Source organism: Anarhichas minor, unplaced genomic scaffold, assembly GCF_050575085.1.
Source record: "Anarhichas minor isolate MPS153535 unplaced genomic scaffold, ASM5057508v1 ptg000080l, whole genome shotgun sequence".
NCBI classification, from domain to species: domain Eukaryota; kingdom Metazoa; phylum Chordata; class Actinopteri; order Perciformes; family Anarhichadidae; genus Anarhichas; species Anarhichas minor.
Window position 1 is genome coordinate 3,134,504 of NW_027466526.1, and position 112,997 is coordinate 3,247,500.

The 112,997-nt window shown below is 40.3% G+C and overlaps 2 protein-coding genes across 3 annotated transcripts in view; one reads left to right on the forward strand and one right to left on the reverse strand.

Annotated features, from left to right (window-relative positions):
* Nucleotides 1–3,147: 3,147 nt before the first annotated feature.
* On the forward strand, nucleotides 3,148–86,128 carry dnah5 (dynein, axonemal, heavy chain 5). Of its 2 annotated transcripts, XM_076081385.1 has the most exons (88): nucleotides 3,148–3,237; nucleotides 10,540–10,674; nucleotides 10,881–10,965; nucleotides 11,214–11,386; nucleotides 12,855–13,073; nucleotides 13,552–13,689; nucleotides 13,918–14,094; nucleotides 14,267–14,380; nucleotides 14,558–14,665; nucleotides 15,161–15,283; nucleotides 15,657–15,872; nucleotides 16,210–16,236; nucleotides 16,952–17,059; nucleotides 17,425–17,510; nucleotides 18,080–18,287; nucleotides 18,420–18,533; nucleotides 18,736–18,942; nucleotides 19,158–19,238; nucleotides 19,331–19,421; nucleotides 19,713–19,858; nucleotides 20,492–20,669; nucleotides 20,824–21,078; nucleotides 21,274–21,470; nucleotides 21,650–21,743; nucleotides 22,513–22,655; nucleotides 23,012–23,088; nucleotides 23,222–23,346; nucleotides 23,517–23,752; nucleotides 24,105–24,323; nucleotides 24,620–24,682; nucleotides 24,948–25,186; nucleotides 26,352–26,499; nucleotides 26,664–26,756; nucleotides 27,482–27,681; nucleotides 27,844–27,997; nucleotides 28,139–28,302; nucleotides 28,553–28,709; nucleotides 28,977–29,189; nucleotides 29,577–29,801; nucleotides 30,795–30,967; nucleotides 31,471–31,541; nucleotides 32,038–32,145; nucleotides 32,378–32,565; nucleotides 33,296–33,490; nucleotides 34,084–34,218; nucleotides 34,461–34,568; nucleotides 35,544–35,697; nucleotides 35,931–36,077; nucleotides 37,237–37,478; nucleotides 37,808–37,984; nucleotides 38,317–38,521; nucleotides 38,772–38,914; nucleotides 39,560–39,694; nucleotides 40,038–40,160; nucleotides 40,458–40,671; nucleotides 40,944–41,167; nucleotides 42,167–42,362; nucleotides 42,472–42,644; nucleotides 43,184–43,314; nucleotides 44,389–44,542; nucleotides 48,717–48,984; nucleotides 49,767–49,890; nucleotides 50,199–50,306; nucleotides 51,099–51,213; nucleotides 51,402–51,578; nucleotides 55,255–55,458; nucleotides 56,443–56,622; nucleotides 58,623–58,760; nucleotides 60,692–60,827; nucleotides 61,191–61,372; nucleotides 61,805–61,939; nucleotides 63,007–63,162; nucleotides 64,781–64,963; nucleotides 66,357–66,461; nucleotides 66,697–66,835; nucleotides 67,049–67,163; nucleotides 69,018–69,208; nucleotides 70,320–70,441; nucleotides 72,422–72,571; nucleotides 73,301–73,546; nucleotides 73,805–74,024; nucleotides 75,733–75,938; nucleotides 76,648–76,851; nucleotides 80,454–80,669; nucleotides 81,514–81,726; nucleotides 82,764–82,916; nucleotides 84,697–84,928; nucleotides 85,977–86,128. In XM_076081385.1, exons 1-88 carry the CDS (start codon nucleotides 3,148–3,150, stop codon nucleotides 86,126–86,128), a joined length of 13,992 nt encoding a protein of 4,663 aa, XP_075937500.1. The 2 variants fall into 2 exon arrangements, with proteins under 2 accessions (XP_075937500.1, XP_075937501.1); XM_076081386.1 differs by lacking the exon at nucleotides 16,210–16,236 and having other exon boundaries at nucleotides 11,229–11,386.
* A 3,094-nt stretch (nucleotides 86,129–89,222) lies between these two features.
* Nucleotides 89,223–112,997, reverse strand: part of adcy2a (adenylate cyclase 2a) — a 52,158-nt gene continuing 28,383 nt past the window's right edge. The window contains exons 5-25 of the mRNA XM_076081389.1: nucleotides 110,371–110,519; nucleotides 110,042–110,153; nucleotides 109,512–109,639; nucleotides 108,553–108,711; nucleotides 108,212–108,344; nucleotides 107,942–108,121; nucleotides 107,800–107,843; nucleotides 107,531–107,611; nucleotides 107,173–107,242; nucleotides 106,818–106,915; nucleotides 106,521–106,605; nucleotides 103,654–103,791; nucleotides 102,446–102,565; nucleotides 102,157–102,341; nucleotides 99,100–99,184; nucleotides 96,740–96,898; nucleotides 95,692–95,838; nucleotides 95,365–95,475; nucleotides 95,132–95,246; nucleotides 91,812–91,936; nucleotides 89,223–89,375 (exon numbers count right to left, since the gene is read on the reverse strand). Of these exons, the coding sequence (XP_075937504.1) occupies nucleotides 89,223–89,375; nucleotides 91,812–91,936; nucleotides 95,132–95,246; nucleotides 95,365–95,475; nucleotides 95,692–95,838; nucleotides 96,740–96,898; nucleotides 99,100–99,184; nucleotides 102,157–102,341; nucleotides 102,446–102,565; nucleotides 103,654–103,791; nucleotides 106,521–106,605; nucleotides 106,818–106,915; nucleotides 107,173–107,242; nucleotides 107,531–107,611; nucleotides 107,800–107,843; nucleotides 107,942–108,121; nucleotides 108,212–108,344; nucleotides 108,553–108,711; nucleotides 109,512–109,639; nucleotides 110,042–110,153; nucleotides 110,371–110,519 (2,577 nt within the window). The remainder of the gene's footprint in view (nucleotides 89,376–91,811; nucleotides 91,937–95,131; nucleotides 95,247–95,364; nucleotides 95,476–95,691; nucleotides 95,839–96,739; nucleotides 96,899–99,099; nucleotides 99,185–102,156; nucleotides 102,342–102,445; nucleotides 102,566–103,653; nucleotides 103,792–106,520; nucleotides 106,606–106,817; nucleotides 106,916–107,172; nucleotides 107,243–107,530; nucleotides 107,612–107,799; nucleotides 107,844–107,941; nucleotides 108,122–108,211; nucleotides 108,345–108,552; nucleotides 108,712–109,511; nucleotides 109,640–110,041; nucleotides 110,154–110,370; nucleotides 110,520–112,997) is intronic.

Genomic DNA, 112,997 nt, shown 5'->3' on the forward strand with positions numbered 1-112,997 from the left:
ACATTGGGTTAAATAAGTATTTTATAAGGTTAGAACAAGTGGGGGCTTGATGGTGAGTTATTAGCCACATCAAGGAGGGCTTAGAAAGAGAAAACAATATCTAATCTACACACATCACGTTGAAAAGTCTCAACTGTAAAACTTGCCACACCATGTTTTCACACTCCAAGAAATGCTTGTTATACAGGTTTGGAAAAAAAAAGCCAAAATACGTCACACGTTAATGGGAACAATCTTATGATATGCCTAATACCCACTTTCTTATAGGAATGGGATAAAACAGAGTAACATAAAGTCAGTATGGGACTACACCAAGTAAAGGATTATTATCATTGTAGAGAGAATGCTCATGTAATGCAAATTACACCTTGCCCCTCCAGATAATAATATTAATAATATAATATTAGATAATAATGTTCCTCACATGTAACAAAGTACAGTACAGTGCTATTATTTGGCTGATATCAGGCAGCAATGCAGCCCCCTCTATAAGGTGCTTATGTTCTGTATGCAGAGTGATAAGGTAGGCAGGCCTATCCTTATTTGTTAGCATGATGCCATCATATCAGACGGGCCCAGTGCGTTGAGTGCAACCTATTGCCCATACGTGCATCCATGGCCTAGCCTCTGTACATGCGTCAGATGTGAGACCTGGGTTAAGAGAGTGGCGCATGACCCCGTGTTCCTTTACGACATTCTTCAATCTACACACCTCTGAAAAACAAGAAAATCATTTATCAAAATGCTCGACCCACATCCAATGGGTCCGTGATGGATACATCCTGTAACGACCAAATACTCGTAAAGCACGGAGAGGCTGTGGTCGAGCTGTAACCATCCACACCTTGTGGCATACTTGGACCAACACAAAATGGGGTCACTGCCTGATAATCAAACGCACATATTCCAGGTGTTATTTAAGCTGCTGTCATCAAAGGCTGCGAGACATGACAAGTCAGTGGACTTAAAACGTGGTAAATAACCACAAGGATGTGCGCATCTCCAGCACCTCCGACGCCCACAACTCGCCCATGAAACCCTGTCCGTGCTTTTTTTATTTTTTGTCATTTTTGGCAACAAATGTGGCAGACCACCAGTGATCACACCGACAGCTCTACTGTATCCCTCCCAGAGCCAGACTCGCCCCTTCCCGACTTACCGGATTTGAAAAACGCCGCTATGTCTGCCGCGTCCTTCGCAGCCTCATCTAGTCCCTCTCCTGCGCTCATGGCTGTGGTGGCTAGAGCGGAAATAGCGATAGCTATCGTCAATATGTTTTTTTTTTATTGTTGCAATAACTATTTATCAGCAAAAGCGGCTCCCGACGCCTTTCATTGAAGCAGATCCGGTCATACAATCTGTGCTCTCTTCATTAAGCGAGAGACCTCCTCCTCCATTTTGGCCGAGAAGGGAAAATCCTGGCGACCGTTCGGCGGCGCTCCCGAGTTGGGACGAGAGGGAGGGTAAGGCGGAGGAATGGGGGGGGGGGGGGGGGGGGTTGATAGTGAGAGAAGGCGGAGGTAAAAGAGGAGGGGAGGAGGTCTGAGGGAGGAGGGCTATTCCGTCTCGAGTGGTGGGTGCGGGTGGGATATCCTGGGATTCCGTTTCGGGGGATTTTGGTGCATTGTGCGCCACCCAAATTGATCGTGCGCCACAGCGCATCGGCAGCCTCCATCGTCACTCACTGCGGTGCTGATGCGGGCTGCGTGGGAGTCATTCTTCCGGATTGTGTGCCTTAATAGCTCAAGCCCAGATGTTATGGGGGATGTCATATCGACAACATCGTGCTTTTTTAAATATAGGTGACGTAATAGTCATGGTAGTATCAGTAGTAGTGTAGCAGTTCTCATATACCTTATCACGTAAGCCCTTAGCTGAATTCTTGCGAAAACGTGAGTTTATTATTCCCACGAGGTCACTGAGTTCTTGTGCCATGTTGCATTATTTAGTTTCCTAGGAGTTATGGTCTACTGGGTGATTGCAAGTCGTTCACAAGTGTAATATTTATTTTGCACGTGTGGCTAATCGCGTTTTAGGGGATAAGAGGATGGCAATGACGACGAAGCAGAATGACTGTTTAATTCTCTCTTCATCTCCTAGTGATGAAGATGATGCTACAGTATGAGGTCATTTGCCCCACAAATCTAACCCAGTTCTCACCGACAGCTGCGGCTCAGTTCCTTTAACTAGGGACAGTGCACTGCTGCCATCTAGGGCTTGCCTTCACAAATTGCGCTGATATAAAGGCCGATGGTACAATAATGATATGGGACTTCATTAAATAAGACAAAAATATATATATATATATATATATATATGTCCTCGATCACATCAATATTCAGACGTCCTGCCTTACAGACACTTTAGGCATGTGACTGTGCCTGTTCTATTTCTGTGGCTGTGACATTATCAGTCTGATTGACGCAGCTGGGCAATCAGCCGGCACACCTGTAATTAATTAAGCCTAGCTGATGTTTCCTAACGCCTTGTAAAACACATAGCTGCAAAACAAATACAACTAAAACACAGGCAAAGCAACAGGGCTTAGCCTATGCCTAACGCTACAGTCGACAGGAATTTAAAACTATTTTATCTAAATGTTTTGCGGATAGTGGCCACTTAAATACTTCAGAACGAGCAGTTGGCTTTTTCATAAATGGTAGCCAACAATAACGGCACGGATTTCACCGCCTTCTACAAAACAAGCAGGGTTACCATGAACCAAAAGTAAATCTGCTTTCCTGCTCCTACACCTGCTTCTATTGTCTTTGATGGTGGTCTCCTAAGTCTCTGTCCACATATAGCCTACTTTAAACTGTTCAGGTGATTACGGTATATTTTTTTTATTTTGAAAACTGTGTAATAGCCAATGAATAAATTGTCTACCTACATCTTTCGGGACCAGCCCACTCCCCCGTTTGCCCCTTTTATACAAATTCCCTCATTCCCTCATTACCTTGGAAACCACAAACAACACACGATCACCGCAGGGAAAACGTGTGGACGGCCAGACGCTTTAACCAGAAAATAAAATCTAAAAAAAAATAGCACCCTAAATTAACAACGCAGGGTACTCGACGCGGATGAAGCATGATAATTCGAAGTCTGATAATAAAGGAGATATTTCTGTGAGAGAGTGTTGTAGCCATGTCCTTCAGCTCCCGACTCGCCAAAGTCAGCTACAGGAACAGACCCACCCAAACTAGTGTCCCAGTGGAGTCCTTCAGGGAAATGCAGGTAGGGCCTAATTTCAATTTAATAACAACCTCTTGAAATGAGGAAAATCTTCTCAGTGTCCCATCCGAGGAATGTAAACCCTTAATGTGAGGTCTGAGAAACTGACTACGGTGTTTATAATATGTCTTTATCTTTTATCATTTTGATATATATATAAACAATTTTTGGTTTGGTTCTTTCTGGGGCGGTGTAAAGAATCCTTACACCGGCATATGTTATCATGATTGTTTTGATTTCTGTAAAGTATCCTCTATTACTGGAGGATTGTTTTGTTAATTTAGTTGCACAGTCGCCCACCTTAGTTTCAACAGTGTTCAACAGTGATCTTCCTTTATTTCTTCTGGTAAACTAGAATATATTTTTTTGTCTTGTTTTGTCATCAATGAGCATTTTGTCAAATTGTAATGTAAAATGCCACATATGTTGTAAGATTGTTGGCTTTTATCTCAGTGCACCTCAAAACAAGCCTTTAAACAAAACACCACACAACAACAAGTGGGTTCAAATATGTTGTATTATTTAATTGAACATTGGCCTCCACTACGGTTATTTAGCACAGCCAGGTGCAGTTAACTCAAAATAGGATGAGTTGGAAGAGTGAAACCTTACATCAAATGTCCCTCCTCTCTTATGTGTATGTGCATATGTATGCTCTAATGAAGGTCCTTTAGACCGAAAGCTAAAAATACAGTGTTCTCTGCATAGCTTTAAGTGTGCAGATATCTATTCTATTAGTTTTAGCTTCCATCACCTTATTTAAGACAAAGCCGGGTGTAGCGGTGGTTATTCTGCATTTACCTTCTCTCTTATGTGAAAAAAACGAGTGATGGAATTAATTTACACTTCATTTTCAATTTAAGAACCCCCTGCACCCTGATAATTACTCTGAGAGCCACTACACTATTAGACTCACGGGTCTCCCAGCAGTAGTCAAAAACAGCTGGAGCACAGCATACTGTAATATGTACTGGGTGTATTATGAGCCTCAAACCACTAGATGGTAGTGTATAGTTAATGAAATGTTAGATAAGCCTAGGCTGGATGATGTTCCAAAACGATTTGACGTCTAGTGCTCTTTATTATTCATTATCGAAATAGTCACTGTTATCAGTCAACATTTGTTTCTGCAGGCTAATTTAGTTCGTCTCTGTTTGAAATGACAAGAGTAAGCACCTGCCTCCTATTTATGCATTGCAGTCAAAATGACAATAATCCTGTACTATCACGATCTGGACAGATAAATATATTATAGTGTTAACATAATACTTGAAATGACTAAAAGACTCAAGACTTGTTGTCGAAGTTTTGTGTTTTTACAGCAGCTGGTGCTATTTGTGTACCTGCAGAATTGTGTCATCTTTTCTGTTAATTGCAGTAAGTAGACTTGCTTTTGAATCCTGACCTGTGTAGATATTAAACTATTTCAGTCTATGCTTGTCATCCTTATGTTCATCCTCCAGGAGAATAGTGGACCTTTTTCTGTCTTGGTCCCTCTCTGTGTCTTTTTCTTTCAGATCTCACAACCCCCTCATTTATAATTTACAGGCACTCTCCTGTTTCATGGCAGCTCAAAACCAGACAGTTCAACTTAGAAAATCAGTCATGGCATATTGAAAAATTGATGACCCAACTGCTTTTAAATGCAAAGCTTCGCAATCATATCTTCAATATCAAACCGTCAGTCAGATCTTTGTGTAGAGAGCTGTGCTTCTCATCTGTTGGACGCCACAGTGAAAGCTAATGGAATTTTAAAATAATAATTAGTGTGAGGTATGTGTCTGTTTGTGTGTGTGTGTGTGTGTTGGTGTGTGCGTTCACTGGTTGAATGATCAGGGTTTCCCCACTGGAGTGGCAATGCTTGTATACATTACACTCTAATATGTCAATTATTCTTTTCCTGATCATTCATTTATTCCATAAAATGTCAAAATAAGAGAGCCCTAGGTGGCATTTTTAGATTGTTTTGTGCAAAAACCAAACAGTATTCATTTTGCAATGATATACAAGGGAGACAAACAAATTATCACATTTTGAGAAGCTAGAGCAAGTAAATGTTTTGTATTTCTGCTTGATGAACAACTAAAACAATGTATTGTCAAATAGTTGTTTGTTAACATTAAAGTTATGTTTTTCATTTGAATTAATTATATTTATGCAGACCCTACAGAAAGCACAGTGAGGATTTGAAAGAAAAACGAACGAGGAGGAGTATTAGAATTGCATTTTTCCTGTAATATGGTGAACTCTTCACAACAGAAAGTCAAAACAGGGAAATATGAATACACCTTGAAAATGTCTGTAAAACTGGCGCTCTTTATTTAAGAAATGAATGCGACAAAGTACAATGCTGACGCCTGTCAAATGTCACCATTATATTCTTACCCTGTGCAGCTGTTACTACAGTCACTACATGACTAGTATCAGTCAGTTAGCATACAAAGGCAATGCATACAATCTCCAAAGAGCTGTTTAGTTTGTGAAACCTGGTGACCTTTAAGAGGCAAATGTCTCGTTAGAAGGTCATTTTTAAAAATTCATACTACAGTGAGACACTATGTTTTATCTGTTAGTTAGTGTGTGTGTGTGTGTGTGCATCTAGGTGTGTGTGTGTGTGTGTCTGAAAATGTTATCTGCCCACACAACCCCCACCCCTGTCTCTCCTTCCCTTTATTGTGATTGACTTGTAAGGTGAGAGCAGGGCCTTGATAATTAGCTTGCAGACAGACGGTCATCCAACACCGCATTATCTAGTTAGCGGTCCCCTTTTAAGAGCAACACTCTCATCATTTCAGGGCAGTAACTTTTCTCACGTGGCAAATAAGAAGGCTGATTGCTTACATACTGTAGCAAAGCCACTTGTTCTCTGTCTTGTCTTCTTTGTTGGAAGCTGTAATTCTCTAATGTCATGAAAAGCAAAGCCAATTAAGATGGTGGAATGACCTGAAAAGAAGTGTCAGACTAAGAGGCCCACGATGCTGCATTTTAAACCAGACTATCAAAACAAGGTAAGGTGACCCACTAGTTCTGAAGTTACAGACAACTTGGCTTCTGGGCTATGTAATTTATCATTAATGTGTCAGGATTCAGTAAACAGCTCATGTGCTTGTATCAAAATGTGGCTGGTAGAGAAGTTCAAGGGAGAAGCTTAGAAAAACAGTTTTTTTTGAATGCATGAAAGCCTATTTGAAAGTTGTAGTGTGCTGCAGGTTATTCCCACAAGGAGCAATAACTTCATGCAATAGACCAAAGAAATATGTATAAAAAAAAACTCAAGTTCTTTGATAAAAATAGCATTTGATAAAACACCACAACATGCATGAATTTAAAAACACTTAGTTGATGTTACTGTACGTCAGGTTTTTAGTTCAATTTTAACTTGACAATTCTGTTACCATCCAAACTGAGTGACCATTGCAGATTACAGAATTTGTGCACCAAGCAGAGGAGACAACTATTTGAGGTCGGAGCAGTTTTCTTTCCTGCCTTTCATTTTGTGGGTTGTTGCTCCTGTATCATCAAATGTCAGAGAGTACTGAAGAGAAAGTCAGACAAAAAGCTCTGTGATCCGTGCTGATGCAGATCTAAATGTTTAGAAATACACTGTGAGAAGTGTTCACTTAAAATGTACGAAAAGGACCAAGTTTCAAAATCCTTCACAGAATATTTTTTAGACTGATTCACAATTTTGTCATGAAAGAACTGAATGTGAATTCGACATATTCTGATACTATTGTTTCAAAAAGGAAAACATTTCGTTTTTGAGACTAATACTGGCCTGTTGTGTTGTTGTTATAGCCTTCAGGTTAGACAATTCCTCTATAACTTGATTTTGTAGATAAGGTGAATGCCAATGTGTAAAATATCCTTGAAATTGCAGAGTTTAGTCCATAGCTACTAATCTTGAATGAACATTTGAACCAGATTCATACGATTTATTAGTTCAGGTGACATAGTGGGTGTCCATGAGCTCAACACAGAACGCAACCATAACTACTAAGTGTTTGCAGACAGAGCTAGGTGTCTGTGAGTATACCTGCGTATATAAGGCTGTTAATCCATGATTGTGTGTATGAGGCACTGGTGCCTATGGCTCACGGATGTTCTGTGTCTGTCAGTTTGTTTGAACAGATCTATCTTGACCACAGCTGGATGTGAAAACTCATACACTACTCGACAGGAATAGCCATTAAAGATTAAGCCAGCATAGCTTCAGCTCAGCTGGCTGCCTGGTCACCACTGATAACTTGATAGGCCTAATCACTTTAAGGTTATTGAGCTCCGCTGTGTAGATGTAGGCGAGGAAGCGATAGCAGAGAAGAAGATGCTGTGTAGGAGGGTTTGGGTCGAAGACGCGAGGAGCCGTCATGTCGCAGGTGTTTAGAAAGCAGCTCTGGAAACAAACGGTTTCCAAGCTCATTCAGGTAGGAGATATCATTGGGCACTGTTGCTGTGTTTGTTGTGGACTCATTTGAGGGTCCTCTCCCATTTTAGTTAATCCATCCACAGAATTTTCATGTATTATGCTAAGCACTGGCATCCGTCAATTATCTCAGTTCAAGTGATAAAACTAGCTGCAAAACTTTACCTACAGCTGCTGTGTTGACATTGACAGTGTGTGTTATTTCTATTTCCCAGAAGGATTTGGAACATAAATGGACTAAATCATTTTCCGATTTTATTTGAGCTTTGGTTTAAATATTAGATAAATGATTCGACCATACAGTATTCCTGCCAAACTGCCCTGCACATTTTGTAACAGCAGTTTGTTTATTATAGGGACTGTCAGTCTCGCCATAGCTTATCTGAGGATGGGCCTTTGTGTGCTTCTGACAGCTATTAATGTTGTAGATGTTATTACATAGGTCTGTCAGTGCCGGCTTCTGTGTCTGTGTCATGGGAATAAATACATGTGGTTGTGTGTGTGTGGGCCTGCCTGTCATTGTTGGCCATTGTATTTTTTGTGTTAGTGCATTGCATTCAGCAGTGACTTAGTCTGCGTGAATGAATAATTGGCAACACACTGCATTTTGTCTGTATTGTTGGTCTCTAGGCTGAAGACTGAGTTGGCTGTTCACACAATTTGGATTAAAGGCAGAGACAAGGTGTGAAACGTCTGGTCGCCCAGCAACTGATGTCTTGACACCCTTTTTTTTTCTGGTCGACCTGTGATGCGAGTGTTGTGTGCATATAATGCATGTGTGCTTCTCCAGAAACTTTAACACGTTTGGTGTGATTCAGCTTTTTTTTTTTTTTTAAAGGTCTAAAATGATTTTAAAAAGTGCAAATGGAACACACCTGCTCAGCATTAGAATATTTCTCATTTGGAAAGTCAAACATGAAGGTCACTGATCTTAAAATGAGATCACCAGACTGGAATGGAAATTGTGCAGGAGGTAAAAAGTGTCCATGTGTGAATTGACTTAACTATGTGCAGTGAGAGTAAATTTCAAGCCTGCAATTTTGTTGTGCTCAGCAACCCGTCTATCTGTTGAAGTGACCTGTGACCTGGAGCCACTGTTCCTGAGAGAAGCTTGTTAGTGCTTGGCAAATATTACCATGTTTTTTGAAAAAGTAAATATTTTGTGGATGATGTAGGTAAACAGCAGGTGGACACGATTTGTCATTTGCCTTGTTTCACTAGACAAACTTGAACGTCAGTGTGGTTATTGTCTGATCTCTTTTAAAGCTGCCGACAGGCTAACGTGTTGCTGCTCTTACTAATCTTGTTAACACTTACAGCTTGTGAAGTTGTTGGCATGCACCACCTCACTCTGGTTCTACATGACCAAATCCCAACTAACGAGAATTAATACTTTGACTCTAAAAACCCCTGACCTTTATCCCTTCTTTCTTTACATCCATGTCCATGCCTCCTGCCTCGTGTCTCTCAGGTCCTTACCTGTTACAATATCCTGTTATATTCTTTCCTATCTCTATTTACTCTTCCTGTCATTTCTCATTTCCATTTCCCCACCCCTCTTGCCTTCTTTTTTATCAATTTTTTCCCTCACTGTGCACAACTACTGATCCTAATACTTCAATTTCTCTCCCTTTGTCTTTTTTTGGATTCGGCATATTCCCTCTATATGCTCCTTTAAAAGATTTATTCAGGGCTCTGTTAGGTTCCATTCCTCAAAATGTGTCACATCTCTCCAATCTGTTTCTTAATATTTACTGTATGTCCTGCAGTGCTCCAGTGTATACTACATACTTTAACTGTCAGTTTCAGTTGGTAAGAGCCCCCCCCCCCCCAGATGTTTAAGATAAGGTTGCGCAACAGTGAAATCACTGTTCTGTGAAATCAATGTTCTGTGAAAAAGGAGGAGAAAGGAAGAGGGAGGAGAGGAGGGAAGATCAAAGAGCGTGAGAGAGAAACTCGATCAGTTAATATGTCATCATCAATGTTATATTTTAATCCAGTTGTCCAATTGTCTAAACAGAGTATGTAAGAGCTAGCTCTCAAGTGGATTTTTGGCATGGCCAGTCACAGTAAGCCTGATTTGTTGTAGAAGACGGCCTTTTAAAAGGTGGTGATGTCAATGCAAAAAGTACTTTAAGCCAGAAAGAATTATTCCTGGCATCCGCTGTTTAAAAACAAGACAAACAGAAGGAAATGTAAACGAGAGGACTTAGATGCACCCCGCAGCTGGCACACCATGCACCACCAGGTTTCATGTAATTTATTGGCAGACCTTGTTACTGTGTTACTAAGCAGCGTAACCTGGCAACCCATTGTGGTTGATGTTATACCGTCCCACCATCCTAAACAGCCTGTCGTAAACGGGCTGTGTTGTTTGTCGTTCTATTCAAAGAAACCTGATTTTTTGCAGACTTTGGATGGCTACTCAAAAGTAGAGGGAAGAGGGAAGGACATGTGCAGTTGGAACTCTTGAAGGACTGCTGACATCTTGTTTGGACATTTTCTGTTATTCTTGTGTGGAGCTACACACAAAGTCCGGGTGGATACTGTGCATTGACAGATTATCCATGTTGACATATTCTACTCATTCATTGAAACTGTAAGTTGGTTCTTTGAGTGGACTTTTTATTTAAATGATGTCTGAGGAAAAGGTGTAGGACCACAGGAGAGCGTCAATCATCTGTCATTACCAACAGCCGGCCTCATGACTACACACAAAGTATGTGAAATACGATTGAATGGCTTTGTGCACTTTTTCATCATCAGGGAACCAGAGCAGAGTTGAATTCAGCTTTATTTTGATCAATTCAGAATGTCAATTTTCTAATTTAAAGCACACCCCATCTCACTATTAATTAAAATTGTCTGTGTGTTTTGTTCAGCAAAAGTTGAAAGAGGAACGTGAAGCTAAGCGGGCTCAGCTGGATGGAAGACATGACTACATCCTCAGCATTGTGGCTTCATGCCTTGGACTGGAGAAATCTGATGTGGAAGATGCCACACTGGAGGGGAATCAGGTAACCTGTATTTACACGGAGACATTTTGTTTTGTTTGCATGTAGTAGCCTTAAAACTTAAAGAAATAGCCGTTGCAGCATTTGCAACACACTATGGACTTTTATGCTGTGCATGTACAGGAAGCACTGAAACGGCAACCCAAGTCTCTTCGTTTCGGAGACTGTTGTGTCTGATTTGCTGAAAGTTTTCTTTTCATCTTTCTCAGATTGACCGCATGGAACAATTCTTTGTGGCAGAGGGCCTTCCACACCTCATGTTCTACTATCAGGACACAGAGCCAGTTGAAGCAGGTAATATTTGAAAATGTACACTAACCATGTCAACCACATTTAAATTTTGGCTTGAGGTTTTTTTGGGTTGAGGTTCTTTACCTGTATGAATCAATCTATTTCGGTAACAGCAATCACAGCAGTATTGTAATTGAGAAGGTCTCAAAAATCAATTCAAATTAAATTAAAATGCAAATTACCCAGTATGAAAAATCAAGCTAGTTGTGATGAGACCTTGTGTCGTTTCCATGTCCAATTCTTTGTTTAAGCAGCAGCAGCAGCAGCCTCGGTGCCCTCCCAGCTTGTTTCCCAGCAGCCTGGTCGCAGCAAGAAGTCCAAAGTGTTTGTGACAGACGGGAGGGATGTGGCGCTGACCGGAGTGTGTGTCTTCTTCACCAGAGCCAACACTTCGAAGGCAATCACCTCTGAGAACATACACAGAGTGAGTCACTTTGTACCGTTGGGGCCTTCTGTTACGTTGTTCACTTCAATGACAAATGCAAACAGACTGATTCTTTCAATGTAACAGAAAATGAAATGACAAAAGGACATGCGATTTATTTTCCTTCTGCAGTAACTTCTCTTTTAACCCATTCATGTGATACATCTAAAACGGCTTCTTTTGATCCAGAGCTAACGAAACAATAGGGGGACGATGGCACTCTGATCCCACAGGCAGTTCTATTGATTCTTGCTGATCGCCTGCTGTCAGCAGCAAAGCTAATCACCACCACTGATAAATGGGCATGTTTGCTACATGACGGGGGACAGGAAGGACAACTCTGGTTTGTGTGTGTTTTCATGACTAGGGACTCGCCTTCCCTATGGGGATCAAAGAAAAACTAAATGTCAAAGTCAATGTAATGTCCCCAAAAGCCATGAAAAAACATGAGCAGTGTAAAAGTACTGTTTTTTTATTTTTATTAATTTAGAAAAAATAATGAATACAAATAATAATCAGAACATTAAAATGAATACATAAATAAGCTAAATTCAAAACATTTTTGAGGAGTTACTGGTTAGCTTAACCTAACAATAAAGTACTTCAGGTTTGGGCACCTTTTCAAAAAACAGTGTATGCGAGCCAAATATCTTTCACAGTATATGGTTATGGCCACTCAGCCTCCTAATTTGACACAGGCAAACAAAAACATTTTTCATACTCACCCAGATGCACCTAGCTCTCTGGGCTTGGCCTGTGAGGGGTCCACCCTGAACTCACCAGGCCTCCCTCCCTCATTTAAAACATTTAAAGAAGCAGGACTTCTTCCAACAGGTCAATTTATATTTGCAAATGGTAAGTGTTGGTGCATTATCAGTTACCATTTCAGCCTGTAATCAGGTGGCTCCTAAAGTGCTTTAATGCAAACAGCTCTCCTGTTGCTTTTGCCAAACTTGGTATGTGATATCCATGCACTTACTGTACAGTGCATCTGGAGGGTACTCATTTTGTCGATGGGAACTTAAAGGTCTCTCTGTGACCAAACTCAGCTTTTGTCCCATAGAACACAATGGGACAAAATTTGCCATATGCTTAATTTGGGTTCCCAAATTAAGCATATGGCTTTCCATCCCCTGCCATTTGCCTGATCTGAGGATCAAATGCTCCATATGTCATGTCCAGTGTGTGCTTAATGCATCTACATGGACAGGACTGGTTGATTTAGGAATGTTTGTTTATTTTTCTGAGCCACATACTGTACAGGCAGAACTATATCTAAACAACGCCTTTTCCAATGGTTGGTAGAGGCTATTGCTATGGCCTACGCAAGTAAGGGTCTCCAGACCCTATCTGGCATGCACGCTCACTCCACCGGGTATGGCAGCATCAAGGGCAATGCTCTCCAGGATATATGTTTGGCGTCAAGTTGGGCCCCTTTGGACATGTGTGCACTTTTATCTCTTTCTAGGATATCAATTTCAATATGTTGGACACAACGGAGGTGGGTCTGTTAAAAAGTGTGGAGCAGCTGCTCTCCGAGATCTTCATCCCAACACTGAGGAAGATGAACCACGGCTGGGGGGAGCCGGCCAGTCCCCAGGCCCAGGCTGTCAAACAGGACTTCATATCATCGTTGGAAAGCTTTGTGTCTGTTTTGGCTGGAGCACAGGAGAGCCTGCAAGAAAAGGTAAGGAACAGACTCTATAACACAACAAGGATACGTGTGATAGTTAATGTGTGATTTAAATCCAGAACAGCTATCAAAAACCCAACAAAGAAACACCTTTTGACTTTCAATCAAACACTGTTTTAAATATTTGGACACTAACCAGATATCACATCCAAGCTAGAACTTGGCAACCTATATGTTGCTTAGAAAAAACACTGAAAAAACATAATTATTTGGCTTAATATAGACAAACAAAAGCTGTTTGAATATTTGTGAACCTTTTTCATCACAGCAGTGTTTCATTAAAACAGTAACTTGAAAAACAAGTCTTGCAACTGTAAAATAACTGTAAGCAGCCTGCTTTGAACACAGGCTCTACTTTCAAATACATTTTATGGAAAACCTTGTGGAAGCGCACACAGGCACATCCACAAAACAAACAAAATAAATTCTAGACACCGTAGCAAAAATAAACCATGTCATGACTTGCCTCCAGGTTACCTTGAAAGAGTGTGACACATTTGACCTGCGGGTGCTGAAAGGCCCATCGGACTACATGGCAGCAGCCAACAGCACAGAGACCACAGAAAAGATAGAGGCCTGCATGAAAGTCTGGATCAAGCAGATAGAACAGGTGAGATGTGTTCGGTAACAGGTAAGATGTTATGATCTTATAGTTGCTTCTCAAAACTCAAACATATAATGATCCAAATTAATTCAAGGTCCGTTGGGGAGGGATGCAAAGCTCCCGCAGTAAAATGACCAAAGGGAATACAGTATATGAGATTCAGAGAAATCAAAGGGTAAACTGCAGAGATGATGCTTGTACAGTGAGCAGCTATAAAGTATATCTGTTCTCCAGGTTTTAGCAGAGAGTGACCAGCTGAGAAAGGAGGCTGATGACCTAGGCCCTCGGGCTGAGCTGGACCACTGGAAGAAACGAATGTCACGCTTCAACTACCTTCTGGATCAACTTAAGAGCCCCGATGTCAAGGCTGTACTGGGTGTGCTCTTGATGGCCAAATCTAAACTCATAAAGGTCAGTCACTGCCAGGTTTTAGTGGCTATATGTACACATTTCTTCTAATTCTTGTTTTTCTTCAACATGATGCTTTGACACAAGACTGCAATGTTCAGTGTGACACAGTCAGATATTAAATGCAATAAGGGTTTGTTTGTCATTATAACATTATAACATTATAACAACATAGTCATGGCGGGAACTGGACACCAGGATCACTGATGCAGCCAATGAGGCCAAAGACAATGTGAAGTACCTCTACAGCCTGGAGAAGTTTTGTGACCCCCTCTACAACAGTGACCCTGTAAGAAAACATATTTAGAGATGAAGTGGTCTGCTGAATTCAATGTAAACCAAATGCACTGTGTCCATGTTTAACTGTCCTTCAGTTGCGGAAATGGTGAGTTGCACAAATACAATTCAACGTCCATGTGTGCAATTAATTACAAACACTCACCAGCTAATTTCTGTTTCACCCCAGGTATCGATGGTGGATGCAATCCCAGGTCTGATCAATGCCATCAGGATGATTCACAGTATTTCTCGCTACTACAACACATCAGAAAAGATTACATCGCTTTTTGTCAAGGTAGGGGTGGCTGCTATTCCGCACAATGCAACAATGATAAAGTGGATTATATTGTCTTCAACAATAGGATTCAGCGAAGCGGCTGCTTACAGTCTGGCTATTGTCTTCAGACAGTGATTGTGACACTGTGATTGTCATGTTTTTATGGATGAATCAGACGAACCATTGAAACATTTAGTGTTTGCCTACTAAGGGCATTGTTACATTAACCCAAAGTGAAAAACATAATTATGAACAAAAGTATTTGTATTTGTTTCCATCTCTAACATCACAGAGTACAAATTACTGGCTTGTTTAATAAAAGATTAGATGTAAACAGAATATAAAGGTCAGAATATAAAGGTCAGAATGTTTCATCCTTTGACCTTTTGACATCTTTGCTCCTGATAATTTCTGCACTAATATTTAGCTACTTTATGTATATTTGTAAGTTGTTTGGGTCCACAAAGAATGAAATGCATATCTATATTTGACCATACCCATCAATACCTCCAGGTGACAAACCAGATGATCACAGCCTGCAAAGCCTACGTCACTAATAATGGCTCTAATTCAATATGGGACCAGCCTCAGCAAGCTGTAGCTGACAAAATCAAAGCTGCCATCCACCTAAACCAGGTATTGCTTATTGGTAGAATACTTCATTTATAATGTCAATCATTTATCTCTTCTAGTTTTTCTATGTTTACACTTTCATCAAATGTGGTTTGTTTGCAGCACAGTGTAACATTTGTGAGTATTGTTTGAAAAAAATGGCTTCTACACAATAACACATGTCACAATGTGTCATCATCAGATGGTTCATTGAAAGTCAGACATGAGAGATGTCCCAAATAATACATGAGGTTACTGTACTAGGGGGAGACAATGCCATTGCCATGATGTCAGAAATGTTAAGAATGGAAGCAAAGTTTCAACCAACAATTGTCACCACTCTGGTATGATGGATGGATGAAAATGAAAGTGACCGGTTTTGTTAAACTGTGTCCAGGAGTATCAGCAGTATTTCCATAAAACCAAGGAGAAGCTGGAACAGACTCCCTCAGAGAGGCAGTTTGACTTCAGTGAGATGTACATTTTTGGGAAGTTTGACACGTTCCAGCGACGACTCAACAAGATCCTGGAAATGTTCAGTACCATTTCCACCTACTCTGCCCTGCAGGACTCTAAGATAGAAGGACTGGAGACCACGGCCACCAGGTTTCAAGTGGGTATACTGTTATATCAGATTGTTGTCAAGACATTTATGATAACACAGAGAGACATTCCATTAACTGATGAAATATCACTTCTAGCCTGTATTTCTTCTGCCATTCATAGATTTTTGAATATGTCATAGTGGCAAAGGCTGCCACAGCAGGCTCCAACAATGAAGAGAGCAAGTTTCACATTTCTTGTATAATAAATACATGGAATGTGCAAAATGTTGATGAAAATGTCATTGTAGAGTAGACTGGGAATGTCTCATATCTAATTGGTGTTTAGATGTTTTCCCCTGAGAGTATGTTGATGTGAGCTGTGTTTCTGCTTCCTTGGATGCACAGACTGCAGAAATGCAGGGACAATGGGAGGTAATTTCTCACCGCAGTCTTTTAGTAATGCATGGCCCAATTTCATAGTTGACAGCATGCAGTGTTACAATTCACAGACATGAACTTGTACCACTGTACATATACCTGATAACAATATGAGGATACTAACTGCATGGAACATCAACAGAGAACCAACTCCAACATGTGTTGTTCATATTAGTTGCTCAATGGATTTGTGTTTTTTTGTTGTTTTCTCCAGTAATTTACTAGCAAATGTTTTGCATGCTGTCCATTTTACCTAATGTAATTCAATCAGTCCTTTCATGGCCCAAGTAACCAGACAGAGCTGGATTAAAGTAGATTGCCACATCTCCTTTTACAGAAGTTGACAGTTAACTCTTCAGTGTATACATACTTAAAGGTAAGCTTTAAGATTTGGGGTTATATTTCCCCTATGTCCTCTGTTTGTCCTTTGCTATTTTAAAACCTAGATAAACTCCCAGACTAAAATGATAGATATGTAGCCACTATCAGTGTGACGACACACAGTTGGTCGAGGAATTGGGATTAAAGAAAATGTAAAACAGAATAGCAACATTTCACAGTTTAGGTTTGACTGCAGCCGAACAATTAGGCTAATTTTTGAGAGGCTTTAAAACTTCTTTTTTTTTTTTTACTACAACTACTTTTAAATGTTTAAAAAATAAAACTGACTGTCCATATTTCTCTGCCTTTGTGTTTGTGTGTGTGATAGGCTATTGTGCTGAACATGAAGAAAAAATGTTACAGTTTCCTTGACCAGAGAAGAACTGACTTTGATGTTGACTATGAAGAATTCTGCAAAAGCACCTCTGAGCTTCATGTAAGTCAAATATTACAGACACACCACATTGGTTTGTTTCCTCCATATTGTACAGTACAATTAATGGGCCTTCACATTTACATAGTGTCTTCAGTTATTATTGCTGATTAGGGATCTGCTCAGGTGGAAGTTGGATCGGGCAATATTGGGATTAACGTGAGGTCAATTAATACTACATGTCTGTACATACCCACATGCTGAGGCAAGGTTTAATTAGGCAATAAGTGAAAACACCTGTGGCTTATCTTGTTTTAGTGATGACCCAGAATAAACCATTTTTGGGGGAGTGTTCATTTGTATTTAAAGGTTCCACTACACTGTCTTTTGTAATTATGCTGTATTACTATTGGTCCTTGTGCTTCCAGAATCAGCTGAAGAGTTTCATGGATAGCACCTTTGAACAAATTCAAAATACAGAGAGAGCTCTAAATGTGCTGAAGAAATTTGAAAGGTAACCCCTTTTTTTTGCATTTTGTATTATCCAATGCATGTTCATCTAAACAAGGATTTCTTAGTCTGGTCCTCAGCGCAGAAAGCTGCTCCCTATCCTACCAGCTAATTAGTAAAGGTTAATTGCATTCAAATGGCATCTCAGGTATGAATGAGTACCTAATCAAATAGCTGAAATATAAAAACAGCAGGACTCTGAATAGATCTTTCTCACTGTGGATATTTCATCACCTTATGCAAAGGTGTAACAAGAAACATAATTGCTGCTTTCCGAAGGTTTGCCAGTTCCAGGGTCTTTTTTTGTGCCTGCTGGCTCACTGACATTATTTACTGGCATATCTAAAGGAATGGTCTCATTGTTGATTTATTACTTACACCTGTGTGTTTCCTGCAATGACAAGCAAAAATGTCTCTCCGAGTGAATGTTATAAACCTTGACCTAATAAAAAGCCGGTGTAATCACTGGAAAATCCTGTTGCTTTTGTTTGATCTATTTACATCCTATTTATTTTATTCTTCTAATATTGTCTATATCTGAACAACTTTTATTTTCGGACTCACTAAAAACAGACTTGGCATCCCAGACCTCGGCATTGAAGAGAAGTACCAGCGTATTCTGCAGAACTACGGCCGGGACATTGAAATGGTCTCCCGTATCTACATGAAGCAGAAACTGGACCCTTCCATTGGCCGGGACCTGCCCCTCGTGGCTGGCCGTATCATTTGGGCTCGACAGCTGTCCAACAGGATCCAGGGTCCCATGGATCTCTTTCAACAGGTAATATTGAATTGCTGCCTCTCTACAATGACATTTGGCTGGGCCTCTGTGTTGTTTTAGTTTGTTTCATTTACAATGGAAATGTCAGTGCATTGTTCTTAAGTTACGCAGTACCATTCTATCCCTGTGTAGCATCCCGGTGTTCTTTCCACACCAGAGGCCAAGAGGATCATCAAAAACTTTAACAGGGTCGCAAGGGTCCTGTTGGAGTTTGAGATGCTCTACCACCACAGCTGGATGAAAAAGGTAAACGGAAGCAAATAAAATATGAATATTAATAGTCCCATCACAACATGCACATACAAATGTGTGTGTTTCTCCCCTATTATCCACACCCAACTCCTTTGGTCTTTCACCAATTTCTCTTTCTTTTCTCTCCGCCTCTCACTTCTCCTTTCTCACAACCCTCCCTAAACAACCCAACCCACCTTGATGCCTCCCTGCCCAGATGGAGGATGCCCGGGTGGGCCTGCAGGCCTCTCTGCTGGTCAGATCTCCAGAGACAGGGGGGTTGTTTGTAAACTTTGACCCAGAGATTCTGACACAGATCAGGGAGGCGAACTGCATGACAAAGATGAATTTGGAGATTCCACCATTTGCCGCTCTGTTACGGCAGAAACAGGACACACTGAAAAAGAACTACAACAAATTACAGGTGGATAGTACACACAGTTACACACATATGCAACTACATACAACTTAAAGAACCAATGTGAGGGACAAAGTTGATTGTGCTTTTATGAAGTGTAACAGTGTCATATTTGTGTTAGAAAGCCCTAACATAAAATGGTACATCCATTGTATCAAGGTAAGCTATTTCAATTGCACTTACAGCAATCTCCATTGAACGTTGTATCTTTTCCTTTCCAGTTAATGTTGAGTGAGAACACCAGAGTGCGGTCAAAGATTCAGTGTGCTTTTGAACAGCTTGCTATGCCGCATGTAGCTAAGGTAAGATGTGGTTATGATATAATTCAAGCAATGCCATGCAATATCATTGTACATTTTGAAAAGTGCATTAGCATTCATCAATGACTTGACAGGTGGATGAGGCTATACAGCCGGGTTTGACCTCCATCAACTGGACATCCCTGAACATAGACAAGTACCTCGGCCGCATCGACAAGGCTTTGGGTAAGCAAAATCCAGCGAGATCAATGACCCACATACTGCCACATTCGTCAGCAGCGTCTGATAAGATTTAAACAAATTGATTACTTGTGTACTCCCTGTTCATGTGTGTTCTCATAAGTAACTCTCACGTGCAGTGTATATGCCGTCCCGCTCTACGCGCCACATTTTCTCTTTATCCATTTATTTGCTCCCTCCTTCACCTCTCACCCCCTTCCCTTCCTCCAATGCTTGCCCTTTCTTTTATCTCCTCATCTGTCGGTCTGTGTCCCTCTCCTTCTCATTTCTCTCCAGTTGACCTGGAGCTGCTGATGGACAGAGTGAACGACTTGGTGGAGTTTAGGATAGATGCAGTACTGCAGGAGATGAGTGGATCCACACTGTGTGTTTTGCCAGAGGATGAACCGGTCACTTGTGAGGCGTTTGTTCAGACCACCAGGGTAATTACATCATCTGTTTCCAATGAAATAACAGTATTAAGTCTGTGGTTATAGTTTTACTAAGCTCACCCTCTAAGTTATGCAACACCCCCAACCTGCTTGCTATAATTTGAGAGAAGTTATGCTTACATAAAAATGTTATTACATGCCAGGGGCTTTAATACACTTAACACTTTTAAAGTACTTCTTAAATATTTTTATTTCCCCGAGGACATTCATTTAATTATCAATTACATTAATGGAGACTTTTGTACAACATGTATATATTAAAATGCTCACCATTAAGGTTATTGCTGTATACTTCTTGGGACACTGCTTGTGGATGAGCACAAAGTGGTTCATTAGCAGTCGAGGCCACAGGCCATCAACCATGATTTATTAAAGGGATGGAACAGACGGCTTAGTTGTCATGGGAATGACAAAGCATTATAATGCGCTTTGCAATGATGTGAAGTAAATGTCATTTTCATGTTGTTTTTTGCTGTGAATCATCACCCTTGGTATTCAGAAAAAAAAATCTATGCTAAGAGTTTTATTGTGGTTGTGTACGGTGTATAATCCATGCTGTACTGCAGTGCACTACTCCTTTTATGGCATAATTAATGTACATGCCATTTATACATATTTGTATAGGATCTGTGCATAAGACAAGCCCAGAGTCTCCACACTAAGAGCTCACTAGTGGAGGAGGCTGCTAATGAACTGATCAACATGCTGCTGGAGTTTGACCACAATCAGAAGGAGGAGGTGGAGAAGATAGAGGAAGAAAGCTGCGCTGAGAGCAAGACCATAGACCACATTGACAGTGAAGGTATACTAACGTTTTCCTTTTGAGATCAAATAGAATGGGATACGATAAGGTGCCATAGAACTTACTCTATATGTTTATGTTTGTATTTGCCATGTTAGAGCAGTAGCTAAAGGGGTTCCTGTTTACTGTAAATGTGTCACCTCTTGCATCTCAGGTGAAGACGAAGGCCACTCAGAGGGCCGTCTCTTCTCGAGAAACGCCTTGCTTCCTCTTGCCAGCGTTGGCCCTTCCTCTCCCTTGGTGAGGAGGAAGAAGAAGAGGGACTTGATGGAAGTGATGGAGGAGGAAGCCCAGGAGCTGCTCTCATACTTCAACCACCGCAACGTGGATGCTTTGCTCAGAATGACACGCAACACCCTGGAGATGCTACGCAAGCGTATTTACGCCTCCTCGCTCATACATTTCTTGGGTGAGTGTTGTGTAACCATGCTCTCAGTATTTGAGCTTATCATCAAAATCATAATCATATAAAAGCCATAAAGCCATACCATGAATTATGGCTTGTGAGGTTGTTTGTTTCCTGTTCTGTCCACTGAGCTCATGAAATGTCACATCTCTGAATCACATCATACTGTATGAGAGCTACTCTTCTCTCCCACTGTAGCTGAAGGTGACTCACCCAGTCGTGTCAAAAACAGCAGTCAGCAGGCAATCTTTAGAGTCAACGTGACCCTCTCCATCCCTAACATCGCCATGCTTCCAGCTCTGGAGGAGGTCCAACAGGCTCTAAACCGGGCTATAGAGTGTGTAGTCAGTGTCACCAAAGGAGTCAGCCAGTGGAGCAAAGAAAGGATCTCCAAGGTGGGTTTAACCTGATGAAGGAAACAATAATTTGTGACAAGTAGCAACAGATTTATACTTCTGAAGAACACCACCAGCCCACCCTTCTCACAATTGTAACTAGTAACTAATCTTTATGGTCCCGTAGTCTACCACACAAACCCAGAAGTTTGTCTTTACGCCGGTTTTCCCTTTTGCAGAGAAAAATGAATGAAAGACGGATGGCGGCTGTGAAACAGGACTGTTCTGAGAGTGAATCAGAGGATGGAGCAACAACATACAGGAGCCTGGCTGGTATGAGAGGACATGAAAATGTACCTAACAGTTCAACAACTCAACACTGACTTGAGAGTGATTTATCCATATTGTTTCGAACATGCAGACCAGAACATTAATCATTAGCTACTCCACCACAGTCACTTGGTACTCAGATCTCCTTATTTCACAGCTCAGCAGAGCAAAGCCAAATCTGACGAGGAGCAGACAAACGTGTTGATGAAAATGACATGAATATTTCAGTGGCTTTGGAAGGAAGACATTTAAACAAAAGACATTTTAAAATCTAATTTGGGAAGAGCAGCCTCTTCAGTCACATTACACCCTGGCTAACTTGGAGGTAATGCTGTGAAACATGAAAGTGAATGATAAAGGGTGATTGATTTGAATTGAAAAGTTGGATACCAACATGTTCCATGTCCATTTAGAAATCAGAGACTAGTTTGTATAAAACTTTTCCAATGATCAATTCAATGAAAACCTGGAGGTTAGAGCTGTAATGACTTAGGTGACGTATGATATTTAAAGCACTCACTGACATGAGAAACGTTTCAACGGGCATTTTATGTTGAAGGATTCATTCCCCCGTTGTCCACACCTGTAGTTACAAGACTCAACCTTATCATCAACACTTTCTAACTCTCTTAACAACCCTGTATTGATTTGTAATTATAAATGAAAGGTTCCAAGCAGAAGCCAAGCTGTTTTTAAACGTTCAATCCATCCTGTCTGCCCCCTCTCTGTTCACTCAACATAGATTCTGTTTTCCAAACTCTTTACTTTTCAGACGGCAGCACCTCAGATATTTCAGCATCTGTGATCCAGGCTATCCCATTCCAGGCTAGAAACTACTACAAGAGTGTGTCTGACAACAAGGAGATAGTCAAACTAGTGTCTGTTCTCGGCACCTCCATCAGCTCCACCAAAAAGGTACAGGCCCTTCAATCTCAACAAGACATTTCAATGAGGCATGTATACAACTGGCCTAACATGTACAGAACAGAGATAAATAAATTAAGAATCACACAGCAATTTTCAAATGATACATATGAATCTAAACTGCTTATCTATTATTTAATACTCTATATCTCTTCTTTCTCAACAATAATACCTTTGTCCACTGTAAATGGACAAAGGCAACAACTGTAATTTTCAGTATCTGCTTTTTTAATATACATGACCACCAATCAATTGAAATTACCTCGTCATGTTATCCCAAATCTGAATGTTACATGTTTAGTACCTCCCCATTGCTCACGTAGTTGCTATTTTATATTAAATTACAGGAAGTGATGACTGCTCTGGACCGTTTCAGCCGTTACCATCACATCTGGAGAAAGGACCGTGAAGACACCATGCGAAAGTATGATAAACTGAATGACAGACTGATATTCATTTCTGACTCTTAACACCAACAGTTTTGTTTACTATGCATCAAGTTACTGCCAGGGAAAACAGCGTCACCTCAACGCTTTTTTGGTTTGTGTTTTTTACAGATTCGTTCAGGGCAGTCCCTTGCTATCGGAGTTTGAGAGCCAGATTATTTTCTATCGAGATCTGGAGCTGGAAATAAACTCTGAACCTGAATTCATTGCTGTAGGAGCTCTGGCTCTATTCACAGGTTAGAGTTGCAATACTTTGCTGGTTACTAGCGGACTTTGGTACTCATAGTGCAATCTTTCTTCATTACTGCTGCCTAAAGAAAACTTAACACCAACATGGAATATAAAATTAACTTCCAGCCAATCAATCACTGATCTATGCATGCTCACATGTATTTCTTTGTATCAGCGGACCTGAAGATGTCGCTCACTGCTGAAACCAAGAACTGGATGGTGGACTACGGACTGTACTGTAACAGGAAATATCGCTCAGACATGGAGCAGATCTTTGCTTTTGTTGATGAAGCAGGAAAGAAACTGAATCGGCAGATCAAAGACCTGGATGACATCCGCATCGCCATGACATCACTCAAGGAGATCAGAGAGCACCAGATATCTGTAGACTTTAAAGTTAGTCCCATAGAGGTAAACACAGCATGAGGTCTTTCATACAGTATGGTAGCTTCAGACCCCTGTCCATACACACGAATACACAGGTGCACATGAGAGTGGTTCAGCAGTGTTGGAGTGTTTCAGGAGAGTTTATAGTGAGAATGGTTTTCAACAGTGTATACATGAAGGTCAAAGTCAGTGTATATGAACATAAAACCTGTAAATAACATCCATGAAAGCATGTAAACTCAACGGAAGCACGGAGGGAATGAAGGAATTTAAACTCTTACATGTTTTATGTACAGTAAATGTTTGATTACTTGCCAAAGTGATGCCAATATATGTAGATGTCAGGTGAAATATACTTATTTCTTCGTCCTCACAGGAATCCTATGCCATGCTTCATAAATATGAGCTGTCAGTGGCAAAAGAGGAGGCCGATAAGGTGGATACACTGCGTTACACCTGGGACAAGCTGTTGTCCCGGAGCACAGAGGTACAGAATGAGCTGGTGACCCTGCAGCCCAACTTCAGAGGAGAGCTCGTCACCAATGTGGAGACCTTCCTGGAAGACTGTCAACACTTTTACCAGGATTATGACAAGGTTAAGGACAAAGAACACAGAAAATACAAGATGAAAATGCATGTGTGCACAAACACTGAATGGCTCAGACAGCCCTCGCCATCAACCGCTGTATAATGCCTGCTCCTCTTCAAGCTATGTATTTTACTTTACATTTGGGCTGATCAAATTTCTACAATTTGTAGGACTACAGTATACGATCCTGACCTGGATTATTAAATACCGACGAATATCAACCAACGCAGACACAAAATAATTAAGAAATGACTGAAGCATATCGCTGTACTCATAGACTTACTTAATCCTCCCTGCTTCAGGATGGCCCCATGGGGGAGGGGCTAGCTCCTCAGGATGCCAGTGACAGACTCATCATGTTCCAGGTTTGTATTTGACTATCTGAGGTGGGCATCGTAATTAACTTCATTATTTAGTCAGTAAGTGTGTTTGTAATTTGGGTCTGGAAATTGGACTTGGTTCCCCACAAAGTCAGTTATACATGACATGATAATTATATGCAAAGAGGGATGTAGTTTTTTTGTAATTATGTTTTATCTTTTTCAATCATTGCAAAAGACAATGTAATCATTTTATGTCATTTACTTTACATTTATTTGTGAGGACTTATTGCCATTTTCCCCTCTTTAGAATCGATTTGACAACCTGTTCAGGAAGTACATCACTTACACAGGTGGAGAAGAGCTGTTTGGACTTCCTGTTACCCAGCATCCCCAGCTGTTAGAGATCAGGAAGCAGCTGGCTCTGCTGCAGAAGTTGTATGGCCTTTACAACAATGTCATCGAAACAGTCAATGGTTACTACGATATCCTCTGGGCTGACATCCACATTGAGAAGATCAATAACGAGCTACTGGACTTTCAGACGAGGTAGACGGTTTATTTACTGTGAAATGAATGTTATTAATGCTAAATTTAAAGATTCCGAGTGATGCACTACCAATGTTGTTCCACTATTTAACTGATCATCAGGTGGTGGCAGGCCAAGATATGCTGCAAAGCGCAAGCAAAGACAAAAGTAGAAGACTGCAAGCTCATAAACATTGATGTAAACAATGCAGTATTTAAAATACTTAGAATCAGCTTTTCTAATGTTTTGAGAAAGGAAAGTTTATTAGACCTCAAGGATACACACAGTGTGTTTTGGTGCATAACACAGAATGTAAACATTACTTTTGTTTGTTTAAAAGAAAACACCACGGGAACCCTTTTGAATTATACTGATCAGTATATAACCGTAGCAGACATTTTGACATATTGCAGTATAAACACAGATGTAATCAATAACATTATTATGGCCCTGTTCCATTTAGGCCCTGATATTGTGCATGTTGGCTCACCGGAATGGCTGTGACACTCACCATAATTAATTTGATCAATTATACCTGTGTTTACCCTGCTATGACATGTCAAAATGGCTTCTGTGAAAAGGGCTTGTTGTGCTGACCTGAGATAAACTGTAAGTGAAAGGGACTGCGAGACACAATGTTCCTCTACTTACATGTAACTGGACAACACAAATAGACTAAACAGAACTGAACTAAACTGAAACGAGGCCAGCTGAATGATCATTCAATTCTAAGGATACCATATAAAGTAGAATAAAATGATGTCCAAGAAAAATAAAAAAAGAAGGAACAAGTCTGTCACCTGGAATTATCCTATAAAAGGTTTTCCATGAAGCACTGCTCGAATTCTCCGAAGGATTTCAATTTCACCATTTCATCCACTTTAATCATTGCACGCGAGGAAAGAGGCTCAGAGAACACAAGAGAATACAAGTCACATCTAGAGGATTTAAATACGTCTGGACCTTTGTGTTCTCCTGACAGTGTGAAATTGGTTGAAGGTTTTAGGCTTTTAGCAGTCACAAGGGGAGTGTGCACGGACGTAACAGTCGAATAAAACAGGAAAAGTCCTTCCTCTGGCAGGAACGCATACAGCTTTTGGTCTGTGTTGCATACAGAATTAATCCCCAGTTTCGAATACAGGCATTAGCCATGAGTGTATTGATGATTGTATCCATTAACTATAGGTGTCGCAAGCTGCCTCGTGCCCTAAAGGAGTGGCAGGCTTTCATGGACCTGAAGAAAACAATTGATGAATTCAATGAGTGCTGCCCCCTGCTGGAACTCATGACTAACAAGGCTATGATGACACGCCATTGGAAGAGAATCACTGAGGTTCGTGAAACAAGGCCACCAACATACGACTGCAGTTACCAGCCATCGTCAAGCCCCTACTGTTATACTTATAATAACAATAATAATAGCTGTTTTCACATTTGGAATTAATATGACAGTAATTTTCGCACTTTGACCAACAAGTCTATCTGATTTGTGCTCAGGTGACTGGGCATACCTTTGAGGTGGAAAGTGATACATTCAAGCTACGCAACATTATGGAGGCTCCTCTGCTCAAGTATAAAGAGGAGATTGAGGTAAGAATGAATAGTAGGTTACCTATGCAAGCCAAGAGAATTATAAAAGTGCCTTTATTTTGTATGGCAAACAGTGACTCTAAAGCAACATGTATAGTATTTTAGGAATATTACTAATGTTCTTTTCAGTTTGATGGAATGTATGTAATGCATGATATTAAGATACAGTGTAAAAGTTGCAATATGCCTTAATATAATTCTCACAATGCAGTATGCATTAATCTTGGCACCAACTTAATGTTTTTAAATACTAGCACCGTTTTTATATTGGCCATTAAATCAGTTGTCAATACTAATTGATTTTCTTTCTGACGATAAAAATCAGCCGACATTATTGAGAGCTTGTGTGTGTTTTTCGTTTATTTAGTTAAAGTATTTGAAGCTTCAAAATATTATTGACAATGGTGATGATGTAATGGAAGGATGTTTAGTGATAACATCCTTCAATATGGATAATGATTATTGATAATGATGTTGAAAAGGTTTAATCCTTATAATGTGATGATATATGATAGTTCTTTAATCAGCTTTCTGACTGGAATGTGTTGTACTCATCACCTACATTTAACCCCAAAGTACACATTTTTTTTCTTCCTCTGACGTGTACTGTATATACTAATGTATTAATATCCTGCAGGGATAATTGAAACTGTCTATTTTCTTATATGTCATTTGCCACTACCATTCGTATACTGTTCAAACACATTTGAGGTGTTTTTACGCAGGATATCTGTATCAGTGCGGTGAAAGAGCGTGATATTGAGCAGAAGCTGAAGCAGGTGATTGCTGAGTGGGACAATAAGACTTTTACGTTTGCCAACTTTAAAACCCGTGGAGAACTGCTACTGAGAGGAGACAGCACATCAGAGATCATTGCAAGCATGGAGGACAGCCTGATGGTTTTGGGGTCTCTAATGAGCAACAGGTATGTTTATGTTGATCCTCATAATCATTAGTATATTGATGAGGACAATTCAATTAAAAGGCTTGATCTGCCTCCATGCCTTGTAAACTTCACAACAATCACACAAGCTGTCACTGTGTGTGGTATATGTTTAAGCATACGGCCATGTAACTTATTTCCCAGGTACAACACTCCGTTTAAAGCCCAGATTCAGAAGTGGGTTCAGAATCTTTCCAACACGACTGATATCATAGAAAACTGGATGACCGTCCAGAACCTCTGGATCTACCTGGAGGCTGTGTTTGTGGGTGGAGACATCGCTAAACAGCTGCCAAAGGTAGATTAAGTCACAGTGAATTAGTCATATTTGTCATATATATCAGTGTATGTAAGTGTGCTTGTTTGCATTGCAACAAGAGAAACAAATCCAATAAATACAATGCCTGATAATCAGATAAATATGTCACTCAAACTTCAGGAAGCAAAGCGTTTCTCTAACATCGACAAATCATGGGTGAAGATCATGATGCGGGCCCATGAGATGCCCAATGTAGTACAGTCATGCGCAGGAGATGAGACTATGGGACAGCTGCTTCCTCACCTCCTCGAACAGCTGGAGATTTGCCAGAAGTCACTTACAGGGTAGGTACCAAGGATTCAAATTTGAATAACTCACACCTCAAATCAATATGAAGGTTTGAAGTGTGAGTAGTTCAAATATTACCCAAAGGGAGGAGAGAGCACTTTTGAAAACTGTTACAATCGGAAAATATTTATTTTTCGGGATTATCTGCCAACCACCGTGTCTGGTTTGTTGTATTTTCTAACACAAGGTGCTTTGAGACAGACTATTGAGAGTAACGTTTTATTCTTTTAACACGCTGTCAAACAGCTATTTGGAGAAGAAGCGTCTGCGGTTTCCTCGTTTCTTCTTTGTCTCTGACCCTGCCCTGCTGGAGATCCTGGGCCAGGCCTCTGACTCACACACCATCCAGGCCCACCTCCTCAACGTCTTCGACAACATCAAATGTGTCCGATTCCATGACAAGGTGAATTTTTCGTGGATCTCCTTAGAGAGTGATCAGTGGTCAGTGTCTTAGAGCAACGGCATCTTTCAAACCCTCTGACAATAGATTGTTTTTTTGCAGAACTGAAAAGATTGCAACAAACCATACAATACAATGCCATGAAATTGAGTTGACTAATCCAAATTGGGTAGAATATAAACATGATGTCATATTCTGTCCCTTCCCTCACACGTCAAATATGACAATCAATTTATAATTCTAATCAATAAAACGTGTAATCATTCTCAGATATACGATCGTATTCTGGCTATATCATCACGGGAAGGGGAGACTGTGGAGCTGGAGCGTCCTGTCACAGCAGAGGGGAATGTAGAGGTTTGGCTCAATGCTCTGCTAAAGGAATCCCAGAGGTCTTTGCACTTGGTGATCCGACAGGCTGCCTTGACCATCCAGGACTCTGGCTTCCAGCTCATCGACTTCCTCAACTCCTTTCCTGCTCAGGTACATCATAAATGAATTCAAAGAATTCTTCCACTTATATTTCAAAAGGGGCCATACCATTACTCTCTGTGATTGTCAGCAGAGGGTTGTGTACTGAGCAGAAAACATGTCGGATACAGGAAAATCTAAAAACTAGACCAAAATTATGAATATGGCAAATTCATTTGTGTATAAGATATTCGTAATGAACGTAAGTCCTTTACTTTGTACTTAATTTTATCTTCTGTAAACTTTCCGAGACCATTTGTCTTCGTTAACTCCTTTAATTCTCAGCTTTGAATCTGTATTCAGGGAAGTATTAAAAGTAATAATGTTGTTATGTTGATGGTGAGTACATTTGATGTCACACAATGATGTGATTACCACATACCTTTTACCGTGATCTAGGTGGGCTTGCTAGGTATTCAAATGATATGGACCAGGGGCTCTGAGGAGGCTCTGACCAATGCTCGATATGATCGCCGCATTATGGCCAAAACCAACCAGCTCTTTCTGGATCTGCTCAACACACTGATTGACATGACCACAAGAGACCTGGGGGCTGTGGAGAGGACCAAGTACGAGACCCTCATCACCATCCATGTCCACCAAAGGGATATATTCGACGACCTGGTCAGTGTTTTATTGATCACTTGGTAGTACTTTTTATCATGATTGCTCAGTATACTGAAGTACAGTGGGGATTACAAACAAGCTCCTCCCAAGTTCATATAATCGGAATCCCCTGCTCAAGATAGCTATCCTTTTGTAAAACTGCATTTGATATTCAGATACCCCAGGGTGGGGGTACCGAATGATGTTTGCTGCAAGAGTCAATCGACAAAAGTCTTCAAAGTGTTTCATTGGTAGCCAAGTGATATTTAGACAGTCTTCGAAGTCTCCTCTCAAGGCAGAGTAAATTGTCTGGCTGTTCTCCAAGGTGAATATAAGAAGTGTGCAGTAACTTTATCTGGACGTGTTTAAAGAAAACATTATTATGTAATCCCTTTGTATCTGTATTCATATATTCTACTCAGATCTTCTCTCTCCCACAAATTTTGCTCTTGTCCTGCAAATATTTTCAAAAATACTTTTTGCTGTCGTCTTGATCTAACTTCACTCTCCTATAATAACTCCTAACTGTTGACCCCCCTCTATCCCATCATCTCGTTCCTCCTCACGCCTTTTATCTCTTTGTATTTCATCTTTCGATTCATCACCCTGCTTACTCTGCCACTGCTCTTCACTATACTCTATCTACTCATTTTACTCACCTACTAACTTATTTATTTTCTGCCATCCTTCTCCCCTCTTCTTTACCGTCCTTTTACCTTATTTTCATTTTATGGCCTCTCACGTCTTTTCTCTCATCCTCTCCTTACCTGCCTCTCCCCGTCTTTCCACCTTTTTTAATGTAACCTTCCTGTCACCTTATGGCCATTTATGCATCCTGCCCTTCAACCCCTCCTTCCATCTTTTTCCAGCTTTTATCTCTCACCTCCCGAATGGCACCATTTGATTTCCTTTTCTTCACTTGCCACCTTCTCTCTCCCCCTGACTCTCCATGACTCTTCTATTCTCTTCCTCCCTCCTGCATACTCTTACTCTAATCCCTTCTACTTCCAGTGCCGGCTCCATGTCAAAAGCCCCAATGACTTTGAGTGGCTAAAGCAGTGCCGTTTCTACTTCAATGAGGACTCGGACAAGATGATCATCAACATCACAGATGTGGGCTTTAGCTACCAGAATGAATTCTTGGGCTGCACTGAAAGGCTCGTCATTACGCCGTTGACTGACAGGTAGATGGTCATCCATGAACACAGTACACACACATACACACTTTCATAAAGCCATAATTACAATTGTATGAATGTACAATGACTGTCAAATGATTAAAAAAAATCACACATTCATATTATTAAAAAGTGTACATCACTTCCAAAAGAGTTACTTGCCAAAGATACATACTGGTAACAGTTTTATCTGTGATGGAGTAAAAATGTTCACTATATCATCAATTCATATTTAATGTTACTGTGGCTGATTAATGACTGGACTTGAAGAGAGAGAGAAACAAGTAAGAGTAAGAGAAACAGAGAGAGAGAGCAGTGTAATTGGGAAGAAAATAAATTAGAAAGGAGGAGTAGGCAATCTTGCACTGTAGTCATCACCTCTGTCACTGACAGATGGTATGACTGACAGAGAGAATCAGCCAGTGGGAGGTAGGCAGAATCCCACCAACGGCCAGACTAATAATGAAATAATTTGAAATGTAACTGCCTTCCTGTCTATGTTTGGTCAGGTGCTACATCACCCTAGCCCAGGCTCTCGGTATGAGTATGGGTGGAGCCCCTGCTGGTCCTGCAGGGACAGGTAAGACTGAAGCCTAAAAGTATTACCTTGAGGAACAGTGTGTCAATGAAATACGGATTATATCCAATGAGGAAACTTTCTTAGACAGGACTGGGGACATGTAAGTAAAAGTAAAGTAAAATGACACCAAGATTATGAAATGGTGAGACAAAGATATATTGACTGCATCTATCTATCTGTGGTCTTGTCCCTTTGTAAGATTACAGCAGTGATGCCTAAAATGGGGGTCGGGACCTCAACAAGGGGTCCCAAAATATATCTCGAGGGTTGTGAAATGATTATTGGGACAGGATAGAAGTCCTAAACTATCGCCCTGATACATAATCTTGTGTTTTCATTATTATTATTATTTTTAAACTTGACCTTTTTACCATTTCAGGGAACCACTCGATTAGAGAGATAGGTGTTTTGGTTGGAGAATTCATTTGGTTTTCTTTTGGCATAAAAATTGTTGCACCTCATTTTAGGATGTGACAAATATGTTTTTTGTTATTAGGTAAGACGGAGACCACTAAAGACATGGGCCGCTGTCTAGGAAAGTATGTTGTGGTCTTCAACTGTTCTGATCAGATGGACTTCAGAGGCTTGGGAAGAATATTTAAAGGTAAGAGTCACAAGGCAAATCCGTGCTATTATGTTATTGCAAATAAAGCAGCACCAGAAAAGGTATAGGAATAGAGCCCTAAAAGTGTTTTGTGCAAAGGTTGAGGGTTTGGAATGAGTAATGAGAACCACATAAGAGACAACTGGGTATATTACCCATATTTTGGAGTTTAGAGTATAATTAATTCCTTTTCAACAGAGTGACCATAACGTTTCATGTGTCTGATTTCTAGGTCTGGCTCAGTCTGGTTCTTGGGGCTGTTTTGACGAGTTCAACCGCATAGACCTCCCAGTTTTGTCGGTGGCAGCCCAGCAGATTGCGATAGTTCTCACGTGCAAGAAGGAACGTCGCAAAAACTTTGTCTTCACTGATGGAGACTATGTGGAAATGAGCCCTGAGTTTGGCATCTTCCTTACAATGGTCAGTGACACAACAATGCCATTACTTAGAAATAATAATAATTGACGTGGACAATGTCTCTTTACACAAGTCAGTTTGTACAATATTGAACACCAGGATCTGATTGTTATTGGCAACATTGTTCATTATACCCCTTATACAGTAATCACTTTATCTACTTGGCACAGTTGCTATCCCAAGGCAAGTCATTAAACATAGAACAGTGGTATAATTATTCCACGTGGGGAGAGGGTTCAGAGATCATTCTGTCTTCTGGTTTTACTCCGAGTGTCTGTGTACACATGTGTAGAGAGACAGTGATCAAAGGCAGGCTCTGTAGCGAGGAGGGCCTGAGCTGTGGCCATAGGGATTTAACTAGCTACAGGATAGTGCTATGAACTTTAATGATGTTACAGCTTTAATATAGGATTTTCCATATTTCTTTTGTGTATTGTCATGAGAACATGCAAAGAGACTTTGGAGGGTATGTGCACATACAGTATATGTTTTAAATTAAACAAATTGCATAGAACTGCTCACCTGTAAATATACTAATCAACCTGCTGTGTCTCTCGTGTTGTCCTCATGTTCTCTTCATGTATTTATTTTAAGTATTATTTTTAACAGTATAATCTCAGATCTGAATTTTCTATGGAATACACTATGTGCTATTACATTTCCTCTTAATTATAATTTAAGTTTTTATCCAATTTTAAAAGCCCTCTCATTTTTTCTCTTCCTGTGTAATCAGAACCCAGGTTATGCAGGACGCCAGGAGCTTCCTGAGAACCTGAAGATCAACTTCCGCACTGTGGCCATGATGGTTCCTGATCGTCAGATCATCATTAGGGTAAAACTGGCCAGTTGTGGGTTTATAGACAACATGGAGCTGGCCCGCAAGTTCTTCACTCTTTACAAGTTGTGTGAGGAGCAACTCTCCAAACAGGTAGAACAATGGATGAGATCTGATTCCAAAAAAACCCGTGACACTTTCCTTTCTTGTTAAACGTCATATATACTTCTTCACTTGTTGTCAGACTTTTGGCTTCGCAAACTTCTTTCCGCCTTTCCTTTTTCTATACACAGTATTTAAAGGTCATTTATATCACTTGATGGATCACAGCAAATGCAAGAATGCAGGGACACATAGGACATGCAGTTCACAATTATAGTTCCCAAGGTCCAAAACACAACATTTACAAAAACTAAGGATCAATCAATAAACAGGACAATTCTCTTTTGACGAACATTTTCCTCATGGAAGAGTTCCAGCTCGGCATAAGGATTAAATACTTGGACCTATGTGTGCAGAGCCTTCTTTTCTCTATTAGTGCTCAATTTATACATATAGAAAATAATGCAAGATTTCTAAGTCCCTATGAGGGCCTAGAGTTTAATGCCTCACAATGTTGTGGCCACAGTCTCTGATTCATGTCTTTGTTTCAGCTACAAAGAGGCAGTTTTACACAGCTGTCTGCAAACATATGATGATGATGATGATGATGATTGACATCTAAATTGCTATTTGTGGTTGTCCAGGTTCACTATGATTTTGGCCTACGGAACATCCTCTCAGTGCTGCGAACGCTGGGAGCAGCCAAGCGTGCCAACCCCAGTGACACAGAGTCCACCATCGTCATGAGGGTCCTCAGGGACATGAATCTATCCAAGTTGGTCAGTCTAGAATACAATACAATACAATAGAGCATCTAATAGATAATCGAGACATTTTTATTTCTTTTGATGCATTTTCATCAGAAGAAAATGTGAATAAAAAATTAAAATAATACATTTATGACAAATCTAAAGTCAGTAACCAAAGACAATAGCCAGACAGATTTAAGATGAATCATTGTCAGTGTTTTATGTATGTTTTTTGCTAAATTGTGTTCATACGCATGTTTTTTTTTCATTAGATCGATGAGGATGAGCCACTCTTCCTGAGCTTGATTGAGGACCTCTTCCCAGGCATCCAACTTGATAAAGCAGGCTACCCTGAGCTAGAGGCTGCCATCGACTTACAGGTAGGGGAGGGAGTGAGGGAGGAGTTGTTTGCAAGGGAGAGAGAAATGGCAGATAAATACAGTGGAATATAAGGATGAATGAATAGAGGGAGAGAGTGAAGGAAGACATAGGAAAAAGTAAACAGAGGTTGAGAGAGAGAAATGCAGAAGCTAAGTAAAATCCGGCAAAAGACTAATGGACTGTGAGACTGCTGTATCTTTCATGTCACTCTTAAACGCCTCCAGATATAGCACCCAAAGGAATACAAATGGTATCATTTACCATTTGTCAAAGACCTAACCTTAGTAACTGTGGAAAGCACAGTGCGGAGAAAATCCAGTCCAGAGAGTCAAACGTCACATCTTTAAATTACAGCATTGTCGTGCATTATACCCTCATCCCTGCAGTAATGTACGCTTGTCGCAGTGCCTCTGCATGTATCTGTTAAGGCTGAAGAAACCACACAGGAAAGAGTCAAAAGCATAACTCAAAGACAGGACAGTTCCAATAACACACAGTCTTCACATGCTAACAGGTTTGGTAAACAGGAAGACAGTGAGACCAGGCAAACAGATCCAAACACCAGAGGCCTGTACTACGAAGCAGGGTTTGGGGTTAGCGAGGTACCTTCAGGGTTAAAAAACGGCCCTTTACGTGAACGCGCTGATAGCCAGATTGAGAAACCCTGGGTCTATTTATCGTGTTAATAACCAGCTCCGTACAACAGCTTAGCAGGATCGCGGTTTTGAGTATAAAATATAACAGGAGACCAACAATGACTAAATACAGAGAAACAAGAGAAGCATAACTTAAGGTGCTTGACGAGATGAGACAGTATCTTTTTTGTGTGTGTGTGTGTGTGAAGCTGTATGTGATCCATTCAATACACTACAACACACTCTCCTTACAGTATTATCCAGAACATGTCATAGTACTTTGTATACTTATATGCTTTGTATGGTAAATATGTGTATACTGTAATTGTGCTCCCTCAGGTTGAGGATGCAGGTCTGATCATTCACCCGCCCTGGAAGCTGAAGGTCATCCAGCTGTTTGAGACTCAGAGGGTCCGACATGGCATGATGGCCCTCGGGCCCAGTGGGGCCGGAAAGACAACTTGCATACATACGCTGATGAGAGCTATGACAGGTAGGATTTTGTGCGTGTTTCGGGACCTATATCCGGCAAAAAAGACACCGACTTGTGAGACATTGGATGGTTAAAATGTGTATCTGTGTGTAAGAGAAAAAGTACTTTAGAAAACTCACAAATGTGTTTTTTTGTGCATTCTTAGCTTGAATCATTTTTGGCATGTTCAATATGCTCACCTTACAAGTGTAGGGGTAAATGTTCCTGTCAATGTCTGTCAATGTCTTTCTCAGAGTGTGGTCAGCCTCACAAAGAGATGCGCATGAACCCAAAAGCCATCACAGCACCTCAGATGTTTGGTCGATTGGATGTGGCTACAAATGACTGGACTGATGGCATCTTTTCTACACTTTGGAGGAAAACTCTGAGAGCAAAGAAAGGTCAGGTTGCGTTCATTGTACTCAACATTGGTTTCATAGTTAGAGTTGAGCTATGACAGAGAGATTCCTGCTGGGTTAAGAAATGATTCCTCAAATGAAGACGCCTGGCAATCTACTAAGGATTTTCCTTTTCTTTGAGAACTTTGGGGAACCAGTATGTTATTACTTTGCAGAGAAGTACCTTGCGACATCCTTGCATCCATAGTTCAAAGCAGCACCAACAGCTGTTTAATCTTTCTGTTTAGTCTTAATCCTACGCACTTCATTAAAATGTATGTGTGCATGGGTATGAATATACATTATGTGTGTTTGCTTTTATGTATCAAAATATGCATCTGACGTATTCAGTGTAAGCTCCCATGATTCATGCATGTCTTTGAGCAGGATGCATTTATGCTTTCTGTTCAAACTGTTGCAGCGTGTTGCTTTGAGCAGACAGGATTCCAGTATAGAAAAGAAGGCGGTGTAGATTTGTGACAGGACTCCTGAGTCCTGAGTGAAGTATTCTGCAAGGAAAGGAAATGCCTTGGGAAAACAGACTGTATTTACAATGTGATCCAATAGATGCAGCAACAGCATCCCAAGCCTGATCTATTTTAAGGACCGCTGTGTAGAAAAGCAGCTGGTGGCTCATGTGCATGAAAGCAGTCATATTAGTAATATATTATTTTGACTCGAAACTGTGACTCCTTTGGTAAAAGACTTTATGTCAGTGATGACAGAGCAACATCAAACTTCTTTATCGAACAAAACAAGCTTACTTATCTCACAGCAGCATGCCCCACATTCATTATTGGCCAGCAGCTATACGGTATGATTTTTTGACAGCCTAAAGAGAACAGTCTTTTTTTATTTAAATTGTTGTCATTATATCTTGTGCTTTTTTTTGTATTGGCATTTTTTGGTTGTTTTCTTACTTTACAATATAATTACTAATGAATCTTATTTCAGGTGCAAACTCATGAGGTTGTTTTTTATATTCTAGAACCCATAAAAATGGAGTGAGACTAGAGTGGACATTAAACAGTTTGCCTTGTTATTTTGACTAGTTCATACGAAAATGGCGCTCAGCAATGTGCGTTGACCATATAGATAGAATGACTAAGCTCACTACATGTAGTATGAGTAAGACTAACACAAACACTGTTTTCTATCTCAGGGGAGCACATCTGGATAGTCCTGGATGGACCTGTCGACGCAATCTGGATTGAGAACTTAAACTCAGTTTTGGACGACAACAGAACTCTTACGCTGGCAAATGGAGACCGTATACCCATGGCACCCAACTGTAAAGTGGTTTTTGAGCCACATAACATAGACAATGCCTCTCCAGCCACTGTCTCGCGCAATGGAATGGTGTTCATGAGCTCCTCCGTGCTCAACTGGAGCCCTATACTGGAGGTGAATTGACTAATTGATTATACTGTATATGTTTTATATCCCTACACAGGAATTGAAAACGGTGGTGCTTTTTAAGGTATTACAGTATGTACCGGCAAAATATCATAAAGATCTAGATCGGCGGCACCCTGAGGGGCCTTGAGGGCGGGCCAAGAGTGCCGCAAGATCAATAGAGTTACTTGTCTTGGTTCAGAAGGCTTTGACATTTCTGCTGCATCTAGAAATAAACCTCACACAACTGGGCTATGGTTTTGTGAACAGCACATACACACTGTGTTCTTTGAAACACAATATAATCTCAACTACACTGGTGTGGTTTTTCTTCTCAGGGCTGGTTGAAGAAACGCTTCTCTCAGGAAGCAGAGGTGCTGAGGGAACTCTTCTCTTCCTCCTTCTCTGAGCTCTACCGCTTTTGTGTGCAATCGCTGGAATTCAAGATGGACATGCTTGAGGCCTTTGTCATCATGCAGTGCATCAACATGCTGCAGGGACTCATACCACCAAAGGTAAGAGTACAACTGTTCTGAGTACTCATCCATGGGACAGACAGCACTCAGACAGCACTTGCTGTATTATATAGTGATTAAGAGGTCATTTCATACTGCCACAACAAAATGACTGCTAGAGGAAAACAGGAAATTCATATAGATCTCTATAGACAATCTGATGTTCTAAGAAAGGACCCACAGTGTTGGATGCTATTAGATAGTCTTGAGTAGTAGTTCTATGATTATTATATATTATTTTTGTTTCAGACATATTTTTAAGTGTCCCCCTTCTCTTTTAAATTCGTTTTTTTGAACAAAGTCCTTGATCTAAAGTCGATGTTACTCTACAGGAGCAGTGTGGTGAGTTATCCAGAGTGCACTTGGAGCGGCTGTATGTCTTTGCCCTAATGTGGAGCACTGGAGCCCTACTTGAACTGGATGACCGGAGGAAGATGGAGATCTGGCTCAGAGGGAATGACAGTATCTGTCTAAACTTGCCAGACATCCCTCTTGATAGTGACGACACCATGTTTGACTACCATGTCACAGCAGATGGTATGCACGCTTTGATAAACAGATGTTATCACCTGTAGATTAGATGCCAGGAAGTACCGAAGCTGCTCCTTGACAAGCAGAAACATTATGCCTCATGTTGCACAAAATTTCGCAGCAGGTGTACGTTTATCAAATAGCACAATGAAATATTAAAATATGTTTGCAACTTGAAGACAGCTTGGAAGTTTATTAGTCATATTTCGTGCTCATGCATATCTTTTTAATGCATGCACATTTATTCTTCTTCAAGGTCAATGGGTCCACTGGAGCGCCAGAGTGGAGGAGTATGTGTATCCATCTGAATTCACCCCACAGTACAGCTCCATCTTGGTGCCCAATGTGGACAATGTCAGAACAGATTTCCTAATTCAGACCATCGCTAAGCAGGGCAAGGTGAGGTTTGTTAAAAATAAACTTAAGTAGTGTACTGGTATATCTGTATACTGCCAGTCAAAAATGGAACGCTGCATTCATTAGGACTCGTTATAAGTTTGAAGGTGCTGCTTGATGTGTAACAGTGACTGAAAGCTTGAATTATGTTTCAATTGACACATGAGCTAAAAAGGAGCTGTAAACCGGAACATTTAGTACATGTCCAACTTCACAGAGAATTCATGTCTTATGTTAAGGGTTTTAGGGATTGTGGCGCCCATTTTATCTCTTCTCTATTCAGTGTGTAATGCTTGGTTTAGTCCTGGATACAGCTGTGTAGACACACATGCACACACAGATCAATAACATGGCAGCATGGCCAGATGCCGCACAGATCAATTTAAAAAAGGCCATATTGACATATTTTGGTCGATTCTTTGCTTTATTGCATTATTATGCTGGTGCTCAGTCCAATTTGGAGATCAGGACACAACAAATATAGTTTCGGTGAACAGTTTACATCGCTCTACAGAATAATTACCTGCCATTTGAGGTTGCAATTTAGTCAGGTTGACATATCAAATTTCATGGAACTTGCATTATATGTGCCTATAGAGATTTTTCATACATTAAACTTATCCTGACAAAAAATATCCACTTTCCTAGGCTGTTTTGCTGATTGGAGAACAAGGAACAGCAAAGACTGTCATCATCAATGGCTACATGTCAAAGTATGATCCTGAGACCCACATGGGGAAGAGTCTCAACTTCTCTTCTGCCACCACACCACTCATGTTCCAGGTAAAGCAGAACTGTCCGTTTACTTTCCTTTTAATTAGTTTAGGTTTTACCACATGCTGTCTCCTTCTGTGCAGTTGTATCTGAAGATGGCTGCTCTACATCTGTGTTAACTTGTTATGGATTATCATGGCCTTGTGAAGTAACATTGATTGGTGTGATAATGTGCAGGCTGGAGGAAGCACCACTGTCTTTTTCATGTACATGGCTAAACTGCACATTGATCGAGCTGTTACTATGGTTTATGTCTGAGTGGAACTTAAAAGATCTTTGCTTTTTGCTCTCTTTTTCGTTGCCATATGTGTTGTCTTTATATTTTTCTTTGCTCCCTATGTTTCATTTTTAGAGGACAGTAGAGAGCTATGTGGATAAAAGGATGGGGACCACTTATGGACCTCCTGCTGGGAAGAAAATGTCAATTTTTATAGATGATATCAACATGCCTGTCATCAACGAATGGGGAGACCAGGTTAGGGATAATTTTTAACATCAATTAATTGGAAAAACTGAAAATATCATTTTACTATCTACCTCAATTAATGGTACATTTCCATGTATGTCCTTTGTTTTGTAATCCCATAAACAATAATTTCATTTCAAGTCATTTTGATTGATTAGATTTGACCATTTAGTCTTGCACATTTCAGTGACCTAATGTAATGATCCAATTAAATAAACTGATGATGACAACAAATAAAAAGGCTAACATAAACTAATAACAAATAAACCTCTTGATTTAAACTGGCTTTTTTGCCCTCCATCATAGGTGACTAATGAGATTGTCAGGCAGCTGATGGAGCAAAACGGGTTCTTCAATCTGGAGAAACCCGGAGAGTTCACCAATATTGTGGACGTTCAGTTTCTAGCAGCTATGATCCATCCAGGAGGAGGCCGTAATGACATCCCACAGAGACTGAAAAGGCAGTTCTCTATCTTTAACTGTACGCTGCCCTCCAATGCTTCCATTGACAAGATATTTGGTGAGTGAAAAGAATGCAGTGGAGTCATTATTGATGTATGTATTGAATCAAAACATTTGATTAATGTTAAAGAATGTGTTAGCAAAACTGATGAGGATGAAACTCCAGTGCAAAGTTACTACAATACTACTAATGCTGAATTTACTAAAAATGTACAAAATGTCATGACCCATAGAGAATGTACTGTGTCCTGTCCTGTCCTTTTTGATTAAATGATACGCTATGGTCACTTTCCCACCTTCAACTAACCCATCATCGACCCTATTATACAGGTGTGATTGGCGTAGGCCACTTCTGTGCACGTCGCGGTTTTGTCGATGAGGTCCGAAGCACCGCACTTCGTTTGGTGTCTCTGACTCGCCGTCTCTGGCAGTTGACCAAGGTCAAGATGCTTCCAACTCCTGCCAAGTTCCACTACATCTTCAACCTTAGGGATCTGTCCAGGATCTGGCAAGGCATGCTCAATACCAACGCTGAGGTGGTCAACTCTGTCCAGGTCGGAGCTTTTTTGATTAACCTGAATTTCTAAAATGTCACATATTTAAGAAACATGGCTGGGTTTCTACTGGTTTCTACTGTTTTGTTTTACCATTCATACACTGTTTTCACAAGAATGCATCTATATGACAAATAATGCAGACAGAAAAATGATTGCTAAAGTATCTAAAAATAATCAAATCAAAAGTTTAACGGACAATAAGCCTACTATAAATAATACTAACAAGTTTTTCACTGCACCATCAATCAAAACGCAAAAAAGTAGTGCTGCAGTGCTGTCACATTATTTCTCCCAGTAGTCTGGTTTCTCGTAAACAGAGCATAGAGTGAAGTTACGTAGTGTAATGTGCTGCAGACTACCGTATAATAGACTAGAGTAGTGCAGAGACCCTGACAGAGAATGATCAAACTATTACCTATGTGGTGCTAATACATGACTACATATTTACAGTATTGCAGAGAGACAGAAGTGTTTATTGGTTGGGAAGCATAGAAAATTCTTGCATTGCAAGCTCAAATCTTGCTGAGGTGACCAATTCCCTGTTTGTTCGTGGCCTCACTGAATAATAGATACAATGAAATATATCTTCTACTGTAGGCTACCAAGAGGCTAGGCAAACATGCTCAGCATCCCTGCTGAGGCTATAAACTTAACTCAGAAGACTCAGAGTACAATAAACTAAACCACTCGAACAGAATACAAGATTATTGGATATTAATAAGTGTAACATTCCCAGGGTTTTATTTCATAACAAGGTTGCTGTATGTGCAGAATTCCTACAATTAGTACATCTAATCAATTTCTATATTTCCTCCCAATCAATGCTATTTGTCATATTAGCCATAGTATCTGTACCTTTTGTATGCAATGGAGCTGAATTAGCTAATTCAGTAGCTGTCCTGCTGGTCTGACAGATAGAAGAGAGACTTTCCCCAACAAAAGCATTTAACTTTACTAACTTGAACGAGAGCAATAACACAAAAACATCATTTCCAGGTGCTGCTGGCATTGTGGAGGCACGAGTGCAGCCGTGTGATAGCTGACAGATTTACCATGCCTGAGGATGTAGAGTGGTTTGACCGGGCTTTGGCAAAGCTGGTAGAGGAGGAGCTTGTTGAGCACAAGAACATCGTGGATTATGAACTGGACAGATACTTTGTCGACTTTCTACGAGACGCACCTGACGCTACAGGTACCATCAATCAAAAAGACACAGCATTTTTTACATTTCAGCAGTGTTGTTGTTCTCTCTTAAAAAAACACAGGGATCATTTTAATGTTTAATTCGAATGTCTTCATAGGGGAAGAGTCAGAAGAGTCGGACTTTGATTTGCCCAAGGTGTACGAGCCCGTGGAATCGTTTGAGAGTTTAAAGGAGCGCCTGAACATGTTTCTCAGCCATTACAATGAGAGCATCAGGGGTACTGGCATGGACATGGTCTTCTTTCAGGATGCTATGTTACATCTGGTCAAGGTACTTTGAAGATATTTTATCATTTAGCCACATTGGTGTGTTTTTCTAATGTTGAGAAATGGTAATATTAGCAAGAATAGATATCACAAGCCTTTTACGTTATAGAATAGGACAATAAATACTGTGAAAGGGTAAGTATATATATCATTTCAATTTTATTTAACGTGTGCATGCATAAAACATGCAGTGTTACTACACACAGCCAAATTCAAAACAAACTCAAAGGCTTCCAACACGGCCATCCCATTACATGTCTCTAGCCACCCGGCAGATATTTCTCATTGAATGGTCAAGCTTCTTGCCTTTGAAAGCCCTCAGAAGTGCTCAGACAATCTAAAAGTATCCCAAATATCCTACTAGTTTTGGTCAAGTACAACTTCATTTGTGGAGCCTTTAAACGCTTGCCTGATTCACTTGCACTCACACAAAATCTCCCTCTCTGTCTCCCTTGCTTTTTTTATGGTTTTTCGCACTTGCAGATTGCAACACCCATTACCAATCCTAGTTTTATGTCCATGTTTGGTTTTGTGTGTGTGTAGGTGTCGAGGATAATACGGACACCTGGAGGTAATGCCTTGTTGGTGGGTGTTGGGGGCTCAGGCAAACAGAGCCTGACCAGATTGGCCTCGTTCATTGCTGGATACAAGATCTTCCAGATCACTCTCACACGGTAATGTTCACATACAATAGTCTCATAAGCACACACACACACACATACATCTGCCACATGTATTGTTGTTCATGGCCCATGATCTGTAAAGGATATTGATTCACTTTATCATTTCATACACAATAAATCAATCGTGGATGTTTTCAGACTAAACTTTGCAAACCTAACATGCTTCACCATGTTACCCTGCAGTGCAAGTACCTTGTAACATGCAATGGCATCCATTATATATTCAAATTATGCTGTTGAGTTGGCATGTTGCATGCACAATATCCTTTTGTTTTGAATTAGGTTAAACTCTAAATAGTTTTAGATATGAAATCAAAATCACCGTACTCTATATTATCTTGAATATCCTGTCTCAGTTCTGACATTTGAAAAAGATTCATTATTTTTCATTCATGAGCTGCAATTGGAAAGAATCTGTTGCCGGGACAGGATACGTTCTGCAAGATGAGATTTATTGTGTAATATCTTGCAGTTCTGGCCCCTTGTCAACTGAGACTTCTCTATGAGGCGACATCATTGTCTTTTTAGTGCAGTTGATAAGAAAAACACTCCTTTGCTTTAACTTGCTCTGTCCTACACGTTGTCTGTCTCATTGTTCTGTGTCTCACTCGCTCTCTGGCATATGTTTTCCTCCCTCAGTCCCTGTGTGCATTTATCACCGTCTGCGCTTTTCCTGACAGATTTTAGTGTTTGCTATTAATATGAATGATTAATCTTGACTTCACAGCCCTCTTTCGAGAATACAGGCACCTTTATTTGACGTCTTTGCTTTTATTCTTTTTCTACACACAGACACATGCGTTTTCTATGCACATCCAGTACAGTTATGTCTCTATTTCTCATGGAGACTCAATTTAACTCTCATTCTCTTGAACCTAACTTTTTCATTGCATTCATGTCAACTACCCCATTGAAATAACATCATCCTAACTCTGTTGCTTTTCATTCAGTTTTCACCCTTGTCTTTATGCGATCAATTACACCCATTATTCTTCCACTTTCACACACTTTCTTATTTTCCATCTTTAAGTGGATATCTATTTGATGCATTCTGTTCTTTGCCAGCTCATACAACACAGCCAACCTGATGGATGACCTGAAGCGTTTGTACAGAACAGCTGGCCAACATGGCAAAGGCATCAGCTTCCTCTTTACTGACAACGAAATCAAAGACGAGTCCTTCCTCGAGTACATGAACAACGTCCTGTCTTCTGGAGAGGTCAGGAGCACACACATTGGAAAAAAACACAAAAACACATGTATGTATGTTATAGACGTATATGTAATATGAACATTTAACAAGACATTTAAAAACAGCTTATGAGATTCTCAGAGTTCAATTACTGAAGCTGAGCCCTCAAAGTAAAGGTCCGCTTTGTTTGGTGCTGTACATTAGGATTTAACACAGCAAGTCTGTATTCTTAACTCAACACATAATAATGTATAGATAAACCTATTTTCACTCTTCATATTCACAAAACTAAATATTCCCCAGTGCATGCTTTATACACATACATTCCCATACTGTATTTTATATTTATTATCAGTGTAATTTACCACGGATGTCTAGAGTGGCTGAAAAACAGACAAATTCATTATTAAGACTGCTGCTCAAATGAAAAATATGAATTTATTGTATTCTGATGAATGTACTGGCACACATGTTTTTACAGCAGTTTTGAACACAAACACTTTATTATGACGGAAGCCTACTGTGGGTCCACAAAGCTGCTGCACTGAATCAGATACTTATAATATCTAGTTTGTCCAGCACAAAAGCCTCAATTATATTTTCGTTGTGCTGCTGAAACTGACAGCTGGCATTCACCTTTGAATGAAACCTACTTTCCATGACTGTGATACAACGACAGCACAGCCCTAGAGAAGAGAAAACAATGTTGTCTGTATCTGCTTTATGAGCAGTGCAGTTTATCTCAATTCAATCAAATTAAAAAACAAATTGCATTTTTGCTGTCAATCCGATAGCATTTCAATTATTTTGCCATTGATTTGGATGTAATGAATTGAAGCTGTAACTGACCGAAGAGACAGAATGGCCTTTTCTCTGTATTACTCTCGTCACAGCAGCAATAGGAGGCGGTAGCGTGAAGGCAGGTACATGTGAGCGGAGTGGAGCAGTGAGAATTTCCACTCCTCGCTCATGGGTTTGTTGGTTCCCTCCACTTAAAGCCGCTCCAGGCCACAGCAGTCAATATCGTTCCGCACTCAACTCAGGTTTCATCCTGCTCCACTCAAACCGCTCGCCGCTGAAAGAAGAAAAAGCTGCTTTGCATTTTTGGACTGTTGGGCTGCAATCAGGGCTGTGGCTACCCCTCACATGCTCTGCTTCAAGGTTGAACTTATACATTTCTCTGCTGCGGTCCCAAAATCTTCCATTGTACTGGATCCAGTACTGTGTGTGACTGGGAGAAACACCACACTTTTCTCTGCTCTTTAATTTACTATCCTCTTTTGCTCCCTCTTCTCCTCTTAATCCTACATCTCTCCCCCCACACTCCCCTTTTTTGTGCTGTGCCTTCCTGTTCCCACTCATCCTTTTCCTCTTCCTCTAATTGTGTTTTCCGCTCTGGTTTGCTTCCTGCTCTGTCTCCAACATTTCCCCTTGTTGCTCTCTTCCCCTTTCTCTCTAATTCTACACGTCATTGTTTTCCTCTTCGTCTCCTCCACTTCCTCTGCCCCTCTATCTCCCTTCCTTTTTCTCCTGTTTATTTATGCTCCTTCCCCATCATCCATATTTCCATTACATCTGTTCTTCAGATAGATCTTTCTCCCGCCCATCTTGTGCATTTTATTACATTTTCCAAATTAAAGACTTATCACAGATGCATATGTTTTGCCTATGCAGGTGTACAAAGCAAAGACCATCTACAGGTGTGAGATGGGGAATTATTTTTGTTTTGATTTATCTTTTTAGTCTTACATACATGGAAGGAATGGTCTAAGCAACACAAGTGATGTTTGTTAAATTATAAGAAACATTCACAGTTATTCCTATATAGATTAGTTACATAAGATCAGGAGGGAGCATACTGCTGGGGAGAAAACTATTTTCTTAAAAGGAAATATTTTCCGAAACCCGCACTATGTTGTGCTTTCATTGGTTGATTTGCACCTGTCATTACACATCACCATCCTCTTCCCCTTCTGGTTGTGTACAGGTCCCATCACCTCAGCTGCAATGATGTGCAGCATAGCCATCACATTATGAGATGAGTGGCCAGCACATTAACGGAGAGACATATGTAAAAACTGGAGGATCTAATACATGTGATGTGATGTGCACATTTTCATTATCTGCTAAGCGTGACAATTCCAAGTGTATAGAACTGTTCTTTCTCTCGGTCCTTTCATTCATGCTTAGTATTTTTTTAACATACAACAAAGCCCTGAAACTGAAAAATCCGTTTATCAACATTTTAGCACTACGGGCTATTGTTATCAGCCCTGGGTGGGGAATTGCTTTTTGAGTGATTCCCCCCCCCTCTAACTTTTCTTTTACCTCCTAATATTTACCCAATTTTCCCTCCTTTCGCCTTTTGTTTACTTCTTATTTACTGCTTTCCTCATATTTTCTTCATCATCCCCCTCATTTTCAATCAGCTTGTTGTCTTTTCTAATCCTCCTTTGTTTTCTGTTGCTGTCTCTGCCTCATGAGGATAGCATCCCTATCCGCCCTCTGTTCCACCCCCTTCCCCTGCTCCTCTTCTGCCCTTCCTCTACCTCCCCATCTAAATAACAATACAAGCAGCAGCTGCTTTACCAGCCAGTTAAATAGAAGTGGGGACCAGAGTTTGTGTCTATGTGAAGTTTATGTGCAAGTGAATGGTTTGTGTGTTGTGTCTGTGTCTTTGAACAAAGTTTGTGTTGCAGAAGTTTTGGGATGACTGTGTGTGAGAGACGGTGACAGAGATGAGAACTAAAAAGGAAGCGTGAGCTGTTAGTTTGAGGTTGTTGTTTATGTGCAATTAACCCGTTAGGGACATGGTGCTACTATCCACACAACCACATGCCCCGCCAAGACTCTCTCCTGCTCTCACTCTTCTATGTTACTTGCTCTCTCTCTTGGTAACTTGGGATTTAATGAAAAGGTGCAAAAAGCAAAGTGGGATGCAGTGCCACTATCCCCTACGTCAAACCCGGACAACGTGGGTGTGTTATTCCAGAATGAAGATTTTTTTTTTCATTCCTCAACACCAGGCTAAGGCAGTATGTAGAGGATAAAAAGAATAACAAAGAAAATGTAAGACATGTCCAGAAGTGAATTAAAATCAACTTCCAATGTCAGTTAAAATCTAACTATCTTAAATGAAAATAAATTAGATACACTGCTTTACTGTAAACATGATGAAGGGAAAAGGGTCAGAGGAAATAAAGAGATCCGAACAAATGCCAAAGTTGACAGAAGTTAGAGGGAGAAGTTGGAATGTTAAAGCACTATTTCAAGGTGTTAATTCTGAGGAAATCTTGCCTTCGAATTCATAAGCAATCAATGCCTGAATAATGCTAAACTACAGATGTTTACCTTTTCCTATTACTGTTAATATTTTGGAAGGCTTTTTCTCAGATATGCTTCCTTGAATTTCTGTTTGTCACCAATTGTCTCCATAGGCCTCAAGTACAGATTAATATTTGAAAATCTGGCTAAAAGGTTTTGCATGGGAAATCCTAGATCGGATTAAATAATAATTTGCCATCCTAAAATATAATACCTTTGATAGATTAGAGTGCTGAGAGAATACATTGGAAATTGTGTGGCGATGTATCCCCGTGTTTTGACAATCACAGCATTCAGTCAGTAGTGTGTGTACTTCCTTCAGCAAATAGCCAAACATCGTTCAAAACAATAAAAGTGAGCAAACCGTTTCCCGCCAGTGTCTCTGTCCGCAAAGCAGCAGCCGTATGGCGGCGATGCAGTCAGATGTGTGTGAAGTTCTGTTAGCTGCTATCTGATAGCTAATATCTTAACACGCCTTCCAAAACAATAAAATCAGGCAAACTGTTTTCCCTTACTGTATCCCACTTGATAAAGAATAGTGAGTGAGGAATCAGCAGTCAATCAATGATAGTATCAAACAGGCAATAAAATGTGTTTTAAGAAAGTTTGAGTCAATGAAACCACAAAACCTTATGGTTGCAGCTATAAAGCACCTATAATATTATAGGTTTGGTGCAGCAGTATGCAAGATTAGCCGTGGACGGACAAAGAGATGCACAAACACGCAGGCATGCACTCACACGCACACACACACACACACACACACACACACACACACACACACACACAACCAATCTCATTATCTCTTAAAGATGGATAGATCATGTAATTTGACATTAACGTGTGTGTGTGTGTGTGTGTTTGTTTCTATCCTCAGGTGTCCAATTTGTTCGCTCGTGATGAGATTGACGAGATCCTCAGTGATCTCATTCCTGTTATGAAGCGGGAGTTTCCCAGGCGACCGCCGACCAATGAAAACCTGTATAAGTACTTCATGTCACGTGTCCGACATAATCTCCATGTTGTTCTGTGCTTCTCGCCCGTTGGGGAAAAGTTTCGCAACCGGGCGTTAAAGTTTCCTGCATTGATATCTGGTTGCACCATGGACTGGTTCAGCCGGTGGCCAAAAGATGCTCTTGTTGCAGGTATATGTTATATCGATGTGATCTACTTATCTAATGGTATCATTTGTTTCCCATTAATAATATATCCCTTATCTATTTAGAGTGGCAGCTGATATTTTTCTTAATACTGTAAAATCAGATCACAACACAGTCAGCTTGTTCGATGTGTCCCATGTGCTTTCTATTAACGGAAATTCAGAACACATTAGAATTTTTATAATTGGCTTTGTTAGACAACTTTAGTCCTGCTGCTGGGATTTACTGCTATTATTTCCTCATCCATCATTTGTCTATTTTTAATGTCTTTCATTAATCTTATAGGCGCTGCATCAGAATGTTGCTTAGAAATGCCTTCAACTGATGCATATATAGATCGTAATTTAAAAAAAATTGTACACAGACAAATATCACAAGTCTTAATTCTTTCAAATATTTACAATCCGTTATGCTTATTTTGTCCTGTAAAAACACTATCTTCCAGCATATTTTTCAGTTATTCCCTGATGTTTTCCTTCTCTTTCTGAATTTCCATTCCATATTTTCTTTAGTCAGTCAGAAGAATAAAACGGATGACATAGTCATGCACGTAACCAATAATCCATGATGTCCCATGCATTAACGCTGTCATTCTTGAATGGAAAACAATCAATTTGAATTTGTTATAGCATGTCATAGTATGAAGCAGTAAAGAAACATATTTATATCAACAATTGCCAATCTGGTTTCAATAACCGTTATCCACTCTTCACTCCGCTTAAATCTGCTCTCTCTTATTCTTCCTCCTCAATCTATTTGTCTTTCAGTTTCGGATCACTTCCTGTCAGTCTATGACATTGACTGCTCACCCCAGGTTAAAAGTGAGGTAGTCCAGTGCATGGGTTCTTTCCAGGATGGCGTGGCAGAGAAGTGTGTGGACTACTTCCAGAGGTACAGCATTTTGTTAAACTGCCTCTCCGTCTCCACTAAGGCAGCACTCCACCCTTGAACAAAATGTTAGTCTAGTTATGTTCAACAGTTGGATAATTATAGTTAGTAATAGAAATCCAAATATACACAAAAAAATAAATATATACGTATACATATACTGTATATATATTGCTGTTTGTGGTCAGCCTTAATTTTATAGAATAAAAGTTCTACTAAATGTGGATCTAAGTACAAAACATTGTGCAAATTATTCTCCTGCTTTTTAATACGACATGAAATTAACCTATTGTAATCTAATTTAATTCTAGATACCGACGTTCCACTCACGTCACACCTAAGTCCTACCTGTCCTTCATTCAGGGCTACAAGACCATCTATAAGGAGAAGAGGACTGAAGTCCAGACCCTGGCCAAAAGGTAATCAGATTTACAGGATTAAGTTTGATATTTGTTACTATTGTACTTACAATGTTAACATATACTGTAACACAAGAATACAAGATGGCTTTCGTTCCACCTTAGAATCAATACCTCATATTGCTGCATATTGTCGATGTCTCTTACAATTAGTGAGGGTCGGTCTGTGTAAGCCTCGTCTTTAAAATCATGGTAGATTGATAAAGTTGTTCAATCTTTAATCTGTAGTTGAGTGTTCCTCTTAGTCACGATGAGTGGACAATCATAAGTGGACATCAATATTAGGCATGATAAGTGCATTTCCTGAAAAATAATTGCTCTTCTCACAGGTAGATTTTCAAGGGACAGTGTCACAGATTGAATTTAATCTTTCAATCCGATTCAATAATTATCAACTCCCTCATGGCCCTGAAAGTGATGGATGATCAGTATCCTAATGAATTAAGCCCTTTGATGAATTAAGCTGTCATCAAAGGGGCCAAATCCAGAACATTAGAATTCAGCCTCTAAAAATCTATTGGCAGGTGTTGAAGGGATGTCGTGACATTTTGAACTTTGGTCAGACCAAGGATGAAAGCTGTTTTCCTGTTAAAGAATGTACAAGTATTTCCACCACCTGGTGCCCAGTGGATCAACAATTCTGTCAGAATGTCATGCAGTTAGTTCATCTTGAAAGTTTGTGGGTATTTAAAACAAACAGGATCTCAGGTGTAGGATAGATAGCAAGGTCCAAGATATATGCTGGAATTGCATGTGGCTGACCTGAATATGTTTAATACTTCACCTTTTTAGGATGAACACTGGTCTCAAGAAGCTGAAGGAGGCATCAGAGTCTGTAGCAGCACTAAGCAAAGAGCTGGAGGTGAAAGAAAAGGAGCTACAGGTTGCCAATGACAAGGCTGATATGGTAGGTTTCAGCCAGGAGAGGGTTTTTCTTTGTATTTATGTGCTTCAGAAAAATGAAGGAATAAGTAGATGGCTACATTTTTCACGAATAAAGTTTCACTGATTTTTGTTTAGTTGATATTGAAGGACTGATAAAGGTTGAGATTGTATTGACTCACGGCCTTGTTTGTTTCTTGTACATACACCCAGGTATTGAAGGAGGTGACAGTAAAAGCCCAGGCAGCAGAGCGAGTGAAGGTGGAGGTGCAGAAAGTGAAGGACAAGGCCCAGGCCATTGTAGACAGCATCTCAGCTGACAAGGCCATCGCTGAGGAGAAACTTGAAGCTGCCCGTCCAGCGCTTCAGGAAGCAGAGGCTGCACTAAAGGTATGGGGACTTAAGAGCAAGGAGAAACCTGGGAACCATATAATCAATATTTCTATCTCCCTCAGGTGGACATATTTGGGATTTCCAAACTTGATTTATAAGTAAAAACATGAATTAGAAAATGATGAACCGCCCACACAAAGTATTTATACCAGTTATATCTTCTCAACTCTGTAAATGCACGGATGCATCTTTGTCTTGCCTCCAGCTGCTCCAGAATGCTGCTATTAACAAGAGTGTTACTGTTAACTATTAAAACACTGTTACCTCAGTTGCTTTTAGAGATTCATTTAAAATACCACCGTCTACAAAGCACTGCATGAGCTCCTATCCCAATACTGTACAACTTTACACCCAGAGGTTTTTTAGTAGCTGCACCAAATTTGTGATGCTCTCTACATTTTAATAATTGATTATCCAAGTCTATTAATATTTGTAATAATCAACTTAAAACACATGTTAAGTCACTGCCTTTTAGCTTTATTTGATTTCTTGTCTTGACTGCATGCATGCTGGTGGGAGTATGACTTTTTGTGCATCTTTTCCTGGTTTTTTATTCTCTGTCCATCATATATTTTATCATTGCCCATTACTTTCATGTAAAAGACTTCAGATTAGCTGTGATTAAAGTTGACTTGACTTGTGACAGATGCATGATCCACAAAATACAAAATGTTTTCAATAATCAAGGACTCCTTTATGTGGGGGGGGGGGGACTATAACTGGATCGAAGCATTACATTACGTTAGTCATTTAGCAGACGCTTTTATCCAAAGCGACTTACAATAAGTGTATTCAACATAGGTATTCAAGAGAACTACTCACCAGAAGTCATAAGTGCATCTCCTTTTTTAAACAAGCATCTAAGAGCATAAACCAGAGCCAACGTACAGTGCAGAAACAAACTAATACGAATACAATAAGTGCAACAAACTAGTATGAATACAATAAGTGCTAAGTGGAAGGCTCAGGGTAGTACTTCTTGAAGAGGTGAGTTTTCAGCCTGCGCCGAAAGATGGGCAGCGACTCTGCTGTCCTGACATCAGTGGGGAGTTCATTCCACCACTGTGGGGCCAGGACAGAAGCGTCATGTCTCCACAGGGAAATTTCATGAATCAAAAGAGATACAAGTTTCTATTAGCACATGCTCTGTAATTTTTCCTTTGAGCCTAATCATCAAGATAATTAACACATTTTTAAAATATGTATTTTAGTTAAAAAAATGAAATGTCCAGAGTATTGATATGTTCCTATGAACAATATGAATACATTTGTTTGGTTTTATTGGTTTCATGTTCCTTACCCAATTTCATTCCAGCCTACTGTATCATACATGCTGCTCATGACATCCTCTGCTGCCCCTGTATATTGCTTTTCCAAGCATAAGTTTGCCCTAAAAGATTTTTAGAAACCTAAAGGTTTAGAAACTGTCAGTAAACTGTGTGGTGGAGCCGTTTATTGTGCCCCTCTGTGTGACTTAATGTCTCCCTTAACAATATTCTTCTTTCTCTCACGTTGTGTTGCTTCAGGGTATCACTTGAAGCACACTGTGACTTGCTGTATGTAGCCACATGCAGGTTTTCCCTACAGCCTTCCCACCCTGTTTGTGTATACGTGCGTAAGAGCAGGTGTTTCTAAAGTTAGCATGATGCTCTGGGGGCTGGAGCTGCATTGTAATTAAAGCTGTCCTCCTGGGTAGATGGTAGCATACAGATCTCCTATGAGAGGGCAAAATAATCTTGCTGGTGCGGATGCAAACCTTTTTCCAAGCAGGCAATCCTTAAGCATTCTGTCTTTGCCTCATTCGAGAGGCTTCTTCACATTGAGGCATTTAATAACAGGGCAATTTTAATAAGCGTTATTCATTTCATAATTAATAACGAGGACTGCCCTGGGATCAGGGACCAATAACCAAACCGTTACGGTCTCAAAAAGGAGTGTTGTGAGTGTGAGTGGCTTCGTCACGTGAGACTTCCTGATGACAATAAGATAATATGATATGAATGATTACAAAAATATGATATGAATGATAACAATGGAGGATGTGGTTTCAACGTCTGTGATAACACAAGGACGTGGAGCAAAGCTGAGTTATGCTACCACGCTATCTGTGCTAATGAGGTGTGTGTGGACACACATGGGAGCGTGTACGGGTGTGTGTGTGTGTGTGTAGGTGTGGGTTAGTAAAGTAGAAAGGAAAGCGCTGAAAGCAAAGAGAATCCTAACTGCCGCATAAAGACATAACAGCTGTTCATTTATTGCTCAGATACAGACCCAGCAGATAAACTCTTGTTCCTTGGTCGTGGCACTGCTCCTTTAACTGATAAAATGCTGCTCACTGGCTTTACATGTGGTAGTAGAAACTAACCATAGCAGGGGCCATCGATGTGGGACGGCACAATAAATGTAACATGTTGAACACAGACACAAGCAGCAAGCACAATAATTAAAGTAGTCTCCACACAGCATTAAACAGGACTCTGCAGCCATTTAAATTCACAACAAACAGTAAAGCTGACAGTAAAAACACTATCATTAACCTATCCCTGCCCAGACAAGAGCCTGTTTTAGTCCGTTGGTGTGTCTGGCAGAGTTGCTTCAAGCTCAGACAGTAAGAGGGCCCTTGTTACACTTGTCGGCGGGTTAACGGCAGCTGATCCTCAGCAGCGGGGGAAACAACGAGTGGACTCAATTAAAAGAGCACGTTGTGGAAGTTATTCTTCTTTTTCTTGAAGAACAGTGATCCGCGTGATCCTTCTGCAGGCAGGGTGAGACCACTGCAGCTCAGCCTGTCTCGATAGATTCAGGAATAACATGGTTTCATTTGGATTGCTTTCATTGTATTCTTTTGATATATGACATAACAAATATTAAAAGATTATCCATTTATTGATTGTATGGAACAGTTATCATATTAACACACTGTAGGCCCAGCTTTGACTTGTCTAAAGAACCAGATAAAATATATCGTTAGAATAGTCATGCTATGACATTAGTTATATGAGCTTGGAGAGATCAGTGCTGTTGCATGACACAGTATTAAATACTTTACTTTCATGTTAAAATACTGTGACTAGGTTGCAAGGAGAAAAACAAGTGAGTGATCCAAAGGGTGACATTATTTTGTAATTACTGTACTTAATACAGAATGCCAAGTAAAACAAAATATATATATATATTGTTTATGAAAAATTGTGTCTGCTGGCTGGTGGGAGATTCACACCACGCTTGGGCTGATAGAGTGGAAATGGAGCAGGGAAGTGAGAGCAGAAACAAGGAAAGTGCAAGAAGGAGAAGAGATGAGACGAGCGGGCAGGGGGCCTGATGAAGCAGCCAAACAACTCCCACTGGAGCATTTGCTTTACTCTCCTGCTGCCTCTCATTTAAATCACTCCCTTGAAGTAATTCTCTGCAGAACTGTTGGAGTTTCTACTTACAGTTTTCAATATGTCTCTCATTGTCAAGTTGTATTTTCTCTGTACACTCCCTCTGTTTTATATTCTCAACCTGCAGCATTATGTGCAATTCCCTATACACGTACTGTCAAAGAAAGATAAAGTACTTTATCCTTTGCTCTCATCTCCGTCAACTGTCTCACCTTATAGAGTATCCTGTATACATCCAATATGTTCCCCACTAAAATCCCCTATATGTCTTTTTTTCTGTACCCACTCAGACAATCAAGCCATCAGACATTGCCACTGTACGAACACTTGGTCGCCCCCCCCACCTCATCATGCGGATCATGGACTGCGTGCTGCTGCTCTTCCAGAGGCGGGTCAACACAGTGAAGATGGACCCGGAGAAGAACTGCAACACGCCGTCCTGGCAGGAGTCTCTAAAACTCATGACAGCTGGAAACTTCCTGGGCAGCCTGCAGGTACAACCGCTCATATCAGATTCATACAGATTGAAGTAAGGTGCAGATGCTGCAGAAGGCCTGCTCACGTATGAGATGAGATATTCTGCGTAGCCTACAGAATTATTAATGTTCAACGTGAATAAAGGCACATTGTACATGCATTACTGAAGGACTAGACCCAGCTCAAAGGAACATAGAAAGGGGTTTTCCTGCTCTTCCACAAAAATGGATTTTAAGTTTTAAGTCAGAAAATATACAAAGACAAAGTTTAACATGTTTCTATTCCTTGCACTGTGTTGATTGTTGTTTGTTATGCACCACCCGCCATGACAAATTCCTTGTATGTGCAACATACATTGGCAATAAATGGTTTCTGATTTAATGTTGGTGGAAGTTTATCAAAACAAATGCAGCACAAATCTGTTGTCGAAGCTTCAATAACATCCTAGTGTACAACTTTCTTAGATTTACTTGTTCCACTTTTACTCCTCTCTCATTGTTACATTTTGATGTGTACTCATCTCTCTCACTGCCTTTTCGGTTTTTTCCATCTCATCTTTCTCGTCACTCAACTACACCATGTCTTTTATCTTACCCGATGCACCTCTGTTATCTTTTTGCACAATCCTTTTTTCTCTTCTGTGTTGTGCGCTTCTTCGATTTGCCCTCATTCTGCTTTTGAGCTTCCCTGCCTTGTCTTTTTCCTTTTTTGTCTCTGTCTCCCATCCATCTTTGCTTTTCTCCTTTCATTTCCTCTTCAACTTTCACCACCTCCTTTGCTTCCTGCCTTTACCCAATCATCACAGTTCCATTTATAATGTTTCTCCTTTTTCCCCTATAGTGTATAGGATATAGTTTCTCTGTTTTTAAGTATCAAAGGCTCTTATTACAGTACTTTTTTATGAGTTGGTTGTTTGGTTAATGTTTGTATTCTGTGCGTACCGACAATAAATAAGTCTCTCCCCCCCACCACCACCACCTCTCTTTCCCCCTGCCTTGCAGCAATTCCCCAAAGACTCCATTAATGAGGAAATGGTGGAGCTGCTGCTGCCCTATTTTGACATGCACGACTACAACATTGAAACCGCCAAGAGGGTGTGTGGCAATGTGGCCGGCCTTGCATCCTGGACAAAAGCTATGGCCTCCTTCTTCTCCATCAACAAGGAGGTCTTACCCTTGAAGGTAAAGACAGTACAGCCTAATAGATCCTTCACAGTGGTTCCTTGGTGCAGCAGAAAGGTGAAACAGTACTTTTGTTTGTAGACAGTACTGTACGTGACACTAAAGATAATACATCAAGGCAAGTTCAATTGAAATGAAGTCTTAAAACATACACGTCATCCTCTTAAATTTCTAATTGCAAACACACGTTATGATGCACCCGTCATTATCACCCCAACAAACATAACAGCAGTGCGCTCACACTTGTGCAGAAACTCCCTGCGAAATGTCCACGGTCTTACACTCTGATGAATAAGGAACTCTGACAGTGAAGGAGAATGGTTGTTTTTTTTCTGCAGGAAAGCCCCAGGCTACAAAAGACAGCACAGACTGTCTCTAATATGAAAAGGATTTATTCATATTCCCACATTTTGGCAGCAGCAACAATTTGCTGATGGTGTAGGCAATAGAAGTACCCCACACATTTCAGACTGACAGAGAGGGATTTGGGCTTCTGTCTATATAAAAACGATAAAAAATTGGGTGCATTTTAAGTCAAGTTCCCAGGGCCTATTTGAATGTAATCATGTTAGTACAAACCCAGAAGTGGATCTCCCCAGGCAGACAGCTTGGTCTTGAGAGTCATTGTTCCAGAGTCACCAAGTAAAGTCCTGAGCGATATAAAGATCAAATCCGAAAGCACATATTAATTACCCTATAGGGAGATATGCAGCAGGAGTCTGGTTGATGTGTGTGAGTGAAAACATCAGCCGAGTGATTTTAAGATCAATGTTATTTATTTTGAATTAATACTTGTCAGTTTTTTTGTATGTTCAATTGAACGTATTATTTGTAAATCTGGTTCTCGTATCAGCAAATTAGTGATTTTATTTAAATGAATGGACTTTGAAAACTCATCTGCTTTTTTACAACTAAATGAAAAGTGATATTCTGATTTCATCTACAGTAACGGCTGTGTTTACATCCAAGTGGCTGACTCTTTTTATATTCAAGCTGCATAAGTTAATTAACTATTTATTTATTTTCAAAGGATCTATTAATTTCACACACACACACAGCAGAAGGGAGCAAGGCAGAATACTCTGTACACAAAATCCTTGATTAATAAGCCAGGGCACCCCGCGCACATACACATGCCTGCTCTCTGAACGCTGTGATTTAATGCAAATGTCCCAAATCCTTTAGCTAGTTTGTCTTCCTGCCAGTGCAGTCTGTGGATGTCCGATGCATAACGAGCATTTAAAAAGCTCACAGAATGCGGTTATACTTTTGGATTGTGTTTACTAAAACTAAACGGATGAACACCTCTGCTTTCCCCTCTGTTACTCTTGTTCTTTTGTACCTGATTTTCTTCCCCCCTTGTTACCAGGTCTCATTTTCCTACTTATTCTGCCCTACATTCCCTTCTCTCCATCTTGTCTGCACCTTTATGTCTCTGCTCACCTCAGGTTTCATTTTTCAAATCCCTATCTCACCTCCGTCTTTCCCTTATCCCCTCCCTCACTGTCTTTTTCTCTTATTCTCTACAACCTCCATGAGAACTCCCTGCCTCTCCTCTTTGATCCTGATCTTTTGCTTCGACATCAAACACTGTCTGGCAAATTGATTTTCTGGCTTCCAGCTCAGGGGTGGCTTTCCTTTAAGCTGACTGGTAGACAGATACAGCTGGACAGACAGACAGACAGACCACTTGTAAAATCTCACTGAAATACTTGAGCCACAAAATGTCCAAACCATTTTTTTTAATCCCTTTTAGTTTGTTTCATGCAAACACTGGTCCTTTGCTCTCCAAATAGGAGAAACTTTAATTTCTTCCAATAAAACACACACTCCTACCTCCTTAGCTCTCTGGTTTGTCTTCTCTTTTGCCTAAGGTCTGCCTCTCTCTCTCTCTCTCTCTCTCTCTCTCTCATTTTTTAAGCCCTCTCTGACCCCTGAAGGCATTTAATGTGCAAAAGAAACATCACAGATTCCTCTTTCTCTCCATCTTTGTTTGTTAGGCTAACTTGGTGGTGCAGCAGAATCTTCTGACCATAGCGAATGTGGACCTTGAGAAGGCTCAGGCTGAGCTTGATGCCAAGCAGGCAGAGCTGGATGTGGTACAGGCGGAGTATGAGAAGGCCATGATGGAGAAACAGGTCAATAGCTTTACTTACTTCCAAAGAAAACACACATCATTCGGTTTGCAAAGCAAAAATAGGAGCAGTGTGCGCTGAAAAGACCTCTGAAACAACAATCTTGTGATATAAAGCAGAAATGAGATGAATGCTTTAAAGTGTGCCGACTCTTCGATAGCTGGAACTTTTTGCCATTATTTTTTATTTGAAAAATGTGACAAATACTTGAAGCATGAGCTACAAACGGCTGACATATTTATGACTTTCTCTTTTAAGACTAATTAACCAGAACATCAGATAACATACAATTGGACATCTAGTGTTAGTCTATTCCACTAAAGCCCGTCATATAACGGGGAATTAAAATATCAATCCTGCTTAGAAGAGTTTTAATAACGCATGACATTGCACTACTTAGACAATGAGATCACCAGTTTGGAGCCTGGCTTTCTGAATTTGCTGTTGCTTATCATTGTTTGAATTCACATAGCTGACACAGCTGTCTTTGTGCCTTATTGTTTCATAAATAATTTCCTGGAACAATGAGATTTCATACTTTATTCAGCTCACTCGTGTCCTTTTACAGCAACTGTACATATTTCATGTACAGTATATTTTATGCATAAAAACAAGCTAAAACATTTTGTCAATGAATGAAAAAATACATATAACGTGAAAATTGAAATACGTGGGATGGCCTTGCTTAACTACTACTGATACTCCTACTATTAGCTACTATTACTAGGGTGCGTTTCTTGAAAGTAGGGAAGAAAATTTTCACAGAGCTTTAACTTCCTATTGATGTTTTAACATCATAATTATAATACAGTATATTCCAGCTATTTTTCAAATGAGCTGCCTCTTCCAGTAAACTGGAATCACAGAGATGGACTGTCTATCAAAGCACAGCCTGGGAACACCTTCAACAAAAACAGAAAATGATTCAACCTGAGTTATGGAAGTGTCACTTTTTAGATTAATGTACATCACTCCAGTGGTACACTGTTGATTGTGTGTGCAGGTTTATGATTCCGTCTGCTGCGTGTGGTTTTCATCATCCGCACTCTCTGTTCTGTGATGAACAACCGCATGTAAATGGAACAGTTTGTGCATCAACACTCGCTGATTAGGAAATCTGGACAGCCCAAGTTGACTCTTTTTATAATTTTGTGATTAAGACGCAGAGCTTTTCATCTCCAGGGGCCAAAAGCGAGATTGAAGGGCTCGCTGCAGAAGCCTAGAGCAGAGGAAACGAACATTATTGCTTTTTCGCAAACAACCTTTTAATTGCCTGTGAGCAGCTGAATAAAAGATAAATGGCTTAAAGGTGCTGCTGTTTATCTCTTACTATGTCTCTAAAAAGGACTGTCCAAATTAGGACAGTCAGACTGCTCCCTATATACAGGGATGGGTCAAATGCAGAGACAAATTCCCCCCTTAAAGGGATATAATACATTTTAAAAAATGAATTAATTAATTTAAAAAAAAATGCTGACAACACACGTCCATCCATCCAGTGGGGGTTGCAGAGGTCCTGAGCCTATGCAAGCCTAACCCAGCATGCATTTGGTGAAAGTTGGGCGCATATCACTTGTCTATGACATACTACACCTACTGCAATTCAGAGGTCAAACCCACTTAACCTGCATGTGTTTGGACTGTTGCACCTGGAGGAAACCCAAATAGTGATAAAGAGAAAAATGACTATATTTGTCATGAGCTTTATAACAGCGATCCTATGATGAGTCCTATGCATTGGGATTAGAGAACATCTCAAATCACAAAAGACATGATTACTTTAATACTAATATGAACATGCTCTTTGTCCACATAACCATACTTGACAGTGGTATAAATATGCACAGGCGTACAGAGAATAAGTGGGTGATTGAGAGTTTGATGGATGATGAAGAGACGGTTTGACTTGTTTGTCTGCCCTCCCTTCCCATCAGACCCTGCTGGAAGATGCTGAGCGCTGTAGACACAAGATGCAGACTGCGTCCAGTCTCATCAGCGGCCTCGCTGGTGAGAAGGAGAGATGGACTGAGCAGAGCAAGGAGTTCGCTGCCCAAACCAAACGCCTTGTTGGTGGGTTTCAAAACAAGTTTTAAAAACTAACTGGTATTCAGAAAACTATGGCATCAAACAGACGTCTCTGCAATTAAATAAATTAGAAATTAATTCATATACTTTCTGTTGGATGATTAAACTAATAAACGCTCATGGATGACTAGCCTAAATGCATAATGACATTAATGCATAGTCATTATAATTACCAACAAAACATTTAATTCCCAATGCACTGCTAACATTGCAAAGTTTCCCCACTAATTTTTAAACGTGTGCTTTTTTAAAAAGAGGCTAAATGTGCTGGCATTAATCTTCCAGACTTTTTTTATTTTTTAACAACACATAACCAGTGTTACAGTTTTTAACACCTTTATCTTTTAGGGGACATTCTATTGGCCACAGCGTTCCTCTCCTACTCCGGCCCCTTCAATCAGGAGTTTCGCAATCTTCTACTGAGTAACTGGCAGCGGGAGTTAAAGCAGCGTGGAATCCCATTTGGCAACAACCTCAATCTGACCGAGCTGCTCATTGATGCACCCACTGTTAGCGAGTGGAACCTACAGGTCAGTGATCTACTTTAGTAACTACTACCAACAGAATTAACCGTTTTAGTGAATATTGATGCAGTATGTGATAATTATATATTGTATCTAGTTTAGGATAGGTAGATAATATGTTAATATTGTTTTGCAGAACCCAGCTGGACAAGCAGTTCTATTTAAATTGATCCCACAAAATTAAATGAAAAGTGACCTTTTGTCTGTAAAATATAGTTTTGCATTTTTTTCGATGAGGGCTTCATACTGCAGTTGCCTGACTAATAGTTATTTAATTATTAATCATTTACCTCATTCTTTGTAGCACGTTTGGTGCTACGAAGTCGGATACTGGAAAGCAACACAAAAGTTGAATTCCTGAAATAAAAACATAAATTAGCTGGCATTAATAAACATCAGGATTGAGCCTGAACCAGTCATTTGTTTCCCATCTTACAGGGGCTCCCCAATGATGACCTGTCCATTCAGAATGGCATCATTATCACCAAAGCCGCCCGCTTTCCCCTCCTCATTGACCCCCAGATGCAGGGGAAAATCTGGATCAAGAACAAAGAGGCCAGGAATGAGCTGCAGGTTTGGGATTTTTTATTAACATTACACACGTTATACTCCCTGATGACCTGAAGTGTATCAAGTTATTGTTTCCCCGTTTACTTATATATATATATATATATATATATATATATATATATATATATATATATATATATATATATATACACACACACACACACACACACATTTCTTGTCATTATCTAATCTAACAATGCAGAATTGCCAAAAATGTACTAAAAACAAAACATTGATTCATAAATAACACAATAACTTAAATTACTTTTTGTTCCTCTTTTTCTAAATATCATATGCATTAAAGAGTAAATAGTTTCTCCCTTCCTCATCTCCTGTGCCAGTTTTTATAATGCAAGGCTTATATTTTTAGTAGCATTTTTATCCAATTTCTGCAATGTTCTCTTTGCCCTCAAATCCTTTTCACTGTCCAACATGCTTTTTCTCTTGTACAGAGCCTTGAAAAAGTGCTGCAGAATTCTGCAGACGTAACGAGACCAGCCAAGGTCACTGGCCCCGTTAGGGCCAATCTCTGGGCCGAGTGAATACATTCTGCAATCCTATTATGAGTGTCCCTGAAGACACATTTTCACAAGCAGAGAGGGTTTAAACCCTTTCAATAAGTGTGACCTCATCAAAACAATATTTATGTTTATAAGGTTTTCTAAAAATTGCTCATCTTAAAAAGGGATATTATTAGTTTGAGGAGTCCTATTCCCCAGACAGAGGTTGGCCTTTGTATCTTAGGAGGAATGAGGGAGAAGTCAAACATGCGTCTCCTTCACTTGATTAAATCAGATGCTTCTCACTGACTTATACATTTGCTCACTAGTCTGTTGGAAACAATATGATTGCTGCTAAGGACTCTTAGTAAGGTAATAGTTTAAAACAATCAAAACGTTTTTTTTTTTGGTTGCACAGAATCTTTACGGTTTGCCCCATTGTCCTTGAAAGACAAAAGAAATGTCCAACATAGACTTGGGACGCTGTTGTAGCTAACCGATACAGTAGCTTGATTCAATCAATGTTTTTTTTCTCAATATATTTATCGTGGTGTCATTTTCTGATCACAGATCACCTCACTGAACCATAAGTACTTCAAGAACCATCTGGAGGACAGTTTGTCTCTTGGACGCCCCCTTTTGATCGAGGATGTAGAGGAGGAGTTGGATCCTGCACTCGACAACATTCTTGAAAAAAACTTTATCAAAACGGGCTCCACTTACAAGGTAATGTGGTAGAAATATCTCTCCTGGTACCAGATCTGTTCTTTTACCTTGGTTAGAATAGTGTGAAATAGGGAGGTTTGTTTTGTGTGCTGGTGAAATGCATGATGGGACTTGGGCTGGTCCCGCTTGCCATAGCCAACTGTTACAACTGTACTGACACAGGTTGATGAGCTCACACTCAAACTGATGTCTACAACGGCAAGTCTCATGAATAAGTTCATAAAGTGTGGCCCTTCAAACACAATTACAGAATAGTACTACATTTCCTGTTGATTGGAAGTGAAATGCAATGTTGTGCCTCCACCTTTCTCGATATCTTTTACTCTTTTCATTTGAGGATGGACAGTGAGAAATAGAGCATTCTTTGTCCTGACATCCTAATTGTATTGTTGGAGTTATTTTTAATTAAGAAAAATTGCAGAGCATGGTTTGAATGTTTCTTATTTTGTCTGAATTTTATTAGCCAAAAAGACAGCCCAGAAGAAAGCGTTGGATGGGAGTTCTAGGTATAAAAGTACATATAGTAGTATACATGAAGCACTCTAAATTGGTCTTTCAGCCAATTAATTGGTTTGAACTTTCGTAAAAGGTATTTTTATTGCACACATAAATGTCTTTTCTGTGTTCTTTGTAAAGATTTGAACAAAGCATTTTGCATGTGAACTTTTCTCATCCAAATAGGCATGGACTTAACTGAATACTTATCACAACAAGAATGCATTTTTAAATGTGTCATTGCGATCCTTCTCTCTATCTCACACACAGACACACTAAATCACACAGAATGTATGAGGTTGCGAGAGAGTGAAAGTCTGCTTCTAGGCATCTCTCGCTCTCTCTCTCTCTCTCTCTCGCTCGCTCTCTCTCCCTCTCCCTCTCTCTCATTATCGCCTCTCAACTCCTGGCTCCAGCTGATGCTGGTTATTCAACAGCTGACACTGCAGCTGCCTCCCTCTATCGCACACATGCATCAAACTAGCACACGGGCATGCACTCACACACACATTAAACGTACCATGTAACTACAGGAAAACATGCACATACACTCACACCGTATGACGATTGCAAGTGAGCGCGTGTTACATGCAGACGACACATTCAACCTGAAGTCTCCCGGCTACCTATTGAGAGGCCCGATTAGCGGTGTCTATTAATATCCTGGTGTGAGCAGGAAGTGAAGGTGTCTGCGACCGACAGCTCGAGGGACAAGTCACCAGATGGATAACTAGAAGTTATACTGACAAGAGTCATTTAATGCTGATCAGAGCAAACACAGAGCCATACACATGTACACAAACATATACGTACACTGAAAATGCAGCTGTATCTGCAAAATGTTTGTTCGCCGACACCAGGATACATTTACCATGTTTGTCAGTATGACCTATTCATACATTTTTAAAGACATTAAAAATCACATAAGTGAACAAATGTGTGATTATATCTTACGTTATTGTCTTTTTGAGGTGGCTTAGAGTGGATTTGGCTGAATAATCAGCACATTTTTCCCCACTATACATGTGCTTATGATATTCATACATGTGGATAGATATTTTGTGATGCTGACTTTGTGCACTTTAACTTTGTGTCTTTCCTTCTCTCCATTTTCTTTCTGCAGGTGAAAGTTGGTGACAAAGAGGTGGATGTGATGAAGGGCTTCAGGCTGTATGTGACCACCAAGCTGCCTAACCCGGCTTATACCCCAGAGATCAGTGCCCGCACCTCCATCATTGACTTCACTGTCACCATGAGAGGACTGGAGGACCAGCTGCTGGGCAGAGTCATCCTCACAGAAAAACAGGTAGCCTTTATAGCTGCTGTATATACAGTATAATTAGTTGCTTGAAAAGTCCTTAGAGACCATTTACAGTAACACCTACAGTGAAATTTTTTCTCCCCATCAAGTACAAACTGTGACAATATAACTTGGAGGTTATTTTCACCCTTCGAATATAGAACATATGCACCAATACCAAATACACACACAAGGACACATGTCCAAAGTATCAGAGACTTGATTCATTCAGCCGTGGCAATATAGATGCTTTATAAATGCAGAGAAGAAAAGAAAAAGACTGGTGCTACTATGGGAAGGCTAATTTCCCGCTAATAATGGCTGATCATGAGATGAAAGATTTATGCTAGATGGGAAAAGTGGCGTGTTATCCGTGTACTGAATATGAATTGAATCATGCGAGCTGAAGCTGCTATCTCAGCTATAAAACCTGTGCCTTCACAGTTCATGCAGCATTTACAAGCCCATCATTGTTCAGTTACTGGCTTTTCCCTCACAGCTGCTGTGTGTTCAAAACACCTCATTTAAAGTAAAGATAGCACTAATTCAGAGGGTCCACTCAAGAAGTACGTCCATGGGCTTTAAAGCCATCAAAGACAACAATTTACACACAATGTAAAAGATTAGATGAGCTTTTAAATCATTTTATTTTTTAAGTCACATTCTTGACCATATTCATCTTTACAGTGTAACTAAAGTGTTTCCCACAGGATTATGTGAGACTTTGGTGACCGTCTGGAGGGATCCAGGGGCCTCCCACAGAAGAAAATATTGTACAATTTAAAATGCATCAATCTGGTGTTCTTCGAGAGCACAACCGAGAGGCTGGATCTATGAAGAACTTTGTGCTTTTGTAAACAATGTTAGTGGCATTTTTGCTGGAATCGGCGTGCTGTGACTATCATGTCTGCTGTACCTCTGGATATTCCAGGCTCCAAATATTTCTCTGTTTTTGACTGCGTGTGGTGATCCCTCTGGATGCGGTAATCCAATCGGGAGGTTTGAGGCAAGGCCATTTTCTGTTGCAGACTTTATCCGCTTTCCCAGCCATTGTAAGGCTCCCATAAAGACAGCCATCATCTGCCGCCTCTTCCACCATCAACGTCTTGGTTGCTCTTTGTAAGAAACCTTGACCTTGTCGCCAAGGGAGACCTTATCAGGAGCATTGCTCCAAACAGCGTCTCTCTTGGGATCTCAGGAACACACAAGCTTCTCCAAAATGTGAACTTCCACGATCATAATTTAAAAGGCATTTCATTAGCTGATCAAATCCATGCTCCTCAGAGTGTAAACCCTTTTGATTTGAATAATCCCATGGCCTTTCCTCTAGCACCATGCTACAGCTGTGTAAACTACATGTATGCGTGAGTATATGTCATCTGTGTTTTTATGACACCAGGAACTGGAGAAGGAGAGGACAGACCTCTTGGAAGATGTGACATCTAACAAGAGAAAGATGAAGGAACTAGAGGACAACCTCCTCTACCGACTGACCAGCACACAGGCAAGAAAATACTAAAACCGTGATGTTCTTTTGACATGCGATAATCATTAGTGTGGATATTGTAGCAGTGTCGAGAGAAACTTATTAAAACCAGTTTATCTGATAACTGGTGTGTTTTTATTTTTCATGATGTTATTTTATAAAGCAGATTGTTGACATGCAGTTATGCTTATCTGGAGTTGGTCCATTTTCATTTTTTCTTCTGACTCACTCTTGCAAATGTGTCTCTGTGTAGGGTTCACTGGTTGATGATGAGAGTCTGATTATTGTTCTTGGCAACACCAAGCGCACAGCTGAAGAGGTCGCTCAGAAACTACAGATTGCTGCCGAGACCGAGATCCAGATCAATGCTGCCAGAGAGGAGTACCGACCTGGTAGGTCATGACAACTGGCTCAAAGACAGAATTTACACTTTTTGGGGGGTAATTTACTCTGGTTGGTTAGTGTGCCAGCAAAGTTCAGGTTCAGTCACATAAAACTAGAGGCTGTAAAGTCAACAGACACGTCTTTCAAGAAGTCAGTCACAAATCTGTGCTTCAACAACCGCACTTCTTCTGCCATTGCTATTTCAACTTTTGTGTTTTCAGTGGCCACCAGGGGCAGTATCCTGTACTTCCTGATCACTGAGATGAGTATGGTCAACGTCATGTACCAGACGTCTCTGAGGCAGTTTTTGGGACTTTTTGACCGGTCTCTGGCTAGGTGAGAATATTAATTTGCTGCTCTCTGTAATGAATAGTTTTGTTTTTCTAACCCATAAAAAGCAAGCGATCCTGTGCAACTCCGTGTAGGCCTTACAAAGTCTTACAAATCTCACCTGCAAATTTCCCTCCTCTCATTTTGATTAATAATGTCTCAGTGGGGGACTTGTTTGGGTTATTGGCATCTTGAATTGGTGCTGGTGAAGCACTTGGAGGTCTTTTTAGGAATTCAGACTTCTGTGATGCTATATCAACCTTTCCCAAAATACTGAAAAGACCCAACAAGGGCAAAACAATATTAAATTTACTTCCGACAGCTTGTACTGTATGGGGCGGCTGTGGCTCAGGATGTGGAGTGGTTGTCAACTAATTAGAGGGTCGATGGTTCGATCCCTGGCAGTTGTAGTCTACATTTCCCCGAGTGTTTTTGGGCAAAATACTAAACCCAAAATTGCTCCTGATGCCAAGCCATCGGTGTGTGCGTTGAATGTTTATTGCTCTTTATGCACAAGTGGAACCTTGAGTGGTACCAGTGTGCGAATGTGTGAATGCTGGCTTGTGTTTGTAAAGCGCTTTGAGTGGCCGCTAAGACTAGAAAAGCTATATAAACGCAGGCTATTTGCTCTAACTTCTATCCAATGATTATAAAATTCTCCTCTTCAATACGGCTTTGTAACAAATATGAGCTTTGCTTCCTAAATTTTAAAAGAGAGCACCTTTTTACAGGGTTTATTTTGTTGTTTATGACCGTCTACATACATAAAAGCTGTGAATGCGACATTGTGCTGTGGAGAAGGTGACTCTTTTACTGTATCTCTGTAGCATAAGTAGAGCTTTGTGGTTTGAAATCTGGGAGATACACAAGGACAAGATCAATGACTTCATTAGTATCTTTGAAATCCAAACACCACCAAACAATAGAGTCCAAATCAATATGTCCATGCTACAAAGACTGCCTGAAGCATGACAAAAGCGTTTCATCATCAAATCTCTTTCAAACAGCGTCAACAAATATTATTATTATTAGATGCGGAAAGGTAGTTATTGTTGCAGGGCAATTGGAATGAATTGCTTCAATTTGAACAGGTGTTCTATTTACTGTATTCATCTCCTGCATATAAATCAGGTTATCCTTGAATGTCAGTTTTCCAATGATCTCTTGAAGTTTTCCTCTCAATATATCTCATCACTATTGCTTCTTACTTGCTTTTAACTTAGTTTGTAATTATCTGCAGTACATATTGGAAATATGTATGTAGCGGGATGGACCGAAGTATTGTTGTCTTGAAGCCTCTACTATAAATGCAGCTGAAAAACTAAAGTGAAATATTTTCACATGGTATGTTAATTAAATGGTAAATGGACTTGTAAAATGCTTTTGTAGTCTTCCGACCACTCAAAGCGCTTTAAGTTACACTACACGTTGAAGGTGGAAGCTGCAGAAACATTCTTGATACTACTCAAGACTGGTACTATAACTGTGATGTTTTGTTTTTTGAAAATACGTTTGCTGTTTAGTGTGCCTGAGGCCAACATAAATACAGCGAGCGACAGTCCATTTTAACCAGCTACCCATTGATTTGCTAGCTCGAATAGTTTTTCATCTGACCAAACAACTAATTATGCCAATATTCCCAATATCCTTAATAGCTTGAATAAGCTTTCACATAATTCACTGTTACCAACCACCACAGACATTAGCATCAACCATTAGGTTAACCAGTCTGACCATGCTGTGATCTCTAGTCTGTATTTGATTTGTTGGAGTTATTAGATTTAAACCATGTGACATTATAGCAGGAGCTTTAAGCGGCTAACAGACTGAACATGTCTCCTATGCTATTTTCTGAAACAGGTCCTGCAAAAGCCCTATCACAAGCAAACGCATCGCTAACATCATAGAGTTTATGACCTTCGAGGTGTATAAGTATGCAGCACGGGGCCTGTACGAAGAGCACAAGTTCCTCTTCACTTTGCTGTTGACGCTGAAGATCGACATGCAGAGCAGCAGGGTCAAACACGAGGAGTTTCTCACACTCATTAAAGGTAAGAGGAAAATGGGAACAATTTGCAGATATTTCTAAAAGTTCTGTTTTCTTATTTACTTGGGCAGCTGAAAAAATGAATTCTTAAAGTGTGGTATTTGGAGGCTTGCATGTGCAGGAAGCTCCAACCTTGGAAACATGAGAGCTGACCTCCGAGCTTCATTGCATTCATAAACTATATTTTCAGAAGGTAAAACCTGGAAAAAAACAAAAAAAAAAACATACAAGTATGTAAAAGGGATAATAGGCCATTGGCAATGTGTCAGAATGACTCATCGATGCTCATATTATGTCCGATGGGGAAACACCGGAGAGATACGAAGTAGTGTGTAAAAATAACTGAAACTATCAATGCTGTGGTGTAGAGCTCAGCAATGTGTAATATGCATTACCGTCTGCTACAAACTAAATCTAGTTCCGTTTATTTCAGACTAAAGTATTTACAGACAAGTTGAGCTGCTGTAAAGTCAGCAGTGCCATTTGGAAAAGTGAAAGTTTCCAGGAAGAAAATGTTTGGTTGTTTCACCGTTTCATTCACCAGTCTGTTATGTTTAATCTTCTGAGACTGATTTGTACGTACATATAGCAGATACCTGTCCCCACTGAGACTGCATTCAAATCTCACCATACAGAGAAAAGCTACAAGTGTTGTTGCACAGCTATGACTCCTTTAAAACAGCCTCCAGGCCCTTTGATAATGTCGGACCGATATTGCCATCTATTTTCTGTTTTTTTATTTATTAGATACTTAGAGATATATTCTTTCCAATGCTCATCTCAAGGTTTACAAACATATTGGTATTGGAGGAGTTCACTGAATCAGAAATATGAAGTGCTCCTCACTGCAGGGATAAAAGCCAGCTACAGCAACTGGCAAGGCCAGAACAGACAGTCGGTTACTTGGATGCAGCTTCGCCATCTGTCAGCTCCGACCTGCTGAACATTGACTCAGTATGGTTTTTGTGTTGATTTTTCAAAGTTGTGTTTTCAGGAAGCAATAATCAGTCTGTAATTTTGAATATTAATATATCCTTTTTTTTTTTCTTTGTGTATTCCTATTTGTGTGCATGTGCACATTATTGTGTGTGTGTGTGTGTTTATGTGGTATCCAGGAGGTGCATCTTTGGACCTAAAGGCCTGCCCCCAGAAACCAGCTAAATGGATCCTTGACATGACCTGGCTCAACCTTGTAGAGCTCAGCAAACTGTGGCAGTTCTCTGATATACTGGATCAGGTACAACACACACACACTTGATTAATTCCGGCATGCCGTAACAGGTGTACGATACCTTTCTTTATCCGAGAGAGTTTTCACGCACAACAGTGCTCATCCGTCATCGGTTACTCACAGATACAGCAGTGGTCTCTAGGTGCTTATTAAATATATTTTAACATGCTCTAGTAAGCATGTCAATATCAGTCTCATCATGTCTCGCGTCATCACACACACACAAACACTTACCACGATGGACTGTCACTCACACACCCATATGGGTGACTGACAGCCTGGTGGCTCCCATGGAGGGAAAAGCTCAGTGCTCTGTGAAATGAGCTTAGTTTGGAAAAACTTCCAGTCAATTACTTTTGGCTCAGCACGCACACACGCACGCACACACGCACAGACACACACAGACACACACAGACACCCTTGTTGTATTCCTTCACATGCACAAATACACTTACGCATACTGCATTTTTGTGTGGTTGATGAACAGGGAAAGCTGGATTAACAATTCTTTGTTTAATGAAATCAGTTCAACCAAAAGAACAAGCTGTGGAAAGGATTGTGATGTCAGACCACCCAGAATAGAGAGACAAAACCATCTGAGCCCCCATCTGACTGTCGTCACACACAAACAAAACTGTACTACACACATGGCGCAGATACAACTTATTTCACACAAACATATTTAGGCAGCCATTTTAGCCTTATTGTTCAAGATTTTTACTCAAATCCCTAGACTGGCTCAGACATCTGTGTGGGACATGAACTCTCCTCTATCAACAACTAACAGCTGTTAATTTGCTCTTCAGAAAAGCACTGAAGCCCTTAGATAAAGTGAAGCCGTTTAGTGGCTGATAGACAAAGACAAGCAGCTCTCAGTTGTAAAGTTGTCTCAGAATGTAAAGCAGGTGGTTGCGTCACTTTCCTAAATAAATACTTATTTAAAGAAGACAGTCTCCATTTCAAACTGACCCACAGGGCCACAGAGAAATAGGAAATAAGAAACTATCAGCCTTTTTTGTAACATGATTTTTAAACATGTTCATAGTCATGACAGAGACTTCAGAAAAGGAAGATCTAGCTGTGACATCAGCAGAGAGCTGAAAGGAAACGCTCGTAAAAGTGTGTCCTTAAATCTAAAATAACTACTAATACCAGACAAACGAAAGCCAAAATGAAGATGTCCAATAAGATTTGTAAAATTCAAACCCATACACAAGGATAAATCTGACTACTGACCAGCTCCATGCAAATATTGGTCATACAGTTACTAGGTTAGTGTGGTGCATGTACTGTAAACGCAATGTCTGATTTCCTGCTCCAACCTCATTTCTCCCAGTAACCTGGTTTCCTCCGTGCATGTTAACACGGTGATTAGCAGGGCATTTGATGTCACAGTATATTTGCATATGTTGTGCTATCAAGCATTAATATCACTTCTTGACAAGGGTTCAATACTAACTGCTTCCCAGGCGATTTATGCTCAGCTCGCTATGACAAGCGTCAATTCAGGACCTCATGTTCCTAATCTGTGTTACATGACGCGTTACATGATGTCTGTGTTTGTTGTGAAATGATTATGCAATTTACATATTTAATACATATGCTGTATGTCAATGCATTTCTATAGAAGACATTGTCTCTGCAGTTAAGTATCTAGAGTATATATTATGATTAATCGTGATAAATACCGGTTGGTTTAGGCTATGAAATTTTCTTTTGCAGCCCGTGTTTTCTTGTGGTGTACGTTTTAGAGAAGAAGGGACAAAAAATATCAGCAATCAGCACCCAAACATGCTGTGCAGGTACAGAAAGCCACATGCTCATAGTGGTCCTTAAGCACATTAGGACAATTTGTGGTGTGCATCTAGGAGAGTGCACAGTTAATGCACTTCAATTTCTAACAGAAACGTAGGCCACTACGACTGACCAGCGAAAAGGACCCATCTGTGCATCCCTGTGTCAGAGCGGTGTACACATTTCTTTCAGATACGTCGTAATGAGAAACAGTGGAAGTCATGGTTTGATAAGGAGGCCCCAGAGGAAGAGGTGGTACCGAACTCCTACGACCAGGCTCTCGACTGTTTTAGACGCCTGCTCCTCATACGCTGCTGGTGTCCCGACAGGACCATCGCACAGGTTGGAAAAGACACTTATTTGTGTGTGTTACGATGTCCAGAGTACAAGGATCTGGTGGTGGCTTAAAACCAAATTTCACACAATCAGCTTCATTGCAGTAGTTTCCACTTTCATAATGAACGGTATGGTGGTGTAAATCCAATTCCCATAGTTGCTAATTTGCATCAAAATGGATTTGCAACAGTACGATGCGGTCATACTGTAACTTGAGTTCAAATGAATAAATAACCATGAAACAAATACAGCAGAGTAGCCTAAAGCAGCATAATCTTAATCAATTGATGGGTCAGGGCTGGGAAAGAAATGCTGTTTTTCTTGTATTAATGAGAGTTGGTTCAGGAAAGAATAAAAGTCTGGGCCAAGGGAGGTATTACTGGAGATTAAGATATTCCTAGTCTTTGCTTGAAGGGAAAAGTGGAATATATTTAGTGAAACAGCTTTCTCTGAAGATAACTGAGCCTAAATATCTGCAATGGCTAATGAACATTCACTTCTTACTGATAAGTAGTTTTTTGCTCCGCTGCAGATGAGCCTGGAGTGGAATTTATTTTGTTGCAGTTGTTTAGTGATGACTGAAAATCAGTAAATCAGAAAAAACTCCTTTGAACTATTCCATCAGTTCCAAGCCTTCCAGAAAGTGAATGTTTTCCAATATTTAGTTTTTACTTGGCCTGCATTATGAAGTAGTAAATAAACATGTTTACTTTGTCTCATTACTTTCTCCTCTAGGCCCGTAAATACATAATGGACGCAATGGGGGAGAAGTACACTGAAGGGGTGATTCTTGACTTGGAGAAGACGTGGGAGGAATCGGACCCACGAACTCCTCTCATCTGCTTCCTGTCAATGGGCTCAGATCCGACCGACTCCATCATTGCGCTGGGGAAGAGGCTGAAGATTGAGACCCGATATGTCTCCATGGGACAAGGACAAGAGGTCCATGCTCGCAAGCTTCTGCAGCAGACTATGGCTAATGTGAGTTAGTAGTCACAGCTATTTTTGAATCGTTCAATGTAGCAGCAGAACAATAGTTTATTGCAATATATTGAACTAGACGTCTCTGAAAACAAATGTGTGTCTGTATTGTCTTGAAGCTCTCGGATCCCTTACAGACAGACCAACACTTTCAGAGTTTGTTGCTTACAAATAACTTTTTTTTAAGATCTTGACTACATTATGACTTTGCGGTCCTTGATATGGATTATAACCATTACTCTTATTATTTCTCCCTAGGGTGGCTGGGCCCTACTCCAGAATTGCCACCTGGGTCTAGACTTCATGGACGAGCTGATGGACACGGTGATAGAGACAGACGTTGTCCATGACTGCTTCCGCCTTTGGATGACCACAGAGGTCCACAGACACTTCCCCATCACCCTTCTGCAGATGTCAATTAAGTTTACCAACGAACCACCACAGGGCCTCAAGGCCGGGCTTAAGAGGACCTATGGAGGTAGGGCCAGTTTGGTTCAGCTTAAAGTAAAACACAAACAATCAAAAGGTCCAGAATTCTTAATCTATCATTTTACTGAGCAAGGTGAGGTTGGTGAGGCTGTATTACGAACACACCCTGCCCTGAATCAATGCAATGGTCCAGTCTGAAAATGTTTCTAGGCATCAATATGGGGGAAATAAAGTAAAATGTCAATAGATTGATTTTCAGTTTATGATTACCGGGGGATCAGACATGCGTGTCTGTGTGTATGAGGAGTAGCACAATGATAAGCATTCAGAATAATGTGTCTTGTTATTTCTGATGTGTACATGTAGCAACTAATTTGCAGATGCACACACAAACACATACTGACCTTCAATAGGTCACATAATCAATAACTAAAGGGATGTGAATGTATTCTAGAGGAAAGTCAGCAGGAGAACGATGATAAGCAACTGGTGCTTGTTTCAGTGTATTTTACACGCTTGTCTTCAACTCTTTAATCCTAACTGCAAATGGAAATAGCATTTCTTCATCAGATAAAGGGAGAGAACACTTGCTGTGGACAGCGCATTTAGAATATGTTTCTTCAAAGCAGCGCTTATTTTGCTAATTTGTTTCCATCATTAAATGTTACAATTCCCAAAAGACGTAAGGCTGAACCACGATTTGGGAAAAAACAAACATTTTATTTGAGCATTTTTAAAATCTAATTTGTGGATTTAGATGATAATTGCCGCTGATATTTTCTATTCATTATTTTCTAGATTAAAGTCGGGAATTTCAGCTGGAGTTTTAATTCACTTCACCACACTGTTATCCTTCGGAGCCTGGCAAGATTTCCCATACTTCATTAGAGCTAAGGAAAGCCATTGGGACGTTGCCTGTCAGAGATCTCCCAAAAGAGATTCGCCAGCTTGCATTATGCGAAGTTAGAAGTGTGCATACAGTTCCGTATTTGTGTCATAGTAACAGAAATAGCTAAATCTTAAATGTTGTAGGTCTGTTCCAAAGCTAAAGGAATATATTGCAGGTCACTGTTTGTAGTATGACGGAAGGCAGTTCATTCAGTCCCATTCAGTTTATTTCAGGGTGTGTGGGTGTTTTAGGGAGAAAAGAAGGAGAAGCCTGGAAAGTTGCATTAAAAGGGACTTATCTTGATGACTCAACGAAGTTAATTAAGGAGGCCCAAACTGGTCCAAGCTGTAGCTGAACAAGATCGTTTTCAACCACCTGCTCCAGCACACCCCCAGTAAGGCCATGTCATCCATGAAAGCTCCGTGTATCCAGCCGGTTCATGGATACTTGCTGCTCCGATTTAGTTTAGTCTACTTCAACTATTTCTTAGTTTGAGCGTAACAGTTCCAGAAACTGCATAATAATTTCAGTAGCTCCATTAGCCACGTTCACTCCTCTCTTTGTTCTCCTCCATGCAGCTTTGGTTAGTTTTCCCCTTCCCCCAGCTCACAGGTGTGTCTAATTTATAGCCTCTCTTTCCCCACCTTCTTTTCCTGTCAGGTTGGAAAAGGGCTATTCTGTGTATTTTTGTTCAGCTACAATATATGACTTCCAAGTCTGCTATACTGGAGTAGAAGTAACAAACTTTCTGTAGCTGGAAGATCCAAATGATGACCTCAAAAGCTAATCGAACAATGATTTCCTGTAGCTTGCACTCTGTTGGTGAAGAGGGCTGCTAATGTGTTTATCCACGTATCCCTCTCACTAGGTATAAACCAGGACCTTTTGGATGTCAGTAACATGCTGCAGTGGAAGCCAATGCTTTATGGAGTGGCATTCCTCCACAGCACAGTACAGGAGAGGAGAAAGTATGGGCCTCTGGGATGGAATATCCCCTACGAGTTCAACCAGGCCGACTTCAACGCCACTGTCCAGTTTGTTCAGAACCACCTCGATGACATGGACATTAAAAAGGTAGTGCTGAGCAAACTACAGTATACACCTTGAGGTGAACAAATACATCTTTAACAATCACCAACAGTAGTAAGCTTCAGTAGAAATAGTTTGGAGTGCAGACTTTCAGAGTGATGATGGTTTGAAATGCTTTGTGTGTGTGTGTGTGTGATAGCCTTCTACTGGTGAAAAGGTGTGCAGCAGGTTGTGGTTGTTGTCTCCTTATCACACCGCTTGTGTAGTTTTGATGAATAAATCATATAATGTACTACAGTAAATAAGCAAATAGTCTGATATACTGCAGAGCACTCACCATGTCTAACATAAGAATACATTATGTATATGAGAAGCATGTAACGTGATTGCATTTGTTTCAAAACTGAAAATGTCACTCAGGTCCTGTTTCTAAAGTTAACAAAATAACCGTCCCCTTATCTTCACAGGTTCTTTCGTGCAAAAAAGTGAACTCTTCTCTGTTGATCAACGTTGTCATCTGATATGAAAGAAATTTCTTTTAGGAATTTGCAGAAAAGTGTCACATCCAACTTCCATGAACATGCCAAATAGAAATAATAATCACACTGTTAAAGATGTGCATAACAGTCTCCTCACCGAACACTGCACAAATCAAATTACACACATTCATCAACTCGTATTACCTTTTAAACAGCTGTAACCATTTCACAAATTGTATTTGCCGTCATCTTATCACTATTTCATACCTCCTCAGGGTGTGTCATGGACCACAGTGCGATACATGATCGGAGAGATTCAATACGGTGGCCGTGTGACTGATGACTATGACAAGCGCCTCCTCAACACCTTTGCCAAGGTGTGGTTCAGTGAGGACATGTTTGGACCTGCCTTCATCTTCTACAAAGGCTACAGCATCCCAAAATGCTCCAATGTTGACCAGTATCTGACATACATCCAGGTAAGTCACACTCAGGTGGAAGATGAATGGCTGCAAACACTTTTATCAGGCTTCTACAAATGGTACAACAGATTTAAAGGCATTCGTATTACTGAATATATGGCTGCAAAAATGTCACTGTCCGTCTCTAACAAGGTCCGCTGTCTTGAGGATTTTGGGTACGTTTGCACAAACCCTATCTTTCTACATTTTTGTTAAAATTCTGCACCTGTCATTTGATGTTGCCGTTTTTTTCCGTTTTTTTTAAATACTGTCAGCTTTCAGTGACATCACAAACATTGAAAATAGCAACATTGAAGATATGATGTTTCTGCAGGACGCTGACACACTGCGCTCATCCAGATACAGGCTGCCATGTGTGATTTTTTGATAAAATGCTAGCATGCTCCTTTTACTAGAGATTATGTATGATTTATTAATGTGCTTGTGTACTTAACTGGTGTGTGTGTGTGTGTGTGTGTGTGTGTGTGTGTGTGTGTGCGTGTGTGTGTGTATGTGTATGTGTATGTGTGTGTGTGTGTGTGTGTGTGTGTGTGTGTGTGTGTCTGGGTGTCTGGGGGCAGTTCCTGAGCTAGTTTCATTAAAGCTAGTTTCATTATGATGGATGCTCAGGGCTGCCAGGCTCAGCAAGCTTATTCCTCTGCACCACCTCTCTCAAATAGAGAATGACAAACACAGCCTTGGAGAACACACACACACACACGTGCATAAACGCACACGGGCGCAACATTCAAACACACACATACCATGTAGACACAAATACACGCATGTTCACACTTTGTCTACATAGACAAAATTCACAACAAAACACAATGTGTCTGTCTGTGTGTGTGTGTGTGTGTCTCTACACGTATGTGCATTTAAATTAAAGGCAGACAGCCTAAGAGGAAATAATTGACCACAGCGAGGGACAAAGGCTTTTCTGTTCAGCACACAGTGACTCTCTCTTCATCACCTCCAATTTGTATCTGTGTATTAGCCAATGACGACATACATCACAAATTTGTTATATCGCCAATGCAAACTCTTAGCTGTTCCCGATAAACAAAGAAATGAGAATAAAAGAAATATGATAATATATAAGAAAAACAGTCAGTCAGGAAGTGTTTGAGAAAACATGCCCAGATGAAACTCTACTTTCTGTGTGCTAATTGCAGTTTCACGCTATTACATCATTCTTAATGTGTTGAAGGTGTAGAGGTGTTTCCCAAAAATGAAATAAAGCTCACAACATATTGGATCTACCTTTGGTTTTGAGTGTCTTTGCTTACATTGGCCGTAAACAAGCTTTGTGCAGCCGTTACAAAGTGGGTTTGTTTGAATAGTTTTACAAGTTCCTTGAACCTCATTAGTTGCACTGAAGCATCATATAGTCCATCTTCTTGTCATCATTGAGAGAGACACTAACTGCAAGATGTCTTTGGACCATTTAAAATAATCGTGTTTCTACTCACTGCCTTTGATTTGACATCGGCTCCCTTTTTTAGTCACTTCTAAAGGTGGCCCTGATTTTAAGAAAAAATATATAGATTTTACCCCAGTTAAAATGTCATTGATAGTTTTCTGACCCTTATTCGGGCAGCAGTTGCTCTGTATATAAAACCATATCGGTGAGCCGGTTTGCTTTGTGTTAAAGTTTTTTTCCATGGATTTTTTTAAGCCAATAAATAATCAATGATGACTGCGGTGAGGCCATACTTTCACATTGTCACATTTTTTATACTATGAGACCAACTGAAGAATTGGTATTGACTGCTACAGAGTCACTAGGTGCACTTATTTCCTCGGTAGAGAAAAAACGTCAACATGTTATGTTGCTGCTTTTTATTAGTTTTATGAGAAAGTTATAGTGGAAAGATCACAGAAAATGAGGCAGATGCAACAACATATTTATTATATGGTAGAGGTGTCCCTGACTGAGAATTTTTCATGGTCAAATCTAATTGGTCAAGTCTTGCCTATTGTCAGATCATTCTGTTTAGGCTTTATGTATCAATAGAAAAATGGTAAAAACAACATTATTGGCCAAAATACATGTTACTATAACTTAGCTGTTGTTTCGGAAGAATGGACTGCACCGTGTGTGTGTGTGTGTGTGTGTGTGTGTGTGTGTGTGTGTGTGTGTGTGTGTGTGTGTGTGTGTGTGTGTGTGTGTGTGTGTGTGTGTGTGTGTGTGTGTGTGTGTGTGTGTGTGTGTGTGTGTAGGTGCAGGTGCGGCGCTGTACAAAGTACTGAAAGAAAGATCAAGGTTGTTGATAGAACTTTCAGCCCTAATTCCATTTCACCCTTTGTAGCAATCGACAGACAGAAGGGGAAGACAGGGAATGAGGGGATGTTAAGGCCTGGCTCTAAGACCACAGCACATAAGGGAAGCACACAAGAGCGATTTACGAAGAACAGAAGTTTAATTTAACAAGGATTGAATTAATTTGTGTGTAACGTGTGCCAAAATACAAATTCTAACAAATGATACTGGCAGGAAAACATACTGCCAAGTTTAACTTAGGAAATAAAGTATACAGCAAATCAAATGTCCAAATTAGCTCAAGGTGGTGCCAGGGGAACAGAACCTCACGATTACCAGGATGGAGCGGGTCTTGACTGGAAGCAGTCAAGCTCCAGCTCCAACCCACCAGGAAACAGGAACACTGAAAGACAGACAACACAGCAACACATACACGCCCTGGCATCACACAGTCAACTGGAGACGCGAGCCGCAAACAGCTTTTTCTACCTGCCTCGCAATGCAGATTTTAGAGAACTATTAATAAATTCTAAATATATTTAGCTCTCTGATACTATGTTGTGATTACTAAATACATTGATTTTGAAACATTAGCTGTATGTTGTCATTTAGCCTTTCTGAGGTTATTGAGGTGCCGCAATTTGGATTTTAGAACTTATGTCTACATGGTGATTAATTAACGCACTGATTGAAAGCAAATGAGTATTTTTTTAAACTTTTATTGCTGCTGATATTAATACCAAAATAGGCTATACATCATGATTTCTCTAGAGAAACCAAGCATTCGGCACCTCCATACACCCGAATGAAATGAGCCTTTTGTTTCATAACCTCATTCTTTTGCCAGTGCAACGATTCAAATCAGGCTCCTTAGATCAAATCGCAAGTAGTCGGCTCTTCAGAGTCACCCCTACTAGTCCGTCAGATGCGTGCGCAATTGGACTGGGAGGGATATCATGATTCTCACGCGTGTTGCACAGTGAAGCTCTTCACTGGAGGGTGAAAAGAAGCAGCCGGTGACACTGTGTGTATCAGAGGAGACACTTGGCTGTCTACAACTTACCCATGCCAACTGAGGTCTAGCAGTGATCAAAACTGCAGTGCAGTGCGAGGGAAATATGTTTTTGAAACTGAGGATAAAAAAGAAACATAAATAGCACATAAAAATCTATTCCACACCGGAGAATGTTTCATCCATAATCTCTGCCAGCTCTGTGTGAGGCTCTAGGGACCTCTCACAGCACTTGTGAGAGTAGAGATGATGCATCTTGGGGATTTATTTCTCATAACATTTTCACAAATGCTCTGAGAGCCACAAGGACCTTCGGTTCAATAACGGTTGCCGCTTCTCTTTCAGTGTCTGCCAGCTTACGACACTCCAGAGGTGTTCGGCCTCCACCCGAACGCAGACATAACCTACCAGAGTAAGCTGGCTAAGGACGTACTGGACACCATCCTCAATATTCAGCCTAAAGACAGCTCGTCAGGCGGAGGGGAAACCAGAGAAGCTGTGGTGTCCAGGCTGGCTGACGACATGCTGGAGAAACTGCCTCCCGACTACGTACCTTTTGAAGTAAGCCTGTGTGAATGAACACTGTGCATGTGTGCGCCATGAACAGCCCGAGGTGTGTTTTAGGGGAGTGAAGCAACATGTGCAATGTTCCCCCACTCACCATGTGTGCTGTGCAAAGTGGCCGGTGTGTTGCAGTCAGAGAGGACGGATGTGTGTTGGTGAGGTGATGGAATGTTTTGTGTGTTTGAGACTGTGATAGACGGTGAGAAAAGAGGACCAGAAATAGAGGGGTTGCTGACTTTTGCAAGTTTGTTTTATTGGTGGTTTTCTCTCCTTTTTTCGTCACTTAAGAGAAAGTGAGGTGAGAATGTGACTTTTCTGAGGCGAGGCGCAAAGAACATCACAGAAAACTTGTCAATGCACGCCACACCCTGTCTCTACCACTTTCACTTCCATCCATCTGCTGGCTGTCTGTCTATACAGTATATAAAAACAGTAAAACTGGATAAAAATTATATCTAAATGAGGGACAATTGTACATAATTGAAGGACAAATCAATCATCGTTAGCATTTTCAAAGAAGCAACAAGTCATAAATGTAGAACCCATCTCTCCTGTTCTTTTCTGGTCCTTACAAATAGTAGTCATGAAACATCACATCCTGTGCTCAGTTTGTACCTGAGCCATGAGAGCACTTCCACTTCCCCACACTTTTTAATTTTAAGGTTGCATGTTGAGTGGAGGTAAACGGAATTGTGGTAATTCCAGGTGCAGCTCGTGAACACGTCTTTCTGTATCAACATAGCAAGCCTGTGTGTGCTCATGCATCTTCTCTCCATGCATTATAAATCCTTCAGGAAAATCATTAAAGTTTTATCTTCTTATTTGGTTCAAACGTAACCAGGTGAGAGAGCGCCTCCAGAAGATGGGTCCCTTCCAGCCCATGAACATCTTCCTGCGTCAGGAGATCGATCGGATGCAGAGGGTCATAGTTCTGGTCAGAAACACCCTGACAGACCTCAAGCTGGCCATCGATGGAACCATCATCATGAGCGAAAATCTGCGGGATGCCCTGGATTGCATGTACGACGCACGTATTCCTGCCCGCTGGAAGAAGGTTGGTTTAAAGAATTGCCTTGAATAAAAAAATGTTCCCTTAACGAGAAATTTCTCAAAGCAATTCACTTTAGTCATGCTGAAGACATTTGCAATTCATTTGTAGACTTAAAATGATTTGGATGTCACAAAAAGAATGATGGCTCTTCATTTCCTGTGTCACCTCTGCCAGCAACACTTGCACCATAAGTTACTTGTGTCATTTTGTTAGCTTTTTATTTGGTTATTTAAATTGTTTTTCTGCTTCACAAATGCCAAAATGACCCTCCTAATAGGACCAGTCATCTTTCAATTCCACTGAAAGCTATTAACGCCCTTTGTATTTAATAAAGAATTCTAACAAGCCACTTTAGGGAGACTGGAGGCATCAATGAATACGTTTTTATTGCTCTGCAGTTTATATTTTCTCTAATGTTATTATGGTCAAGTAAATCAAAGGTTTACTAGTTTGTTTCCGATAACATCAGATATTTCTTGCTAGCTACTCATCATCAACGTCTAATTTATCTTCAGCCCACAATGACGCTCTTTACCTTTTATTTATGTACTTTATTTAGAAAACTATAAAGCACACAAATACATTTCAATGATGAATGAAAGCGACTCTAGTTACGAACTTACTAGACGAAATTGATGCAATATTAATATTGAGATAGTGGAAGCAAAAGAAAACCACTTTTACCGTATCTTATATTGAAATCATTCTGTTGGCATTCAAGTCATGCCTCACAAACTTTACATTCATTATTAGGATCATTTAGATTTGAAAAGCTTCCTGGCTGGGATCCAGAATCTTTCTATCTGCAGCTCTATCTACTTTTGCCCCATTTGTCTCCACTTGACTGTTTTGTTGCATTCTCATCTTTTTTATTATGACGTTCTGAATTTGTTCTTTTTCTCTTGCCACGCGGGGATTCACAATCCATTTTTTTTTTTTCTTTAAATGTCTCGCTGTTGTCTTCTTCTCAGATCTGTCTGGATGACAGTTTTCTGTGTTTCATTGTAATGTTTGTGTTGTTGTTTGTCTTTGTTTTCCAGGCATCGTGGGCCTCCAGCACCCTGGGGTTCTGGTTCACAGAGTTGCTTGAGCGGAACCGGCAGTTTCAGGCATGGATCTGTGAAGGGCGGCCCCACTGCTTCTGGATGACAGGCTTCTTCAACCCTCAGGGCTTCCTGACAGCAATGAGACAGGTACACACGGCATCAGGCTACCTACCTACCTACTTACCCACCGCCATAGAGGAGACCAGATGGCACGCTGAGGGAGAGGCAGGCACACAGCCACATTCACACGCGCTAGCAAGCACACAGCCACAGGCAGGCATGCATGTACACCTACACACACACACAAACTAGTTTTTATCACACCGTGGGAACCAATGAGAGGAAGCAGCCTGGTGGGATCCACCCTTTCTGAAGGGTCTAATTTTGTGATTCGGCCAGCAGAGAAGGCTTTGCTGGCCCTGACGGCCCACCACTGCTTTGATATAATATCAAACATATCCTCTTTTTGTACAAAGTCTGAGAGATTTAACAGAACAATATTTTTGTTGAAAATGAAGGTGAGCTGATTATGTATTTCTAATGTAATTGCTTTGTGGTCCCCCCAACATTCACACACAAATATTTGGAAGCGCAATTTTCTTTAAACCGAAGAAATGTATTGTCATCATTGTGAGGGCGGGTACTGTTCTCTTCAGACCTGCTGGTTGTGTGAGCTTTATCTTGTGTAACTTAACTGTTGGTAGAAGGTTGATGATCAGCATCTTCCTCTTGGTCTTGGGTTCCTCCTTGCTCAAATATCATCACTGAACCTGACCCTGCATTGATTTACAAATACAAGGCAAATAAATTAGCATATACATGCAAAGTATTTTTTTTTTAAATCTTCAGGCATTAAGGAATACGGTTTAAAGGTTTAAAAACAAAATCTAACAAATCTTAGTGTGAATACATTCATCCAACAATTATGTATGCTTAATATTATTAAAACCTGATATGATTAGCAGTTAGTAATTTACATTAACATTCATGAAGGAAATGGAAACTAGATAAAGCGAAGATAAGATAAAACCAAGAATATATTTGATTGAAGTGAAACATAATCCATGATAGATCAATTAAAAATGCATACAAACCGAGACGGCATTTCAAATGTCTTTCAAAAACTATGTATACAGATAAATAGCTGAGCTTCTGATCCTCACATTATTAAAGGCTAATAGAGCAGCACACTGCATAGTTGCAGTTGCACAAAGGCAGCGTTACCATGGCTGTGAGTTTGTTTTTGGTGCCCGATTCACAGCGTGTAATGGTCGTGTACATAGCGGTGGCACTGAACTTACATATATTTCTCACAGGAGTGTCAATTCTTTTAATATTTGTTCAGTTTTGAGAAAATCTGCAAGTCTATTACTGTCTCCACCAGGTAGGCTTTTTATCAACAGATTTCATGATTGGTGGCCTTGGTTTATGGATTATTGTTATTCTTTTTGGTGGTTACTGAACAGGGATTTGTTGGACTACTGTTAGTTCCAAAATATAATTTCCTCTCACTGAGCTCGCAAACTGACTTCTAAGGAGAGACACTGTTCTATCTGTTAAATTTTGCCCGATAAGGTTTTTGTGTGTTTTTTTCCCTCTTTCAAAATGAGGATAAAATGACTGAGGGGATACTCAACACTCATTTTTAATTAATTTATTGTCACTCTGCCCTTGCTCCTTTTGAGTCGTCTGGGATTTATTCACTTTCTGTTGGCACAGCATCTCGCAAAACAAATGCGTTAATGGAGTGCACTTCTCTGTGATACAATGCTTTTTTTTATTGTACCTCTATTACAGCCCGGGTCTCAAATTACTTTTTTTTCTCGAAAAACAGTTGCCAAATGTCAGCACTGTCATTCACGTGTACTGCTGTATGACACTGCCCACATCACTGTCTTGACCTGTGGATTTGTCCCTGCACTTGCAGGAGATCACTCGGGCCAACAAGGGCTGGGCCCTGGACCGCATGGTGCTCTGCAACGAGGTGACCAGGTGGATGAAGGACGACATCACCCAGCCCCCCGCAGAGGGAGTGTATGTGTACGGCCTCTACCTGGAGGGAGCCGGCTGGGACCGCCGCAGCTGCAAACTCATCGACTCCAAAACCAAAGTCCTCTTTGAGATGATGCCTGTGATCAGGATGTACGCAGAGAATAATGGTGAGATTGATTATGGTAGAACAGTTGATTCATTAGCAAAGTTTACATTCAAAAAAGTGTATTTTGAAGATGTGTCTGACTCTGAATTTAAAATTCAAATCCGACAAAGCTTTAATCCTGTCTTTTCTTACAGGATTTTTTTTTTCAACATTTTTTTAGTCTTTGTCTATCTCAGTGTATCCCTCCTCTACCCTCCTCAACATTTGCATCCCACGCGTCATTCAGAATGGATGGCTGTAACATTTAAATGTCAAGCAGACTAAGTGCTATTTATTTTCTCTGAGAATAGATTACCAGCAGTATGTAGCACAGTGTTTGTTCTGGATAAGACGGGGCTATATTCAGGAAGCAGCAGTGAGACAGGCCCGAGTGGACGCCTGCAAGCGAGGCTGCCTGGAAAAATAATTAATGGTCCGATGATACGCGTAATGCGGTTTGTTTACAACATGTCCCCTCCCAGCTTTTCCCACAAGAAGGCTGCCTGCTGAGTTTGAGTGTGTGCGCCAATGCAAGGGAGACTGGGGAGGGATGTGTCTGTGCCACAAGTGGTTGCAAGAGCATCTTTGAGTACGTGTGGCATGCATGCATCTTGAAAACCCCCCTACTCAATTGTGATTCCATTCAAAGAGAAAGGAGGGGAGGGGGGCACTCCAGCATGTTGGGGTTCTTTGGGGAATGACTCAATTTTGGAGCCAGCCTCAATTGGCCATTTGAAGAAGTGCAGTTTTTGGCACTTGCACGTTGGCTTGATTTCTCAGCACTGCAGGTTGCCGCTTGGCAACAACCACATGTTCTCTTAATCGCAATTATTTGCCTGATTTGAGCAGACTTCGAGTTTATAAAAAACAAATGTTCCGTTGGACAAAGATGGGTGTCCCAACGGCATCTCCTTACTCATTTAAATATTTCCGTTACTTGAAATACTTCTAGGTATAAAGATGTGTAATTATGACCCAATTAAGAGATGCCAGCTGTTGCTTTGTTTATTATCACTTTTCTTCATTAGTGAGTATCACGTGAGACTTGTTGGTTGTGTTTTTTGTTGCAGGTGTGAAGGATTCCCGCCTCTACTCCTGTCCCATCTACAAGAAGCCAGTTAGGACCGACATGAATTACATTGAAGCTGTAGACCTGAGGACTTCACTTCCTCCAGACTACTGGATCCTACGGGGTGTGGCCCTCCTCTGTGACGTCAAATGATAGCTTCTCCTTGAGAGACACTGAAACAGCTAGCTACAGCTAGCTTGTATGAAGTTAGACATGATCAACTTCCCATCAGTCCCATTCCCAATATCCTTGAGTGTCCAGGATAAACAGCTGTTACCATACCTACCACCATACATTAACATATACAGTGGGTACGGAAAGTATTCAGACCCCTTTAAATTTTTCACTCTTTGTTTCATTGCAGCCATTTGCTAAAATCAAAAAAAGTTCATTTTATTTGCTCTGGACCTCAGACTGGGCCGAAGGTTCACCTTCCAACAAGACAATGACCCTAAGCACACATCTAAAATAACAAAGGAGTGGCTTCGGAACAACTCTGTGACCATTCTTGACTGGCCCAGCCAGAGCCCTGACCTAAACCCAATTGAGCATCTCTGGAGAGACCTGAAAATGGCTGTCCACCAACGTTCACCATCCAACCTGACGGAACTGGAGAGGATCTGCAAGGAAGAATGGCAGAGGATCCCCAAATCCAGGTGTGAAAAACTTGTTGCATCATTCCCAAGAAGACTCATGGCTGTACTAGCTCAAAAGGGTGCTTCTACTCAATACTGAGCAAAGGGTCTGAATACTTATGACCATGTGATATTTCAGTTTTTCTTTTTTAATAAATTTGCAAAAATTTCTACATTTGTTTTTTTCTGTCAAGATGGGGTGCTGAGTGTACATTAATGAGAAATAAAATGAACTTTTTTGATTTTAGCAAATGGCTGCAATGAAACAGTGAAAAATGTAAAGGGGTCTGAATACTTTCCGTACCCACTGTATGTATATATAGAGAGAGATTTTTAAGATTCAGCAATCTACTTACTTTATTTCTTCCACAAAATGGGGAATTGTGACAGTAGGGGCACCAGTTGTAAAACATGTGCTCCCAGTCAATGGGAAACAGCCTCTCGAAACATTAGTGTAGAAGGACATTTTAGAATAACAGCATCCCTTACAGTCCTTTCCACATTAAAGTGACAAAGACAATTGGTCTTAATACTGTGCAGCAAATGTCAGAAGTTGAGAGCAGATAATGTATTTACTTCAGTCAACAGGTCTAAAGAGGAATTACCATAATGTAAACATGTCAGTGTTATCCGTTTTGCTTGAGGTAGAAGGAGACAAAGACAGCTGTGGTGTGATGACTGAGGGTCGGCTATAAATGTCTGGATTCCTCAGACTCAGTATTTTCGGAGTTTGGTCTACAGCTAGCTGTGCCTACAATATCAGAAAGCATTTTTAGATCAGGCTGAAGATGACAGATAATTTGTAATAAAGAGGCCCTTTGAGGTTGCTGTTTTTTAAAATTATGTCACACAGAAAAGATTATATTGAATCATCATAGGATCGCTCTTTTCCTATTAAGTAGTTGGGTCTGAAATAATCTCATAGCAGTTTTCAGTGGTGTCACCTGGATTGTATCCATTTGTCATTTTTAAACTGAGATTTCATTGACATTTTACTCTCTTTAATTGGAAACCGCAGGATTCAACTTCGGCCATGATGAGTCTGGACATTTTGTCTGTCCATCTACTCACCAGAGGCATAGCCCAAAGTCATCTATATACCGCTTAATACGATTAACAGAGTATCAATCCAGTGTGCAGGGATATTTTCATCATCCTGCCGTTTATTCAAGGACACATCACAGCACATTCTTGTCATGTTAATATGCTGGGAGCTGGTCCTTTTTAAGAACCTGGCAAATAAGATAAGAAGAAGGCAGCACACACACACACACACTTGCTTTGTCTCCTTTGTGGTGCAGGGAATAAATTCCCCCGAGATCCAATTTCAACAAAAAGAGTCCATTCTCATCTTGAGTAAGGTCCCTGTGACCGAAACTTCTTGTTTTAAATCATCAATTTAATGCAGAGGCGATTCACGATTGCAGAAATTGACTTTTTTCAAATAACACTCTGTAGAACTGAAATACATAGAAATTTTAATGAAGTTTTTACAAAAAACAATGGCATCGTAAAACATCAAAACACTTTTTTGGTAGCATTTTCTTTTGTTACAAAACCACCGTACCGTACGCACTCTAAAGCTACGCTGTACACAGATCAGGCTCGAGTTTCCCAAATAAAAAAAATCTTCTCACTAAAATCATCTTCATCCCTTTGTTTTCAGCGTTGTCTGAACAGCAACAAACACCTGCATTTCCATTTTCAGCAGGCGTCTGACAGACAGTCTGCCAAAAAGACCTTTGTGTAAACAGTCAATGAAGACGAGATGATTTAAAGTGCAGAAGACAGTTTTGGGAAACTTAACCCTGCATGAATATCACAATATATTCATAGACCCTTTTTTTATGCTTTTCCTTTTATGGGCCGCCCGTAAAATACATCCAAGACTTGCGTGCTTCTAACAAGGTTGATGGCGTTATGTACTCATATGTGTGTCTCCTTGTTGACCAGCTTCTCCTTTGCAACAGTGGTCATGCAGTTTTCCTTTGTAACATTTGTCCTTTGCTTTTAATATCAAATCTTCCATCTGTAGCTTTTTATATCCCTTTGTAAAAAGAATTGATCGGGGTTTAGCAAAAATCCTTATATCCATTACACCAGCATGTCATTTCTGTATTGTTCCCTCTGAAATTCTTGTCTTTTGGACGCTCTTCAAGAGACCTGGTGTGAAATTGGTAGTCTTTTCTTTGTTTCTCTTCTACTTCATGTACATCGTTTTGACATCCAAAATACAAAAGTCCTGTAAAGTGAACAGAATACAGGTTCGGTTTTTGATGTACCTGGCTGAAAAAGGCAAAGTGACCGACTTGTGCCACTGTGGCTTTTCTGGATCCAACATTCAAATATATTTCAGGGGTTATTGCCTTCTTGCTCTACATGCTAAACTAAGTTACATAAAGTAAGTAACTAAATGTATACTACAGCTGTAGCATGGGTAGCTTGCATTGCAACATTAAAATCAGATGTTGATCCTCCTTGCATTGCCGATCTCATTTCTTTGTGCATCACCCTTTGCTTTTATCACAATGGCAGTGAGAAGAATACATCTCCATCTATAATGAACAGCTGTTCTTGTCGCCTGTATAAATTCAGCATTTTCTGAACCAGTCTTATGGCATTACATTCCCTTGGGACAGGGAGCGGGTCATCTCTGTGTGCACAAAGTAGGTCTTGAGCTCTCCTTTGCCCTTGACGTTGATGATGCCTCGACAAGAGCACATGTAGCCCAGTGTCAGAAGGATGCGGCTCGTCTCCTCCGTCACCTAGAGGGAGAACCAGATTGGTAACGTCCATTTTGCTTATCTTACACAACTGAATTCAATTCCTGCAGCCAAAAATACACAGCGTTTTAAAGGAATACATGTCCAGACGCTGAGGGAAACATCTGATGACCATTAACTCATAAGTAACAAACACTTACCTTGAACCCTAACCTTGAAATTCATTTCAAACAAGATTGCAAAAAATAGGTGTGTTAAGTAGAGCTGCAATCACAGGATGGGAAATATCTACGTATACCTCTACATTTCTTATTGTTGCCTCTGCACATTAAATAACAGGCACTGCATTTTCAGTAAGGGTTATAAGTGATCGCGGGCTCATGGTTATAAGTGATCGCGGGCTCATGAATCATCACAGCTAATGCATCAAATTAAGTGTAAATTGAAAACCATAAAATAACACTGAGCACTGTTTCCACAGAACAAAGTAGAACTTACAAACACAGGATTAGAAATATCTATGTGCTATCTTAGAAGAGTTCACAATGTCTTACTGTTGCCTCTGCAGATCGTTAAATATCAACAGGTAATCTTGGAATGCAATTGAAAGCACTCCAGTTATGCTGCACTGCACAGCAGGTGTATCTATCAGATGTGTGCAGGCTCTAAAATGAAAAAGCCCTCTGAGGACTGAATGATTCCCACAGCCACATGTCATGCAGGTGAAAAAACAGTATCTTATCAGTGTCCAAACAGAGTGAAAATGTAAGATTTGAAGATGTCACATGATGTTGAGATGATATGATGTCCTTGATACCATGAATATCACGAGCAGAGGGAACAAGAGTTTTATCTTTTAACTTTACTGGCATTTAAAACGTCTTTATATGAAAATGGAGCAGTGCTGCTGCTTTAAAAAGAAACTGTCAACTTCAAACACAATGTGATGTTTAATAGATAGAGACTTCTCAAACTGGTTTGTTCTTGAATGCATCTCAGAAAATGGTCAGCGCTGGTGTTACTCCATTTCTTATTTTCAACAATTCCAATAAACAAAAAGTGTAAGTCCACATAATACTACGAACTTCCCTGCTGTCTGTGTCTCAGCCCCAAGTCCATTCATTGCTTCTGAAGATGTAAATCTTTAGAAATGGGCCACACGTATTTAGTTTTTTTATTTTAAATAAGTGAGGAATTTCCAAGTATTTAGCAAATATTATTTATGTGGGATAAAGAAGAAATTAGAATTTCCACCGAGCAGTTGTTTGCCTCTGCCAACCAGTCATGTTGCAGTTAACACCCAAGTTTATCCAAATTGTTTTTTTTTTACATCAAAGGGACCTTTGACCACCAAATTCTGACCAATTCAAAGCTTGTGCAAAATTTGGAGAAATTCGCTCCAGACATTCCTGAAATATCACGTTCACGAGAATGGAGGTCACAGTGATCTTGAACTTTGACCACAAAAATCAGTTCATCCGTGAGTCCAGACGGACACGTGCCACATTTGAAGAAATTTGCTGAGATATCACAAGAATGGAACGGACATGAGTTCGCAGTGACCTCTGACCTCCAAATTCTAATCAGAACATATTTTAGTCCACGTGGATGTTCGTGTGAAATTGTAAGAATTTCCTCCATCCGTTCTTGAGATATCGCATTCACCAGAATGGACCAGACGGACAGACAATCAAGAAACATATTGCCTTTGGCCACACCTACCACCTGCACGGAGGCATAACCGTAGACTAGAAGAAGTGGACGCAGTAGTCGTGACGTCAGCCACTGGTTTGTGGACTGCGGTTTTAAAGCCTCGAGTTCAGCGTCTTGGCCTTCGCAATTTTTGATTTTGGCAGTCGCCGTCTTGTTTTTTTGCAACCAGTTAACAGAAATGACCATATTTGGACAGCGGAGGATTGACGTAGAGACGCCGTATAAGGCTCTGGTTGCAACCGGTCAATCACAAGGAAGCCCCACCATAAAGCATACCCTGCTTAATGGTCTAAATAGGACCATAATTTACCAAATGAGCAACACGCTCTATTGAAAAACACTGTAAACTAGCGATTGAGATCATAAACTCTTGTTTTCAATGTTTACTCAGGTAATAGAAGTCATTTTGTCATAGACTTCTTTTGCAACCAGAGTCGCCGCCCCCAGATTGCCAGTAAAGAGAATGCAGGTTTAAGGCACTTTCGCATTGGCTTCACTTTTCAGAACCAGGGGTTGTCGCATGGGCATTACAAAAGCCCAATGGTAATGAACATGGCAACAAGTGCAACAGTGTGGCTCATTGATGTTTGCAATATGCAATAGTTTTGGGACACCAGCGGAGCTCCTTTGGACGGAACAAAGCGCTGTGTCAGTCTTTAGTTAAATCATACTTGTGTTGGGATCAAAACATGGGTGGTTTTGGGCTTTTCATGGAATGTGTGATAATAAGAACAATGGAGATCACAAGACATATCCCTTAATTACCTGTATTTTTCCCAGGACTCCAGTGCTGTCCATTCTGCTGGCTACATTCACTGTGTTCCCCCAGATATCATACTGTGGTTTCTGGGCTCCAATGACTCCAGCTATTACTGGACCATGATTAATACCTGACAAAGGAAACCAAGCAATCAGTGAACAGTCCAGATGCATCTGTACCATATTTAGTCAGTTACATTTTCAGATTCTTTTTTTTTTTTTTTTTTGTTAATCTGAATGGGATTTGGAGCACATTTAAACATTTTCCAATGTAACAAATGTAATTACAGTTAATGACACTGTATTGCCTTTCCAATACATTTTTTACTTGTTGAATTATGTATCACCATACACATGTCAATCAGATAATTTATTTTTAATAAGGTGTAACTACATCAGTAAACACCAAGCACATTATAATCATTTTGTTTCCAGTTCTGATGTCATACAAGGGCAATATTAAAATAATAGTTTTGATCTTACTGATTAATCATTGAGTGCAGCCAGAGTGCAGCTCAAAAAGGCCTTCGGCACGAATACAAATAAACAAAGCTTTTCACAAGATTTCATCAGAACATGAGATGACGTGGAAGCTAAATGCAGCTTAATCCCCAGCCGTCCCAGCACCTCTGCTAAGCAGGCTCTGGAGCTTTTCACAGCACTCAGATGACACTGGGCTTCTCTTCACTCTGGCTTCTGAGTCAATTTTTCAAATTGCTGGAAATTGCAATCTGCACCAGTGCGCAGGCACCCGGCCAGCGGTTTTGTCCAGTCCCAGTGGGGGGGGCTGGCTTGTATCCTTCTCTGATGCGTTTAAGGCCCGTCTAGAAGCAGTGGGGGTATACAGTCACACACACACAAACTGCTGAGTTAATGGAGAAATCCATGCTGCGAAATGTTAAAGGTATCGAACTCTAACTCTTACCACATGCAGGGAGCTGGGACCTGCCCGCAATGCTTTTCTCTTCAATTATCCCCCTATGCTTTTGTATCTCTCTCTCTCTCTCTCTCTCTCTCTCTCTCTCTCTCTCTCTCTCTCTCTCTCTCTCTCTCTCTCTCTCTCTCTCTCTCTCTCTCTCTCTCTCTCTCTCTCTCTCTCTCTCTCTCTCTCTCTCTCTCTCTCTCTCTCTCTCTCTCTCTCTCTCTCTCTCTCTCTCCTGTTATGTTGCCATGACTATACATCCATGTCTTGCTGCAAACATGAGTTTCATTTTTTCTTGTTGTATAGACATGTACCTCTCTCTCTGTGTGTTTCTATCAAGGTAATGAAATGACCATCGAAGCATACTGGGGCTCTAAAAATAGAAATGGATGCATAAAGGCTAGCTGTCCATGTCAGTTACATAACAAGTCAATAGAACATACAATTAGTCTACATTCAAGCTTATAATTTAAAGTAAACACTTTGCTATTTATCAAACTCAAATGATTTCTGCCAATAGAAGAACAAGCCAGTAAGGGTTGCAATTCTCACCCAACAGCAGGGCTATTGTTGGTTTCTCATATTTCATCGGCATTTTGATGTCTAACAGAAAACATAGTTTATTTAGAGGCCAAAAGAGGCGGGTCTATGAAGCAGTTTAGCAAATTGCTGATTAAAGATATAAATGAGTGACATACAATTTAGCCAATCAGCGTCCTCAAATAGATTCAGTTTGGGGCAGAATCGATTCTGCCCCAAGCTGCACGTTCTCATCCGGACTAGTCTCTACAGGCAAGCGCCAGCGCCAGCACTGCTCCTCCAAGACCCGTTTGAGAGGAGAACTTTGGCGGAGATTCTGCAGGCCAAAGAGCTGATCCCAGATCAGCCTGACCCCACAATCAAACAGCAGACTAGCAGGAAAGGGAAGCAGTACATGCGAAGCTTCTCTAGTAGCTGTACACCAGACAGGTTTGGCTAGCTGGATGCAGTCATGCTAATAACGCATTTAGCTTTTTAAAACAACGGGGACAGATCCAGCACGGACAGTTACGGGAGTGAGGGACATGAAGCACCTGTCTGAGAAATGGATATATAGTTATAAATAAAGAATTACATATATGTGTGTGTGTGTGTGTGTGTGTGATATACATTATAGTGAATATTATTATATGATATATATATTATTATATTATACTGAGACTAATAAGATGTCCTGACGTGTTTATCAAAGTGTTATTTTCTGCTTTTTTTCATGTTGGAATAAAGGTTAAATATTTAACTGCAAAGTAGTAATGCGTGTTTGATACCTTAATTTTTTTTGCATTAAATCATACTGGGATGTTTCCTGAAATTGATTGGATGTGGCACAGCCCTACCTAGAAAATTGTCCACCTGCCGCCACTGCTAGGATGCCAGAATCAGGCATACGCATCGCTCCCAGAGGACAAACACTTATCTCTCACCTGCTATCAATCCCTCCTTTCGAAACATCACTCTAGGACTCTCTCACCAGACAGTTCAAGCCAGCCTGAACTCTGTCTCTGGCTTAGTATTCTTGCTAACTAGAATGGGATCACCTTCTTCTAAGATGATCTTCCGACGATCATCCGACAGCCCCACAACAAGTCAGACCATACAGCAATATGGCTCCTTCTGTGGGTTTTGGGGGTTTCCAAGAAGGATGGTTTGAAGCCGCGAAGTAGTTCGCAAGTGAATGCATAGTCGCTTGCTCTTCACTCTCGGAAATGTACCCCATAGTAGCCGAATCAATTCTGTGGGGCCATGAATTGTCCCGCAAGTCCCTCCTTTTTACTCTATTACACACCAAAATGTTCTTCACGCAGATCATGTTGAGGGACACTCCAAAGTCATTGCTTCTCGTTTCTGATTCCAGAAGTTCTGAAGATGGACTCTCTTGCATACACCCATTCAACACTTGTTCCTCCATACACTAAACTCTTATCCGATAGCCCGAGCCTGGCCTCCAGCCGTCCTCAGATCCCAAAGGTCTTCTACGAAAGAACCTGCTCAAAATCCATGTCCCTTCCTTTTACTGTTAACTCGGTGTCAATATCCATCCGCTCACGTTGCTCAAACTTTAGAAGCCACATTCCCGCTCGCCTTTTCCGATTTCCTCAGATGTTCCCAATTCACCGCCTCATCCCATCACTTTGACTCAATGCGTCCTCTTTTTATCGTAGAGCCTGGACAGATTGCTTCTTGACTCTGGGTGCTACGGCGGATTCCCAGTTTCCCCACAACGCATTTGGCAAAGTGGATGCGCTACATGTAGTTCAAGCCTTTCATATTAATCATGTGTTCCTTTAATTAATAAAGCTTAACAAAGCTTCATTTTGATGGTGTGGTACTTGCTAGGGATATGTTGCTTTTATGTGAAACTCACCAACTCTAAGTTTGAAGTCATTAAAAGAGTGTTTGTTGATAACATCCAGCTTCCCCACCAAGGCAAATGCAAACTCTACCATGGTCCCTATGTGCATGTACTGCCTGTCATGCTCCTGGGAAACAATGAGGAAACACAACCAGTTACACATTCAATTCTAGTTGAACAAAAGTTGTGAAAGGTGACGACAAAAATGATTTGGCATGATTTTAATGTGTGTGTGATGAGCGTACCTGTGACGTGTACTCAGGCCCAGGAGATGCATTCAGCCCAGTAGCAGCCATGTAAGTGCTGCCAATAGTCTTGATCTTTTCCACGCCACTGAACTTAGGTTTCGACAGCAGCTACACGCACACAAATACAAACACGATCCACAGAACAGCTTTAACAAAAGGGACAGAGTTTATGGTAAAAGTGACTTTCATGCTTTCATTTTCAGACGATGCATGTGCATCTTTTATATATAGAGTTGAAAGAGTGGAAAGAGTGGAAAGAGTATCCTAGTTTGTTTCTAGCATTTGTGGTACACGTGTAGGATGTTGTGACGGTTGGTTATTTACCTCGTCAAAATCAGCAATGATTTCGTTAAGGAGCCTGAGGCACTCCAATCCTTCTTTGTTGACGTCAGATTCAGTGTAGAACTCTTTAAAGTCTGGGATGGAGGCGAACGTGACACACACCAGGTCATAGGACTGGTGATACAGATCCTGCGTGACCAAATACAGACGTTAGCTTGGACAGCTGCGAAACAATGTTATAAAATTGATAAGCCACAGACTTCTGAAAATGGAAGAAAAACAGGTGACAAGATTCTGTTGTATTGAAAGAATACTTAACAGTATTCTCAAATAAAAACATCAGTGGGACCAGAGAGGCAGACAAAACACAAGCCGGACAAATTAATGTCGGCAAATCACCCAAATAACAGACGAGCTTCTGAGTCCTGTTCAAGTGCAGGAATAGTCATTTGCTGACTCGTCTTTTTGCAGCAGAGGTATCATTCCTATTTAAACTCCCATGACCTCCAGGATACCACGTCCTCTAAACTTCCTAAGATGTAAAACTTTACTTTTCACAGTTCACACTGTGAGAAACACTCAGGGGATATAACAGAATGATGAATGAGATGGTCTCACAGGCAAGTCAGCAAATTCACCTCAGTCTCCCCCAATGGTTTGCCATCGTTATAGGATATTAATAATTTATTGTTAATACTTTTCTTGTAAAGAATTTTCTAATGCACAGTCTGGATGCTCCCCAGTCTGAATTATACTTGTGTGAGTACACACACACACACACACACACACGCACACACACAGAAAATGTCTTGTAATTTAAAAACTCATCCTGGTCTTTGAGTGGATTAAAAACATAAATAGCAGCAACGTATGTATATATTTCAGATATATTGTAATGACTCAAAATATAGATTATCTTTGAGGTAAGCTGCTTTGCAATGCAGTGAATTGATGTAATCTTGGCATAGAGCCACTGGTACTGCAAGACCTCTGTGAAACCACAATACATCTGTCCTGCATCCATTTGTCAAAACACAATTTGCATGACCCTTCATAACTTTAAATGAAAGAAAACATAATGGCTGCCTACCTCATTCTTCCAGTTGCGTGCCAGGAAATGTTCTGCAACGTGTGCAGGCAGGACATTCTCCAACAAAACCCGGTTGAGGTTCTCCATGGTTTCAATCTCCTCGCACTCCTTCTTGAACTTGTTCTTCCACAGAAAGTCTAACCTACAGTAATATTCATTCTGTTACAAGAGGACACAGAGGTGAAGAGACTGAAGGTACAGCTGTACAGCTTGCTTCCATCAGGTCACAGAGAAAAATACAAACACATACAAAATGTAAATTCCGTCAATGCTTAAAGACAGAAAAGCAAATGAAACACTAAAAAGAACGGACTACAAATTTTAAACAATTGCAAAAAACCTCATACAACTTCCGTCAAGACAGGCAGCAATACAGTGAATTGTGCAATTTTAGTTAAATCACAGGTGGAAAGCTAAAAAACACATGATTATTTTACCAGAACTAAAGGAACAAGACCTTTTGATGGACAATGTAAGGCAAGGAGGAGTCAAATGTTTCAGGTGAGGAATGACTTTCTCTAGTGGGGATTTTGTGGGTATAATTTCTTAAGTGAAATTAAATTTCTTCCATATTGGCTGAAGCGCTTTTTCCTGAGCAGTAAACAATTTTATCTGATTTCATAAAAAGAATGCACCAACCAAGGAGAAACATTTCCGTAAGATGATCTGATGTAACAATGAATAAGCAGAGAAAGTAATATGGTTGAATTCTAGAAATACAATAACTTTACAGTCAAAGAGAAAAGGGGGGGGGGGAGGGGGGGGGGGGGGGGGGGCAACATAGACAAAGTGTGTATGTATCAGAGCAATATATTTGAGACTGATCAGATATGAATAAATGGCGTCTGTTATTTTTGCTGTACATCCTTTTCTTTGAGCTCGGGACAGAGTCAGCTCAAACTCATCTCTTCATTATGTGAGACAGAAGTTCCACAAACAGACGTTCCCAGTGGAAATTCAAAGTGTGTCGATTTAAAATCACACTAAATAATGCATACAGCACATACGCTCAGTGTACTACGATGCCAAATAAGTGTCTGTGATGCTTCAACACTTGAAATGTCAAAATAATTATTTTTGTAGGTGTAGTATCAGTTAACAAGAGGCACAGGACGCATGTAGTAAAAGGTGTAGCTTTTGCTTCGCCTGTAGATCCACTCATGCCGTCATGATGCTTTTTGTGGACACAATTCAGTCCCCACAGAGAAAGAAAAAGTGTAGCAGCCCAGGGGATGGGCTGCTTCCCCTTTAATGATAAGCTCTGACAGAAAACAGAAATATTACTCTGCACATGTCTTCTCTCACTGACAGCGTGTTGTCAGTGAGAGAACCAGACAAATAAAGTAAGCATGCACACTCACATGTGCACACAGTCACACACTGCATGCACTACATGGCCTACATGTATTGTGTTATATAATGTATGTCACTACTAGCTCAGAGTAAAAATGAAAATTTTCCGCATGATCAAAATGTAAAGCGTCTTACAACGGGTTGATTATTGTTACTGTAAATATATAGAGTTGATGTTAGTACTTATGACTGTACTGTAGCTCCAGAGGACAGTAGTCTGTTCTGGATCGCACTCAAGTACAGCAAGAACCCTTCAGTGTAGTGTAAACCCAAAACAGCCAGACTAAGAAGCACACTACACATAAGTAAATCTCAAAGTCCACCTGTGTAACTTCAGACTTCCTGTTGTAAATCATTGGCTAACAGTGTCTGACCAAACTGGTCTCATGATGCCTCTCTTGCACAGTGTGGCACAGCAGCCGAAAAGCTATATCCTCTCTGCTTCTGCTTAACGTTCCCCAAGCTCTGAGATTACAAAAGGTACATACAGTATAAAGAGAGCTATGAACAGTAGTATCAGGAGTCCAATTTCCTCTGCATTCACAGGAAACATCTAAAGCTAGCTCTAGTGAAGAAAATGCTCGCCAATGACAGCACTGGCCCAGGTGCAATCCCCAGCTGCACTGCTTCTTCAGCTGGGCAGTACATCAAACTTAATTGTGTTCACGCGTAGGAGACCGTTAAAAGGTGAAAGAGATCACGGGATCGTGGGCTTCCTCAACGGGAGGCATGAGACAGGTGTGTAAAAAAACATAGAATGTGCTTCTCACGATGCAGTCTACACCTTTCACAGGCCAACAGACTAAGTTAGTGACAAAGACCATAGTACATGGGAAAATAGCTTTTTCAAATTGTTAGAAAATGAGAGAAAACAAATAAACACATACACACAAATACAAAGAGTGCAACAATAAAGAGTGCAATGGCGACATTTCAGAGCTGTAAAGGTGAAAATGTCACAGATGACAGCTGATAACATCATTCAAACTATTAAAGTGTGGACTTACCTGTCTGGCAAGTACAAGCAGAGTGATGAAGAAGATAAAGAGGGAGATAGAGCCCATAGTCTTAAGGTCTTTGAGAACTCCTGGTCTTGAAGGGCAGAGAGAAAAAGAAAGATGTGTTTATGTATGGAGAAAGAGAGAGACGAAGAAAAAGATTAAGAGTGAAAAGTGACAAAAGATAAACGAAAAAAGGCGTGGGTAAAAAAGTGAAAAAACTGGGATGAGAGTAATACAATTTAATTAAAAATTCAAATCATAATCTGTAGTATATGCCATGTGTCACATGATTGATTAACAGACCATTTTATTCCAAGCTGTCATTGGTTTGCTGTGACAAGAGTTTGTTTACTATCTGTATTCCGGCGGCTGAGCTTCCTTGCCAGGGTGCATTCACAAGGAACGTTTTTCAAGAGGCATTAAACAACGAGATAGTGTTCACCATCTGCAAAGACTCGGCACTGTGAATCCACATCAAGCTCTTGCGTTTCCACCATCATAAACCTAAAAGTAGGACACCTGTCCAGGGCAGACTTAGGCAACCAACCAAGCTGTCCTCAGTCAGCTATGAATTGTCCTGTGCAACAGTTCATGCTCAAACACACTCAGAGTTGCACAAAAAGCCTGAAGCATACTATATGCGAGCAGTTGAGTTAAAAAATGTTTAACAATGCTCTTATTCAAATCTATAATGAAACTGATTCTTTACAGCAGAGAAGTCTGAGTTGAAGCTATGACTGTGTGATAACACTCAAACAGGACTGTTGCATCCTAATTTCTGGAAGCACATTTTGCATATTAATGGGCACTTACTCTTATCTAGGGCAGCTCGGCAGACAACTGCAAAAACAGCCTGCAAGTTCTGCACTTGCCTGGTTCATTATTTAATCAATTCTTTACACAGAAAGGAGGGCAATGACTGAGGACAGACAGCTGCACATAAAGGTATATCGGAGATGGAAAGCACACAAACAGGAAGCATAATTTAATTTAGTTCATCAGTTTTACAACAAAGCTTTTGGATTTGTCAATTCTACACTTTCCCACTGCTGACCAAAGTTCATGCTATTATGACGGGCCCTAGTTACTTACTGCTGCTTCTATGTTTGAAAGGTATGACTGCATGCTCGGCTTGTCAGTCTTGAAAAATGTTGTGCCTAAGCCAGCTACTTTAGAGCATATAGTCTTGTCACATTATCAAATAGAGTCTTGACATTGCACCAGAACATACATATCACACAAAAATACAAAATAAAATACTAAAGTATTAATTTAATTGCATATCATTTTGTTATAAAATGCTACTGACTATTTTACAAAAAAAATGAAAAACATTGCAATTTTGAGGACATATATAGCAAATGGCATGGCACTGTTATTATTTTAACATGAGGTTCTCTTGGAACACAGTTATATTTCCGAGGTGGATCTGAATCACTTGCAAGTTCTCTGCCACTGTGACCAAAACTGTGTGAAATGTATTGGCTTCACAGGAGGGGTTAAAAAACCCATTATGCTATTTCAATAGCTTTGGACAGGAAAGTCAATCACCAAAAAGATAATGTCTTTCCTCTGCAGGCAACCAGACAATGTAACTTAAATTGATAATGCCATCTGATGATGCAGTTTTGAAAACTTTGTTTTGGATATTCCAAAGTACTAATTTGCAACTAGGGCTTCAACATATAAATGATCAGAAATTCTCTTAATTTTATAGTAAGGATGCAGTGGGTGTCGTCATAAAGTCTGAAGACTTGTTCCACTATTCGCTGTCTATGGCACAAGTGTAGGACTTGTCTGTAGCTCAGTCTAAAGTTGTTCAAGTGCACAAAAACGTTGAGCTGTGCAATATCAATGTAAAAAACTAAAACAGTTTCCTGTAGTACATTATAAACAAAAGTAACCAACCAATATTTTGGTACATCTCATTTTATGCCGTTTTACCCGGAGTCAGGCGGCTTAAAATTGTTTTTCTGTAGATTTTCCAGCAGCCCACCTCTCCCTAATATATTGTTGTTAAATCAACAGACTACACAACAAATCACATTTGGTACGTGGCACATGGGCATATGTCACTACTTGTCTTCACATGGCATGTAATGTACGACATATCCGTGGACAAGACTTCTCTATTACAACGTTTTAAAGAAACTGGTTTTATTCCTTATTACCTCATTATGCTGTTCATCTCTATTAAGCAGCTGATTTCCTGACGTGTCGGTAAAAGAGAAGGCTGAGAATGGGAATGTGGTGTGGAATAGAAGATTAAGATATTTCACTGAGAGGGGAGAACAGCTGAGTCAGTGTGGGTGAAGAGCAGTAGCATGAGGGGAACATTGTCACTGGAACAAATTACTTAAAAATGCTTTTGGTCCATGCATAATCCTAGATTAGAGTTGGCAACTTGTACTTTAATATCGGCCATTTAATGTTTCAGTTGATTGTTAGTCTTGATCTATTTTTCAGATTTATTGGTTTCCTATATATTTTTTGGTGTTTACCAAGCTGTCAGAATCTAGGCAGAAACTTATAAGAAAATACTGTTCAATTATCCAGCTGTTGCTGATCATTATTCCACACACTTGGTGTATATACCTTACACTGATGACAGTAAATTCAGATTGTAGTCAGATTGGGAGTGTCCTCCCTAATCAAATGCAAGAAGAGCAACAAGTACACTTATCCAATGGTGTAACAACATTCTTGCATTTATGTTAATGTTACTAATCTTTATCTCCTTTCACGTTTGCTCACATACCACAATCCAGAACCTCAACATAACCATGTCATTTCAATTAGCTGTACTGTAGCATAACATCTACAATACACTGACCACTGTGCATCTGGAAGACGTTGAGGTAGACCTTCTTGCTCTCCTTTCTCTTCATATCACGGTTTTCCATTTACTCAGAATCCCACAGGTTTAATATAGCAGATGGCCATTGTGTCAACATAACCGTTTCACTTCTCAGCCTACCTCAACATCCTCGCTTCATAAATTTTGACTCCATACAATGCTTTGACACTCTCTTGAACAGTATCTGTTCGTCACTGTGCACTTACCTGTCCAGGCTTTCAGTCTTGTACAGAAATCTGCTATATTCATCCAGCAGAGAGGCATGGGTTCGTAGAATAATGATATTGTAAACCACAACAGCCGTTAACATGATAATCATCTTCAGCTCGTAGTTTATCCTCAGGAACACAGAGCAAGAGATGAGGCCCAGAATGCAACTGTAAATTAAATACTAGACAGACAGAAAAAGGGACAGAAAGTCAGAGTGATAACTGGAATAAATCAACCAAGGATGATAAAAGAAATGTACAGATGATCATGATAATCTTCACTTACGGGAAGGTAGAAATTGTTTTTGCCTGTGAAGGCAATTAGTTGTCCATTAGGGTAAAATTGTGTTTCATTGGATGAATTGTAAACAGGAACAGGAGGCAGCAAATTGTCTTCTAAAAAAAACTAGAAAAAGAACACAAGGTCAACAGAAATTGAGGGCTTGTTATATCTTTGGTTAGTACTAAAAACACTTTTTGTTTAAATCCACCACAGAAAAAAACCGCACACTATTCACATGCAAATTACAAACAGACTTTCCTGTCTGCTTGTTTTGCACGTCGGCCTGGTAAAATACAAACTCTTCTAAATTGTACTTGCAGGAGGAAAATAGGAGTCTTGTTAGACAAGAGGCCAATAGTGACAACCATTCAATAATGTCCTTTAAAGTGAGCCTGCAGGATAAGATGAGGATTGGCTGCCACACTGACCAAAGCCAAGTTAATTTGGCTCATCCGCCCTTAGCGACTGACCCACGTCAGGCGCAAAACAAGATTATAATCTCTGGAATCGATTTGTGTGACGGTCTCAACCAGGGTCCTGACACCGTGCTTTGTCACGCAACTTCCCCACAAGCCTCAGGCAACTATTTCACCTTTAACCGAGCCTTTTTATTTTCTCTCGACAGAACTACGCCTCAATTATAAAAAGTTATGGAAAAGAGTAGAATAACAATAGAAGTATTATGTATGATATTCCCTTATCACTATTATGCAGGGACACCGTAATACTTATATTTGAAAAAGCCAAAAGATAAACTGCTTGGAAAAGAGATCAAAACAAAGAAGATATTTTCTGGAGTTGATTATGCGGCGAAATCTCCAGTTAGTTTGAGGCGTAATAGAGAAAAGAAATGGAAAGCAGAGAGATAAATACTACATTAAAATGCTAGTGTATCCACAGCCCCCGACCATGAGGACAAGACATATTTACCGCTGTGGCACAGCATTATTTTTTATTGTAGCAAGAAAGATTTGAGTTATTTTTATATTAAGCACACTCGGTAACACAGCAGTATTAATAAGTTTGAGAAATATAATTTTTGCAAAATATCTAAACATCCCTGGTTCCTATTTGTTTACAAGAATTAAATTTATTTGCATTTCATTACCTTCTAATTGCGCTGCAGTTACTAACAGGCGGGGTGTCATCTGAAGGGTTGTGATGCTTCATTCCTAGTGAAGCCTAATTGGTGTTACTGCTCCCTTACTTACCATGTTGAAGACTGCCATTATGAGTATTAGAGCTGTGGTTGTCATGGTGAGAGTGATGCGGGGCCATGGCTTGTTGGCAATAATGACCGATGACCTCAGCAGCCGCGTCCAAGAACTGGAGGCGCTTTTACTGCAGTGCTGCAGGGACACAAACGGCGCACAATACAAGAGTGCATGAGTCGAAGAGCAACAGAGGACTTGGGAGCTGAGATCGTAAGGGTTGTGGAAACATTCAAATTTGCTAACGAAGCAACAAGGAACACAAGCACAGATTAACTAATTAAAATATCTATAGCATATGAGCAGACATATGCAATAACAAATCAATTATTTCTGTTGACAAAAAACAATTACTGTGAAAAAAATAAACAATGTAAGTTCACCCACTGAAGCACCTATTACTGATCAACTCCTACTTGCCTCAGCGGCGCCAATAAACAAGATCAAGAGGCATACAATTGTGAAAAGAGGGGTCCTATCAAATTAATGGTGCACACTGCAATATCTTTCAAACTGCATGCAATAACTGTGCTACAAAATGACCACTGCAAGTGATTCCATCATATATAAAATGATGTAAACAAACCACATATATAGCTTCCAACTAACCATTCAGTTTGACTGCAACAATATTTTTTCTAACTTGCATTAAAACCAAAGCAAAGCTTAAAGGGGTTGTTGACTAGCTTCTATCTCCTGCTTCACTACTCAAATCATTATAACTGAGGGCAAAGTTTGTACGTAGAGACACACTGTGCAATCATGCTTTTCATTTTAACCCAGCAATATTACCTGACAGACAACACACTATATAGCATTGTGATTTTAATATGTTGACATACTGTTTATTACGGAGTTATCATTGATACAAAAATGAAATCTTCCCATGCTTCTGCAAATAATGGCTGGGCCTGTTACAGTCAATTAACTTTTCCCCTTTGCAGTGATGCCTTCAGCTGAATGTGTTTCATTGCGAGACAATGACAGTGAAAGTACAAATCATTTGCTTGGTCATCTCAGAGCAATATCTGAGCCTCGCTGGGGCTGAGTTAATGTGACATTTGAATAGCTCAGACATGTGAATTACAATACAATAAAGTGAGGATGGCAGACTGTATCATGCACCGGCAGGATTGCCAGAAATGTGGAGCTAGTGGGGCACATTTTGTTTTGAAAACAAGGCATTTGCATGCAATCCCCTCTAGTTTGTTTTATTACTTTAATAAAACATTTGAATGACAAAAGACCTGCTAGGGTTGATACAAGTTAAAGATTTCAAGTTACACAGTCACAGAACCAGCAGAATATGCAATTCAGTCTATCAAATTGGCATGTTTTACCATTGTAAGGTACCCATCATCATTCCCTGCTTAACAGTGACAAGGTTTCTGCAAGACATGCTATGTAGGTCAATAACTGACTTTGTGTGAGAATGAAAAAACTAAGTACAGTACATTCACAGGGAAGCATGCGGGTGTTGTTTTACTGTCACACTGTCTGATTTTCAAATGCTATCCAAAACTATGCGAGAGGAATACATGTACGAATAAGTATTATTTGGATTTTTCCTACCATCTTCAGCCTATAATTATCAAATTCAGCAGAACCACATGATTGATTGTGAAATTATACAGTTCTCATTCATGATCTTAATTCAAAAACTCAAGATTTGAGTCACTGACTTTTCAAATGACGTCTTCTTGTCCTAAAATGCTATATTGGAAATTAAGGAATAATTCCATGCTGATCCCGTCTTGCGACATGAGGCTGGGACAAAAGAACCGAATGTTCTCTTGAAACTGAAAGACACTGTGCCAAGGAAAATACATGCAGATTGATTATAGAGCCTAATGTTCCTATTCACAAAGGATCTATGAACTACAGGCTGATTCTGGTTTATTACACAGGAGCCCTAGAATAAACTGTGATGTACTGCTGTATTTTCCACAATAGTAGCGAATAACATGACATGAACCAAAGCAAAGACTCAGCAATGCCAACTAAAGTTAGCAAAAGACCGCAGGAGGCTTTTTCAACATTAGCTGTTGAGTGTTGTGTTTTGCTTTTGAGCCTTGGGCAACATCCATAGGGAGCACAGTTCAGAGCAAAGCAGCAGATTCTCACTTGCGAAGATTTAAAGATAAGACATTGGGTGCAGTGGGTTGTATAGGCCTGCGGCTTGTGGAATTGTATTGCACCTATAATGTTACAATAGTAAATTATTTGTTTCTTTTTCCCCCTCATTCTCTTTCCTTCTGTTGGTCTTTCATCTATTTTTACTAGACAGTGAATATTTCAGAAGAGAGCTGAAGTAGCGTTTGAAGCCACCGTCTTCCAGTGGCTAGATCCAACTGCGGCAATATTGATTCCATTTCAAAAGGTGTAAAGGCATTGTTAGCGATTTCATTGTTAGAAGTATTTTAGCAGGACTTAACCCCCATTAAATACATCATAAGACTAACTAAAATGAAGCCAGCCTTTTCTTAATGATTTATAATTTAAACATATCAAGTATGCTGTAAACCCCAGATTCACAACATCCAGTTGATATTGGTGTGTTTGCTCCTGAAGCATGAACCAAAGCAGTGGTGTGCAGAGGCTGTGGTCATGCACAGGCTCAGGATTACATTTTGCCCAAAGGTAAAAGTGAGGGGTACTTAGGCCAACAACCATGGCACTTAATGGGCCGTTAAGCTGACCAGAGGGGCACTTGGACCACTCAGGTGCCTTTTACTATGACAACACAGCACAAAAGTGTACCACTAGAGAGCCGGCATATCTTGGGTAAATACAGGTTTTAATAGAAAAGGAAACAGAGAAAGGGCACTACTAAAACAATGATGTTTGCAGTAAATGGATTTACTTACCACAAAGTGTCCTATAAAACATATGAGGAGGATCAAGGAAAGGATGAGAAAAGCCGTTCCAAAGGATATCCCCAATACAGTTGTCCTAAAAGAAAATACAATATCAATGTCATCAAGTTAAGTTTAGTTCACTGAAAGTTGAATGTCGTTAGGTGAAAATGACTTATCAAGGCACAGAAACATAGCAAAGTGTACATGCACAAGAATAAATGTACTGTTATCCACACTAACACAGAGTACAACATTGCAGCAACAGTCATTTTACTCTTGTGATATTTTGAAATTAAGCTCACGTACTTTGGAAGGACGAGAATCTGCACAATAAAAATGCAGAAAAAGATCAAACAGGCGCAGGTGACATAGTATTTGAAGGCCGGCAAGGTTGTTGCTCTGTACTAAAAGGAGAAACAAAGAAGGTCAAGTTTCAATAAAAGGCTTTCCAACTAATATCCAAGCAACTTCCAAAGCTTTTCAACCGTGCACTCAGACACCACAAGTCTCCCTGTGATTTACAAGATTTCAGGGTAAGCTAAGTGTAGGCGAAGGAACAAGCAGTAACGACATGTTCTGTAACTCTCTTTGAAAATAGTACTGAGATATATCCACTCAGGGGTGAATGGTGCCAATATATGTGTACTGCCTCTTACTGTACCTCCTTCTCCAAGGATTTATTGTGAAAGAACAACGATATTCTTTGAATGTCTTCGGATTTGAGCCACTGCCTGTAAGCATAAAGGTATAGTTATAGAGCAGAGAATACAGGCACTGTTAAAAGTAATTGAGATGTGTTAGTACAAAAAAATGAAGATTCAAGTTTGGATATTTGTTCAGAAGAGGCAGGTGTTCCATACAATTTCCACCTCATTAAGATACAGTCCATGCCATCATTTACTTTAATGTGCCATGTTTGCCACGTTTCATCAGTTACAGTTTTAGAAGACTTTTTGATTGTACTTTATTTGTTTGCACAATTATACTAAAATTACTCGATTTTTAATATGACCCCTTACTTTTGCGAATTTATCCCATCAAAGGTCCTGATCATTCTCTCGTTCAGTTCCTCCTCAAACCGTTTCTTCTGAGACTTTGTTCTTTAATGGGTAACAAGAAGAAAAAGAGATTCAAGTTTTAAGTTCACATAATATTAGTCACACACATCAAAGCCTCTAGCAGAAGTCTAGTCTTATTAAACATCTTGTCGTCTGTCCCTGTACTGTTAAGGGATGAGGATAATCCTGCCAAAGAAAATTGTGCCGGAGCTGTAAAATTAGCAGCTTGCCTTTCTGATCTCCTCTGGAAGTGATACTGCCCCATCGGCACATCCTAGACACAGAACAAGAGGAGAGAGATGGGTTTATATGCTATAGCTGAACTTTCCCCATTAACTAAATCGCAACATATGTGTAGAAAATATTACACACAGCAGTGTTGATCTTCCCATTCTCATTGGTCATGCTGTCTCTGTGGTGCAGGTTGGCAAACGGCTTGGCTGCTCCCCAGGACTCAAGGTAGCGGGTCATCCTGACGGAGGCTCTCATCTTCGCTCCGTCTACAGTGTGTCTGGAACGGTAGTGATGATTCTGTGGGCTCCGACTCTCCACCTGGACAAACACGGAAATAGTGTCATTTTATTGCATTTTATTCAATGTCCAACATTCATTTCACTGAATGTGATGGATGTGCTACAGTACCTTTGGGTTAATGACCAGATAAGTGATGACTCCATGTTCCTTCAGGTAAGGGTCTCTTTCTTGCCCATCACTGTCTTCCACCTTATAGGCACCATTCAGGTGCTCCAGTGTCACTGAGGTGATGTGGACTCGCCTGGCAATGAACAGTTTGATCAATAAATGGCTTTCTTTGAATATAAAGATTGGATTTGAGTATTCTTCTTGTATCTCTTCAGCAAGGGTCGACATTAACCAAGCAGACAAAACTGATGCAGATAAAGTGTGGTAAAGTAAAGGTATCAAAGAATTTTACCTTATGCAAATGTTAACATGTGCCTCCATCTAATTTCCAGTTCACTCACCCAGGTAGACCTCCTGCTTCCATATGATTGGCCAGCGTGACATCATGTGACCAAACATCATATTGCCATTTCTGAAGTCCAATCACACCACACAGGACATTCCCAGAATGCACACCGACGCGCATGTTGATGTCAACCCCAGTGGCATCTCGCACTTTCCTGTCATGCACCAAAAACCAAGTCTTACCAATGTGGAGTAACTGAACATCATCACACAAAGCACATACCTCGTTAGAAAAGAGAAGCAATGCCTCTTTCTGACTTTAATGGTGCTGATTTTTATCTCAATTCAACATTTTTATTTAAAGTCTCTCTCTGTCCATTCATTTTATTGCAGCCCCCTCCCCATTGTCTCAGTCTGATGGCTACGGGTGAGACCAGATCTCACACTTACCACTGCACACACAATGCAGCTAAATAGACGATCAAGAAAAAGTCTAATGGTAAGCAAGTGCTGATCACTATTACCGGTCGGGATGTTCCAATGCATGTTAACATTGTGTTTAAAGGCATATCCGGCAATTTTGAACAATCTTTGAAATGCAGGTAGTAAAAAGTAGTACCTAAAATTTCCAGAAGTGTAATGAGACTCTTGAGAGCCTTCAGGTCGTAGCTGAGTTAACAGACACAAGAATCAGCATGAGGCGATTTTTTTGTACTGCAAGATGCATTTCATTTCTGCATTCAGTGCTCATGTGGTTGGAGTATGACGAATGAGCCACTGCTGTGCATCTTTTTCATCATTTATTTACATCCATTTAATTTCTGATCAGATATTTTCACATATTTTCACATCACTAATGCCAAATGCCTACCCACCATCAGTACTGCAGAGTTGAGGGATGTTTGTTTGATTGACTAAGATGTATTTTAAGTATTGGATGTGCTTCTTGTAGGCAAGCGTTTCAATAAAAGGGACTGTCTTTCTTCAGCAGCTCTGTTATATAACAGGTACTTACTTGATGGCCTCACACATGTCCAGACCCATTTTCACACAGTTCTTCGCATGGTTCGGCAGAGACTCTGGCAGGCCGGACACACAGTAGTAACAGTCGCCAAGGATTTTGATCCGCATACATTCATTTTCCTGCATATAAAAAGGTGGATGACAGCTCAGACACACAGGGTCACATAAAGGTCCCATTGACAGACAGACCAGGCAGATTTTTAATTGAATCACATAATAAACTTTGAGGCTAAATCCACCCTCAGATTTATTTTACATTCAACATGCCTTATACATTACATTACTACAGTATGTTCTTTATTAAAAATAGAAGGCTCTATATATTTATATATGATTGAACAGAAAGAGGCTCCTGCTCTATGATTTTGGAGCATGTTTATCTGTTATAGTTAAGGAAAAAAAATGTCTACTCTTCAAATGGTGTGACAGTGAGTATTATGTATTTGCACAAATTAAGGCGCAAAAGTAGCACTTTGATAGGAAGTGTTCATAAGTGACAAAGTCCAATAATGAAAAGTTTACCTTGGCAATTTGATCAAATTTGCCAAACAGCTCATTCAACATGTGCACCAGCTCTCCAGGTGAGCAGTCACTGGCCAGCCGTGTGAAGCCCACTATATCAGCATAGAGTATACTAGAGATGGGGAAAAAAAGTCAACATACTATTATATAATGCTTTAATGTCTTCCAGGAAAACTCTAACTTTTAAAACCATGGATATACATTTGGGCTGCTCTATATGTAAATCTGTACTCTTATAATTATACACAGTGTGTAACATAAGCATCTTCAAAAGTACACTACAGTACTACTTGGTCATTTAAATGGTAATTCAAATAAATGATACATGCCTGACATTAGTGTGTCTCTGGACATAGAGGTTGTGAAAGTTGTTTGTGTTCTCAATCTGGCCGAAGTTTGGGCCCTTCAGTCTCTGGATGATCTCAGCTTTCATCACACGGGCAATGTGAGCTGGCAGCAGAGACAACAAGAGACGCTCCTAGTGGCAGTGACACAAAAAGACAAGAAGCAGTACAGGGATGGTCAGGAATATCAACGAAGAATAAGCAGATTATTACATTTGAAAACAATCAACATTTGCAATATATTACATGGTTTCATAAAAGAAAGTGCAGTAACAATCAAATGCTGACACATGCAAACAAGGTTTATTTGTTTAACCTTCAGAGAATTGTCTCAGAGATTCATTTTCTCATCAGCAATCACTTATTTTGTGAGCATGACCCAAAATTAAGTTTGCTTAGAACTAATCCAAATACAAACAACAAAGCTTTGACTTTAGCAACAAAATAAACTATCAGACCCAAAGTTTGGTGTAATCAACATGGACCTCGACTTGTCACTAAAAATATTTTACACATCCAGCAAATTAAATTCAATTCTGAAGCATTCACCTTTGATGACAATAGACAAAAAGTTGTCACCATTTTATAGCTTCAAGTGTGATGATTAATTGGGCACTACATTGTGTCAGGTTGACTTCCTATAACCCAAATGAATTATCAAGGTAGAAAAAAAACTGTTTTATAGCGCACATTATTTTCCTGAAAGCCACCTGAAGACAGACTGAACCGTTATTCACCTCACAGCTTTTCATTTATTTAGTGGTAGCTTAATTATTTGTCTTACTGTAGGCATGTACTCCAAGCTAGCCTGCACAGTAGTAAGCAAATACAACTGAGGGTGAGAGGTTCAAGATTGGAGAAAACACTTAATTAAGCCAATGTCACCTCCAACTTCAACAAGTTTTCTGTACCATTGATCATCTCCCTCCACCGCTGCGGAGGCATTTCTACGTGAAGGAGAGGACCATGGTGGTGGCTGCTAACAAACGCTGCCGGGGCTCTGGGTTTATGATGATTCACATAGTCCCCCTTGGACCACTCGCACCAAAAATGTATGCACTCACTGTACTGCAGGGCACTTTGGATAAAAGCATGCAGCAAACAGCATATATTATGATGACCCGAGAGGAGTGCACAGTTACTACCATCTGTCGCAGGCAGCAGTAGCTCTCCAGGGCAACTGTGAAAAGCTCCACCCAAAGCGTTCGCAGCTTCACTCATAGAAGTTGAAACAACACAAGCTGGATTCACCAGAGGGATAACCAGCTCTACCCCGGTCCTGGGCTTTCACAAAAACAGCTGGATTCATCCTCATCTGACTGTATCCAAAAGCTGCAACTGAAACAGCTATAGCAAAAAGCAAGCTTCATCCCAGGCTCACACAGCAGTAAGATTTAATCAACAGCCACGCTGCTTATAAGCAGCAGCACCACCTCGGTTCATCTGGATTATTATACTAAACTGTTCCAACAGGGCCATAGGTATTTGGACTGTGACACAATTTTTCTCATTTTGCCTCTTTACACAACTCCAATGGATTTGAAAGGAAGCAGTCAATATGTGGTGCAAGTGTAGACTTTCAGCTTTAATTCAATGGATAAAACAAAAATATTACATGAACCGTTTTATACAGTCCCCCACATCCCCCACAGAGGTTTGTCTGACAAACGGTTTCATGGCCAGATGTGGTCGGTTCTGTCACTATTTCATGACAAATGATGCAGATAATAGGATTCAAAATGTTAAATTTGCAGTTGGTAGCTGGTCCATGGAACTCTCAGCATGCGGACCAAAAAGGTGTCAATGCAAGTGAAGGAGGCCATTATTAGGCTAAAAACACTTAACAAACCAGAAAGATAGCAGAAACATTAGGATTGACCAAATCAGCAATTTAGTACATTCTTAAAAAGAAGTAATGCACTGGCAAGATCACCAACACCAACAGGCCCAGAAGACCACAGAAGACATCTAAAGTGGATTATCGCAGAATTCTTTCCTTGGTGAAGAAAAACCCCTTCATACCATCTACTGAAGTCTAAAACACTCTGGAGGAGGTAGGCGTTAAAGTCTACAATCAAGAGACGCCTTCATCAATCTAAATACAGATGGTTTACAACAAAGTGCAAACCACTGGTAACACTGAAGAACAGCAAGGCCCGATTATACTTTGCCAGAAAACATCTAAAAAAGCCTGACCAGTTTGGGAACAAGATTCTTTTGACAGATGAAACCAAGATCAACTTGTACCAGAATGATGGGAAGAGAGAAGTGTGGAGAAGGAAAGGAACGGCTCATGATCTGAAACAAACCACATCATCTGTCTAACATGATGGAGGCAGTGCTTTGGATGGGCATGTATGGCTGCCAATGGAACTGGGTCACTGGTGTTCATTGGTGATGTCACAGCTGATAGAAGCAGCAGGATGAATTATGAGGTGTTTAGGGCTAAACTATCTGCTCAGATTCAGCCTAATGCTACAAAACTGATTGGATGGCGCCTCACAGTGCAGATGGATTATGACCCAAAAGATAATGTGAACACAACCCAAGAGCTTCTCAAGGCAAAGGAATGGAAAATTCTTCAATTGGCGAAGTAAGTCACCTGATATCAA

Coding starts and splice junctions, on each gene's coding strand:
- dnah5 (XM_076081385.1), top strand. CDS start 3,148: ATGTCCTTCAGCTCCCGACTCGCCAAAGTCAGCTACAGGAACAGACCC. Junction 14,666..15,160: donor TTACATCGCTTTTTGTCAAG/GTAGGGGTGGCT, acceptor CAATACCTCCAG/GTGACAAACCAGATGATCAC. Junction 32,566..33,295: donor TTGGCATCTTCCTTACAATG/GTCAGTGACACA, acceptor CTGTGTAATCAG/AACCCAGGTTATGCAGGACG.